The 144,179-nt window shown below is 44.8% G+C and overlaps 1 protein-coding gene across 1 annotated transcript; it reads left to right on the top strand.

The window, feature by feature from the left end:
- The first annotated feature begins 32,555 nt into the window (after nucleotides 1–32,555).
- On the top strand, nucleotides 32,556–84,388 carry LOC131269257 (uncharacterized). Its single transcript, XM_058271606.1, has 6 exons — nucleotides 32,556–32,619; nucleotides 67,109–67,262; nucleotides 68,895–69,240; nucleotides 71,120–71,386; nucleotides 76,728–76,767; nucleotides 84,294–84,388. The coding sequence occupies exons 1-6, from the start codon at nucleotides 32,556–32,558 to the stop codon at nucleotides 84,386–84,388; spliced, it is 966 nt and encodes a 321-aa protein (XP_058127589.1).
- Nucleotides 84,389–144,179: the final 59,791 nt, after the last annotated feature.

Here is a 144,179-nt window from a genome sequence, read left to right on the forward strand (position 1 = left end):
AATGGGAAAACTTTTGATTGCTCACATCCTTCTCATTGACATATCGACAGGCAGCGATGACGAGCAAGCTGGCAGGGAAGCTTCGTGGGGAGGAGAGGGGGGAGGGGAGGGCAGGGTGGCAAAGAGTGTCCTCCAAGTCCTGCCCCGGCTGAACAAAGAACGATACCTACGCCTTCCGTAAGAACGTGAAAACTTTCCTTGTGATCTCCCTCTCTCTTCCTTTATCCCTCTCGGTCTTTCCTCTTCCCAATCTCTCTCTCTCTCTCTCTTTCTCTCTCTCACACATGTTTTTATTTCATTTTTTACGTCCCTCTTCACTAGCGACAACTACATAAGCCCTCATGCATGCGCCACAGCTTGCTCCCTTGTAAGGGCTTTTGAGTGCAACGTCGTAACCTCGTAAAGTTGACGTGCTCTGGCCGATTTTCTCTTCCGTGAGTGCTGGATTTTCCAATCCTTGCGAAACCTTGCTTGTCTGTGTCGCACCAACTTTGCCGCTGACAATAATTCTGTCGACTCATCGATATCTAAACCTCGGACGAGGGGAAACAAGGGGGGAAGAGGATGGGCCATCCACAAAACTAACATTCGCCTTGTCGTGCCTTACAACATGTGGAAGATGATCTCGTCGATCAATGTGTTTCGTATATGAAATTTGATCGACCCGGATCCAGCCCGGGATCGATGCTCCACAATTATATCCGATTCTTTTCCTATAGAAAAATAAAAAAGAAACCAATAACTATCTCTACATTGACGCGCGACAAAAGTAGCCCAATTTCTGCAAAATTATCGCGCCCAATATGGGCTCAAACTCGATCCATAAATGTTGTTGAATTTTGACATAGTGTAATATACCATTTGTAATATACTATAGTAGAATTTATTTTAAAATTATAGCAAAACTAAAACGATCAAAAATAATCGAAATTATTTATGGCTAGATATTAATTATGGCAAAGGATCAGCTATATAGATTATAGGTGTAAGATTCATAGTTTCGTTAAGTTAAGAATAGAAGTTAAATTGAACTAGGCAGTCAAGATAAGATAGAACGATGTCATATTAGAAAGAGATAGATAGTTGTTTCACTGTAGGTAATAAATTATCCATAAATTACGATTTAAATATTATATTAATTAAATAGTGTAGAAGAAAGGAGAACTAAAGAGAGGGCGATCGCACGGAAAGAGAAGTTCCAGAACGAACGATCGGGCAGTAGCACTAGGCGACAGTGCAAGGTGACGGACGGAATAAAGAACAACGGATTCTACAAATAGGAAATAGCCTTATCAGATAGATGATTTAAATTAGGTTAGTTTGAAATATGATTTAGGTAGGATAGGATCATTATTAAAATGCAAAAGTAAAAGAAAGGATCAAATTGCGCAGCATAATCAAGCGGTCACCTTGCGACAATTACGCGGTGCTACTAGGCCTTTGTTCAAATTAATAAAAAAGCGCGCTAGAAAGCGATCTAAAATTATTCGCAATAAAGTTATCGATAAAGCTGGAACAAGCTTCAAAGTTCGAAAATATACAAGTGTTCAGTGTTTCTCCTATCCGAGATTAAAACACTACTAGAATAGTAATGCAAGAAATTGGTTTAGTTACGTATTTGATGCACCCTTAGTGAGTTTGGCGCTTCTACATTAGAAATTCACTGAGAAAACAAACTCATACAGACAACTGCGGTCCCCGCCATTTCCTTCATGTTGAAGTGCAGTTTGTTTACATTTCGGCAACAGGACAAATGTTGATAGAGATATCGATCAGAATGAAGTTTTATAACTGAAGTACATTTGTGATGATTAAACATAAATTGTAAAACGAAAAATCGAATGTTTCTTGGAGAATGTTTTTCGTTTTGTTTGCCGTTTGTGGTGAATGTTTCTCGTTTTGGATTGCTTACGTTTTATCCACCTGTCGGTTTGTTTACGTATTGAATATGACAGTTGATATGAGCGAAAGCGAGATCGCGTTTAGCGACAGTTGTCAGTGTCTAACATCGCGCTTCAATGTGGAGGTCGTGTTAATTTGAATAGAATTTTTTTATCAAATTCTCACGCCCTCATTCCAATAATTACCACTCAAAAACCCGAGGGGAACGGAATCAGAACTCCAGGAATTGGAATTCTGAAACTAGATAGCATTCCAAATATTACAACACGAGCAAAATTTGTAAATTATGTTTCACATACAATGCCCAGCAATTGCTTCCATTGTTTAAGTACATGAGAGCATAAATATGGTTTCCGTGAAATAAGTTTTAAGTGCAATAAGAGGTTTATAAAATGTGTACGTATTGTTTGACACCCATTCGTTGCGTATTTAATGTTTCAACAGTTAAACTACTTCAATTATGATAAATCCAATTGTTCCAATATTAAATGCAAGTATCAATGCGATGCTGTTCTATACATTTGCCCGCTTTTGTTGGCTTCATTTAACAATGGTCGCAGAAGTAATTTAATTTACTATGTTACCACTTTGCACCGTACTTGTTGGTTGGAGTTTCGGTTTAGCGTCGGGAAAATATAACATGAAAAATTTAACATAACACACTGGTGGTTCATGTTTTACATTGAATTCGTGGCATTGTATGATATTTAGTGTGGCTTCCATACATCTTTTTTTGCTTGAAGTAGTTTTAAAGCAGGCTTAAATGTATTATTTTCCGGGCAAAATAGTCAATTCCGGTGAAACCTGCAACGAACGCTTCCCTCTGCCCAAGTAGATAAGTCTTTTCCATGGCAAGAAACATTTCCATGTTTCGGCGAACATTAGGAAAATTTCCGCCGTTTTCCAAGGGTGTTTTTTTTTCGGCAGGGAAAGCGCGCCGAAGCAGAAAGTAAAAATAAATAAAATATCACATGCACACGGAAGTCCGGGGAGTGGATGGATTTTTCTTCAATTTCCTCCCGTGGGGGGCCACCCGCCGGTGCTGCCGGAACCGGGCGACCCAATCATTCTTGTCTTGCCCCCTTTCTCTACCTCCCCACTCCTCCGCTTCCCGCAAGGAATATTGCGTGCGTTTTTCCGTTTCGTTCCCTTTTATTTCCACAAAAAAAAAAAAAAAACCGGCCGGAAAAGGGAGCGACCCCCTTCGAACGGGTGCGCATTAATATTGAAGCACCACCCCAATGCCAGTTGGACCGCTCCCCTCCCCCCGAACACCTCCCTTTCCGCCGTACTAGTCGATCGCCTTCCGTCAAAACGGACGGAACCGTTTGCTGGTGGGAAAATCCTGGTCACCTCCGCACGCAAAACGGGCCAACCAATTCTCAGCTCATCACCGGAAAATTACCACTCGTTTATGAAATCACCCCTCCCCTTTCCCCTGCTGCCTTCCTACACTAGCCCCGCGCCTCCGGGCTGCATTGCGGAGCATCTTTTCATTCTCCTGAGGGCCGGTTTTGGTGTGGTGTCAAAATGTTGGGACAAAAGAACGCAACAAAGCGTAGCATATAAAGTAAGGATCAAAGAGAGGCAACGATGAGAGAACAGAGAGAAACGAGAGAAAAAGAGAAAGAGAGAGAGAGGGAGAGAAAATGGATCACATTAGCACCGAGTGGATCGAGCGGGAAAGTGGTACGCAACGAAAAAGGGGAGGGGAGTTGGGGAACATATTGTGACCGGGAGTCGCAAGGCACGACAGAACAAAACCACCAACAACAAGAGAAAAGAAAAAGGAAAGCGGAGGGTTGGAGGGGGGTAGAGGGGTGCAAAAGAGCTCATTTTCATCAAAATATTTATGATGGTAAACATTTTTCGGCGGCCGGGGGGTCGGTGGGTAGTATTCATTTTGTTTCGGTTTTTCCCGTTGATATCCTGCAAATTTCCTTGGCTCTTTTCCTTCTTCTTTTTTTTTGTTTTTGCTCCTTTACGGTTATGCGCCCACCGTCCCAGCCACTGCGGATTCCGCCGGAGCCTCCTCCTGCTAAACCGTTTGTTTGGACCAAACCAAACCGAACGCTTTCGGTTACGGGGAAGAAGCGAAGTACGGCCGGCGGTACGGCGAGGGATTCGCAAAAAAACATAACAAAGAGGATAATAAAATAATATAAAAACCCAGTGCGGCCATATCGTGGAAAAACCTTCGATTTTCTTGCTGGGGGCCCCCGGAACGAGGGACTTTGTCGTACGCAGAGCCGAGCCTGTGATCGGAGTCGGAGCCTAAATTATGATGAAGTTATGATGATGTTATGCAGCTATAGTCATAAAAGGGAGAGGGAAAGACCCGGGGAGTAAGCAAGAAAACGGGGAAGGGGACGGCAAAGAGTAAGAGAGAGAGATTAAAATGAAGAGTGAAATTAGATGAACAAAAAGAAGAAAAGGGGAAAAGGTAACATTTGGTGAACGTGTTTAGTCCGTCTTCGTCCGTGCGAGCTTCTTGATGATCCTCAGACGGCGTTGAGCAGCGGCTCAGGAGCATCGACACTCCACCAGAGGGCTCCAGATCTCGCCACCAAAGCCATCGATATTGCCCACAGTCCACATTTTAATATTGTCTCCACATCTCCGCAAGGAAAACATTCGCTCGAAACATGACGGAAGGACTTCTGACACACTCACGTTGGAGTGGAGCGATGCCGAAGACTAAACATTGCCGTGCGGATTATCCGGTCTTTAGCACTCAACCCAGAGGTCTGCCAAAAGTCAACAGAACGAGCATCGATCACACGACCTTTTGCCGGAGTGCTCGGAAGCCAACTCCCGGGGTTTCGCTTCGTTTCTTCCGTGGCATTAAATCCACATGAGCGAGGAGTCCCAACTCCGTCGTCCGGAGTTTTGTCGTGCTGTTAACCATTTTCGGGAAGCGGCTTCTGCTTCCTTTTGCCTCCCGCCCGCAGACCGAAGTTGCTTTGATCTCGGGCGATTTGAAGCTTCCTTTTTCAACTCTCCTTGCATGTGTTCATCTTGTGCCTTTCGACTTTCCTTACCCTAGCTTTGGGGAAGAAACTACGTTCGGCGGGGTGTCGATACAAACTCCACACCCATCTAGGTAGGTGAGTGTTAATCAAGCAATACCCGCCGGGACCCAGGGTTTCTCCTCAGCTCGGGAACCTTCAGTGTTTTGGTCCTCTGAACGCTACTTTTTAATTCGTGATTTTTGCACACCGCACACGGGGCATGATTAAAGCGCACCGTCAAGACATAATAACCGCACGCTTCCTCCACCTTCTCTCGCTGTCTCTGTCAAAACCCCTGTTGGCGTTAGGTCCACCGAGAACACCATCGGGAGGGCCATAATTTTCGTCGGTCGGTTCCGAAGGGGCCCCCTGAATTGTTAATGCAGCTACGGTGCGGATGTTTTTCCAGCGACAGGGACACACACACACACACACACACACACAGACAGACAAGTCGGATGAGTATTTACGGGTGCGTGCGTGCTGGTACAACCTGCGACGAGGAGTTGGCATCGGTATCCGCACTCCCATGGGTGAGGTCTATCTGCGTCGCTTTGACAGACCAGAGGCAGCAGCAGCAGCAACGCCAGTGGCACGTCCTTGATGGCAACAACCTAATCTGTCAACGAGCACTCCCCGGGGCTGTGCGGAGGAGCGGCTGGTCGGACAGCCGACTTCTGTACTATGATTTACGCGCCATCTTCCGCCGAGCTGCCGCTGCACGTTCCAGGGGGTTTTCCGGGACAAAGGCATGGAATATATAGGCGAGGTGTCCCATTTCATCGAATGTCACCAACGAAGTTGAAGTTAATTTAGTTTCTGCCCCGAACCCTCAACTGGGTGTGTGTGTTCCGAGGGTGTGATAAAATAGCGCCGAATACAGCGAGTCGAGGGGAAAGTACCAGCCGGAATAAAACGAAATCTTTTTTTGAGTGGAAAACATAACGTAAACAACGGCACGAAGTTTTAAAGACATAAATTGTGGAGGAAGCATCTGGTTCGGGCTCTGCTTTGCTATTTCCGCGTCGCTCTTTGACCATACTTCGAACGTGCAAAGTGCGCAATAGGTCAGCTAAAGGCTTTACTTCGTCAGCACGACCAAGAGAACAGTGATTAGCAATTGATTCAGTATCCTGCGTAACTCCAACTCACTTATCACAAACAAATGCTCAGCATTCTGCTTTGTTTGTTTAAACATTAAAGTTGATTCCTCTAATGGTTCCAATCCGAAGACTTCTACCTTCGTCTGGAATTTCGTCCTAAGACTTTCTGGCTTTGAGACATCTATTCGATACTGATGGTTCTTTACCTACTCGCACTTGATATTAGTATTTCTTAAAGAAACACGTCTGACATTGGACACGGGTCAGATGACAGATCATTTGACGTTCTATTTAATTTGTGAGACCGAAATACAAATATGCCAAAGTTTTGGCTATTTCATTGCAAGAAGTTCTCTTGCACAGGGTCTAATATGTACACTAGAAAATTCTGTTATTACATATTACGATCACAATGTTATCGATAAAATTTATCAAACGCGAAATTGTTTACACAACAAGCTTTCGGGCGTGAAGAAACTATTATATTTTGATTTCCAAATTATGAGCCAACTTACTTTACAAAACTAAACGTACTGCAAGGGCTCTAAATAAGTACAGTTGGTCCCCGCAGTACGCGATACTCGATATACGCGAATTCGCAATACGCGATTTTTTACAACTGACAGCTCATAGCGTTGCTTGAGTTCTGCCTAGTTAATTTTACTTTGTTTTGGTAGAATGAAGTTTTTAATATGCACTTTTTAACAGAGACATAATTATGCAATGTAAGAAATGGAACCCTTATTAGTGATTTCGATAAAAGATATGTTAAATAAGCGGTTCCCTCTCAGTGTCAACTCTTCAATATGAGGTATAAACGAAATGGCAGAGGAAATCCGCAATACGCGAAAATTCGATATACGCTATTGCGTCCGGTCCCAAACATTCGCGTACTGCGGGGACCAACTGTACTTGGAACACTAACGTTATTTTCACCAGATGTCATCGTAATCAACGAATCAGGTAGTATGCTACTCGTAGTACACTATAGTAAATACTCGTTTAAATTGAAGGTGGTAAATGTTTAGTGCCGTTCTGTGGTTAAACATCAAATGTCTACTTACGGTCGGCGGTTTCTTCGGGGACACAAACACAAATTAGCCCATTTGCGCTTCGTTCCTGATGCTCCAAATGATGTACCACTGTGCGGTATCGATTCTCGGACAAAAACAAGGACTCTCTGCCACGAGTCCGCGCCTGTCAGGTGTCAGACCCGGCGGGATTCTGGCCAGGGCCAGTCCGCAGTGGTGACGAGGGAATTCACTTTCAATTTTCATTTCCAGGGTCAGGTGTTCGGAATCCGGAGAACGACGTGATGGAAACCGTTGTGACATTTGCCGCGACATTTATCATTGGTGCGTCGCTTGGAACGGAATCGCGAAACCGTGCGGACATCTTGTAAGCCGGGGACGGGTGTCAGGATCGCGAGAAAACTGCTGATCGCCAGAACTTCCCACGTCTAGGCCGAACGGATTTCTGGCCGTGTTGGTGTGTTCATCCGGGTGTGGAGAAAAATACACACACGAAGCGAACAACGAAAACATACCAACCCGAACGGAAGCGAGTGATGAAGCGTCCACGTATTGATGAAAATCTGCGCAAGTTCGGGCCAGCCGGAGGAAGTCAAGAATGGAAAAAAGAATGTCCGCTGAAAACCGGCGGGGAACAGGAAAACCGGTGGAAAAAAAGAAACCGAAAATCCCATCTTTCAGCGCCTCTTTATCCCGGGTGCTTATCCACTCTTAGTTGCTCGTCGACAACTAGCTCGACGCCGACGACGTTTGACCCGGGCGCAACCACAGCCGGAGCCTTCCCGGCAGCACACAAACACCCGCGACAGCCCCACACACACACACAGCGTCTCTCCGAAGCCTCTTCTTTTCCGGGCGTCCCCGAGACCGGTTCCGGATCGTTACCGTGCGCCAAAATCCCCGCCAAAATCCGACGATGACCCCACGCTCCAGTGACGGGTGGCATATCCTCCGAAAACCCCACCCCCACTCCCTCTTCTCCACCCCTCTGCTACCGAGCCCTTCGATTAACTAGTCCACAGCATTTAATTTATTAGCCGCTGATACCTCGCTTCCGTCGGTGATATTTATTAAATTCGTGCAAACCCTTCAGGGGAGAGAAGGGACGAACAGAGTGGGGGGGGGGGGGGGGGTGAGGGGGGTGGGGATATGATTTAGGGTAGTTTGATGGGGCAAAACGGAGCGTTTCGGAGCCGCGTCCGTCTTAAAAATACGCCCCAAAAACGGGACGTAATGAAGGTTTTTCCTTTTTTTTGTTGTTGTTACGGTTTTATCGTCTAGAAAGTCGTTCAGTGTTGGAAAAACCAAGGATGGCTGGTACGAAGCACACTGACACTGTTTTTGACACTACCGGTGGAAACATTGGACGATAAAACAATTTGGTGTTGAAATGAACGTAGCGCAAAATGCTACTGAACTTGAGTATGTGGTAAAAGAGTAAATGAGGCCCCGGCCGCCATGTTTTCGATCGTGGCTACACCTCTTGTGGACGTTTAAACTGAATGTATGCAATTGGCGATACATTAATTCGTTAATTTCAACCTACGAGTATTTGAACCGTAGTGTGTACCGTTAATTTCGGCTACGCAATCAACCTAGGGGTGCGGTATGAGGGAGGCCCACGCGTTCCCTTTATTTCTCAAAACTATAACAAACTCTCTTTTTCGGTAGACCTAGCGCAGTCCGCTCGCTTCGCTCGCTGCGGGCGCGCCGCCGTTTCCAAATCATTTCTTCGGCTAAACTCATTGTTTCATGCTGTCCACCATGTGTGGTATAGTTTACTTACTAATAACTTAACATGTAAAAGTATATCAACCCGCATTCAACCTCCACTGGGTGATTAGTTTAAACCGTTATGTTCTTTTAAGCGAACCGTTAGCGTTCAAAAATTCGAAACGAATGCATGTGTCGCGCTTTGCATAGCTTCAGGCGCTTAATGTGAACCAGCAGGAAGAAGAGAATCTAGCCCGGGGCCTCATTTACTCTTTTACCTCAAAACTGAGTGTACTAAAATAAATGTACTCAAAACAGGTTCCGCTTGCAATGTTTTATACCCTTATTAGACGAGGAATAATAAGGGTATTACAGTTTGGTTGCGTAGAACACTTGAGCGGTGCATGTTGCGTTGCCTACATTTAGGCGTAGAGCGTGTATTATATTTACTATTGCTCTTTTATTCTACATCTTGTGATGAGATTTAAAATGGGAATTTCACACTGAGATTAAATGAGACTTTAGTGAATTTTTTCCGCACTTTAGGTTTTATTTTCCTGAGCCTAAAACAGCCTACACCGAACGTTCCACAGCCCTGCCTGGAATCAGTTCTCAGTTCGATTGTGGTTGTCGTGGAAAACGATGGGAGAAGGCCGCCGAGAGTGAGGAGTGAGCTGCTACTGCTGGATCAGTGAGAAAAATAAATCTAGACTCGTCTGTTCATTTTGAATCGACAAACGTCCTCCGAGTCTGACTCTGACTCTGACTCTTCAGTGCTCTACTTCTCGACTGCACCGTCATTTGTCGTATCTCTTTATTTTATACTCATTATTACTACGTTGATACAATGGGGTTAGTTGACATCATTCCGTCTTCTGATTGGTTAGTTCTGTTGTTCCTTATTTACGTTCCGTTGGTGAAAGTTTAACTTCCTACTTTGTGTTCCTGCTCTCTGAATGTTTATTAAATGGTTTTCCTATCTTGTCTGAAGAATGTATCTTTCTTGTCGCATCGTTATGCGCTCGATTTCGCTTGGCGGTTCTTCCGCTTTCTGTTTATGTTATTGAAAGTTCTTCCGCTTGAAGCGTTCGCGGTGGTCACGCTGTTTGTTATTGTTTGAGCGTGGCTGTGCCTTTACGCGTCGCGATGCGCTTGCGAGTTGCGCTGTTTCGGTTTCGTGCGTTGGATAAAATCTGCTTACGTTTCGTCTTCGAATATATAGGTCAGTTGGTTTGAGTATGGATGAATTGACATTGTGGTACAAAGTATGTTCGGTTTGAATCGTTCCGATTCTTCTTGTGACCTTGTCATCATTTTAAGGCTGTATAGCATAAGCATGCTACACGATACCTTCCGGCAACAAGTATAGTTCACCTTGCGTGCAATGTCCAATAACACGCCAACCAAGAGCACTCCTGCCTTCCAATCCCTACACTGCTGGATGGAAGGGAAAGACAACGTACCCTAGAAACCAGCGAACATCGTCGCTAGATTCCGGGTTACTAAGGGCGCCCCGAAAGTGGTACCCTTACCTTCCACCCTGTCCTTGCGAGCCTCTGTGATGGATAATGCATATTTTACAACGTACGTAATTTAATAAACATGTAGAATGCTTCCACGATGAAATAGCTTCGTGTGTCGTCAGCCAGTAAGTGGGAACGCTGAAGACAAAGCTGGAGTGCGTTTGCGTGGGTCTTGCGGATAAAACGAAAAAGCTAGCGAAACCGGATGTCACGCCCTTCGAGTGTCCCGGCTACTTTTGCAGAAAGTACAATCAGCGTCGGATCGAAGACAGGAGAAGGGGGGAACCTTGTGTTGATGGTCGCCAACGGGGTGAAGTGTAACGGCGGTGCACGTCTTGACCTTACCGTGTGAACCACACGAATGTCAGTAAATTTCCCCGGGCGGAAAGTGCATGCCGGCGGAAGCGGGTGGGTTCGAGAAGATATTCAATATAATTCCTACCAGTATCATCTTCCATGCCATCTCTTCCGGTGAAGTATTTGGCGGTACTTTTATTTCGTGTATGTATGTTATGAGGACTACAAGACAGTCAACGGATGCCAGCGAAGTGAAATCCAGGCCACCATGAGCTGCCACTTTCACTGCCTCGCCGGAGGAAATTGAAAACTTTTGCGAGCGTTCCAATAAAGATGGATGACTTTTGAGATTGGGTGTAGAATGCGTTGGAACTAGGGAGTACTAAATATTTAGGAGCTTATAGGTGATTTTGTCAAAAAACTAATACAAGTTTTTGATTATTCCTTGTCCTTAAGTATGCTGAGCTGGGTACTTCTGCTTATTCATTTATATTTATGTAAACAGCTAAGGTTTTTGAAAGAACCTGGAAGGATCTCATTAGGTTTTGCTGCAGACACTGTTTTGATTTAAAGAAACAGTTTTTACAAGACTTCTGAATAAATCAGGGGTGATCCTCTGCTATTCTAGGTTAAAGTGAATGCAAGACTATGCATTCTGAAAGATTTCCTACGACTTATACCAGACATGTTCCGTTGGTCCTGGTTAGTCATAGGGAAGTATAGGAATTCTATTTAATTTTAAGGAATTGTATAACATAGCAGCATTGCATGTAAGTGTTTTTCTATGTCTCAGATGCAAGTTCTAGCAGATCCGATGAGAGCGCACAACCAATCAAGCGAATCGCAGGGTAACCATGTGGTACCGGCGATGCCACTAGTGTTTGATCCGCGAACTAAAATAATTACAAGTTGTTGCGAAACTTTGCAAACACCGCCAGAAAAGAGCAGCATAAATCCTTGTGTAGCTCCGGGAGGAACTTTCGTGCCTCCATTCGCACGGAGAGGCCTATCAGGAGCCTTTACGGGGACGCGGTGTTGCATCGCGTCACTGCCTTTTTGATAGCGCTACCATAATTCATTTATTTGGACGTGTAACTTCAGTGATTTATGGTGTCTTCGGTTCCTGCGCCTCCCCCAGAAAGTGTGTGTGTGTGTGTGTGGGGGTATGTGGGTGGTGAGGGTGGCGATTTACGCTGCGCATGCTTTTCTTACGCCATTGTGATTAACGGCTCGAGTTGGTTACTGGTGGGTACACACACGTACACACTCTCACATAAGCCCGTTTTGCTCCCGACATTGTCGAATGAGTCTTCCGTACGATTCTTCCGGTGTAAATGCTTCACGAGATCGCCTTCGAAGTGTGTACCATCGGAGCTTCTTACCGGTGAAAGGAAGTAGTTCTCACTCGCTATCTCGCTCTTCCAAGATGGACACCCTTTGATCCATTTCTGTTTTGGTTTATTTTCTTCCGCCGAAAGACGGTGTCATATCGGGGTCCAGCCCGGTGCTGGAATAGTCGTTTGGTCAGCGTCTGGGCTCAGCTGTGTGTAAGATCAACTCGTTCCCTTCCCCCCCCCCTCCCCCCACCCCTCCGCTTCACCAAGCAATGGTTTACCAGCTTCATCGAGCTGGATGGCGCTCGCGTATGTGGATCACGTACAAATTATTACAGTTTCAGCATTTATTATTGCAAAAGATAGATGTATCAGCGTGTCTTGCGTACCGTCAATCCCTCTTTCTCTCTCACCCTCCCCACCGCCTGCCCACCATTAACAGTGTATCTGCCTTGATTACACCCTGACTTAAATCCGGCATATGTTTCGTCGGGTTTGTAGGGGGGGATGGAGGCGCCCGGTTGCTCACCTTGACGAAATGCTGGCGAAGCGTGTCTGGCTTGCTTCACACCACTTCCTCTCCCTCCTTCGAGTGGTCTTCCAATTGATTAGATTCCTGTTTCACCAAACTGATTGAAATTGATAAAAGTTCTGCTCGCGTCCAGTCGCGGGTGTGTGTGTGTGTGCGTGTGTGTGAACGACTACGTGCAGGGGAAATTTGGGGGAGAGGAGGGTGTTGATGAAATTAAAACTTCTGCCAGCTTCCCCCCTTCATCTTGAGACGTTTTAAGGCGAAATTCTCGTGAAACCATTCCGCTGCTCAAAAATGCTGAAATTGATGAAGGCTTTTCCCCGATATGTCTTAGTTGCGAACTGCGTTCACACCCCCCCCCCCCCCCCCCCCCCCCCCCCAGTTTCCGTCGATAGATTGTCCCGGTTGTTTACATTCCGCCCGGTTCATCCATCCTCTCGCGCTCGTCTGGCGTTGGAAAAAAGGGATTTCAATTCACTTAATCAACCATGTTTTATTAATTAAACTGACACCGCTCATGAATACCAACGAGTCCGGCAAAAGGTCCTGGTGGCGTTTCCACACCCTGGCGAACGAGGAGTCCTAGCGCAGAGACAGAGAGAGAGAGAGAGAGAAGGGCGAAAGATGGAAAAGCAGAGGGCTGTAGCATTCGCAACAGAAATTTACGAGTGTACGACCGTTTTGCCAGTTCTCGAAAGCTGCCCGAGAACCGAAAACCCCGAGAACCACCCCCCTCCCCACCGTTTCTTGCCTTTTACTTCTCCTTCCCCCCCCCCCCCCCCCCGCCCCCCCCCTTCAAAGCTCATTTTTGAAGCCCGCCACATTCCGTTCCTCGTTCGTTTTTTTCGGGCGGCCGTTCGAATTGAAAACTTTTCAAATGATACCGACATTCCGTGGTCCGGCCCCGGTCCGAAACGCATACGAGCACGTCAGGGCAGTCAAGCTGACCTTCTCGGCCACTCCAGCGGCGAAGGGAGGGGGGGGGAGGGGCGAACGGGGGCAGCGCTGTTAAGATGCCGGCATTGGAATGTTTTGCCTTCTTTTGCGTGATAATGAAGACGAGGATTAACTGTGGATTAGTGGGATGGATTAGAGCGCGCGCTGCTGCGTTTTCTGGCCAAAGGGCATCAACGGTATTTGGCTGGATGGGCGAGAAATAAAAAAAAAAGGAAAAGAAAATGTACTCGGTGTTTCGCCGAAAATATTCCACTTCGGTGTGGAAACCTCCTCCGTTCTGGCGTTCGGCTCGCCGTAATGGGTGAACGTTCGCGCGCGCTTCTAATAACCATCCAGGTTAATAATCCAAAACCGGTCTGAATATTCATGGAAACTACATTGAAATAGTCACCGTTTTAAACTGCTGGGTGAAGAAAAGAAATTGAGTGAAATGAAATTCGAAAGAAGAAAATGTATACATCCCTTTTTAATTTAATCATTCCATTCAAACTATTTTAATTAATAAACAACTTCAAATTAAAATAAAAACAACCAAAAACCAGAGACACATATGAAAGTTAGTTTCTAATATATCCTTCATGTATGAAACTATAAGGCAAAATACTTTAAACCCTTTAAAATACTACCAAATCAGGCGCTCCATCATGCTGTGCTCATTTTCGATTTCACATACTCCACAAAACCTAGTTTTCTTTTGGAAAAAAGTCAGTTTCACAACATACTTGTAATATAATCAATAAAAATAAATCAAATGATCGAGAAACACGGTCAGAATGTGGCTTCTGATTGATAAAATGGCTAAGAAAAACAAACAAGCAGGTTGATTCACTTTATATTAAAATATATAACGAGAGACTTACTGTATACGATGGTTGATTATCATGATATGTAGTTCAATACAGGAGATTAATTAGAATGAAATTCTGTAGCAAGTACTTCTAGGTAAAGTAATGGAAAAATAGTTATTTTGATATTCACAAATGACACAACTATCAAATTAAATACAATATTTCTTACCTAATTTACTAAAAATTATGCTTTTAAAAGGCTCAAAAATGTAATGCTGGGTAAATATGATAGTATTTAGTCAGTCAATCAATGTATTGTTTTGTATTTTTATTGGTAATCCTTCGTTGTATACCATTTTAGGAGGATTCTCTGATTTTACACGTTTCCCCCTTCAAAAATTGTTATTGTTGTTGTGTTTTATCACTTAAATTACAGCAGTGCTTTTTTACTATTGATTTAAGCATTCAAACCCGTTCGATCTCTGCCAGTTTTTCAGTTTAATTTCGAAATAAATCTGAATTTGTATGCACCCCATTTGGTGCCCCCAGCTAAACGGAGCTCGATACGCGATACAAAATGATGCGAGTGAGCAAAACACACCAGCCGTCCACTCAATTCGACCCCATTTTCCGTTCGCTTTGAATACTTATTAGCTTACGGAATGGAATCTTTCTCCGGAAAAAAAAATAAGGGGGCCGGGAAACGAGAAATCACCCGGAATGGTAACGTCAAATTGAAGATGGTAATTTGATTGCGTCAAAAGCCCGCTACGGCCACTGCACAAGCCCGAAGGGGGTCAATGCATACGACCGGGCGGCCACCACAACCACCACCACCACCACCACCATCCCGCAATTGTCGGTCGGCATCGGAAGGCATGTATGGCATCTTTTCCGATTGCTGATGAAACGATAATCGGGCGAAGCTAATATGAAAAAGCGGGATTGATCGGGGAGGGGTTTCGAAAGGTATGGGCGGGTGGGGGGAAAGCTAGTACGGTCCTTTGTTTGGTTTTCACATAAAAAAAAAACAAAGGGGAGGGAAAGGGAGAGGGTTCGCATAACCGGTTGTTGCAGGGTGTCAATGGTGGTGAAGCTCAAACCGAAGCCCTTAAGAACGGGTCGAATCGTCCGCAAATCAGCATTCATTCGCAATGACATTTGAACGATTTGATCCCCATCCAATTGGCTGCCTGTGGTGGTACCCCTCCTCCGCCCCACCATCCCTTTACCCGATGGGCCCTTGCTTCTTGGGATACATTTTCCCGAAGACCGAAGACAAACGCCATCCAAGACCAAGGGCAAACAGTATTAAAATGCAAAAGACTGAAGGGAAAAACCAAACACACACACACACACACACATACACCCATATGTACGCGCACAGATAACATAAAGCTACCCCCTCCCTTGGCTCCATGCTGGGCTGATGATGCGGCCTGATAAACCACGCAAAATATACGATAATCTTTTTAAAAGTATTGCCGAAAGTGCTATCATGCTTCGGCGGACTGGTTTTTTTTTTCTGCGACACAAAAGAAGGCCCCGGAAAAGGGGTGATTGAGGATGGATGCAGTAACACTCGAACCACGGTTCGTAGGTGGGGCCGGGCGGAAAGTGGAAAGAAAAGCAATCCTCAAGACGCAAACTTTATCCCACATCAACTGGATCACGACCGAGCTTGAGCGCCTCACGTTCCAATATTCACGTCGGCCATGCTTTGCACACATGCACGGGGAGTGCTGCTGCTGCTGCTTTGCTAGCTGATGGTGTATTTATACATGTACATGTATTCGCCCGGAGATCGGAGACGCGTGCCGCGTGATCCTTGCCCGAGCCATCCGTTTTTTTTTCCGAAAGGCGAAAAAGCGAACCAAACCGGAGCTCGTGTTGCGTGGGGGGGGGAGTGTGTGGATACAGTGTTGTGTGTATATACCAACTCCCCTCACCAACTGCTCCCACCCACGCCACCCGGCCACGAGGAAATTGACATCGTTTTCCTCCGAGCGCAACGACTTACAGCGTAACGATTTGCTAAAGCTTCCGGACGACAAGGATCTCTTGAAGTTTGCTGCACTTTCCCGCCCCCCCCCCCTTTCTGCAGGGGGGAGGGGAGGTGTTGTTGGTGCGGTCGTAGGAAACGGTTACCGATACGACGCCAAGATAATACCGGCTCGTAAAATCCCGCCCCTTTGCGGAGGGCGATGCGCGAGAAAGAAGGAAGAAGAAAAACCAACTCGAGGAAAAGACACGCGTAAAGTGAGAAGTGAAGGACGGGCGTCGTTGTTCGGTTTGCTTTTTTCCCAACAGCCTCGCTCGTCCATCCTCCGAACGCGTACGCGACGCGATTGTCAAAGGGAAAATTGTCGATCGAGGGGCATCTACCATTTCCGTGCGAACGATATGCCAATTCGAAGGCCGTCACAATCAGGAAGCGCTTGAAGAAGTGGGGGGGAATCCGACATGCGTGCACGTGGAAAAACCTCCTCCGCCGAACGAAAAGAAAATCATTCCCAAGAAGGAGAGAGTAATGGAAGAAACAGCAAGTGAAAAACGGAAAAGCAGAACACGCACGGCGAGTGTTTAAAGGTGGAAAACCCGATTGATATCGGAAAAATCACGGGTGTCACAGGACCGGCTTTAATCTCTCTCAGCATCTGGCGTCCAATTTGTTTCCCCCCCGTATGTTGCCCGCTCCCTTTTCCCACGGCCTTCTATATTCCCTTCTGTTGGGTTTTCCCCTTTGGCTTTACTTTGATCCTGGCATTCGCCTTCTCCTTTTTGCCCAAAAGTTTTCCTTGTTCCTGTTTATTTGAGTGTATTTTATCCTCCCCTTCAGGAACAGGATCGGAAGGAAGGTGGCAAGGGCGAGGTCATCACACGGCGATGACGTGATTTTGCTGTCGTTTGTTTTCCCTCGTGAAGCGCGCGAAGTGGAAATCGCGCTTCCATTATCAGCCATCGGTGCCGTCTGGTGGCTCCGGCGGACCCAAGGCCACTCCTAATCGGTGTTTAATTAAAGCGACCGATAGCGATCCGGAGGCGACGAACGGCATGTTGTAGGGGCTTTTATTCGAAACCGAAAACAAAACCCCCATTTTCCCGCCCGCATCTTGGAAGAGGAAGCTTCCGAGAGGGTTTCAGCTTAAAGACGAGTGTCTTGCAATGGCATATTCGGTTACTCCCAAAGGTGGAGGTGCGTTCACCCTTCGTTCGAGTTTAATTATCTCTCAATGGCACCGGGTAATTTTACACATATTTGTAAAAGAACCTAAAACACTCGAATAAAAGTCTCAAACCAGATGTTGTGTGACCATTTTGGCTTACTTCAAGGTCCTAGAACAAACTAAAAGCCTTGTTTGAAAGCTTAAAAGTCCTTAAAGTAAGGTAGTATTATCGTTTACGATACTTTACAATACATCTAAGTATTGTGCTTTCAAATTATCAAAACTTCTTGTTAACACAACGAAGCAAAATAGTCTACTGTAAATCATTTTAGTTTAAGCCTGTTCAACGTCTTGTTTTTGAACAAGAGTTTCACATCTCTCCTGATTAAAAATAAGTGATTACAAGTTTTTTTGTTAAGTATTAGTAGTATACAATTTATGACATACAATTACACTACTTATTGATAAATTATTTAAATTGATACATATTTTGTGGGTTTTAGCATTACATAAATAATGGGTTCAAAACAATCTTTCTACTTTGTTGCTAAGGTTTAGTAGCTGATTTTGCTGTATAATATTTTTGAAATAACATTATTTAAGTTTTGTTTAGTGTGAGGGGAAAATGTATAATAGAATGAAAATCACTTGAGTAGAATAATGTTGTTTAATTTGTTCGATCTATATAAAAGAGGAACTCTTAGTATAGCGTTAAGGAATTCTTTTTGAATTCTATGTAATTTATATTTGTGAAAGTTAGCACAATCGAACCAACATGGTGACGCATTTGACAAACTAGTTTTTTGTAAAGTAAAATAAAACCTTTTAAGTTTAATTATGATTTTTTGTTTAAGAAACAGTGTATTGAATCATTCAAATAAGCTTTGATATTTGTTAATTTTTTATGTGTGTTTTGAATGTTAGCCTTTTTTTACAAGACGAAGTCATAGATATTCTCTTGTATTTTGAATTATTATCGAAATGTTTTCCAAAATAATAAATAAATTCAAGCTTAAGATTCTTTTTCGAAATTCTTTCCAACGAAGGGATGCAGAGAATATTTTCTGCATATTTCTGCCACGGTTGGTGTCCTTCCCATTTTTATCCATACCCGCCCTTGATGGAAACACAAATAAAAAAAGAAAAAAAATATCATTCACATCACACACTCACAAGCACGCTGCAAAAAAAAAAAGGAAGATATCCTCAGCTTTCAACAATCTCGTCCGCACCCTGATTGAGCCGTCGACCGCCGCGTTGTGTGATTCGATTTGACACATGCGTCGTTTCCTATCAATCGAGAATGTTTGTGTGAGTGTTTTTTTTTTATCCTCGTTTCGGATACACCACGAAGGGCATGATCCTTTTTCATAAATAATTTATTACGCACATGCCCACTCCCAGTCCCCCGCCGCCCGTGCCCGGGGTTTTCTTTTCCGGGAGATGTTGTGTTCCGTGATGAGCCGGTGAGTGATACGGTTGCATGTTTTGCGACGCTTCCGCACGTTATCGCCTCCATTCACTCATCGATTTCCTTTCCTTATCGATTACATCTGCTTTACTTAGCCCTTCGAGTGATGAAGGTAGTAAAAACCGGTCCTTAAATTAGTTCAGTTCCCTCTCGAGATAACATAATTTTCATTTCTTTATTGCCTGTTTCATCAGTTCAGATGTTTTCTATCTAATTCGATTCGAGTTTTATTTCATTTACAAATTGTTATGTTTCATTTTACCCACTCTTTGACATCCACATTTGTTATATTTATCTCTTCCTGCAGTAGGTTCTCTTGCATTTAATTTACTATTCTCTTTTTCACTTCGTTATTCGTACTTTCAGCATTGGTTGTTCGGTTTTGATCTTTCAACAATGTTTCTAAATTTGTGACTGCAAAACAGCACAAAAGAATATTACCTTTCGCGCAAGCAATAAAGTCCGCTGCCTTGCTCAACATTTTCTGCTTGATGGCGGAAAATAAGCAGAATTGAAATATTTTCTCCTAATAAGCCCGCCGTCGCCGAGCTCGGGAAAAAGGGCAGCTGCATTCCGCTGCATCGCAATTGGATACTTGAATGCCATTCCCGTAACGGTACGACCGGTTTCTCCCGACGAGCATGAAGTCGACAGCAGCACGGAGTCAATCCAGTCCGCCGGAATGCCGCCGGATGAGCGGGATGGGAGCAGCTGGCAGCACAAACGGAACCAACCGGATGCGGCTGACCGTTGGCGGAAATGGGGTCACGCAACGTGGAAAAGAAAAAAACGATTCAACGATTGACAATGCATGGTAAAGATGAACCAAGGGGAGGAAATCAAAAAAAAAAAAGTGAGCAAATCGCAAGCAGAAGGGATAAACAGATGAGGGGCATCTCCATCTAGCCATCGCGCGCAAGCACAAGTTTTCCAATATAAATTATCTTATCAACGCTTCCGATCTTTTGGCACCGCCGGAAAGTCACAAGGGCACCACTAGGCAAGACATCAGCAGAACTTACAAACAAAGAATGCGCGACACACATGCCCGCCCGAAGCGTCTCTGTGTGTGTGTGTGTGTGTGCATGTGTCGCTATACAGAGTTTTCCGAGGTGGAAGGAATCATGCTAGACTCGAGGTTCGTCGGGGTACGCCTCGCCCTTCGGGCGAGAAAACGGGACGTAGCCGGATTTCGGAACGGATCGTTGTATCCTTTTATGTCTGCCTTTTTGTGTTCCCCGTTGCCCCACCACCCTGCGCTCCCGTTTGCCGTATCGAGATTTTCCCGTGCTTTTTTCTTTCTTCCACTCCTTTTCTCAGAAGAGTTTTCCCCCCTCGTTTTGCTTTTTTGATCGGAACATTTGCTGCTCGAGAAGGCGACCCCCAGATGTGTGTGTGTGTGTCGGCGGACGGACGGCGTGCGATTGACACTCCAGCTGGTGTGTTTGCGATGGGTTCTCGGGGCGGTTGGGAGGCAACGCTCGCCCACTTCGCACAATGGGATTACAAGCAAACAACTGCGGGTAAAATGGGAAACGGCTAAATATATTTATACGCAGTCGTGTCTCGTAAATGATAGTTTTGATGAGTTGAAAAGAAAATTTATTTTCGTAACCGACTTTATAGCATTACATAAATTATATTTTCATGTAACCAAATAAAGAAGGACTCTTTGAAATTGAAAAAAAATACAGTTATAACCAACCGGTAATCGCTTTATCAAGTAATAAAAAAGACAACAGAAGAAGAAAACTTTTCTAGTGAGAGAGGTATCAAAATTTTCACTCATACTTCCATTTCGTATTAGTATTTTCTTTGTCCTTTAGTACAAAAATTAACTTCAAAGAGCGTTTTTTGCTAAGTTTTCGATTTCAATAAAGTTTCTGCAAGGGAATAATCAAATAATTGTACAATGTGTACAATTTTATCAACTGTTACTTTTCCTCTCACTATCAAGTAACGCAAATCGATTATAACAAACTTAATTATTTAAGATGCTTGCAGTTGTGTTATGTGTGACAAAATATATCATAATCAGTTGAACCTTAAGGCAGAATTTTAGTTGATTTTAAATTTGTAAGATAGCTCAACAACACTAAAGCAAATGAGCGTTCATCCTTTCACCAATTTTATTAATCGGTTTAACGAGTTTTGTTTCTTAAGGATTTTCTTTTGTAGCATCAACTGGAGCAAAACATTGCTGGTTTATTGAAAGTTTGTATTCAACTTGATATTGCATGTTTGCATGTTAACTTTTCATGTGTAAAACTATGGATTGTTTACGTAAATAAAAATGTAATCTGTTGCTTTTAGTTAATTCAAGTTAAACTTGCTAATCTTTTAGGTGGTGTAAAATGAGTTTACCTGACTAATAAACCCACTGTTCCTCACTAAACTGTAGTAAGGAACTGGTAAGATCGGGGGACGCGGATAGCGTGAGCGGGAAAATATATCTATCCACCCTTCCACCGACCTATCCTCGCACCATCCGTAGACAGTTCAAGTCTGTGATTGCTCCTTTAAAAGAAAGAACGCCACTAGTTTGCCTCTTGAGGCACCTGCACTCTGCTTCCTCCCTACACCTATTCCTTCTTTTGTTTCAATATCGTCCATCCGTCCTTCCGGCTTTTCTTCGCCCCACTTTGCACGGACCAGCGTCACCTTCGAGGGGAGGGGGGGGGGGGGGGTCGCAGCTCATCCTTTTGTTCCGCGTGGGGTTGCACCAAAGCACGGAAAACAAAAAAGAACCCAAGGGCCACTCCCATTTCCAATCGGAAGGTTTTTTCTTCCGGCCCAATTGTTTGCCCATTATGGTGTGCGCCTATCGGGGTGTGATTTCCTTTTTTTTTCCCGTCCCCGTCGCCAGCGGGATTTTTGCCCGGCAAACCCACCAGCCCGTTGGAGGAAGGGAGAGAAGGAGAGGGGACGGGAAAAGAGTGCTGACGATATTTCGCACCGAATTCGGCTGCGTCTCGTCAAAACGCGTGTGTCGATTGGGTGCAGATAGCTGGCGAGCGATGATGGAGGCGCCTGGTCGCGCACCGGAAAATCGGTTCGTTTCCTCGTCGGTGGTGTTCTCCACACACACACACACACACACACACACACACACCGACATACTCTCTGAGCTGTGGGGCCTTTTTTATGGCATCTTGTTTGCTTCCTTTCCGACTTCCTTCTTCTCATCCAGACTAATGTTTCTTCTCTCTCTTTCTCTTCTCATCTACTTGCGAAGCATACGGTCTACACGGCGTACTCTTTTGAGCCCACCCTCCCCCCCACTCCCCTCTCAGCCCGGCGGCGACTTCTTATCAGCGTAAAAAGAGGTAATAAAACGGTGATTGAGAGGTGACTGATGGCGTTTCGATCATGTTTGATGAGTTTTAATATATTTATAGACGATGACAAGTGATGAACTGTCATTCCGCTTGTCCGCCTCATCCGCTGGGCCCGCGGTGGCGACTTCCTCCACCCCAATGGGGGATGGTTGACCACGCTCTCTGCTGCTCACGTCGTCGACGTCGATAAAGTTGGTAGCTCAGCGGCCGCGTCCCTTTCCCTTCAGCACGTTCTGGACGATGGATGCCATCCTTCGGGAGCCTTCTTTGGCAAAAAAAAAAACAAGGGAAAAAAGATTGGGCTATCGGCCCCTCTCGCCCCTCTCCCGCCCGCAAGATGGGGTGAAGATTAATGACTGAAACGTGAATGATTAGTTCGAAGGGAGAAGGCACCCAGCGAGCGCCCGGGATGAGCAAGGTTCAGCAAGATTTAACACCCCACTCGGTGCAAAGGCACGAAGATTGAGATGGTAGGAAAGAGAGAGAGAGAAAGGAAAAAAATTGCGCAGAAAATAAAAAAAAAGAACACCACGTCTTGGTAAGTTTCCTACGGCACGCCCGCCCTAAGAGAGTGGTTTGGGGGCGAGGGTGGGGGTGAGCAGTGCGGTTGGGATACATCTTTATTTTCGTGTTTGTTGAAAATAGATGCGATAACGTGCCCATTAGCCGACACTTGACTCCGACGAGTTCTCGGCCATCGGGGGGAGTTTTTACGGCGCAGAGAAGTTGAAAACTAAGCAAAGGTATGAACGCTTCCAGATAAGTTGTCCTCGATACTATCTAAGTAGTCGCATAAAGCACCAAACGGACAAGCGGCATACGGAAAACTGTTATCTCGAATATACTTTGCTTTTTTTATTTCCGTTAACGATCACAATGAGTCAAACTTGTATTAACTAGCTACAAATCATAGTTAGTAAATAGAAAAAAAGCAAGTAAAACAAGTTATAAATCACATAAAAATCTAAACAAAACATTGTATTGTGTAAGAATCGGTTCTAACTAAGTAAACAAACGTACTGTTTTCAATTAAAACTGTTTCATACTTTAAGCGAGCATTGTATAAATAAAAGCGAAGTTTCCCTGCTTTATAAATTTATCTTTATTGTTTTATTAATGAAAAGTAGTTTTTCAAATAATGCAATATTTTCGGAAAAATAGAGGTTGTTTTACTTGACTGAAACAAACATTAGAACAGGAAAGCGTCTAAAAGCACGATTAGTAATTGAAAGTGAACATTTTTCATAAAATGATTCACCTCGTGTGCTTCCGAAAGCCATAAAACTGTTATTTAGAAAGCTTAAGCCGGTGGTGTGCTGCTTACTTCGTGGGATAGAATTACAGGGAGCGGCTTAGGGGCGAGTCCACATACATGGCGCTTTGCAAAGTGTATAACGTATGTGCTGTCGATATTTACCACCAGCTCGGGGGTTGGGAGATGAAAACGGGTTCCGAATCGTAATCGTTTTTCGAGTTATTTTAACATCGTCCAGTGCGACAAGTACGGTGGAAACACCCCCCCCCCCCTCCCCCACTCATTTTCACCCCATCCCTCGCGTTCCGTTTCAGTTTCGGTGCAGATAAACCCAAAACCGGCAGACGTTACGGGCGCTTTCGGGAAAGGTGTTAAATGTAGCGAAAGCGAACGCCTTCGCCTTTTAGGGGGGGGAACACGGGAACGGGAAAGTCAAACTCTCCCCCTAAGGAAAGGTTGCCGGTGGTTTTTCCCGAACCCGAAATAAGATTGTTTCGGAAAGCTCCAGGGTTCCGCAACTCCCCACCTCCCCAACGGTGTTCGGTGACACATTCGAGGAGTTTTTCCCTCCGATGGGGGGTTTTTTTTGTCGGAAGCGCAAAAAAGGGAAAAAAAAAGTTAGCGAGAGTTTGGAAAAACCCCGAACCGATTCCATGCCGTGGACACTGCAGACAAGCTGCATTTTTGTGCAGTTTGCAGAAGGTGGCGTCTTTGTGGTTTTGGTTGGTCGAGACGCCACGGGTTTCTCGTAAAGCCGGGATGGCATTCCTAGCCGGGTACTCGAACAAACATTGCACACAGAAAAATACTTGCTTTGGTTTTCCCGTTTTTTTTTTTCCCCCCACAGACGAACTGCGTGAACAACGAGCTCGAAGGAAGGGAAAGTGCGGGAGTAAAAACGAAAATCGCTGGAATGCACGTACTTAACACACTGCTTACAACGGACTGCACTGTGGTGTGGTCGACCCCAAATGTACTCCTGGAGCACCGACATACTCACACACACACACACACACACACACACACGCGGGAAAAAACATACCGGCGATGTTTGTGGCTGTTTTTGTACTATTTCCTTCGTCCCTCCCTCGAATTCAAGGGATTTCGGTTCCTTTCCTTTTTTTTTTACGGAACCGGAATGCAACCAGGCCGGTTTAATAACAGTGCGGCTGGTAGCAGCTATCAGGCGAAAGCTGAAAACGCGGTTGCAAAAAAAAAAAACAAAAATGGAAAAAGAACTCCGAATGAAGTCACCTCATCGTCGCTCGCGCTGGGGGAAAAATATGTTCTAGCCGTTTGGAAAATTACACGTGAAAAATGCCAAACCCCTCCCGAATGCCCGGGATCGAATGAGTGCAGCAAGGAAAAATAAATCAATTTGAAAAAGAAAACAGGAAAAGGCGAAGGGAAAATGCCGAACCGCACCGCACGGTGGAAAATAAATAATAAAACAAGTAAAGCGCACAAACACACACACACACACTCGTAGGGTGAAGCAAATTCGGCGACGGGGTGAAAGCATCAGTGTTTGTGCGAATGAGAAAAATAATGATGATAGAGAAAGAGAGAGTGTGTGTGTGTCGGTGTGTGTAACGCCCAAACCAAAACCCAGCTTTATTGAGAAACATTAATCATTGGACGTGATGCACTCGCTTGATATTTGGTTGTTTTTAGCATGCGAAATAGAAAAAAAAATCCGGTTAGAGGAAAAACCGCTCCGAAGCACTGCTCCATTTCACACTTATTTATCCACTCCCCTCCGCTGATGGGACCCCACATCCTTCCTCGTGTAAGGATTCACGCCCTTTTGCGGGCCGAGGTCAAACTTCGGGACTAACGCCACCGTTTTCGTAAAACATGCGTATGCGAAGGAGAATAATTTGTTTTGTTTACAAATGCACCGTACTCTCACGATTGTGGTGAAGTTTTACGTTGGTTAAACTCAGTTGAACCTTTTTACTTTACTGCGTTTAAACTGATTTGCATTACAGGAACTTTCAGTTGTCCACAAGAAATGTTTTGATAGGATCTGGTCACATTTTATTATCATCTATTGTTTTGCTCATTTAATGAAGCCAATAAAATACGGCTATCCATTTACCATGAATGAAAAAACAAAAGTGTTAAAAAGCTTTTAACTAAGAAAGATGATTAAAATATACGAAATGATGAAAGCTGAAAGTTGATGAAACAGCAAACGTGTAAACTAGGATTTGTAAGTAAGAGATATGATATTTGTCACTTTAATGTAATGATAATTTGCATAATTTAGGTATATTTTTATAGTTATTTTATTTTTATATAATTTAGTTTCACATCTTAGCAAAAGTGAATCCTTTTTTACCTTTTATAGTTCAATTTTCCCTACCATGGTTCTTTAAACCGATAGGGTGTTATTACTCTCTGAATTCGTTATCAAATTTCCTATTCCGGTTATATTACATGCCACCCTTAATACACCGTCACTTTTCTTTTTTCTTCTACTTCCTTTCCATTTTCATAAGACAAACCAGTTTTCGGCAATTTGTGCTCTTTGCAACATTTTGTAACAATTTTTTGTTTGCTTTTCGCGGTAGCTTCCCTTTTTTGTGTTCCTCCTGTTGCCGGCTTCCCGATACTCTCCGGTAGCCCGCTGGGTTTTTTGTTTTTTGGGACCCGTTTTACACCCGTCCGTTTCGTCACGATTGCGAGTGCGGTACGTGACTTGGTTTACATTTTTGACGATGCCGCGCCCCGGCCAGTCCGTTGCGTTTTCGCAACCCGTCCCGTTTTGGCGCTGGATTTTATTTCATTTTAAATTTTTGTATTACCGCCTGTTAGTTTGTTTCATCGACTCGCTTTTCCGACTGCGGCGTTTGTTCTTCCTTTTTGTTTTTTGTTGTTTGGAGGTTATAATAGTTCACGTTCGCACTGGGAAGGAATACAATTTTACACAACGAAAAAAAAAAAAAATGGTACGAGAGGAAGACGGACACGAGTACCCTCTGATGTACATCCAGGGTTTGGGCGATGGCCAGGGTGGAAAAAAAGCACATCCCAGATCTTTCGCTCTCTCTTTTTCTCTTTTTCTCTTTTTCTGGAAAGACACACTTTTCCCTTCGTACGCAAGCGAGGCGCATCACGGCTAGTCATTGATTGAGTGTGGCGACAAAAAAAAAAACAAAACAAGGGAGGAAAAACCTCATCAAAAACGAAAGCAGCGGACAACGGACTAGCCGGCGGAAAACACACACACACATACGCAGGAGCGGATTTTTATTGTTACCCACTTTCCTTCATTATTGCCTTATCTTTAATATGTACATGAAGATCGCATTTTCGCTCGGCGACCCTCTTGTTTCCTTTCCCCCCCCCCCCCCCCCACAACTCCACCTCACCAAGGCATTTGGGTGTGTGTGTGTTTGTGTGTGTTTGCGCTGCCTCCAGTGTTGTAAATTTTGCACGCGTTCACCAACTTCACGCTGTTTTAATACGGGTTTATATCGACTCCGATGCATACCGCAATGGCGCAGCTTCCCGGATTCCAGCGAAAGGGGGGGGGGAACGTTAATGGCGAGGCCGAACCGTACATGCCACACGGTGACGACGACAAAGACGACCAACCAACGAAAAAACAAAAAAAAAGCGTTTCCTTTTCCGCACCGAGGAGAAAATGGCCATCGGGTTCGTCGCAATCGTCGTACTTCCGCAATCTGAAACAACGACCAGCGACCCGAAGGGGTCGTAAGCGTGGCCACGTTCCAAACGGCGGACGAGCAGCGCGACGAAATAAATCCTTTGAAAGCGTTTATAGTTTGATGGGGCCTGTTGTTTTTCTTTTGGTTTGCTCTCTTGGTCTTCATACCACGAGCCGTAATTTCCCCCAGCACAAGACAACGAGTGTAGGGGAAGCTGTACGAACGTTGGTTTTCCCTTGGAGGAAGGGTGGGGGGGGGGGGGGGTTAGTTGGTTTTCCCTGGCGCTCCGATTGAGGCATGAGGAAACGAGCGGATTAAATCCGATTACTGCAAAACGATATGGAGGAAGAGGATACATAAAGATGCCGACTGTGTTTGTGGGTTGGCCGGGGGGGGGGGGGAGTCTGATGGTGTAACAGAGCAAAGGTCGGGAGCTGCATGGATCGGTGGGAGGGTGGCACTAGTTTCCCCGAAGAGGATGCGAATGATTCAGGCAGATTAAACGATTGCATCAAAATCGTTCCATTTAGCCAGTTAGCGTTTCGGAGCTTTTCATGCTTACATTCCACAAGATAATAAACAAAACTTGTGGAAACGCACCACACACGCGCAAGGGGCCAGCCTATAGGGCGCTGGGCGCTGTCGAGTAGTCGAGGGTTGCTTTGTTTTGCTTGTTTGGAAGCTCGCGCTCAATTTATATGCAACGAAACGCGTTCCGGCGCGTCTTACGAACCGTCGCGGGGCACACGCATTTGCATGTGGAAGCGAATGTGTGTGTGTGTGTGTTTGACAAAAATAACGAGCGAAAGCGGAGGGAATGACGAAGGGGGGACAAGGTCAAACCGAGCGAAATGTTATTGAAATTCAAATTTTTCCCAATTTTCTTAACCGCTGATCGAAAATTCGCCGAACAGCGAGGATTTCGGTGTTAGCCTCTGTTTGCATTGTAGCAAGTGTTTCGTGGAAGCTGCAGAGAAGGTGGGAGGGAAGTGGCCTGAGGAAGATGAATGCCGGATGGGCAAACGAAATGGAAACGGACACTGCACTTCCGGCTCGGGATCAAGTGAACTTTGTAACGATGGAAAGCTATCCCAAGATACATTTCCAATGCCAAATAGATTTAAAAAAGTTTTACCATGGTTTTAACATGGGTGTACTAAGTCGAATCAGTTTTATTGAGGTATTTCAAAAAGCAAAACTGTTTTAATTGTTTCAACATCTTTAAAACTTTTAAAAGATAACTATAAAACCAATCATCAAGCATAAAATCTTTGTTATTTAAAGAGTGCGAACACCTTGTTAAGTTTGTCTTAAGACCAGTTAGAGACAATGTAGACTTAACGAAGTCTTGTGGGGGTGTCCTTAATGCGTTTGTGCTGGATAAATAAGTAGAGAAAAACTAAACATTTGGTAGATACTTGAAACGAAAACGAACTACAACAAGTTAATTAACGTATCTATTATGAGTGAAAACCTAATGTTAGGTAAGAAGAATAACAATGTTATCTCACAGATACTGCAAAAAGACATAATAAACACAGTGAACGGTGTAGTATAAAATTTGCAAGCGATAAAAGGGAAAAGGTAGATAAAACATCGCTCCAGTGTTTTGTGTTCTTGATAAAGACTAATCTTGATTGAACCTACCAAAGTGTCAAATTTTAAAGTTAGTTGTTTTGGATATGGTCCCTTTTTACTGGTGTTCCAGAAAACTTTATTTAACTTTATAAAAATGTCCGTCTTTATTTTACTTTATAAAAAAATCGTGAAGATCGAAATGAAAGGATCTGTATCCTTGTTTTGCAAATAAAATTTAAAGCAGAAAGCGAAACATCCTGAAACAAAGACGCAAGCTTGGTTACATCGTATTAAGTACGATGAATGTGAAATTTATGTTCCTGTTTCATTATTTCGAAGTGGAACTGAGATCCCTATTTAGGCTTTTTCTTTGCTTGTTCTCTTCAACAGTTTATCGATATTTAAGTCACAAGTTCGAATGTTGAGTCTAATGAAGTAGCCTCTTTCAGGATACTAATTAATGCAGCATCCAAACGCTTAACTTCCATTTGCAACATTAACACTCACTTTCAAAACGGTTAGGAACATTAATCTATCGATGAAAAACCAATGGAGATTGCCGTTTTACTTCCCGAGTAGTCAACGACTTTAAAAATCCAAACCATCTCGACATCTCCGAAACGGCGACAACCGGCGCATTCTGTTCACGCTCCCTTCTCCGCCCGACAGTCGAGTGACGAGCTGGCAAATTGTTTCCCGTAAACCCCCTCCGATCGGGGAAAGAACCACCCCCCCTGTCCGCACTCCTAGACTGGATGGGGAAGTTTGTAGAAAACTCAGTTAATTTCGTTCAGTGCCGAACACGAAACTGCCTGTAGAATGCATAATCGAAATCTTCACATCGAGTGGCACGCGAGTGCCTGCCTTTCAGCAGGGAACGGATGGAAGGGGGGAGGGGGAGGGGGGGAATAGATAACCACTCACGCTGATGGACTTGATTGGGCACTGGCGTGCTGTGCGATCGTTATCCGTTTACGATTTCGGTGGGGAAGCTGTAATCTATCGACCCGGCATCAAAGGAAGAGCGTGCACTTACGGCGCACGATTGGCAAGATTTATGTAGATTGCCGCCGGAGCGCTACGAAATGGGCCCGCGAATTGGAATGCCTTTCGGAAGCGCTGCAGACGTATGTCCCGCGCGCTTTAAACATTACCCCCGTTAAGAGAGAGAGTGAGTTAAATCCTAGGCTTGAAGCAAGGCTGGTCCTGTCTAAATGCCCTTTCCCTCACATTTCAATCCAAAGATGCACCTCCAAGGTCTGGGTTAGAAGCGTACCGAACGAAAAACATGGGTATCGACTACCCCCCCGCCGGAATTCTACTTCGAAAATGCGCTGACCCTCGCTTCGGGAAAGTTCGTTAAAAAAAAAGGAGGTCCTTTCGCCCTTTCCTTATGAAGTTGCGCCTCGCTCTTCTTGCGAATTCGGCATCGAAAAAAGACCGGTATGTTATTATCCCTCACCCCCCCCCCCCCCCCCCCCTTCCTCACCCGAAATTGTGGCGGAACACGATAAAGAGGCAAATGAAGTTAACCCTAACCGGAGGGATAACGCTGCCAGCTTTTTTTGTTTGTCGTCCTGGCGATCCTGGCGACGCGGAGGGACGGTGTTGGTGGGGTTGGGCTACAAAGGAGTTGTTAAAGTTTTTTGTTTTTATCGGGATGAACTGGCAATGGGAAAGAGAGTGAGAAAGAGAGGGCAAGGCGGGAGAAGTGAACCAAAGAGAACTAAGCGAACATAATGTGAAATGCGAACGAGAAAAAGTGAAAGTGTTCCCTTGGCGCGTCTTTTCCCCGGAACATGCAAGGGGAAGGGACGAACGAGCGAGAGAGGAAAATAATAATGAACAAGAAGCGGTCAGGGATATTAAAAAAAACGCACGCGGTGTGCGGGGCAAAATGATGGTAAAATAACAAACCCCGTTACTTTTTCGCCACCCCTCGAAGAGGGAAAACCCATTGCCGAATCGAAGCAGGCAGGTGCAGGTGGAAATGGGGTGAGTTTTATATTTAACAAATTGTAAAGTTTACCTTTTACCCTTGCCTCCCATTCTCCACGCGGTGGTCGAGTCCCAAATTAGTCGTTGAATCAATTTCAACTCGTTCTGAAGCTGATGCCATGGGGGGGAAAGGAATAACCGGCTAATGATGGTGTGTCTTCATTGGCCCGAGTAGGGGCTTCCAGAAACCCCCCCCCCCCCCCCCTTCCCCCCAAAAACGGAGACTGGGAAGTACCTCCTCCTGACACACTCGGGTGCGAAGTGGACCGGTTCACTAAATTAAGAAAAATCGATAAACGCCCAGCATTTTTCGTCAAAAGTGAAGAGGGCCCCCAACCACCCGAACCGGGCTGGAGGCTGGAAAAGATGGCTGAAGCTTTGGGAAGGGAACCGAAGGAGTGGACCAAAAATCCGGAACATCATCCGCAAAGGTACGCAAACCAGGGTGGGGTGTAATGAATGGGAGAGGCGTGAAAAACGAGAAATTAGTATGCCTTAACAATATCAATATCCTTTAGCGGGCCGCCGCGCCTCAACCGAGGCACCAAACAAAGCGCCAAAGGAGCTATCGGGCCGAGATCTCTTGTCTCCTCGTTCACGGTCGGTCGCGGCTTGTAGTAGCAGCTCTAGCTGTTGGAGCCTCGCCTATGTCCCGCCGAGGGTGAAGCACATCGCATCTCCGAACCGGGGCGAGTAATCATCATCGTCATCGGCAGGCGTCATCATGCTAGAGAGACATCGGGAATGCAGCCTGTCCCTAGGAGTAGTCTGTCTGGGCGCGGATGCCCGAAGCTCTCACGAGAGAGAGAGCGAAACCAACGAAACCCGAGGAGGCTGCAGTTCCGTGTTCGGGTTCCGGAGGCTGCGACCAGCTCGGGTAGTCCTCCTCGGACCCGAGCCCGAGCATCGCTAGGTTCGGGTTTGCCACCGGACCGCTGCTTCACTCAGTAGTGGCCGTAACCTTGCGTACATCGCAACCCTACCATCCGATTCTGGTGAACACGGTACGCAATCACGACGCGTAATCAGACGCGCATCCGGTGCTTCACTATCTCGCGGTGGTCAGTGCACTGAGGCCTTAGTTGGCTGGAGTTGGACTAGCCGCCAGTTCCTTCTGGTGTCTAGAGTTCATCCGGAGCTGAGGACTTCGATAAGTGCGATAAGCTACGCCTTGCGTGGGTCTTACTAGAAGCAGCGATATTCGTATGAGTTCTCAAGCAAAGGACGTGAAAAATAATCCTTCAGCGAGCAGCTTCACTTCTCATAGAAACTGATCGGAGAACATTTGTATAATGATGGTAAACTGTTCAGATGGCCGAGCTAAAAACTTAGCCTCAGAAAGGATCTTAATTGACACGAAAGAGCATTACTTTAATTATCTTTAGAGCTTCTTACAGCAGACATCCAATGTGATAACCTTGTCATGTTAGAAGAGTTTTTGAAATTGATTATTGGCTTCCCGAAGGTAGAGAACCTTCTGACAGATAAAATCGAATACGTAACGTAGTCTACCCGGCCTGTACTTGACTTCAAGCAATAGGCTATCCCAATGAAATCTATATTACAACGCAACTCCTTTGCTCAATTTCTTCAAATCATACATTTTGCCAGAATAGTAAATACCAGAAGAATGTGAAGTTTAGCTCTTAGTAACCCTGCCAAGCTGTAAGTTCATCGGTGAAATTCCTGCCCAGACAGAGAGACAACGGTCACACCAGCACGTGCCGGTGTTTGTGCAGCTCACCAATCAAACATGCGGTACGGTTGAACCCCTAAGGAGGTGCACCGAAGGGAAAAACCGAACCCCCGAACGGAACCAGTGTATAGCTAGTGTGAATGGTGGTTACCCCTCCCGTGCGTTGCTGCAGCTGATCGCAAAAATGGTGAACCTTATGCAGCTGATGCGCTGGATTCCGCTCTGCACCGTGTTTGTCGTCATACAAGGTAAGTACACCGTTTGCATGGGGTGTGTCGTGCAGGTATGATCCTTACCAATGTTGGTGTTCCAAGTAAACAACCGTGCAAATCCTAGTTCTAAGCTCGGAGAACGGATATAAGAGTCGAAAGGCAAAACATGAGTCATAGACTGCCGAGAAATAAAAAAAGAGCTAGAAATGGAGAAACCTTCACATTACAAGAAAACGAAAGCGACTTCTCCGTTGGAATAATGAACAATTGGCTGATTCGGTTCCCCCCCTCGGGCGGAATTGCGCTGGTATTAAATATTGCAGCTTTCGGGTGACGCGAAGTTGAAACTTCGCGAATGCCCCTGCTTTGGACATTCATTTGACATCCAGCCCACCATCATGACGTCCGTCACGGAGCGTACGGTGCGACGGGTTTGGCGTGGCGTGACGAACGTTACGCCAGTGCGCTGTAAAGCAATGGCGTCTGTTTCGTGTTGGCTCGGAGTGCTGCAGTTAAATTGTAAAACTGTATATCAGCTTTAAAAATGTAGTCCTACGGTGTGTGTGTATAAGCTTTATAAAGCCGGACTTAGTTCCCGGTGGGAAGGAACCCACAGAACTCGATTCCATTTCAAGTTCCGTTTTGCAAAGTGTTTTTGGAGACGCTTTACATAAACTACGAGTATGTCTACATAGAAGAGGAGCTCTAATTCATACATCTTTAAATCTAACTACGTTAAGTACTTCTACAACAAATTCATATTAACTTTAAAATCTTCGAATTGGCTTACATAACGTCAAGCTGCCTCCACGCAGCAGACTCCAAGTTCCAAGTTCTTAGTGTCACTCCCTTGTTTGCGAACTCAGATAATAGAGCAGTTTGGAGCACGTTAGGCGCGCCTCAATTCCAACAATATTTTATTCAATTGAACAAATTGAATAACTCTTCCGCCTATCCCCAGCAACAGCGAACTCCACCTCCCGCGTGCACAGACGGTTGGAGATTGATCTGCATGTGTGGTTACGCCTGTGAGACACCGACACCTACACCCTGGATCCTTCCAGAGCGATAGTCAACTTGTTCGCGTTGCGATTGGTAACGTGGCCTTTACGGGGGGGGGGTTGGGTTCTGGGCCTACGGAAAGAAACTGCACCGTCCGTTGGTTATGCAAAGCAGGGCCTCTACGTGAGCCTACCCCGCCCCGGGCACTCATCCCATTCGCCTTAGGACGTGCCCGCAGACGGTATCCTTCGATTCGGTTCCAAAACAAAACACAATCGAACGAAAGTGAAACGTGCCCGGGACGCGTTGACATTATGAAATATGAAATGCTGGTAGGTGGGCGGGCTCTCACAAAAAAAACACAAGAATCAACTCCTTTCGACCCCGAATCGAACCGTGCTCGGTGGCACAGGTCCTTGATGGCTGGGAAGGCTTTCCCCCTCCCAGGCGTGAATGTCGGTAAGATTCACTCACACTCACATTCGGCACAAATGGCGTGAAATTGTCGTGCGACGTATATCTCCACACGTCGTGTCAGGAAAGCCCCGGTTGACGTATCGACTGGGAACGCAGCTGGCCCCGAGAAACACACACACACACACAGTGGATGACAAGTGTGATCTCGCGAGGTGTGACACGATGGCTGTCGGCTTGTTGGTCGAACGCCTTTCCGGTTGTTCGATTCCAGGATCCCGTACTCTTGATTTCTTTTTTGGGAGTCCTTTGAACGAACGGAAAAGTGGTGATGTGTGGTGATTCGAGTCGCTTCATCACGTACGGAGTCGGGTATGTCGGGCAGACCGAAGAAGGTAATGATTGAAAACGATATGCAAAATGTTCGTCCATAATTCGGACGGTGTGTGGGGCGCAGTCCTCCCGCAATAGCGGACGTACCCTGACGTGACTCTCGGATTCGGATCTGTTGCGCCCCCCCCCCCCCCCCCCCCGCAGCGGGCATGTGTTTGTGGACGAATCACCCACACAAACACGCGGTGATTCATTAGACGCGTTAGGACGCTCCAGTTGCTTCCTCAAACGACAACGATGCGTTGGGGGTCGTCTTCCGCTCATCCGACCGATGTCCAACAGGTGCAGGGCACCTGAGGAGCACCTTTGGGGAAAGGGAAGCCGGGGGTAAATCTCACCATCATCAGCCGAGCCGATCGAAATGTTGGAAAATCCTCAACCTTGCGTAACACACACATAAACCCAACAGGATTCCGGAAGCGCCATTCGAAAAAGGGATTTCGATTCGCGCGAGGCGAACGTTTGTCTCCAGCACGTCACCACGGTGCCATCTCAAGCACACACGCCGTACGCCGGTGCAATAAAGAAGACTGTTGCTGCCGCGCACTCTGCCGATGCCGCATCGATGCCGGAGCGAGAATTGCCAAAAGTTGCTGCAGGCTAAAATCGGCTTTCATTCCTTTGCCGGAAGCAAGGACACGCAAGGGTACGGTGGGCGTCGGCGGTCCGTCCGTTCGTTCGTTCGTTCGTTCGGTTTGGCTTCAAACGCTGGCCAGCACACCTGCTCCTCGTTCGTTTTGTGTGTGTGTGTGTGTGTGTGTGTGTGCGAGTGATCTATCGGTACACCATCGATAGAAGCCAGAGCCAGAGCAGGCCCAGCTAGGCCCAGCAGTCCCACCCCCCGGCGTTTTTGAAGTCCCCAACTCCGTACGGTGGCAGGCTCGAGCTGCATCGCTTTCATCACTCCGTACCCGTGCCAAGGGAAAGCCGAAGACCCGTCGCCGGCACGCTGCTGGCGAACCGGCAAAGTGGAAAGCCATCGCAATCGGATTTCCGGCTAACCATTAAGACGGCACATTCCAGGCGACGGGTGGAAAACGGGGGGGGGGGCCCAACCTGTCTACCGGTGACAAATAATGACGTTGAGCGCCTGATAGGATTGTCATTTAAACGGCTGCTCGGGCTGTGTGCTCCTCGTTCTGCATTCCACGCTGCAGCCATTTTCACGCCCCATCCACTTCTTCTACTCCTTCTTCTTCTTCTTCTTCTTCTGCACTTCAGCCCGCTTCCGGAAAGAGCCGGGAGTGTAACGGAGGAGATCGATTTTCCCGAAGGCAGATGTCAAGCCGGGCAGGAGGACGCTACCATCGTGATCAATGGCTTCGAATGCTTCCAATTACCCGCGCGACGGCATCTGAGAAATGAACCTACAATTGGTTATTGTGTCTCGGCGTTCTAAAACGGATTTAATACATTTACTCCACCTTTTGTGCTGCCGATTGGAGTGCAGCTTTCTCGCCTCAAAGTAACAAGTGTTTGTAGCTTCTTTTTATTTAGGCAACCTGAGCGGAGAGGAAATCCCGCTGTCAATTGATAAACAGGAGCTTTGTAACAAGTTTTAGGCGAACGAGTCCAGAATTATCAGCTTCTGTTAACACGTTGGCTGCCAAGCGTTTTTAGCACACTTTTTTAGAACAATCCTTTTTAATAAAATTTGCTTAAAACATTTATTAAACCAACCATTTTTGAAGGCTAAGCAAAAACTTTGCTTCTCAAAGAATTGACATAAAATATTACTATAATTTTTATGTTGCATTTTCATTTGTTTATGGTTAAAACACTTTTTAGAACTTTTTAGAACTATCACCCACTTTTGATATGGCAGTCAACGTGTTAAACGTCAATCTGGGAATGGATTTGTTTTGGTTTGGTTTCGAAAAGAATTACCGAAAGCGCACTGCAGCGAAATTGACAAAGCATGCGTGAGATGTGAACTCTCTCGTATTCATAAATAAGTATTTCCACTTAAGAATAATTAAAAGGATTCGCAAATCCCTTTAGAATCACTTTCAACGAGTTGAAACTAAAATTATAAACACTGTGCAAAGATAAACAATCTCTGAGGATTGATACACAGTAGCTTTGTAAGATTACGTGGACATAATTTCACATCTTTTTATCAGCTTCTATTTATATATCGTTAAACGTCAAAATGGAAATGGATTTGTTTGGATTTAGTTTCTAAAATAATTACCAAAAGCATCCTACAGCCAAATTGAGAGATGTAAACTTCCGCGTACGTATTCGTTCTTAAGAATAGTTGAAAGGATTTGCCAAACCCCTTTAGAATAACTATCAAACGATGAAATTGAAATTATAAAAATTGCTCAAAAAGCAACACTAGAGATGGGTAACTCTGATTCTTATAAATCAACCTGAATGAATCTTTGCGTCGTTTTGGAGGTTTATAACTCGTTAAATTAGATTCTTTGAATAACAGATTGACGAAGCCATCAATGTTTTGAGTTTTAAATCTGCAAAGATCCATGAGTCAACCCGGATGATTCGTGCGTGATGGATTCATATTAATCAATCGTTCCAAAACAAATGGTAAGGGTTTGTGCTCGAGTGTTGCACAAACGCATGCTCACCGAAGCTGTTACTGTGATCAAGCCATTTATCCATCATTCCAAAGGTCCAGGACCCGTTTATTCCTTGCCTTACCGTGTTGAAATGTTTCACAAAAATCTCTAAAACAAATTGAAACTCTTGCCAACCCTGTGTCCTGTGCATTCCAGGCATTTGGGGCAGGAAAAGAGCCCAACGCTCGACCGCAGTCCGGCCGATAAACGTGAAACGGCATCCGCAACAACCGGGGTAACGCAATTAGAAACTTTACGCCATCGTAAAGCTCGTCCGGGTTGCGGCGGGAGCGTTTGGCTAACCGTTCGATCTGGAGTGGCTTTCCGGACGGCGGAAAGCCCAAACCGTGCAAACCGTGAACCGGGGGTGGGGGGGGGGGGGGGCACCGGCATTACCTGTGCATAAAATTTGCAAAGGTGCCACCAAACTCTCACTGTCACTTTTATTTTTTTTTGTTTCATCTCTGTTTGTTGCCTACATCGCACGGCAGCTCCACTCCGCACCAGCAAAATTGCAGTTCATGAAACTGAAAACTTCATCAGTTAATCTCCTCATTGCTACCACGAGGTAGGTGTGGGGGGGGGGGGGGGGGGGGGAGGTGGGAAAGGGTTTTCCCGTCAGTGGCGTCGCAAGCTGTGCGCTCCAGGTTCTGGGCAACGGAACGTCGACTCGGGCCGGGAAGCTGGCGAGAAAAACTCGGTAACGTAATTATTCCACCCGGTAGCCGCCATCCTCCGATGCGAATGACAAATCCCGGGGTCCCTCGGTTCTCGGTGGATGTGGAATTCGAAGGGGGGGGCGCGCCGACTCGTCATCATCGTCACGATCATCTTTACCATCATCCCGGAGCTCGGATGGCCCGTCTCCGAGAGCCCGTGCAGACTGGTAACGGGTTTGCAAAGTCATTCCATTTTTGTAGAGAAAGAGGCGTGCCCGGTGGTGAGCGGGGGGTGATAAACCGGAGCAGCGAAATTGCTTCCATTGCAGGGTGACAGACGGGCAGGAAAGAGCGCCGTAAGAACGGTGTGGTGGTAGTACATGACAGAAAGTGAGATAACTGGTAGAACATGAGCCGGAAACATAAACTGAAACAATGTTCCAACCCGGGACGGGAAGAAGACGGGTAAGTGTAACCGGTACCGAGGGGGGGGGGGGGGGGGGGAAGACGAGAGGCAAGAAGGAGACAGACCAACGCCGTGCCTTTCGGTCTCGGTCACAGTATCACATTTCACTTGCCAGTTTTCACAATATTCACACTCAAAGGAAGCGATCCCGGTTTCCAGAACTTGGTGACAGCGAGGAAGAACATCAGGGAGCGAGGGGGTTCGGGGGGGGAACGGACAACAAAAGCCGAGAAAAGCCTCCACGGAAACGCGCTCGGGAAGACGATGGAGGGGAGGAAAAGTTTTAAGTTTTTGTTTCTCGCTTACCGCTCGGCTCCGGAACGGCTCCGGAACGCTCCGGAAGAAAACTCCCCGTGAGTGGGGAAAGTGGCGGGCGGGGGGGGGGGGGGGGGGATGGGAGTTCGCTTGCGAAACATTTTACAACAATATCAAATCATATTTTCCCAATTATAATTAACTGCATTACACTTCGGGGGCTTCAACTTCCGAGCCGCTCCGTGCCGGTTCCGCAACCAACTCCCGGCCGCGGAACGGAGCTACTACCGTCGGCGGGAGGCTCTAAGGCGCTTTTCTCGTTCTGCGGATTGCTTCCCCCCCTCACCCCTTCTTCTGCTCCCCACTTGCGTCTCATTTCATTGCCAGTGAAAACTCCTTACACGCCATTTTAATTACGGTTAGCGCACGGTGGAGCAGGGAAGCGTTACCTACCGTGACGCGCAAAGTAATTCCCGTGGTTGGAACGGAACGGGCGCCCCCCTGAAGATAGGGGGGGGTTTCTCATTCCGCGGCGACGACAAAACAAAACAAAGTGGACCTAACGAGGCGTTCTGAAGCGGTTCATTTCATAGATGTCGTTAAAAACAGTACGTTTATCGTCGCCAGGCGACTGCAGTGGGTTCATGGATCAACGTTCCACATCCTACCATCACCGTTGGGGGGTATGTGTGGGTACTATAATCCGCTCCTGCTGGTGGCTATCTCCCCCCTCCCCCCCCCCCAGGCCATCCTGTACGCCCCTCATCGCCAATCATCGATCGCATCTGACGATACGTTTGCCAACGCGACAACGCATTAGTTCGCGAACCCACTCGGCGTAATGTCCTGCCATGGTTTTGCGGAGCGATTAGAACACGCCGGAACTGACCAACATCGACCCTCACCGCTGCTACATTCTCGTGTTTCCCATCGACAAAGGGCATGGTATGAATTTGTACGTTCTCATTATCACCGACGACTGGGGCGAGCTCCCGAACGGAGCGGAGCACATCGAACATGCACATTTGTTCCGCTTATCCCAACGCATAAACCACAATTGTCCTCGCACGCAGGGATACGCAACTCTGTGACCAGTACGCTCCTCTTTATTCTAGAAAACTCCACATCGCGAACTGAGCCAACGAAACTCAGTGCTAGTTCTAATCTTGAAATATTTATCAACAACCGGAATCATGAATCAATCACCTCCCTTGATTCCTTGTGACAAACGGAGTTGCCAACCACTGCCTTCAAACACGCTTCGGATATGCCTTACCAAAACCGGCGTTATCTCATCGCTTTCCGCTGCGCTTACACCACTCGATGCACTCACCATGGTGGAAATTATGCCCTTGCAACCACCCCTCCCTCCCTCCCTCCCTCCCTCCCTCCCTCTCAAGTACGGCGGACCGCGAAGCACGTAGTTTGCCGCAAAAGGTTAAATGCACACTTCCGGGAAAAAAAGTGCATCGTCAGCGATATTGAAATCAAACGACCGCACTTTCCACCAGCACCATTTTCCGCCGGTTGGGGGGGGGGGGTTGAGGGTAGGAAAATCGCTCGCTCCTTCGGCTATTGATGAGCTTTCAATGCAACCTGGTGGAAGATTGGAAAGACGATTTATGTGGCTGTCGGTGGCGGAACGTTGAACTAGAAAAAAACGAACACAATTGTAAAACAAACACGGGAAGTCGTAAGTGGATTTCCACCTCGTTCCCACCAACAATCGGAAAAGGAAAACCCCGAAACTGGGAAACAGCAAACCTAAGCGTATATTCTCGTAAGTAAGTTGTTTGAAAGTTGTCAGTCACGATAAACGAAAAATTATTTATTCAAATGAATTAAAAAATCAAACTTTCCGTTTCTAACAAATATTATTACATTTCTGTGTATTACTCCACTCATTCACACACAACGTTACGGTTGGGAAAACCTCATTGTTGCTTAATAGTTCACAAAATAAAACGAATGTATGTTGTACACTTTCCACCCGCCCCTTCACACTGAACTTCCCACCGTGCTGGTGGTTGGCTTTCCATTTAATTTCATTTCACCAACACCACACCGGGGTGGGGACCGCTAGGGTCGGTGTTACGGACGAGTGCCGTAAAGTGCAATCATGCAAATGGACGTAATGAAAAGGCTCGATTTTCCAGCAGCAGGTCGGAAAAACGCTCGGGTTGCTCGGGAAAACCCGTTCGCTACGAAGTGAGATGGTGAGACATGCCGTCGCTGATGGAGGTTCCGGGGGTGTGTGAGGCGAAGTAACGTGGATGGAGGGGGTGCCAAAAGGTGGTGGTGGTGCAAGAATTACTACCAATATGGTTGGCCAAATTAGGCGGAGGGTGCGGTCGGCGTGGCGTGTGGGGTTTTTGCGCGCGATAATTGATTCATTTGCGCTCGGGAAATGCTTTTCCTATCGTTCCACGTGCACGATAATAACTATGCTCGGCTGCTTCGGCATTCATTTGCATGCTGATCATCTCATTCAATTTTCCGCACAAAACGGAAGAACAGCCAGGGTTTAGGCGCCCGACACCTAGTTGCTTCTCGCGTGTTTTGCAATCGGCGGCAGATATTTAGATGATGATGCCTGGAAAACTTGCACGCCCCCCACTCCCCCCCCCCCCCCCCCCCCCACTGTTCGCTGATTTAATTTCCCGCGCCGAAAAACGTAACCCGTAACAGTTTTTGGCCATTTCGCTTTCGAACGGGTTCGCCCTCGGAAACCCCGGGAAAACCTCCCCCCCCCCCCAGCGATGGTGATGCATTTTCAGCTCGGCCAAGCGGAAACACACTTCGCGGTCGGCATTGGCAATGTACCGCCGGGTTCCTTGGTAGTAAATCGGAAAGCGGAAGCCCAACGACGATGTTTTCCCTTACGCCTCCGAAACCATTAGTGGACAAATGGGGCCCATCTGTTTTCCACCGGCACGGAAGAGATCACCTGCCGGGTCGGGTGTTTTCCATGGCAGCAGAAAAGTGGACCGACGATTTATTTGCCGCTCGTTGGGTGTTCGTGTCGTTGTTTGCTTTCGTTGATTGATTGCAAGAAAATCAAATGTAGCATCATGGATTGTCTCAGAAGTGCCATCATATAAGTTGCTTCATTTAACATTCTTTTCTCTCCTTTTAAAACAAATGTTTACTGCTATTGCACAATTGTGCAAGCATTTCGCAGTCTTTATCATTGCTCATTTTAACAACTTTTCTTTTGATTGTTTAAGAATAATGAACATGAATTAGCAAAAGTAATAATCCTGCACATTTCACAATATATAAATAATACTTAAAAATTGTATTCACATTTTCTTTATCGTTTAAGACTCTTTCAGTTTTAAAAACGACCGAAAAGTGAAACATTCATAACTTGTCAATTTTCTTGGTAGAAAATAATATGACATATTCTCTTCGAGAGCTATAGATGATGCTGCATCAATTAAAACTAAGCCAAATAAATATCATTCGAATGAACTAATATTACGGTAAATTGTAGTTGAATTTAAATTTTAATGGTTTTCATGGTTTAAGCGTGGTTAAAATTTTATAAATTTAAAAACGAAAATATGTATAGTGAATATAAGGTGTATGTTTTAGGGGCTTCAAGTTATAGCTGCTTGGGGCACGTAGTATGACACTAGAAAACATTGCTTTGGAAACATGCCCGAATGCTTTTTAAGGGTCATTTTGACCCCTATTTTGAAAACGCTATAACTTCACTATTTTAGAAAATTTTTCAAATCCGTAAACTGTTACGTTTTAGTATATTTATAGACTATCTTTTGGTGTTTTTAATTTTTTGATGTACCACTCCGCTTCCGCTAGCTCGGTGTATAGCTAAAAAGAACGATATTAGTCGAATTTTAATCCTTTTCAACTTTTACTCTTTCAAAATATTCAAACAAAAGATAGTCAACAAATATACTAAAAAGTAACAGTTTACGGATTTGAACATTTTTCAAAAATATTGAAGTTGTAGCGTTTTACAAGTAAGGGTCAAAATGACCCCTAAAAAGCATTCTAGGTATAGTCAAGTTGGTTCTCGGAACTGTTTTACATATAGCTTTCGATTTTCAGAAAAGCTTTATTTGTTTTGTAAAAATATTCAGCCGTTTTCGAGATATTAAAATCGAAAGCTGCGTTGGGGTCGAAATGACCCCAATTTGGATTCTAGTGTTAACCGTCTCTGCTCAGAGCATCAAGTTTAAAGATAATTATCGAACATTTATAGTTTCTTTCACTCCATTTTCAGAACAACTTCCATTTGCTTGTAAGACCTGTTGTTTTCTTTCCGATAAGTGAAAATGGATGACTAGCAATTAAAATGTGTGTTTTTGTGGAAATTTTAAGTTTGTTAAAACACAACCAGCTTCAAAGTTTCAAACTCAAATATCACAATGGTTTGGTCAGTTTGTTTTTTCAAGAGCTGTATTGCACTATTCGTCCTTTTGGAAATGCAAAACAAATCCATCGACGAGTGACCCCGGTGCCCTCCGCAGTGTTTGTTTGGCTTTTCGCATCGTTACGGGGCGAAAGGTCAACGGGGAGGATTTTCCCCGCGAACCCAATCTCAAGCTCGGAAAGGCCAAGGAAATTTATGACTAACGATCAACTGGCCGGAGTGCACTTACTCACACACACTTACGGGGAGGGGGGTGAAACACAACACGAAGAAGGGAAGAAAATAGGGGGAGAAAATCCAGCTGCCTTCGCTGAAGATCAAGAGCTTGCCGGACGAGAGAAGATCCGCTAAGAACTCGAGGTTCCGCCCCGTTCTAGCGTAGTGCGGACATTTTGTGCACTAAAAACAACACACAAACACACACACTCAAAGGCTACGAGAGAAGGAAGGATGTCAGCCAGCACTTTTATGGACATTTGTCCACACACGTTTCAGCCCCCCCCCGTCCACCAGCTAGCGCCTCCACGACCATATGCGCCCTACGTCACTTTAATTTCTTCCAGCAGAATCTCTGCAGCGAGTCTCCTGGGAAAAAGTGTAGGGGTTGGGGGGGTGCATAAAACGGCACGGAAAGCTTCCTCGACGGGATTGAAGATTTTTACTGGGCCGAGTGTTTTTCGGGGATTTTTCCACACGCCGAGGAAGGGAGGGTTTCGAGGTCGGTGAAATCACGCTGAGACGGACGAAAAATCAAATAGAACGTCGCAGCACGGGAGGGAAAAAGACCCCGGGGGGGGGGAGGGGGGGGGGGGGGGTCTTTGGGCGAAGATGAACGAAGGAGGTAGGCTTGATGCGCCGATGGAACGGATTAGGGTGGTTTTTCCGCCGGCTTGACGACGATCGGGCACGACTTTTCCGCCCCCGCCCCCTGAAAGCGTTTGTTTTCCCTGCCACGAGGTGTGCGTGTATGGGTGTGTCGGTGCGTTTTCGGTCAAGAAATGGGTGTGTTTGGAATTTTTCCCGGTGCATCGATGAGGAAACCCCCCACCCCCCTCCCCCTCGTACGTGCTCGGGTTGTTCGCGAGCGCAAACATGCGGCGACATTCTTCACATCTTCACCAAGTACAAGCGGCGAGTAGGAGCGGGGTTGGTGGCGGTGGAGTGGCAAGAACGAAAGACTAGGGAGAAGGTGGGGAGGGGGAGGGGGGAAATCATTTATTTTCTAAATTGAGCGTAAAATCTCTGCAGCAAAACTCGTTCGCAATCTTTTCTCGCCCGTCGGTTGATGATTGTTCGTTTCTCGCTCCCTCTCCTTCTTTCTCCCTTTCTCTCTTTCTCTTCTTTTTTGTCACGCGAATGCCGTGCAGTCTGCCGGGAGCCGTCAACGGGAGCATTAGGCAAAAAAGGAAAGCGTCGCCGTTGCAAGCAAATAATAATGCGCAACATAAACAGTCTCCAGTGCAAAAGGTTTTCCCCCTCCCTGTCGACCCTCTCACTCAGGGGAAGGTGGGCCCGTGGCGGCTTCGTGGGAAAAATTTTCGCTGATCCAGACGATAACCCGGCGGGGGGGTGGTGGGGAAGGGGGGGGAGGGTACACGAATGGGTGGAAATGAAATAAAAATAGAGAACTCAGCGCTGCAACACAACACTTTTGGTGCCAGACGTCAACGTCAAAACGTTGGCTGCATTAGTGAAATGGATGGAAAAGTGCGCGGCAGGGGGATGGGGGGGGGGGGGGAGGATGTCTGGAAGGTAAAGGAAAGGAATAAAGTGGTCACAGTGGGTTGTACGAGCGGAGAAAAGAAAAGAAAGCTGGCTCCCTTTCGCTCTCTTTATTTGTACCTGAGCTCGCAGCAGATGGCACAGATAAATTACCTCCATCTCTCTTCTCTCTACAACATCCCCCCCCCCTCCCCACCCCTCTTGCACCTTCCTACCCTTACCATCCACCTCCACAAAGCCAGCACGTCCGAAGCCGTTTGATGCTGTCGGACCCTGATTTTCCCAAATGCATCGACTGAGACGAGTCGGCAAGTTTTCCTCAGGGAAACCGAAGGGGGGAAGGGGTACGTTTCCCGCTACTGCTGTTGTATGCAAATTATCGGACTCTTTGCCGAGACGTTTTTTCCGCCTGCTTGCAGCCTTGCACTCTGCTTCTTGAAAATCGTCAACCGGCGCGCGTAATACAATCTTCCCCGGCTGCATTTTCCCGGCTTTACACACCGATGCATTCTTCAACAGGCCGTGGAGAGGCGGGGGGGAATTAAATATGGAAACAGTATAAATAATTCCCGAACTCTACGGCCTTGCGAGCTCGCTAGATTGAGGGCGAAAGCCAACGGACGCCAGTTTTGATGTGAAAGTTTGCACCGACTACCGTCTATTTCCATTCTTGATGAATCATTTCATTACCGTGCATTTCATTTACATTCCTTGTTTGAGGCGTTTAACGGCGGAAAATCTTAGAAAACTTTTGTAACACTTCATTGGCCCTGGGTAAGTGGATTTTGAAGCTTCTTGAAGGTATTATTGTTTTCATTCTGTTCAACTATTATTTTCAAGGACAATTTCAATGTTACAATTACATTACTTTTCTTCTACACTTTTAATTTCGTTTCATTAGTTTGCGTTTCTATCAATCTTATGTACTCTAGTGAAGGGAAAGTTTTCTTTTATTAGAGTCGAACTGTCAGTTCTTTCTTTACAAACACCAACTTCCTGACAATATTTGGGTCCAAACTCTAGCGAACGAACACCAACTGGAAGGAAAACGAAAACTAGAAAGTCGAAGTTAAAAAGACAGCTATTGAGCGCAGCTGCCCCCACTGCCTTATCTGTGCAACACTGTGCATTCTCGACTGTGTTGGCCCGACGGGAGCGCGCCGGCAGCTATTGACCCATCAGCATTCCACAGCGTGCCGGAACGCCCAGCATGCGGAAGGTGTCGGACCGTGCGGGATTCCTTGAGCGTTTTCTTTTCGCCGGGGGAAAACATTCACACCAGGTGTGGGTTCGTTTGCATGTTAGCCCTCGTCCTCCTGCCTGAGCAACAATGGAAGCTACGTTCTACGGTGCTGAATAAGTGTTGCGACAAGTAGCTCTTTTGAAATGCGAACGGAGCGAAGATTCACTCTAAGTGCGAACGGTATTTGCCCAAAAGAGGAGCGCATTAAGAGAGGTACGGAATGTGATCATACTGTTCAGCAATTTATTATAGCACTAAGAGGAATTTCATACGAATAAAATAAATCAGATAATTTCTTAGTATAGGCAGAATATCTGATAGCACTGATTTGCTCTATAGTAGCTCACCGACGAGGTACCTCTTTCTTCTAAAAAACAAATGTTCAACACATCTACGAAATGAAGACATGAAATTCACAGTGCAAAAAAGGACACTGTTTGTGAGTTCACGAATTCGGGAAAATATGGGAAAACTTTCCGGCATGGAATTTACCTAGCCATCCTTCCGCACTGTGCTTCCCGTTCGGTGTGCATTTTCTCCCCTCGCTGGCAAAAACAAGGCAGTATTTCGTCGAAATGGTTAGTCACCTGTATGGTTTAATATATGACATGCCTTTTTCTTTTTTGATTTGCTTGAATTGGTTGAAATGTTTTGTTTTCATCATGTCCAATTTGTTACAAAAACACCATGAAAATTTTTTGTTATTTAAAATATTGTTAAGTAGCAGTCTTTGGTTATTAAAATTATCCATGATAAGTTAAAAAAAAAAGCAAAGGAGAAAAGTTGAATATCGTTTCATCATATCCACTAAACATTGAATTGCAAAGGAAAAGTGACAACGAACTGGCAAAATGAGAACAGATAAACAAGAACGAAAGTCTACCACGAATCAAACAGGAGTAAAGTGCTTTTGCAAAACGAGTTTACCACAAGCAAAAGCCGGAAAGGGGAAAAGATGTTGGAAGTTGGGAAAAAATTTATCAAGAAAGGAAGTGGAGAAAAAAAAGGTCATGACATTTCATAATCAAATGCGCCGACAAGGGATGAAGAGAAAGAGAGGTTGAAAAGTCACAAAACTTTCACATGCACATGTGCGTGTATTTTTCTTTTCAATAAACTTGAATGAACTCTTCAAAAAAAAGCTTCACTGTGCGCGGGGGGGGGGGGGGAACAAGCAGACGGGCGGCAATAAAGATATCGGGAACGAAAATCGGGACACAAAAAACAAAACCCTTACATTTTCCAAATGGGTAACGCAAACGTTGCGTGTTGCGGCAGCCAGGGGCTGACCTTGTTGAAGGATAGTTTTCACAACAACTAAGGGAGGTGGAGGGGGGGTGTGGATGAAAGAAAAGTCGTTACGCAGTCGTTACGCAGTCCATTGGAGTCGCAAACACGTGTCGTCTATGTTTGCCGCTTCATTGGTTCGGCTCATTTTTGCCCGACGGTTTTTCCCCGGTCGGTGGGTTCGTCAACTTGTTCTGCAACATTTTCTCACGACCTCCCCCCCCTCGGCCATCACCCTACTGCTTCATTTTTCTCGTCACAACCTCGTCATAGCTGGGTCGAGTCCTTACGAGAAAAAAAAATATCTCACTTCATTGACGCTCGGACGGAACGAGTTTTGTTTATGATACATCCTTTGCTGGAAACGTCCTTGTTGCGCCTGAGTCCACTCCAATCGATGTGTGTCCGTGTGTGTGTATGTGTTTGTACCTGATTGACAAACCTCCCTTCGCTTCCTGCTTCACCTCTTTCCCTCAGGGTTAACGCTCGTAAAACACGAGGGGCCACCCAGAATTAATGATACGGAAGTCATAATCTGGAGCTGGCTGCGAAGTGAAGATTGATCGTTGATTACTGACCGGTTGCTGGTGTCGTGGCCCCCCCTCTGTCCACCCTCGACCCCGGCTGTTTGGCTCCGGAGTTATGGGAAATGATGAATTTCAAGTGATTCTCGAAGCGAGCGAAAGGTTACCGATAGATGAGGGCGATTGATTGATATTGGTTATATGGCTCCATTAGGACGTCTTGGCTTTCATGAGGAGGAGGGAGAGGAGTGTACTGGATCGTGACACTCCGAGCAGTTACCGATGTAGGTACACTCATACCTCGTTTTTTTATGTTGTGCTATTTGCCAGAATTGATCGAACTTCCGGAACAACCTTTCGCAAATATGTTGAGATAGCTTTAAACTCCTATCTCCTGGAACTAGACAGGTTTACCATATATTACGTTTCGACTTGAATCGATTTTTGATGCCTTGAATTTCCACTCCAGTTCACCTTATTCTAGTCATTCTGTACTCGTTCGACCTCATTGTTGTAGCTAGTTTTAGTTGAAAATGTTTTTAGGAACCTACAACCATAGTAGGAATATCTCAATATCGACAATTTATTATAGTCATTCGCTTGTTGGGTACAACCATCTGTCCATAACGGCGCCGTAAACAACACTTTGGAATAAGCAAATAAAATGGTTGGCTGCTCGAGGTCTGAGTTTTTGTTTACTTTTGGAATTTCGACAGAGCGCGCTGAGAAAACCCGTAGTTTGGAATACAGTCTTAGAGGTTATTCCCAGAAGTTGTTCACCTAGTTGAAAGTTTTAGTCTGCATCGAGCTTAATGTGTGTTTCTCGAGATAGGCTTTGTCTTCTTGGTCCTGGAAGAAGACTCAGAATTCTTCGTAATGTTGTCAGAAGCGCACAGGACGTAACCCGTGAGCGTCCTTAACCCTTAACGGTTGGCCTGTTACGAGGCAATGTCGATAATTTGGAGAATGTTGATTCGCATCAACAATTTCATTTCATTCCAACCCGGTTGGTTTATGAAGTTGGCGTACAATCATTCCGTTCCTCCTCGGCGCTCAACCCCCGCCATATGCCGGGGAGCTACCCTTGGGGGGTTACAACTGTCAAACATCTGTGCTCCGCCGCGCCTGATGGTCCCCAAGTCCCCTGCAAATGGAGCCCCAAAATTCGGCAACCTCCGGTCGACTGTGTCGTGTTCCGATGTTGTGTTTTTGATGGAGGTAGTCGCCCGGTGTCTTCCCCACGACTGCAAAGATATTTTAGCGATCGGAGGAATGCGAAAATTGAACATTGCACAGTCCAGCTGAGGACCGACCGATTACACGGCAGTTGTTAAGGACACAATCATCGGTATCCATTTCATCGCCCAACCCCCCCACGGTCTCTTCATCCTCCTCCTGCCCGGGTAAGCTCTTTGCTTCGGGGGGTGGCTGTTGTTCCGCAACGATTCTCGGTATCTTAAACTTTGCCGAAAAGTCGGATGAACCCTGGCTACTTGTCTAGCTCCAATGAGTTTGACCGGTCGATGCGCCATTCTTGAACGCACCAAGACATACTCAAGCGGCCTTTCGCAATCGATTCGTGTGGCGACCAACGTCTTGGTCGGATGTCGGCACGCACCGATACCGAGGAGATTACTGTGGTGAACTCTTCACCGTCGCTGCGGACGTGGAATGGCGTTGCCGGTGGAGCTCGACAAACTTAGCCTCCCGAACAGACCCCCCTCGTCCCCGTCCCGCAACCTCCAGCTCGACATCCGCATCGCGTTCCACTTCACTGTCCACCCGAAGTGCGCGTCGGATTGTTTAAGAAGCGGCAAATTAAAATAGATTGAAACTTTTGACTCTCAAGTCTTTCCACCCCCCCCCCCCCCCCCCCCCTCCGTCACTGCGTTTTGTTTTCCCTTCCGTTCCGGGACCCGGGCGAACGAGTGCTCTATCGATAATGCTTTTAAACACTTTATACACCACTTACCGATCCTGCCTCGAGCCATCGATGGCGACTACGTTTCACCTCCAACCCCCCTCCTACCCCCTCCGCCCACCTTCCTTCGCGCTTCGTGTTGAGTTGGGCTTTTCCTCCTTCCAAGCGCGCGCGCGCTGTCGTCAACTTCTTTACAACCCTCGCCTTCGCTGAGTGGCCTCTCTCTCTCGGCGAGTGGAAGGAAAGTTAAACCCAACCCGGTCCCGCGTCGCTCAGGGCTTTCTTCCCACCTCCCCCGCACCTAGGGGTATAAACATTTTTATTGGAGTGTCGCCGCATGCTTAGCAATGCTGATCACCCCTTTTCAACTCCTCCGCGACTCAGCTAAATAACTTCACCGCCGGAGCAGCTTGAGCGCACGGATCGATCGAAGAGGGCGCAGATGGTCACCACGGGAAAATCACCATCCGCCGACTGGCAGCGTAGGGGGGGGGGGGGGGGGGGGGGAGGGGAAAAAACACCCGCTGTGACTTCTTACAGTGCTTTTCAGCTGCATTTTGATTTGTTTCGCCTTTGTTATGAGTCGTATTCCTTGAAACAACGCAAAACAAAGCACAAGCGAGCAATCGCAGTGTGTCCACTCGCAATCCTTTCTTCAGCCCGGGGGGGGGGCGGGGGAAACCTTCGCAACAACAAAAAGTTAAACGCAGCGGAAAAACACACACACACACCCGCACAAATGGAGAAACATTTGCGCGGAGAAACTTTTCTGCAGCTGCTGCAAGTTTGCATTTTTCGGTATGTCTTTCTGGTGCTGGCGATTTTTCCGCTCCCCTCTCTTTTACCGTTTCATGGGACGGGATGTGGAGGGGGGGGGGGGGGGGGGGGGGGGATATGCCATTTGCTGAAAGGATTTTCCTCGCCATCGCGCGATCGGACGGCGCTGTGTTCTGTTTGAGTTAGGGATATAGATTAATTTGGATTGCAAAAATTTTCAACACAACCTGCGGCTCGCTGGCAACGCTGCATAATGGTAGATCCAACACTTCCCCCCCCCCCCCCCCCACCCATTTTCCCGCCAACTTTCGCCAAGAGGTTAGCGATGGGCAAACGAGCGCGTGAAGTTTTAGCGCCTGTTATAGTTTTATTCGGTTTTGCATAAAGTGAGGAAAATTGGGGTTATGCAGAAAGTTCGAATTGAACGGTGCTGTCTTGTCTTGTACTGTTTTGCCTGCACTTTGTTCAGGTTCTTATTGCATGCGCAAATGTTTGTTCTAGTCAATTTTGGGAACATCAACATACGGGAAAAGAATAAGTTGACGTTCTGCAAAGACACCCTTATAATGTTTATGATTCTCACGAGCAAATTGATTTAATGTTAAATTGAATAAGAAGGCAATATAAGAAAATCTTCTTTATCCTAACTGTAGCCTCAATTCCGTAGAGACTTCCGATAAGTATTATGTAAGCAAAATCCTCCGGTTAGATAAGTTCTAGGCAATTACTATACAGGAAAGTAAAACACCAGAAAACCAGGGTGAAATAGAAAGCTGTGCGGCAAGCTGCCTGAAAGGCGATGCCATCGAAAACTATCCCAGCCCGCGGTGGCCGGGTTCAAGAAGTAAATGAAAACATAAGCACGCACACAGGACGCTTTAGAGGGCGATTACAAATACTTACCCAAGTCTCGGGGACGTTCTGCAAGAGGCGAGATCGAGGATGCTTGATGACGTCTGACCGCACGAAGTGGTTCCATCCTTCAGATGCTTGAGCCGCTGAGGAGCGTCAGACAAGTAGCTCCTTTTTCCTTTGCTCTTATACACACACACACACACACTCGTGGGGTTGTGCTTTTTAAGCACCTCATTCCGACGGTGAAGGTTGGGTTAGTTTTATCACTTGTTTCAAGCTTACGCTCGGCGAGATAAACAAACATCCTTACTCAGCTCCGCCATTCCGCGGCTCGGCTTGACGATGGCGGGGGTAAGAGGAAGAGGGGGAAACAGGTGAAGGTGGGGGTGGACTCTCGGGAAAACCGTCCGGGCGAAATTTCACCTCGAAAGAAAAACGAGCGGTCCTTAGCAAAGTCAACAATTTGACACTTTACACGGGGCGCACACCACATATACACACACACACACACACTCGCCGTGCCGTGCGCCATTGTTCATCACTTTACCCGGAAACCGGAAAAGCATCCCCCACCCCCCCCCCCGCGCCCTCCCGCCTTCCTTGGGGCGTGGAAAAAGGTAGAAGTTCTGGCGGAGGGAAAGGAGCCAGCAAAAAGGCCCTACAATAACCTCACCTCTTATGGCAACGACGTCGGTCGGATCGCTCGTATCATAATGATCCTGCTTGGGGTTTGCTTGCTTACTTCCCGGTACACCCTTCGCCACTCCCCTCCCCTCTCTACTACCACCCGAAGAAGGGAGGATCGCTGCTGGGCGGAAAAGTCACCAAACTTCCGGACTTCCGGACATCCAGAACTTCTGGACAGGTGCTGGAGCGACATTTTCCGACAGCGAAAGCTGCACGAGAGCCACAATAACCTACCCCCCCCCCCCCCGCTGCTCTCTCCCTGCGTAAACCACCCCCTCTCACACGTTCGGTTCGAGTTTGTGTTTTGTCTTCCATTTAGAATTGTTTTTTTCCTCCTACATTTCCACTTTTTTGCCCGTCCGAGGCGTCGGCTCGACTTTTCACTGAGTGTCTTCCCCCCCCCCCCACGCCCTCCCTGCCCCAGGTCCTCAGTTAGTTTCACCCAACGTCACCCTCGCTGTGCCCGAGTGCTTCGGTTTTGTTTTCTTAGAAAATTGAGAAAATACGGGATAATATTTATCCTGCATACATACTTACACTCACCCAGCGGTACCCACCACTCAGCAGACCTATCCCATTCCCATTCCCCCGAAAACCTCGTCCGGGCAGCCCCAAGTGGGACGCGTGGGGAGGATCCTTCCGGACGCTTGGCAAGTGAGCTGTCTAATCTTATTTTTCGGCGAAGGCACTTTTCCCCCCCCACGACTTGTGTTGTCTGTATACATGTGTGTGTGTGTGTGGGTGGTTGGGTGTAAGAATTTTTGCTTCCATCGTCACCTTCGCCGGCGTTCCGGCACGAGGCAAAAGTGTCAAAAGTGTATCTGCTTAAGTTAGTTGTTCGCTTTTGCGTGACTCGAACCATTTCGATTCCATTCCGGCGAGCCGGGTTTTTGATATTTTATTAATCGATTCAAACGTGTTTGCATTTTGCTGTCGTGTAGTCCTCGGTGCCCTATTCCCCGTTTTTTTCCGACGCCCACCTTTCACCCAGGCAGAAACAAGTCGGGGGATCTGTTTAACCCTGCTCCCTTTGTCAACGTCATCATTGAAGTATGAAGTACTGTCGATATTTGGCAACTTTACTTTAACGTTGCTGGAGGTAAAGGTTCGTAAAAGTATTAGATATTCAGCAGATCCTATAAATGGGCATGTAAGAGGTATCATCTTATGTCAAGAGATAGGATTGAGCCGGAAGAGAATCATCAAACACCATAAACTTTCACGTAAATTGATATTGATATTCGGATAAACATTCTTTATTTGGTTCGACAATTGTTCTAAATTCCAAAACAAACTTGGCTCATATTTGACACTCACTGTTTGTGGAAGAGAAGCTTAACACGTTCCGTACCGCGTCACCCATAAATGGGTTCTAGTTCTAAAAACTTTTTGACCCATAAATAAATGAAAATGCAAGATAAAAATTAGAGTTACATTAAAAATAAGTTATTTGGGAAGCTAATTTTTTGCTTGGCCTTCGAAAACAATCGGTTTAACAAATATTATAAACCAATTTTAAATAAAAAGATTGTACTAAAAAATGTGCTAAAAACGCTTGGTACGCAAAGTGTTAATTTAATCCACTGTGATAAACTTTGATTGAAAAATAAATAGTTGAAGTGAAAATTATCAACTTGTCAGTGGTTTAACATTTCAATATGCTCTAACCAATAATAAAAACCTCTAGGCATAAAAGGAAAAAAAAAATCCAAGCGTAACTTTACCCGTTTCTATACCTTCCTGAGGTACACAAGCAAGTAAATAGTAACATCCACAAATTGACCACTCTCGAGCTAACTATCGAGCTCGTTACGTTACTTCCCGGTGAGCTGATGCTGCTTAAAGAGGTCTAGTTCAAGAGACCGCTACTCTGTGTAGCGTATGTATGATATGCAGGGCAAGCCCCCCGAAATGCATATGCATCAGCAACACACACACACACACATACACATGTTTGACCCGCTCGCCATTATTCGCCTGCAACAACTAACATGTGGAACGAGCTCGGTCAAATGAGCTCGCTTACAACACTTACAGCGCAATCCTTGTCGACGACGAGGATGACGACGTCGACGATGGTTCCGGCTTGCTCAACAGTTGATTATTATTCATGTAATGAATTCAAATTACCTCGGCTCCGGCTGCTCGGTGGACGGAGAGAGAGAGAGAGTTTGCTCGCGAAAAGCTACCGGAAACCGGTTACCGTCCACGAGCTGCCGGAAGCAGGTTGGAACCAGTCCAAGGCTAGGCGCAGCTGTTGGATCGTGTTGCTACCACTAGGTGAACGTCCATTCCACCTCTCCGCTGCGAGAACATTTTTCTTCACTCGTAACAATCGTGCAGCGTTGAAGGAAATGATGAACGTGGCGTCTTTGGTGGGGACTTCATGGAAATGCTCGCAAAATAAATAGCAAACTTCAAAATAAAGTATTGTAAGCCCATGTTTTCAAAAGGTATGTATTAAGAAACTTCCCTCTCGATAAGGAAACCCCACGTTCGGCAGGGAATCGAGATCGAGACGAGACGAAATCATTGGTCGAACAAATCATATCCAGCTTAAAGGTGTTCCAATACGGAACGGTACTGTTTACATTTCGTTCACCTTTCCCACATCCCCCCCCCCCCCTTCTCCCCTCTATCGACAACCCGAACCTGTCCGGAAAACTCAAATACCCAGTGATGGATGGCTGCAGGTATCAGCAACACGTTGTCGGTGGAATGGGGGGGAAAAACTCACTTCGACATTGTACGTTCTGTTTTGCGGATGGAAAGTAGCCCGGGGAGAAACTCTCCGAGCTATACATGTGTGTGTGTGTAGGGAATCTAATCGCGTAGGATATTTGCTTTTCAAAACTTTTTTTCCCCCTTCCCATTCCTCCCGGTCTTCCGCAACAACAATGCGTCTCCAAACCGCCTGCGGACAAGAAGGATGCCGAAATATGTTTTTCCGCTCGCCTTACATTTCCTTCGCCGGATGTTTTTCCTATTTCCTGGCAATGAATTTAATGGAAAAGCCATTTCTCCGGCCAAACAGCTCCCCATGCCCTCCATCCATCCGTGCCCGAGAAGAAGTTTTCATGTACGAGTTGCGAGTGTTTTGATTTCGTTCGGTAAGAAAAAAAAACTTTCCTTTTCAAACTTCTCCCAAACTCCCGAAAAATATGTACCCGAGACGGCATCGAGCATGTGATTTCGAGTCGATCGAGCAATCCCGAACGCAAACGGAAAGCAAGCGCGGCTATTTTCTTAAACTCTCTCCCCACTTCCTCCAGCACCCACGGCACTGGTTTCCCCTCCCTCCCTCCCTCCCTTCAACGCCATTCAAATTTTCAAACGGCACTCGATGGCTTCATCGGATCATCGGATAACGTTTATTTTTATTGCTTGTTTTATATTTCAACAGTTTCCGCTAAATCGTTTACGAGCGATGCGAGCCGTGGGACCGCACTTTTTCTCTCCCCTCGTCTCTCCCGTTCTGTATTTCGTTTTGTGCGTCTCCTAGCCGGCATGCCACGACCGATTGTTGGCGGTCAAACATTCAATAAGTGTGATGCCGCGCTCATGATTACTGTCAGACTCGTGTGGACGATTTTCTTCGATGTGTGATTGGTGGGACGACACACACATACATATGTGTTCGTGAGTTTTTTTAACAGTGGAAAAAGTAGTCAATTGTGCTTCCTGCTTCCTCCCCGGGTGAATACTTTGACGTTTTGGGAGGGGGAATGGAATGCTATTGAAAAGCGCAATTTTTTTTTGTTGATCTGCTTATCAATATGACCAGACCACAGTTTTCCGTCTGATGAAAATTTGAAAAAAATAAGATTGCTTTAATCCACCAGGCGTCTCCATTTCCGTGAAACTCTTGTAAGGATCGTTACGTGATAAACACTAGTTAAAACGTTGCACTAAGCCATTGATCCTGTAGCTTTTATTTTTCCTATAAACTTTTAAGAGGAAACACTATTAAATCCGTGGATAACATAAATGCTAAAAACCACCATGCGTCTCCATTTGCACGAAACTCTGGGAAAAGTCGTTAGGTTTCACACCATTTCTCCTTCCGAGTTAATAAATTTAGAGAAGAAAAACGTTGGTAAGGTTTTTAAATGTTTACCAATACTTTGTTAAGAGAGGACAGTTCTTAATTGTTATGAAAACGATGTCAACCACCAGGCGTCTCCACCGAAATTCTTAGTAGAGTTTTGTGGTTTTCTCACATACCGACCCCGGAACAAGCGTCAAAAAACCCCCTGCAAAGAATTGATTATATTTGCATAATTATCAACATGTTCGCCGAAGAGGGTTGTTTTAATTACGAGCTTGCCCGATTCCAAAAATGTTAAAAACCACCAGGCGTCTCCATTTGGATAAACATTTTAATAAACCGAGACGGGCTGAAAAATGATTAAAATAGTTTTCATCAAAATCCATATATGTTCTAGCATGGTGGGATGAGTTTTTCTTTTTCTGTGAAAAGAAACGTACAGTTAAAAAAAACCAGCTTGAAAAGGTTTTCGGGAAGGAGATGATGGATGGTGGTTGGCGTAATGAAGCCACAAATGTCACTCACTTTACCACAGTTATCTACACAGTCAGCCACACATGGGGCAGATACACCTACACACACACACACACACACACACACACACACACACACACATACACAGTAAGGCTGTATCGGTCGATATGGTTTCCTTAAGCGATAAATTACGAGAGCTGACGATTGTAACGAATCCATCTTCCACCAATCTGAACCGGTATGATGAATTTGCGACCAACCACCTTCTTCCAGGGAAGCGGCTTTGCGGCGTATAATCATCAGTCAAGTGGAAAACACGAACCCCGCCCTCGGCGGCGCGATGAGTGAACGACGGGTTGGTTTTGCGCCTAGCGAGGGAACTATGGAAATTAATTAATGTTTAATCCAGAGATATGGATGCAATTTATCTCCCAGCATCGGCAAACCGTGGCGGAAAGGACGAGCTTTCCAACGATTTTTAGCTGGCAAACCTTCTTTCTTTCAATTGACAATTTATTTAACGTACAAAAATCGAATGTAGAAGAAACCAAAGCGAAACAAAAAGTAGGTAAAAAAGGATCGCTTGGGGGGTTCGTTGTCTCTTCTCTGATTGACACTTATCCGCAAAATGAAAGCGAGATGACAAGCTTTTCCCCGGAATCCTGAAATTGGTGTCTCCTGTGTACACGGATGGATGTGTCGGTGGGATTGGTGTTTCAGTGCTCAATTAGCGCACAAAAGGGTGCCTTAGGTGTAATCATTTCCATTTAGTCGGGGATTTAGGGCTCGTTTGCGTGCGAAGAAGAGGAGCTGATTTGAGGTGCTCAGCTTTCTATTACCATGAGAGTAGCATACAACAATACCACAGCATTGTGCCGCAGGAGATATTGTTGACGAAGCGTTATTGTTTCTTCAAAACCATGCGTTCCTCGAAACAGGTGAGCTTACGTTCGTTTAAATTCTCCTTCCTCCAGTGGAAAGGGTGAAGCATTTCAAATAAGTTATCTTCGTTGACTCTAAACAACCAGCCCTTCAAACACCGTTGAATGTTTCCGCACCCCACTACCTGCCTTTCCTATAAAAGGTTGGCTGCGAAAAGCCGACGGTAGGTGAAAACTTCCCGTCACCGCAAACGCTCGTAAATTAACAGGTCAGAGTAAGACAATCCCGCCACTGGCGTTGACCACCGTTCCGATCGAAGCGGGCGGACCTTAATGAAACCCGGTGAGTGATGCTGCTGATGGTTTAATTATCGGATTGATAGATTAGCCCACCACTTCCCACACCTCCCCTCTTCCACTTCATCGTGACCAGATGACGAGCTAATTAGAGGCGAGCAACTTTAAAAGTCGCTAACACCAGCGTCACGGTTAACGCACCGGTAGTAAATCTTTTGCTAAATTAGTCCAAACCGCTGCACCGGTGCTGGTGAGTGCACTTTTCGGCAGAGATTCGTCCGATGCGAGGAAATCGACGTTCCGACAGCCTCAACCTCATAGTATGAACACTTTAACGAGGCCCGGGAAATAAAGTTCAGTGTGCAGCGAACGTAACGCTTGCCTAGAGGTTGCTGTCGGTTGGCATTTTCACATTACTTGCGCGCATCCAATTAGCCTCGTCTGGCCACGGTGTTGGTTTTCCGCAAAACCTGTTTCCCCCCCAATAGCTGAAAGGGAAGAAGAAAGGACCGTTTTGCACCTTCACCGTGACGAATGTGTCCTTTTTGCCGTACCGTTTGCCGTGCGAGTTCTTGACAACCCCCCTTCGCGGTACTCCAATTATTCCACCCTTTCGCCACTGAAAGCGGGAGATTAGCACGGCACGGGGTGACGTTCGGAACGAGTCTATTTAGCACGTCGCCCCTTAGGGAGTACTGATATTCCAAGCAAGCATTCTTCAAACCAACCCTTCGAATGATGAGTATCACTCGACTATGCAGCTTTTATCCTGCGCTCGAGTGATAAAATCTTTCATTGAACTGATTCACTGTTGGAGGGATCGCTTAGATGTTTCGACAACTTAGGCGTTCTATATTCTTCTATTCATCAACCCCAACTTCATGATTATCCGTACTTTTTAATACGTATTTTAGATACAATTTTATTTTCTGAAATACCGTCAAGGTAGTAAAAATCTCAATCATCTCTTTTTCCCTTAATGACAAATGAAAAAAAATAAATCTGAAATGATCTTGTTTGGGCATATGAAACTGCTTTTACTTTTAGAATTTCTTCTGTATGATTTTCCTTCCATATTGTTAACACTTGAATGTGTCAACTTTCTGATTTTGATTGTACTTGTTACTGAGATGAATAATATAACAAATATTTTATATCCCTTTGTTACACTTTTTAATTTCTAAATAAAATAACAAACGATTTTTTAACTTTTTGAATTCATGTAAAATTATCTGACAAGATCAGGACCAAACGCAAATCAAACTAAAAAGTATAAGCAGTCAAAAGTAATGAAACATTTAATCTTAAGAACTTGTGGTTTAAATTAACTTAGCTATTCAAAAGTGTCAACTTTCTGATTTTGATTGTACTTTTTACTGTGATGAGTAATAAACAAATATTTTACACACCTTCGTTACACTTTCTTATTTCTAATTTAAATAAAAAACGATTTTTTATCTTTTTAAATTCATGTAAAAATATTCTGATGAAATCAGGACCAAACGAAAATCCTAAAACTAAAAAAGTATAAGCAGTTAAAAGTAATGAAACATTTAATCTTAAGAACTTGTGGCTACCCAAAAAGCTACCAAGGACGTGGAAATTTATCAATAATCTATCTCTTGCGAGGTAACGTTTCCCTTAAGAGTGTATCAGTTGCGTGCAGTATTATTCGTGAACAGGAGGACCTCGAAAGGAGGAAAACGGCCTTTTTTTCGCAAAACCAGACGTCACCTAAACGGCACGTTAGGCGGAAGCTTTGCATGTCTTTAAATTTCCTTCCATTTACCGGCCCGGTTTTCCGGTTCCGCGCGTGCCGGAGATCATGCACGTGAAAATCTGATCCGGGTTGTGTGCGCACCGTGTTTTGGAGGGAGGGTAATGCACCGTTTCGCCCTAATCGCGCCTTCAACCGCCTCGCTTCGTACGACATTCGTCCTACCCGAAACGAACACAAATACGTGTTTGGGGCAGGGAAAGGGGCACCAAAGTTTCCACCAAGGTTCCGAGGCCTCGTGGCCAGAGTGTTTGCGAGAAAAATGGAAGACAACACGTCATAATTAGGTTCCGCAACTAATCGTGAGCGGGTGGCGGCGGGTTTGGGCAGCCCGGGGGGAAAAGAGCAAAGAGCAATGAAATACAACAAAGCAAACAGAGACAACGGGTAAGGGGGGGGAGTTCACCCACAGCAACTGATTCATTCGAGCAGGCGAAAGCATTCAAGCCGGCGGAGAAGAAAAGCGTGTGGAAAAACAAGAATGTAAAAAAAGACGAAACGCCAAGTGCTGATGTCTTACTCCGGGGTGGTGCGGAGGGGTGGCTAGCATAAAGGAGGGGCACAGTTTTCGTTGCTGAAACAAAGGCTCACAAAGTACACATACACACACACACACACACACATACATACATGCAGCGGACGCGATCGAAAGATGGGTTCGTTCGTTCGCTCGCTGGAACGTTCGCTCTATTTTTAATGACGTCAGCTGGGAAATTGGCACCGAGCCCGCTGGTGCGCTGCAATCTTGTGGGTGTGAGTGTGTGTGTGTGTGTGTGTGCATGAGATCATCACAACCGAGATGGGTTTGGTGAGGCTAGCTTAGCCTTGCCGAGACCATTTAGAGCTGGTCGTTTGCGTTTGCGTTTCGAATTCGAAGCATACGACACCGCTTGCAATCGACGGAAGCGTCAGGCAGACCAGAACCACCACAAGCGCAAGGGGCAAGTGTAGGAAAGAATGAACGAGCCAAGTGAACCATACGGGAAAGCGCCTGGGTGAAAATTGCAATAACGTACGTGCGTAACGACACAATGGTAATGTTAGCAAGGGGAAATATATCCGACCAACCGACACGGCCTTCGCTTCCACCGTCTTTCTTTGTTTTCGCTAGTTTATTTGATTTGTCCAGTCTGCTGCTCGTATTGCAAGTTTTCAAGTTTGTATTTAATTAAGTATGGGAAAAATATTTTTAACTATTGTACATAACATTTGACAAACTTTTCACACATGTCACATTAATGTATTCTCATACTTTCCTCTCTTACATGTTTGAATGTTCTTCTTGTCGCCTGCCATAACTTTGTTATTTAATCACATCGTCTTTTACTTTTGGTTTAAAACATTTATTGTTCCATTAACAGAAAAGAATTATTATTAGTTTGACAACTTTCAACACTCTTATTATTGCTTCTTTGGCCATTCCAAACAGTTGTTGAACATATTTTGAATTTATAGAATGATTAAGTTACCGATGTTCTATCTATCTCTCTTAACTTTTGTAATACTAAGTTTGTTTAAATGTTTATCATCACAATACCGTTGAATTGTGATTTTATCTGAGCAACAAATCTTGGCAAAAATTAACCAAAAGATCGCTCGCCGTAAAACGTTTAGCCGGTGTCGGTGGCGCGGTCGGTGGGTGGGGTTTTTCCAAGCGCCACAGAAAATACTGTGCGCATTGTGATCTTCGAACATTCCTTGTCCCCATTAACAGTAAATTCTTCGCCTCCCATGCTTCGCCCGTCTGTTGTTTTTTCTCCTGGTGTAGGGGTTATGGTTTGGAGACTTTGGCTTCTTTGGTGAGGTATGGGGGGGGGGGGGGAATTTTCCTGGACGCACGAGCGATATGCGAAGCTGCCCGAAACCGATGGGGAAAATTTATTTATTAAGCTGCATAACTGTCACGATTGGCAGCGTGGGCGTGGGAGGGGAAGAGGGGGGGGGGGGGAGTTGGCTCGAAAATCCACAACGCTGCTTTCACCATAACACTTCCCCCCCCCCCCCTATCCCCTTCCCCTTCTCTCCTTCCCCCGAATGCGATGCATTTTCTTGTCCGGGTAGATTATGTTTGCACCAGGCAAGTGTTTCGCCAGCCAGCTGTGGTGCATTGTGCCACTCGCTCACCCAGGATCGTTCAATGGACGATCCTCTCGCTCACTAACACCCACTTGCTTCCCCTCCCCGAACACCCCCTGTTCGCCGTTCCCTTGCGACCGAATTTCGGGCTTCCGATAAGCTTGTCCGGATATGAAGCAATGAAGAAAAACGAGCTAGGTGTAGAGATCAACATATAGAGAAAGAGAGAGAGATCAAGGGGGGGTTGTAGCGGACGGACGGGGTAGATATAATGCTTTGAAATGTTTTTGGGAGTGAAATTATACGTACGCGGAAGGGGGGTGGCGAACGAGCGAGGGCAATGGTAAAATTGCTTCAACCCCCATCCCAGCCGTTCCAACTACTCGCGGTAGAATTTTCCCGAAACGTGCGGGAAAAACGTACACAAATCCGGATGTTGATGCTCTCTCGCTCAGCTTCCCCGTGGCCGAGGGTCCTCAGCAGCGTGTACAAGTGCTCCGGCGCTCGGATGCAAGCAATGCGAATCCACATTTCTGATCTCAATCTTGCAATAAAATGTCACCCAATTGCCATCGAGGGACTCTGCCATCCCGTCGCTGACAATCCAAATGTGCTCCACTCGGTATGTGTGTCTACGTGTGTGTGTATTGTGGAAACGTTATTCGCACAGTAACCGAAATCGCACCGAGCGAGACACGGTAGCGCTCAGCTCCCCCGTGTGCCCAGCATCGATTTTATGCGGTTGTTTATTTGTCTTTAAAAGCGCCCGTACAATGTGTAGAACCTTGCCTCCCCGGTGCTATTATATCCCTTGTCCTCTCGCAACCGTCGTGCAGTTTTTAGTTCTTTGCCCCGCGCTACCGTTACAGCTCGGAAAAACAATCGAGCTCGCAAACTGCACGAGCACGCGGATGAAATGAGCAAACAGCATTAACCGAATAAATTGCTAGTCCACGCGCTAATTTCAATGCAACCCTTGAATATGTTACATTTTCCTCCCTAACCGCACTTCGCAGCACTATAACAAACGTAACCAATGCAGAATAAATGTTTACCGAACAACAACCACTAGCGGGAATGCAAAGTTTTAGTCTTCTGTCGAAGGATTTCAAGGGAATCAATTTGACTGCTCAAATGATTATCAAAACATGTTTGATTTTAATAAAACCTAGAAGGAGTGTTTTTTTTAAAAATCACTCGTATTTTAACTGTGCTGTTACACATTTTTATACATTTAATAAAGAACTAAATGTTGATGCCCTAACGGCTTTGACTTAATAGAATTTCCCCCCCAACAACAAATAAGATGTTGCAATAATTAACACACTGTATGGTTTGTTGTTTAGAGAATAGTAGGTATGGTTTGCTCCTAAACTGTTGGCAATTTCAATGTTTAACGTTTTTAACGTGTCCGAATGTTTTTTTACCGCTCTATTGAACAGTTTTGAACGATTGCAAGTATGTTTTGAAATTTTTTGAAATCCGCAAACGGTTACTTTTTAGTCTACTTGTTTTTTGCCTTTTCGCGTTTTTAATTGTTTTATGTACCACTTTATCCTTTCGCTTTTATGTACCATTTTATCGCCCTTTGAACCGAACTTTAATCCGTTTCAACATTCTTTCTTCATAAATTTAAAAATAATTCAACATTCTTATACATAAATTCAGAAAAAAATGTGCGCTCAAACGCTTATACATTGCGTCACATTTAAAAACTTATTTCATATTTTAAAGATAGTTGCAATCAATCGAAAATTGCGTTACGGTCAATATGACCGCTGTATGGATTCCAGTGTTAAATATATTCAACGATGAATGACATTTTAATAACTATTAGTAATAACACCAGTGAAACTATTTTACATTCATTATAAACTCTGTTTTAAAACAAAAACACTTCTTTCAAATACCAATATTTGTACGTTAATGCTGAAATGTTCTTATACAGCGTTATAGCATCGTATCAAACCAAATATGAAAGCACAAAAGAAGTTTTGTTCGCCCTCAAAGTGTCCTGTTTTTCTTTTTTCGATTGGAAAAGAGATCCATTTTAAATGAGTGCACACTTCATCGGACATCCTGTTGGAGGAAAATTCAGTGGAAGCATGTAGAAAAAGTTTTCCCGCCGCCTGCAGATCGCCACCTCGATTCCGATGGAGACGCCTGGTGCTTCATCCGCATTTAAATCATCAACCAACGATGGTGGGATGCGATGTCACGAATGGGACAACCTCTCGTCCACACGCAACGGCAAGTCATATGGACCACACACACACACACACACACACAAACAAACACACACACTCACCCCATCATTGAGGTCGTTAGAGCCGTCAGAGCGAATTAAAGGATTATGAACACGAACATTCACATTCCAGTCGTAATCTTTTTATTACACTGTCCCCTCGCGTTTCCCCCTCGTTTCATCACCCGTCGGTCTCCTGGAAAGGGCTTCGCCCGCCAGCACACCATGCTGCTTGACGGACAAGCGGAGGGGTGAACACGAACCGGGCGTTACCTTTGAGGTTGCGCCTTGTTTTTGCTTTTAACTTTTCGCTTTTCATCAACATCATACTTACAGCCATCATCGCCAGACCAACATCAGCACCAACGCCATGGCCTTTTGTCATTATTATCCATTCATTTGGTGATGATTTTTGCAACGAGATAGAGAGAGAGGGAAAGCGAAACACTCCGCTTCGTACGGCAAAGCAGGTTTTTTTTTCCTTTTGCTTTTGCTTTCAGCACGTTTGAAGTTCACTCGGGGCCGGTTGACGTCACATTTTTATTTACCTTTTGATGACTCTTTTCCCAATCAATAGCACGTGGGGGGGGGGGGGGGGGGGGTAGGGGTTTATTGTCTCTCGCTTCTTTTCGTCTCCCGTCCACCCTTCGTACGCATTCACTAGCGCACACATACAAACCAATCACGATTCGCAATATTGATTGCGTGTTCTGAACCGGAAACGGACATGTTTGGCCTTTCCGGCGCGCCACGCGTTGCTCCGATGAGGTGGAGGGCGGGGGGGGGGGGGGTTCGATGATGCTGCCACTCGTCCTCTCTTTGACCGCTTTGTTTTCTGCACGTCGGACAAGGAGAAGTCGCACGGCGAAACTTAAAAGCGCTTTATCAGTCACGCTCACACACACACACAAACGCATAAAAAAAACAGGGTGAACGGAATATCGAATGTGCATTGCACATGCTGCACACGTTGTTTCATGAAGATCAGTCGATCTAATCGATGGACGGCACGGAAAATACCGGTGAAACGGATGATAAAAAAAAAAATGGGAAGAGTGAAAATCGGTTCACTACAACGAAGTGGAAAACAGCACTCTTGCCACCCCCCCCCCCCCCCCTCCCTTCCTTTAGGGGTTGATCAAAAACACCCTTTTACCCTCTCGTCTATCTAATCAGCTTAATTCAGAAAAGTTATCACTACCAGCATCGTTCGACGTTCGTTGCCTTTCGCTTTGCTTGTTTCGCACCGGGTTTTCATCAAAGTTTAGTTTTTTTTTCTCCACTTCCGCGCTTTTTTTTTATTTACCTCTGTGTGCCGCTTTGCGGTGACCGTACGTAATTTGAATCGGTCCCAAAAGGGGGGGGGGGGGGGGCTCCAATGGATGTGTGGACAGGAGGGGTTAGTCTTTTATTCCCTACATTTGTATCGACATTCGTGCCTGCGGTGTTGACCTGTGGCACCAGGGGGGGGGAGGGGAGGGGAAAAGCATGTGGGAAAACATGCAAACACGGTCGTAAATGGATGACGCTGGGATCGATTGGAAATTGTTTTTTTTTGTTTTTCATCCTTGCGGTACACGAGCGGAGTCGGTTGAGGGAGATTTGCTGGACATCAAATAAACCGATAAGCCTTTCCTATCTTTCTAAAACGCACCGCGTTATGGCAGAGAAATGTTTTACATGTTCCAAGATTGTAAGTTGCTCGTTTTTCCGCCTAAAGCCACTCCGCTCCTTTATGTCATCACTGTTTTCCAGCAATTTTTATTTAGTACTACGTGAGTAGAAACATTTTAGCAACAACACTTAACATAAAATGTCTTTTGTACCTTAAAAGAAATCGAAACAAAAGAACAACAAATGTAAATATCTAGATCAGTAAAAAGAAGAGAAAAATTATTACAAACATCTGGATCACATTGTTTCATGGTTTCGCGAAAGATGTCGTAAAATAATCAATCGAGTAATCGAAACAGATTCTGGCCTTTCTCACGAGTGACCTTCCACCCAAAACAACCTCGATTACCTGTTCAGTTAGTGATATGACTGAACTTTCAGTTTTACACATCACTGCAAACAGCTTATGAAAGGTAAACAAAATTCAAACCAACTGTCAAATACATTCCCACCTTTTTTGGATGTTTCCATGGTATGTTTCGATATATTTTTTCACTGATCTTGGAAAATATATTGAAACGAAGTTCTATCATAAGAAAAATGACGGATAAACACTGTTCAATAAGCAATGTTGCAACACGACAATTTTCTTTGAAGTTTGACAAACGAAAAATTAAAAATCTCACCATGTTTTTATATGTGACAGCACTTTAAAAAAGGTCATGCATTCCTGCAACATCGGCAATTACACGAAAATGTGATGAATACTCTGTTTGTTTGAGAGCAATATACAATTACAGAGCAATATAATTAAATACAGAGTTTTTTTGTTTGTTTTGAAAGTAATCAAAAGCGACCGAAGAAACGTTCTCGGTTCTTACCGTTTTAATAAAGCACCGAAAATCGGAGGTTGTTTGAATTTTCAACAAACATAACGTGCATGAAAGTGTGTAAAACGCTAGTAAAATAGATGCCAAACCGTATATTAAAAGCTGCAGCTGACTAAACAAAGCTCATTGTTTTTTTTTCGTTCCAAACAACAAGCCTCAAATTGTGCGCTCCAATTCGACAACATTCGAACGGAGGGTAAAATATGCCTGCATCAATACACTTGCCAAGCAAACAAAGAACCGAAAGGCTCACATTTGCCGCGGAACGATATGATTTGTCATTTGTAATAGGTTTCCCGGGCGCAGGCGGGTTCGGGAAAAGCGAAACGCAGCCATCGGGGAGCGTTCATGTCAGCTGGAAAAACCCCTCGTTTGCCGTTTCGTTTCGCCGTGGCGTTTCCAGCGGTGTACCGAACCGAAAATAAAAAGAACAATGGCGGGAAAATAATGAAATTGGCAATGGTACCGTACAGCGTACACCCTACAACGCCAGGTTGTTTTTCCTTTTTCCTCCGCCTTCGTTCGGTAATTGCCTCCAGAGTGGATGCAACAATGTGCACTATTTGCAGTGATCATTCGCAACCGGAGCTCATGATAACTCAGCACAATGCATAAACAGTTGCAACCGTTTGTTCAGCGACCATCCCCTCCCCCCACTCACCGAACTTTCGCTGCGTGGAAAACCGGATCCTCCCCCCGGAACCGGGTGGGGTTAAAAAAAAGCAGAACGCCCGTGTTCGATATTACGTTGGACATTTGCATTCGTGATGCAAATGTTTGACTTTCATTTGCTAACCCGCCCCTCCTTCCCTTTCTCCATGCAAACAAATCCCTCGACGACTTCCCCCCGTTGAACTATCCCTTTTTCATACACCCATGCCCTTATTTGAACTGATTTTCCGGACCGAAATCGTCCCACGGGCGCACAAAAATAAACGTTCATCTACACCGGAATGAGGAAGTTCTGCGCTTAGTCAATCTCTTTTTCCTTCTCTCACTCTCTCTCTATCTCTCTCCCTGTTCTCGTTTTGCAGAATGGCACCGAACACTCGCGCTGCGCCTGACGAACATGAACGTCCCGGAGGTGGTCGACTATCGAGATACGGTAACGCTGTCCTGCAGCTACGATCTGGGCGCACACCAATTAAACTCCGTCAAATGGTACAAGGGCACTCAGGAGTTTTACAGGTAGGTACCAGGGGACGCCTCCACCTTCCCGCCGTTGCAATCAACGAGTACGGGCGAGGTAAAACCCGGACGTTCACTCGAACGTCGTCAGCCGACCCCAGCCATGCTGACTATGTTAAACCTTCAAAAAAAAAAAAAAAGAAAAAACCCCGTGGACCACCTGAACGCCACGTGGGTCTGGTGGAAAAGTATCAATTTGTGGAAAGCCGGCGGTAGATGGAACATCGAAATGAACGTCAGGTTGCAACCGAACCCGTGTGAGGACGGTGCGATAATTTGCGCACCTTTCCCTAGCTCCATCCCAGCTTGCTGGCGGAACCCGACCGATGTTGAAAGGGGGCTACGGAAAACATCCATCGACCGAACCGAAGGCCAGCTGCCATTCGGCAGGGGTTTCGAGGCCCCAAATATCCATTACATTTATTGCCCGCGTCTCAACCACGCCCGAGCCCCGCCCGATAATGAGCGCTAACGGTAACAAATCTGATCGAATCATACTGTTTTGCACTTGCTGGGCGGCCATCGCTCCACTCCATTTTTCCAACACATTCAAAGCTCCCGGTCCGAGGATTGATCCCTTTGGAAAGGAGTAACTTTGGTTGAAAGGTGGTCCCACTATGGGCCCAGAGAAAGAGAGAGAGCAAACAGAAAAAAAGCCAAGCTCCATTTGGGTTTCCGTCCAAGTAAACAGGTTTCCCAAGCAATGTTTTATTCAAAGTTCCAAAGTGTACACCGATGTCGAGTGGAGGGAGTACGAATTTAAAAGCAGAATTTCACTTTGTTGGAATTTGATGAAGTTTCACTCCTAGTTGTTAGCTATTCAAAACTATTCTAAACTAACTGAGGCGAACAAGTAAATAAAAACAGGGTGTCTCTCAGGAACATTGAGGGCACTAAAATCTAAAAATGAAACATGAAAAGGCTATAAAGTTGTGAAACACCTCAACTATCTTGAATAACAACAAAATATTTATTTCTTGGAAGCATTCATCACAAAATCAAACATTGATGACCCAGAAAATGGGAAAATACAGTTTCAATTGGAAAAAATTGTTTTTCAAAGTAAAAAAATTTCTTCAACGACTTTATACAATACAAACTAAACGATGTTACACTTTTGGTTGATAATCAAATCAAGGTAATCATGTATCTACTGAATCTAATTTGATTTAGACAAGTTTACAACATGTCGAGTGAAATCCGTATGGATTAGATGTAATAAACAAGTGTATAATGCTCTTCGTGGTGTATACAACAATTAAAATAATCAAAAACGACTGGAATTGAGATCCAAATGAGTCGTTAAAGAAATAAAAATTAATACAATCCAGGCTTGTTCTTAACATTTTATGAATAGTTCCGATACAAACATGCTAACTGGAATTATTAAAAACCAAAGAAAAGAGATAATAGAAGAGAGAGCAATATGAATATCGACGCAGTATCAGGACTACAAATACACCCGCCATAACCAAGACCTTCTCCGAAAGGAGCTTGCACACGATTGAACTCGTTAGTAGTTAGAGAAACAGATGCGTTCGGTTTTCACCTCGCCATGTCCATCGCATAGGTCATAGTGTTGGAGGTGGTGCGTATGTTCATTGCGTTTCGTCCGCTTCGCTCCACCCGCAGGTACGCGCCGATGCTGTTCCCGAAGGTCGTCACGTACCCGGTCGAGGGCATCGTCATCGCCATGGACCGGCCGACCATCTGCAACCAGTACCTCTGCTCGATCCGGCTGACGGAGCTGCAGCGGCGGTCGAGCGGCGAGTACCGGTGCGAAATATCGGGCGATGCGCCCGAGTTCAAGCTGGCGAACGGGACGCGCCATATGACGGTCGAGGCGCTGCCGCAGGAGGATCCCACCATCAGCGGGCTGAGCGCCAGCTACCTGCCGAACGAGCACATCGCGGCCAACTGCACCTCGGACCGCTCCAGTCTCGTCACGCGCCTCAGCTGGGCCATCAACGGGCGCACGGTAAGCCCACGAAGCGTTCACAATTAGCAGCCACACACACCCGAGGCGACCGGGGGTCGAATTCCACTTGGGAATAGTCCCTCCTCCACCAAAGGGGCCAGAAGGCCATTCCGATGTCAAGCGGAACGATCATCGCTCGCCATAACATTGTTGTAGCCGGTGTCGAATACTTTCGCCGCGTTCGATTGCCAGAGGACATCCATCGATTAGCGAATGGAATCGGAAAACTTTCACGCGAGCCAAATCAACGAGCCCGTGACGTTCCTGGAGTTTCGACCTAACTTCTTTACTTAAAATAGTTTTCCTCGAAGGTGGCGTAAAGTTTTGACAGATCAAAGCGAAACACACCGTGTATGGGAGATTGGGTTTTTCTTCAACAGAAGTCGTCGTTCTTTTTATCATTCATTCATTCGAATGGAAAGAAATAGAACTTTTTATTAACGCTTTTTAAACGATTACATTACTAACACCATTTTCGAGCCAAGATAAACATTGTTCAGCTGTATCCGTACACTGTACAACCGTAAGTAAACATTTGACGTTCAATCTAAGGTTAGTTCAAACGCTTAACACGTTCCGTACCAAGTGTTTTAGCACAATTTTTAGTACAATTTTTCAAATTACAATTTGTTCATAATATTTGTTAAACCGATTGTTTTCGAAGGCCAAGCAAAAACATAGCTTCCCAAAAATTTATATAAAATATTGCAATAATTTTTATGTTGCATTTACATTTATTTATGGGTCAAAAACTTATTTGTACTAAAACTGCTGTCACCCATATTTGGGTGACGCGGTACGGACCGTGTTAAATGAATATATTAATAAACATTTGACACCTCGAAGTTGTTGCGTTTACATGATATAGGGTTGACTTCATTTGCAAAGAACACTCCAATAAAAATGGACAAAATAAGTTGTTTTTATTTTTTTTTTATTTCGGGACGACATTTCTTCTTTATTTTCGTCAGGCCGTATCTTATGATATTCTGTAATATTCGTAAATCACTTAAATGAAATATTAAAACAAGCTCTTTGTGCTCAGCAGCTGACGTGCGCTGACATCGAGAGTATCAAATGTTTAGTTACGTTTGAACCATGCCCAGATAGGTATTAGCAATTTAGATGCATGTCAATTGTTTACTTACGGTTGAACAGTGTAATAGATGCAGCTGAATAGGCAAAGGTTACCTGGTCTCGAAAACGGTGTATTTCGTTACCAAACTAAAAACTTGAAGAGAAATGTACATTTTATTACCTTCTGATGCATAGTAATTAGCATCTGAGGATAGTGGTTAATACTACAGAAGAGTTATACTACAAAGTATAATTCGATGTTCAGTAAATTTGCAAACTGTTAAGTAAATTTTAAAACTAGAGTAAATTTGCAAATAAAACTTGCACATGTTGTTTTGATGTATATTGTTTTGTTTACTTCTGTAACATTGGATAATCCGGGCTCACTGTTACTAAACACCGACCCGGTACCGATTGCTATCCCTTAAAGGTCAGCAGTGTGTGGAGTAGTGTTCGATTCTCTACTGCTTGTTGTTTTATGTTGCACCAACCACAAATCGAGTCCGTAAGCCGTTGGGTTTTTACCTATTTGTCTCCACCGTTGCTGCTGATGGTTGCGGGTTTTTCCCTTCCCCCCCTCCTCCTACCTGGAGAGTTATGAGGGAGGGAGGGGGAATTGATTTGGTGAAGCGTGCGATTGGCAGAAAACCGCAAAATCCACCGTGGACACCAACGATGTTCGGTGGTAGCAACGTAGTAATAACGTGAGCTGACTGTATCGTATGGTTGTTTTTTTTCTTCTTTCTCCGTCCCCACTTTTCCATTTTCCTTTTCGGTTTCATCACCCGCACCCCCTCGCCAGGTCCCGATGGAGTACCTCCAGCAGCAGCAGGAGACGACGCTCGAGAGCGACGGGTTCGTCCTGCGCTACCGGACCCTGGAGATGCGCGTCCCTGTAGATAGGCTGGTGCAGCGCGAGCTGGACAACGTGATCCATATCAAATGCACCGCGACGCTGGACGCCGTGCCGCTTCCGGGGCGGGACGCGAAGGCTGTGATAGCGCTGCGCAGCCACCGGTCGTCGCTGTTCGGCTTCGGCGGCAACAGCCGGGCGGCGATGGCCGGCCACGTCCCCAGTGGCGGTAAGTTCACACCTGATTGCTGCCTTTCGACATACGGTCAGTCCCCGTCTCTCGTGGCGATGCGATTTTCCATTCTGCTGCGGGTTTTTTGTGTCGCTTTTCCCGTTGACCGTTTTTCTGATGACATACAATATTCTGGTAAAAGGAGCTACGTTCATTGGTGGATCAAAGTTTTCGAAAAGAACACTTCACTGTTTGCTTTACGATGGAAAACTAGGTTCATTATAATCATATGGTATTTATTTTCAAATCCTCTTACTCACGTAACGCTTATAAAAAGCCTAATTAGTTTAACACGTTGCGTACCAAGCGTTTTAGCACAATTTTTAGTACAATTTTTCTAAATACAATTTGTTTATAATATTTGTTAAACCGATTGTTTTCGAAGGGCAAGCAAAAACTTAGCTTCCCAAAATATTTGTATAAAATATTACAATAATTTTTATATTGCATTTTCATTTATTTATGGGTCAAACAATTTTTAGAACTAGAACTGCTGTCACCCTTATTTGGGTGACGCGGTACGGAACGTGTTAACACGTTTACTGCCAAGGATTTTCAGCAGACTTTCTTAGTACAACCTTTTTTAACACGTTGGCTGCCAAGCGTTTTGAGCACACTTTTTTAGAACGATCTTTTTTAATAAAATTTGCTTAAAACATTTATAAAACCAACGATTTTTGAAGGGTAAGCAAAAACCTAGCTTCTCAAAGAATTAACATAAAATATTACTACAATTTTTATGTTGCATTTTCATTTGAAACATTTTCATCAGTGTGAAATAAGATTGTACTAACTAAGTCAACGTGTTAACACGTTAACTGCCAAGCGTTTTTAGAACACATTTTTAGAACAATCTTTTTTAATATAATTTGTTCATAATATTTATTAAACCAACGATTTTTGAAGGCTAAGCAAAAACTTAGCTTCCCAAAAAATTGATATAAAATATAACTTTAATTTTTATGTTGCATTTTTATTTATTTATGGGTCAAAACCATTTTAGAACTGTGGTGACATGGCAGTCAACGTGTTAAGAGAGCTAATTTAAGAGATGCCAAGACAAAATGTCAAAGTAATTTGATAGGCGTTTTAAAACTACCGCAAAGAGGCTATCCATTTCAACAAATATTTCCCAAAGCCCCTTTTTCGATTGGCTTGGCTAAATCCCTCCTTTTGCATCGAAGGGAAACATATATTCAAAACCCTCGACCATTGTGATTGGAAACAATCTCGCTTCGAAGCGAACTCCGAAACATGCAACCGTTGCGCATTACGTAAGAGATAATCTAACGATGTGAGAGTGGCACAACAATGGGCCCGTAGGATAGCCAAGAGGCCTCCCGAGGATACTAATAGGAAAGGATTGGTTCAGCAAAAAAGATGGTTCAACAAAAAAAATGAAGAAAAAAAAGAAGGCTAAACAAACCCTTGCAGGCTGCAAACAATGAGAAAAAGTCTATTATGCTCCGAATGTGTAATGGAAACCGCATGCGGATGCGCACGGACCCCGGCCGGCCAAGTGGCCACCGCTTCAAGTTAATGCACTTCTTCTTAACTTGGGCAATCGGTCGAAACGTACCGTGTGTGTATGAATGTGTATTGTTAGCTCTTAAGAAAAGCCAACAAATCCAGCTTTCGTGGCTTTCCAGCATGCCATCGTTCGAGACCGGCTTTACGTGGTCAGGCCACTCGAGGACGTTCAATTGATGCCGGCCTCACCGGTGCACAGTGGCCACTGGGGGGTCACATTCAAAGGATAAAAGTCGCTGCTTAGAAAAATGCCCTCAGAAGTGCCCGAATGTGTATTTCCGCAGTTATTGACAAGTGTAGGAATTTGTTTACCAAATTGGTAACAAAAACACATCGTCAAAACAAAGCTCCGTCACTGTTGAAATTACTTCCTTTTAGAAACGTCACATGGACACGATGATATTTGTAAAACATTTTACTCTGGTCCATCCCAAACCAAACGTATGTGAAGTAAGGGATTATTCCATAATCGAGTCGAAAAACAAATCATTTCTAATTCCCCAATTTCTTAGAATCAGTAGTAGTAGAAAACACTCCTTTTTGGTAGGTTCTCACGATTATGGAATTTTATCTTATATACACAGCGATTTAGTATGTGACCTAGGTGTTCATTTAGACCGCAAGCTTAATTTAAGACAGCTTTTACAGATGCAATCGTTGCCAAAGCTGTTTGAACGTCAGGTTTGGTTCTCCGTGTTGTAAAAGATTTTGAGGAACCTTAGGCCCCGAGAGCCTTGTTTGAAATTTGATTCCGAGGAACCGTATTTGGAGATCACAATCCGCTCGTGCAACTAAAAAGGACCTATATTGATTTAAAAGACCCATTGGACTTACGATGTACGCACTCTCTCGAGAAATCTATCTCCTCTAAGGTATCACCGTTGGCCACGATTAATGTAATGAACTTAGGGCAAGCTTTTTGTAAGTGTAAAGATCCGGTTTTGTAGGCCAACTTGGCCAGATAACTTTAATGAACAATAAATAAATAAAATAACATCCACGATCGGTGCAATGGTCCCGGTGCCCACTGTGCGGCCGGTCGCTAGTGACGCTGGGCATACTTGCAGCAAAGGGCGTGCTGTCGGTAATTGATTCGACCGGAGCCGGGCAGACGATTGGAAATTTCAGGTTATGTGCGCTCAATCAGTAAAGTACAAGCCCGACGCTGCTTTCACTTATTATAGAAACAACCAAAGCTCCGCATCGAGCTCGGGGAGGTGAGAAGTCAAGCACGAAGGGGGGGGATTTTTGGTGCGGATTCCGAAGCTCCCCAACGATGGGATGTAAAGAAAAATAACGACCCTGGAACTGGACGACACAACAATAGCTGAAGACGAGCGAAAGGAAACGGTTCAGGTAGCTCCGACCGACATGTTGTGGTTCGTTCCCGAACTGAACCACAAACATCGGATGGAAAGGGCACGAGGGAAACGGACGTTGGTCACCCGTTGAGGGCCCCCCCACCGATCGAACGTGGGGAGAACCGCACCGTGCACTTCTGGGACTTGAGGATATTCACCGACGTTTCGAGGAGCAGAAAAGGAGTGAGAGCAAATTGGAAAGGCGCAAAATTTTCTGCAAAGAAAGCACAATTGCACTCGCTGGCTGGTTAGAGGTGGAACCACACGGGAAAGGTTTGGCGAACCGGGGAGGGCGGGAGGGAAGGTGTACCCTTCATCCAGTATACTTTTGATTTTATTCCGCTTCGCTTTCGGAATGCGATCGAGAACCCAGCAGAAGGCAGATGGTAAATGGGATTAATTCGAAACACCGCATCGAACCGACGGCACCTTGACGCTGGGTTGTAAACGGCGGTGGGGTTTCGTTTCGACTCCAGCCCGCTGCTGCTGTGTGGGCCTCCGTTTCCATCTCGCGTACTTTTTTCCTCCACCCGGGTACGGGATTCGGACCACTGTGAGTTGGAAACGGTTTCGAGTCTATTTCGAGAGATCAAAAACAATCGAAACAATAGACACGCCCGTCTGCGAGTACAACCGGAGCTGCAAAACGAGTGTGCCCCGGTCGACCAGCTCTCCGGTTCCAGGCGCATCTGCTTCTGCGATTCCGAGTTTGCTAGTTGAACCGAACGAAAATCGAACCAACGAGGGTTCTGAAGGAAGTAGCAACGAGGGGGGATGTACGAATCCCAAGCGGAAAAACAATAGGCACCGGCTAGGCAGACACTCGAGCACTGGCAGCCACTGGGTTCATTTCTTCATTCGAGTGGAGCGAACAGCTTCAAGACGGAGCTGCAACTGTCGGTTCATTGGCGGAGGGGAAAATGGCACAAATAATGCCTCCGATCCGGCCGGGGGATCGGGGTTTCGATTTTCAGCCCATCTGCCAGCCATTTCGATGCCTCACTCCTACTCCACCTTCCCTCCCCCCCCCCCCCCCGCACTAGCCAACACCGTATCAAAGCATTTTGCGTACTCAAATTTATATTGCCAGCTGCCTTTCGGTGCAACTCCAATCAAACTATCATATTTCTCCTCGTTCACTTCGGCCAAGATTGCACCGTAAGAAGATCCCTTTCATCATCCACACCCCCCGCCGCCTCCGTTCCCCGCGGCCCCCGACTCCGTCAACCATTCGGCGTGTCTATTTTCCTAATGTCCCGTACTGCGCCGGCACGGAAAATGGTGGCGCACGGTGCGGCCTACCGTTTCGAATTCGACGAAAATGCGATTTCTCTGGAAAATGGCCGACCTCTGTGAATTAATTCACGGCAAGCGACTGCCTGCACTTGAAGTAAATATATAACGCTGGGACAAAGTAAGATTATAACAGAAGAGATGTACAAAAATATTGATACATACAACCCTAAATGCGCAGTTCGTATTATTTAGAAAATCATAATACACAGAAACTGAAGAATGAAACACTGTTTCTCTGAATAATAACCAATTCCTTTACCGGGTTTCATTAAGTACTCCAACTTTCACATAGATTCCGGGGTTAAAAATGGAAAACGATTGAATGAAAATTAATAATTCACGGCAAGCGACTGCCTGTGAAGCAAATGTATGAAACCAGCACCAACTAAGATAATGACAAAAGAAATACAATAATATTACTAGATACAACCCTAAATTCACTATTTTTTTATTTAGAAAATTCAAAAACTGAAGGATGAAGCACTGTTTCTCTGAATAGTCACCAATTTCTCCACCGGGTTTTTAAAGGTACTCCAACTTTCACATAGATTCCGGGGTTAAAAATGGAAAACGAGTGAATGAAAATTAATAATTTACGTGAATTAATTCACGGCAAGCGACTGCCTGTGAAGTAAATGTATGAAACTATCAACAACTAAGGTTATGACAGAAGAAATACCCTAAATTCACTTTTTTTTTTATTTCAATTAAACGATCTATTCGCTTTCGTTGAAACAGAAACTGAAGAGTAAAGCACCATTTCTCTGAATAGTAATCATTTTCTCTACCGGGTTTTGTGGTTACTCCAACTTTTGCATAGATTGCGGGGTTGAAAAGGGAAAACGAGTAAATGAAAATTAATAACTTACGTGAATTAATTCACTGCATCAAACTAGAACCAACTAAAATTATGACAGAAGATATACGGTAAAATTGACAGATACAACCCTAAAGTTCTCAGTTTGTTTTATTACAGAAAATCAAAATCACGTCTTCAGTGAAACAGAAACTAAAGGATGAAGTTTTTCTGAATAATAATCAATTTCTCCTCCGGGATTTATTGGTTACTCCAACTTTTACAAGGATTCCAGGGTTAAAAATCGGAACATATGTCCATTGGTTGATTTAAATTTTTCAGCTTCTACCATCAACATTATTGTCCACAGCGACATCCGACTGCTGGCGCACTGTGCGAACATCAGCCGCACGGGATAGGTATCTAAGCAAGAGTCTCATCAGGAATATTTTGTGTGTGCGACTCGGTGTGTGTGTGTGTGTGTGTGTTTTTTTTCTTTCTCCTTTCTTTTGTTTCGGAGCGCTCAGTTTCCGATGGATAAAGTTTCCCAGGGGGGGAGGGGGGGGGGGTTTCATTTCGGCCTCTCGGTAATGGAAGGCTGCTGACGAGCACTCGACTCGAGGCCCGTACTTTGGGCGCCTTGCGGTAGGCCAACGAGTAGGCTCGGCTTAGCACTTTGGGGGTGAAAGTAGAGAAGAACAAAAAAGGAAATACGTGAGGGAAAGCAAAACAACGCAAAACAAATGCCCAAGAAAATGGGAAAACAAAAGTTCATCTCTATTCCGGGTCTATTGATCACACACACACACACACGCCGGAATGGTTGAAACGGAAACCCGACGCCTGTATTCGAGCAGGCCCTGATCCGCCTACTATCGGACCGGATGCTGCAAGTGGGCTGGATTTACAGAAATTGATATCGAAACCGTAGCACACTTCGATGCCGAACGCCATATTACATCCCGAGGATAGGATGCCTCCCCCTACACCCCCCCACCCCCATCGAACGCTTCGATGAATGTTTGTTTATCTGCACAGACGCATACTCCCCTTGCCGTGTGCCCGATTTCAAGCAAAGGTTCGGGTGATCAATCATGTGTTAACTTTTATATTAAAATTTACAGCCTGCCAGCCTTCCTACCCGATTGGAACTGCCTCAGGCCAACCATTACGGCCTCCCACTCGTTTTCGTTCCTTCTCTCTCGCTCTCGCCAACACTTGAAACTACAAAGGTTTGCCCCCCAAACCCGAACCTGGCTCATCTGGCGTATGACAGCTGCGGCTGGAAGATGAGTTGAGTTGATGAATTTGCGGAACCACTGTTTGTGATTTTTCTTTTTTTTGTTTCCATCCCGATTCCCCTCACCTCAAATGGCGATAAACCCATCCATCGATGACAACGTTGTGATGGTGTGGTTGGGGGAGAAAAAACTAAAGCTGTGCTGAAGAAACTATCGAGTCAATAATAGACTGATGAAACTTGCTGGTTCAATGGAAGTCTAATAAGCCTTATGAGCGGACTGATATTATTTGCCACTAATATTTTCACATTGAGACATGAATAACGAGAGAGATTGAATATATTTTATCTAATTAGAGTTTCGTAGGGTATCACCTTTATTCATAGATAATGTTCACCTTACGGCTTTAGTAGAATATCTTTTCCTTTGCCTTGTTTTGGTCTAATCTTTATTACATTACATTTATTACATTTATTAGATTTATTTATGTTCGCAAATTCATCATGCTTCTCCAATTCATTCATGCTTTCATGTTCTCAAATTCGCCAAAGGATTCAATCACTGGAGAGCAATTTCAAACGTATTGTGCGACCATTAAAAATCAAAATATAACATAATAGCTATTTAAAAATTATAAACAAGATCCTCTCTTAACAACACAATAGATTTGATTTTGTTACAAAATGTGTAACAAAATGAAATAAATATAAATGAGCAAAGTGTTAAACAGAGCTTTTTCCAATAGAAAATTATCATATCGCCTCGGTTGAGGGCTTGGATGCAGTAATGAACAGCATGATTCGGATAGTAAGGGAAATGTTTTTACTTGCCTAAATTGCTTAGGTCAATATGGAAATTTTTTAAAGTTAAATATTGAACAACATGCAAACAGTGGCAAAGTAAATTACATATTACATCATATTGTTGATGCCTAATTTCTTCCTAAGATAAGAGTTTAGAAAACCAAATCAAATTTTCATTGACGAACTGAAACATGAAACAACTGGAATGGATAATTAATGCTTAAGCTTATGTTGAACTATTAGTCGTTTATTCCAGAATAGAGTGATGATTTAATTAACTTTCAAATTACTTCAACTTTGCATTTCTGTCGTGTTTTCAGCGTGTTGCATTTGTTTTCCAATATAGTTCTTTTCTTTTCTTTCTGTGCAGAACATGTTTCCGTTTTAGTTCTTTCATACACACACTCGTTTTGGAGTTCAATTGTCACGGACCCTTGTTCCTTAGCCGCCCTCACACACATAGCGGAATGGAGACTATTTTCAGTATATTGCAGCTCGTAAAAAGGTAGCGAATAAAACGGGACAAAATAAGAGCGAAACAAATCTGCCCACGGCCTCGGCGGGCTCGGTGCGTAATTACGCCCTGCGTGGAGACGGCCTTGGAAGTTTCCACCTCCCGTCGGAGGAGGGGGTGAGGGGGAAACAAAAATAAACTTTGACTGTTTCGGGTGTGCGCGGGAAGCCCATTACCCCGGGGACTAACGTCTGAGCCGTTATCGAAGTGAATAATAATCGATCCTGCCGTGACGATAACAAGCGCGAGGTGGAGGACAAAAGGTGGCGCCGGGGGGGGGGAGGAGAGGGAGAGGAAAATCCAAAGGATCAACTGCAAACGCCCGGCCATATAAACTGGATGCGAAGCAGTTTTCGTACTTTTCGTACTCGCTATATATCTCTGCCTGCCTTCCGTACCAGCCGCATCTCGGGCGGGTTTTCGCCCGGGTTGACATCATTCTTGGGGCCCACCCCAACCCCTCCCCCCCCACCCAGTCGCCATTAACGTCCTAGGGAAAATGGAAATAAAATCGTATATTTTATTAGTAAGTAATAAAGTCAAGTCGCTCCCGGTTGACTTTCGATCGAGTGTCAGAAAACTTTTGATCTTTCCATCCACACAAATCCTTCCTTTATTGTTTCCTCCACCCGCGCGCGACGGTGCTCCCTTCCCTTCTCTAACCCACACAACTGCACCGTACACAAGTTTGTAACCGTGCTGCCTTGCAGCCTTGAACGGCGAGTATCGTCGGCGTAAGAGATGTGATTGATCCTTGTGGAATTACATTACGATGGGAAGGGGGAGGGCGTTACGGTGGGGTTCGCAACATAAACTTCTCGCGGTTCAGAACGAGTGGCATGAGAAGAGAGGGAGGGAGGGAGGGAGAGAGAGAGCGAAGGGGGATGGACCCAAACCGAACGAACGGAACGCCATCAATTTACAGCATCATGAGAACGGGCTAACATTACCATAAATCCGCTCTCTATGTTTGTTCTTACGAATTTGATTTTTTGTTTTGCTTTGTTGTACCACCGAAGAGTTTTCTCGGGCATCTCGGAGATGGAGAAACGAAGCAGCGGAAGCGGAAAAGAGATCGGAAAGGAATCGGCCACGAAGTGTGGGCAAATAAAAACACCAAAGCACCGACCGAGCAGGCCGTCGTTGCGGATTGGCGAATGAATGTTTGAAGAAGTGTCGGACGATGGGAAAAAAAAACTACAGTGGGAAGGAGATATCACTCCAAACTGAGAAGGTGGAAAAGAACGGGCCAAAATCGGCAGAACGCAAGCAGTCGAATGAGTTATTGGAACCTCTGCCCGAGGCCAAGAGAATAGGAGCATATGCAGTGAGGCTTATTTAAAATTTATAATATCGATGCGGCACACAAATGGTGATGGAACGAGAGAAGTGAGGCTGAATACTTCACCAATGTTCCATCGAGCCCACTATGGTACTTTAAGACGAAACAGGCGAGGGCAATCGGTTGGGTGCATCTTTCCTTTCCTTATCCCTTTATACTGCGACAAAATCAACAATTGCTAACCGCAAAATCTTGATATATAATCATGAGAAAATGTGATATAAAGTGAGCAAAGAAGAAAGCTTACTTCAAAATAAAAGAACAAAGCAAGGTCTGTGCAAGGTCCTGTCAACAGTGCCGTTTCTTGAGCGAGCGCCTTGGTTTAAGAACTAAAGTCATACGTAAATTTAAATTTCAACAAATAGTGTATTTTTTGTCCATTTCATTTTTATAGTACAGCTAAAACATAGCGACTTAAATGTAAAACACTTTTTTGATATGAAACATTTGAGGAAAATTTGAATCACATTTTAAAATAAAGAGATCGAAAGATCAATTTATAGAGCAATATAACAAATATCAGTTGGGAATTGTTTTGCAAACAATCAAAGCAAAAGTAAGCAACCCCCGATACAAAAATATAGAATTGAGAAAGGAAAGAAACATGTGAACGATTTCGAAGTAACTCTGTCGACTAATATAAAATACCACGAAAAGAAACGCCAAGTAAACAAAACACCATTGCAACAAACACGACGGTTCCATCCTCGGTACGATGCACCGATTGCATTTACAAATGTAATCCTCTTGCGTTTTTACGGTCAATTGAATGGCTGCAACCGGCGTCTGGTTGTACGATAACGAGCGCTTTTCCGCTTGGAAGGCGATGGCAGAGCGGTCCTTGTGTGGAGATGAAACAACAGCGATGCCGACCGGAGGGCCGAAGAAGAATGGAGGGGTTTTCTGTTGTGCTGTGAGGATACCTTCGATGCAAAGGTGGTATAAATTAAATGTTAACACTACAAAATCGGTGGATTTTTATACGGTATTTAAAGGAAAAGCTTTCCCCGGCAGTGTTGAAGTTAGAAGCCCACAAAGCGATACCAAATCGACAAAAACAAAACAACAAGGCACACTATTCCGCATCTAAATCCAGGTAAATAACTCCTCCGCCCCTTTCTCACCCCCGCAGGCGATAAAAGCTACGGCAGGGAACAATCTCTGAGGCCCGTAAAAGAGGGATAACGCGCCAAAAGCGCCCGGGGATTACTGGGGGGGGGGGCGGGGGGGGCGACAATAAGCGCGCTAGTTTATCGGGCCGGTTTACGGGCGGGTTAAGGAAAAACCCCGGTCGGCACAATATTGCACCGTGCGGAGGGAGGGAGGAGGTTTTGAAGATTTTCCCGCCCGCTGCATGCCAACGTCTAGGAAAGAGCCTCCTGTGGTAAAGGGGAGGGTGTGCTGCGAGGAAGGAGAGTGTTTTGTGGGGAAAAAAACTTTGGCTGGATATTTTTCCCTCATCGTTGCTAGGTTGTTGGGTTTTTTTTTATACTTTTATTTTTCCGCTGGATTCATCTTACGTCGGAGCAACGGATTCTTGACGCAATCCCTACTCCAACGCTTGGCGAAGAGGGAGGGGAGGAAAAGGGTGTTCAGTAGGGTGAGGAGGGTGGTTAGAAAATGCTGAAAATGATTTGCAGCGTACCATGAAACACACGTTTAACAGCAGTTTCCTTTCCCATCTTCCTTTCGGTAAGCGACATTCAATAAAGAGGATGGAAAAGACAGGTGCGGGAGGGGTGGGGGCGGGAGCCAAAAAACCAAACAAATAAAGCTGACTTCCACCCAAAGCGGGGGGGGTGGGGGGGGGGGGGAAACCCGGCACTCGGTTGGGAATCGCAGCCCTTGCGACTTTTTCTGCCTCGTTTCGCTTGGATGTTGACGCACAGTGGTGCAAATTGAAGGAGAAATATTACCTGCAGCACACACACACACACACACACATTTCCTTACCGACTGCAAGCGAAAGCGGGGAAAAATAAACAGAGACAAAAAGTGGAACGCATGCGAGGTTCGCCGTTCGTCGAAAACTCCGGGGTAGCAAAGGATCAAAGTGAAGGTGAAAGTAAATAAAATTCGCACTGAATTATGTATCACGCCATGCAAGCGCAGGTGCACGATCATTTGCAAAGGCACCGTCGTGATGGTAGGTGGGAGAGGGGAGGGGTTGGTGCGGAGGCGGGTTCAGGGTTAAGGGTGAAACGTAAATTGAAATTGGATTATTTCCACGCCGGTGCCTTTCGTGTGCGTTTTTGACGAATTATTGCCGAGCTGACTGTAACTCCACAAGGGTTGCGTTGGGGTAGAAGGGAACGGGCACGAGGGTGGGTTGGTGGAATCAATGGGATTACACATACCGGTCTTACTTACGCCCACCCCCGGCTCCCGCCCACCTCGTGAACCTCGTGAAGAACCATTGAATTTACGCCATCGTTGCTGCTATTTATGTCTCATCATTTCCACAAAACCCTAAGTGCCCTTTGCGCTCGATGGACTCGGAAGTGGGAGGGTGAAAAGAAGACGAGGATAGGCGCTTGGAATCATCATTACTGCCATTCCCCGCCCACACCGGCCCGGCCCCCGGGATCTGACTGGGGTGCTTAAGTGTTTGTAATTAAATTTACTCCTCTAATAACCGTAATGTGCGCCGCTTTCGAAACCCGCTCTCCACATCACTAAAACCCAAATATACGTGAGCTTGCGAAGAGTCGGCATCAAACAGCGATCACGGTTCATTACAGCTAGGGCTGCGGTTCACTTACGATAGCATCGGTTTGGCGGACAGTTCCTAACATTGATCCTGTGCGATTATTGGTGTGACGCTTCGTGAATCTTTCGCTTGGGGGTATGATTTATGAATCTTTCCACTGGCTCGTAAATCATTGAAGCATGATGGTGGCTTCAGATATCATTTTATAGCTAGATGTTTTCATTTCATTTCACTTTTCATTCGTTCTTTAACCTAGAGGAAAGTCAATTATTAGTTATTTGCTATTTGCTTATTTATTGGGTCCTTCGGGGATTATTTCTCTACATGAACACTTATGGACCATGCAAAACGAGCACGCAAAGGGTCACGAAAATTGGCTTGGGACATGTTGAAGTTAAACAGGTTTGAATTCTCATTGAATTCGATGAACTATCACAGATTAAAGATTTTATTTCACTTATTTAGCAATGAACGGGTGCAACTTGTATGGCATCAGGTTGTACAAGCTCATATTGCATGCAAGAATGCTATGCAACCTGTTGCCTCGTGCTAGATTAGGAAAATAATCCTAACCAACAGGCACGATTCTCTATGCTCTCGATTTGAAGTAACTAGCCACTAACTAGCCACGAATGATTAATATTATCACTCTGTCCACAATAATAAAATATGAACAAAGTAATCACGTGCATTTACTTTAGACAAAAACTACCAAACAGTTTTCCTCCTTAACTTTGCATTGATTATTATAGCAATCAACTCGAGTTGGGAAAGTGTAAAGATGCTTGGATTACTCAAATACTTTTCATGTTGAAATTGATACTGGGCCCTGGCCTTATGAAAAACGTTCAAATAACAAGGCAAACAACAGCAAAACTAAAAGCAAAATGCTCGACAGCGGGTAACTAACAAGGTTCTTCAAGTAATTTAGTAGAAAAAAAGCAAAACAAAGTAAAACACAAAAAGAAAAGATGGTAAATTTCCTTCACATTGGCTTTTCGTGCCTTGAAACACATACAAAACAGAAAAACATGTAAAACACGGTCACAAACAAAACTAAAATATTGCTAAGATGCACAAACCAACCGGAATGTAATCAAGAGCTTACTCCGTTGGGCAATACTTAGAAACCGAAGGAGATTTGCCTTTTTGAAGAACCTTTGCCTTCTTGTCAAAATGAGTTTCATTCAAACAAATTTTCAGTTCAAATTTAAACACCAAAAATTGTTTACGTCGTTCTGCCAATTGGTTCAACGTAGTAACCACTTGTTTGTTTTCTTTCCCCCGATTGGTTACAGCCCAGCCGCTGATGCTCTTCGCGTCGATCGCCATCGCTAGCCTGCGGTGGTACAGTGGGCAGGATATGCGTCTTCTGCTGGACACACGACCCTGAACGACACGCCAAAAAAAAAACAAAGCAGTAACTATTGGTTTCCGGATGTAACGAATACGACATGGCCAGCGCTGGCGAAGACAACTCCGGCCGACCTTGGCGCAGAAATAAGGACGACAAGGAAGCCATCACAACCAAGCGGAAATCAAACCCATCGGTAATGCTTTGATTCGAACCGGGGAGGGGAGAAAAGTGGGGTGAGTTTTCACAACACACATGCAAGAGAGAAGCTCACCCGGGATCGGCAGTGATTAAAATAATGCATGTCGTTCGTGCCAGTGCTCCGCCAAACACCAAACTTAGGATCTAGCGCATGACAGGAGGTTCAACCAGCGGTTCGCGAATCACACAACGGGCACGGCAAAACACACACACACACTGTTCGGTAGGGAGTGGCGCGGCGAAAGCGATCGAGCGATGGCTGTAATTACGTGGAGATAGAAGTGAAACATAAATAAAGGCATATAGATAGCACGAGCGAATGGGCCGAGCCGGGGAGGAGGGAGGGTAGGAGGCGGGGGAAGAAAGTGCAAATCCGGCGAGCGTAGCGTAGGAGTGTAGGTAAACGCGCGACGGAGAGCAGCGAGGGAGAAAGATTTGTAAATATTTAATCACGGCCAGGACGAGTCCAGAGTGCTGACAGTGCGAGCGTGGGCGTGTGCGTGTGTATGTGTCGGTGTGGCTACAAACGCAAGGCAAACATTGCGATCGCAATGCTGCTGCTGCTGCTGCTGCCGCACAAATGTCTAATGTAACATGGCAGCAAATGAGGAAAATGGCCGCCGGACTCGATCAAGTTTGTGGCGAAACAAAAATATGAAGTGAAACAAAGTTTTTAAAAAGCAAAGCAAAACGGGATTCATGTGAAAAACACAAACAAGCGCACGTGCATACACCCCCACACACACATGGCCGTGAAACATCAACTCAAACACGACACGTACATTTGTGAACGCTCGCAGCAGAAGTGGAGAAAGGGAGGGGAAAAAAAACAAAAACAAAACAAAATGGTATAATAAAATACAAAGAACCGAATCAAGAGTTTCTACTCGTTTACTTCACACCGCATGCCGTTTTCCTACCCCGCTAATTTCAATGATGTCAATATGATGACAGGTTTAATCGTGGGCTTCCTTTGTCGGTTACTTTCCACCCCATGGAAGCAAAGTGGAGGGTCACAAGGGAGGTGGGTTCCGAAATAAGCAGCTCGCGAAAGCTTCTAGCTAATGAATAAATGCCTCCGAATGCGAGGAAAACTGTAACGGTTAAGGTTGCGTGTTATTTTCCCGGTATGATGCAAGTTTGCAAGGATCTGAGACACATCGATGTTTTTAATACATTACGAAACAAAATACTAAAATGGTGGTAACAAAGACAAAGTAATCCAACCAAACAAGCTTTCTATGAACATTAGCTAATGGCAGAGTTTTACTATCTTTTTCAGATAGTTTCAGAAAAGCAAACAAGACAACTAGTGAAAGCTACAACCACTTTACTTTCGACGTTAGGAATATATTGAAGCAATCGGTTATCCTGTTGGTGCTAAGCGCGTTACATTTTCTTTTTGTTTTCCTCTCCGAAGTACCAGCGGTATTTACTTTTAACGACAAAGATTGATCCGGTTCTTTTTTCATTCTGTTAGTAAACAACCAACTAGCTGGAGTATAATGTTCTACAAACCTGATAAAAGTGCGCAACGGAACACTAGCGTAAAACACCGGACAGTATTTGTGTTTTTCTCTCAAAATTATTTAAAAAATATCTCGTAACTTTTATGCTATCTTAATTCCATTCGAACAAATAGGGGAAGCAATCACAAAACAAACGGAAAAGGAAAAACTGGCCAAACTCGCTTCCAGCTCGATAGCGATAGTTTCCGCTGAGCCGGCCCTTAACGGCGAGCTGACGTACGACATATACACCCCCAGGGGAGGGTTGGCAGGCACGAATGTTTGTTTATTTCGCTATATCTGTGTGCGCTTCTTCCCAATTTGTATCGATGTCGCACGGTCACAGTTTTTTTTTTCTGTTTACTTTTCCCTTTTTTATTCGTCAAATCTTATTGTGCTGATATTATGAAACCGATCCACCGAGTGCATGTCGCACACACGCACACGCGCGACTAGGCTTATCAGGCAGGCTGTGTGCGCATGTGTGCGTGCGCGCCCGGGTAATGGGAACGGATTCGGTGCGTAAATATTTAGAGAAGCGAAAACATCAAATTTTAGAATGAAATGCAAATCGAAAAACGAACCATTCGTCGGCAGAATCACAGCGCGCACATACACACAAACAAACAAACAAACACACACACACACATACATCAGTGAAATCAAATCAACATGGTCCCACGTGGGACATTGTAGTGGCAGCCTTTGCGCGTATGCCATGCACCTCCCGGCACAAGATAAAATAATACAATCAAGCATAGGTACACACACAAAAAATCGCTTGACTGAACCAACATGTCATGTAAAAACAGGTAGCAGATAACCACTATGCTGCGCTGGGCCAGGTATGCTAAATATTTATGCTCTTCAATTAGTTTATTGATTGTTTTTTTTATCAAGTTATCTCTAGTTTTTTACCCATTTTACACAACTTGCAACGTGTTTATGTTTTGCAGTAAAACAAACCAATTTCACTTACGATAGTTCTCTAAAGTATTAGTGTTAAAAGTTATATTTAGTGTTCTGCTTGATCGAAAAATATGATAACAAGTTAATTTAATTATCCTATGCGAGTTCTCTCACTAAACAGCATAAACAACATAAATACAAAGAACAGAAAATGAAAGATGAATCACAATTGATAGAAAATAATTGAATCAAATCTTTGCACGTTGTAAACAAGTATATCGATTCCACTAGTGTTGACTGTATTTTTCGAAAACAAATAACCGGGTAATTGATGAGTTAAAAGGCAACCGGTGTTAAGCATACACACACACACTTCGAAGAACTTCATGTGTAAAGCAATCTTTCTGATTTACAGCTGGTGCAATGACGAATGAATAACGATCGGCGGCTTTTGTATGCATTCGAACAGCCGTAGTTGAGGGTTCTGCCTTTACTGAATACTCACTTTTTCAGTAGCGATCGCTTTAGATGGTCGATGATCGATGGTTATCGATGTTGAAAAATTGCACCCTTTTCTGGAGGGTGGAGCTCACTTAATCGGAGGTGTATAAAGTACTAAAGAAGGTGAACTTTGGTTTGGGATCAAAGTAGAGAGGACCATAAAGAAAATGGTTAATTGGTCCCCGTGCTGGAGTTTAGTACATGCAACGGCAAACACACACTAAAAACAACCAGCCAACGAATGTAGTAACGTGTGGAACGGAAAAATAATGAAGAGATCGTGGGAAAAGAAAACCCTAACTCAAACACACTGCATTTCGCGAAGCACAACGGAAAAACAAACCCTCTCCGAAACTCAAGTGAGGTGCGCGCCACAAATAAATCTTACTGGCATGAACTGTGCTGCGAACGTTCGGGGGTTTTCCGGCCAGGGGCCGCGGAAAATTGTACCGGACCAAAAACGGGCGCCCGGGACTGAGACTCGCCCACCATCGTAACTAATAAATAATAACCCACCCAAAAAATGTACCACCCGACGTCGGGAAGGAAAACTGGCGGGGATTGGTGGGTGGGTGGGTCGGCCGAAGCCACACGTTATACGACGACATGCTCCTACATAAAAGGTGGTGGGACGGATGGGACTTGTTTGCCTACGACCATGAGATACTTTAAGCATTAAATCAATATGTCAACAAAACAAACAACGACACACGATACTCAATACTCCCAACTTTTGAGGCTACCAGTTTGTTTTGATTATTCTTGTGCCATCAAGTATCACAATGACTACTTTGTTAACATGTTGGCTGCCACACGTTTTTCGCTCACTTTTTTAGAACAATCAATTTTAATAAAATGTGTTTATACAATAAAAGTTTTTAAACCGATGGGTTTCGAATGCAAAACAAAGACTAAGCTTCCCAAAGAATTGATATTGTATATGACAATAACTTTTATGTTCATTTGTTCAAGGGACGAAAACTTTTTAGAACGAATGACAGCTGGCTATCAAAACTGATAAGTTTAAAGTCAACTCAAAACAATAAACTATAGATTAATTGAATTCCGATTATTGAAATATCATGGTTGGTTTTCAATTTGGTTTTTGTTTCTATCCTATTTCTTTTTATTCCCTAATTTGTTTTTTTTTCTTTAACACGTTGACTGCCAAGCGTTTTTAGCACACTTTTTTAGAACAATCTTTTTTCATTTAATTTGTTTATACAATTTATTAAACTAACAATTTTTGAAGGATAAGCTGAAACTAAGCTTTCCAAAGAATTGATATAAAATATTACTATTAAATTATGCTGCATTTTCATTTATTTATGGATAAAAAACTTTTTAGAACTGAGTTTTGCTGTCACCCGTTTTTGGGTGACATGGCAGTCAACGTGTTAAAGATTAAAGCTTTTAAGAGAAACGGAGTTCTAAAACATTGGGCAAATCAAGTTTCCGCTTTGGATTATTCATAAAGCTGAAAAGAATAATTTAACAAACTTCGAAAAACGAGAAGTTTGGTGAGAAAACACATAGGAATTCAATCCCATCCCGATGGAACTCCTCCAACCTGTGAAAACATTGCCATTTTAAAGGATATTTGTGTTGCAGCAGTTGCTTCGAAGCACTATATCAATTTAATTTTTCCGGAGAACATTGCTGGCAGATTGCACTTGCACGATTACCCGCACACATATTTGAGCTGAAAAAGGGCAAACACCCGACACAAACGGGGGAAAAACAACTATCAAAGACCAACGGTCCCCTTCCGGGCGCACCTGGGTAAGCTTTCACGCAACGAGTAGGAAAAAGTCGAAAGATGCCCTGCCTGATGTAATCCATTTCGCCGTGCCTGGAAGCAGTGGTTACTGGTTGCGGTTTGCGGGGGGGGAGGAAACGAGGAACGGGGGTTTCGAATAACAGTCACAGTACCCCATCACCCCGACACCCTCCCGACTAGGGGCAGGTTACAACGAACGTCAATCCGGAACAGATGACTTGCTGTTGGTTTAGTACAATCGGTTCGTCGATTTGTAGTTTTAGGACAAAAAGCTAAACCTCCTGCAGGTTCACTACGTATTGCGAATTGTTGGTCACCTTCCCCCCCCCCCCCCCCTTCTCCCCCACCACGTCCAAAAGAAAGAGAGAGAGAGAGAGAGAGAAGGATTAGGGGCAGTGAATAACCCACAACGATCAGCACACAGTGCGACATACCGCAAAACATAACCTCTGCAGCCGATTCACCACAATGTCTGATCCTTTTTGTCGACGATTGGGATGGGAGAGGGTGGGGGGGGGGGGGGGGGGGACGATGTACGTTTCCAGTTTCCATGGGTTTCCCCGGGGATAGGGGAAAAAGTTGGGATGGGCGTAAAACGGGCGCTTAGCTAACGCCTAGCGTTAGTTCTGCATGAACAGGAGGCAGGGTCGAACGTAACCAGGGCTAATGTTTTCGAGCTGACCGAGTGACCACCTGGATAGCATCGGTTTCAATCCCCCGCCCCCCCCCCCCCCCCCCTCTTCTCCTCATTTCCTTCCACCCTGTGTTAGTTCCCAAAATCGGCTATCGGTTATCGAGCTGAGTGAAGCGATTGAAATCGTGTGCGTAGATGGTTGGGGCCACTGAATGGTTAAGATGTTGGAAAACCACGACCCGTGACCAGCAGCCTGGTAAACCTCTGAGTCGGGGTCAACCATTCCACTCACCCTCTCTCCACCCTTCAGCTTCATCCTCTCTAGAGCACATCAAGGACACATTACCGAAACCGGCAAACACCCGCGGCATAGGACGCGCAAAACCAATAACAATGTTGCTGGTTCCCACTCCCCCCCTCCTCCCTCCTCCCTTTTAGGAGTTGCGGTTACCCGATACTTGATGCCAGGGCTTGTTTTCATTAGCTTAAATTTTGATTACATCCCCGAAAGTGTCCCGGGAGCAGTCTCGCTGCATATTTAGATACCTTCCGGGGTCCGGAACTGTCCACTTCGGTAGCGTTTCAGTGTGTTTTTAGATCTTGAATTGTGCATCGAATCCTGGTTGACTGATTTTCCTGCAACATATCGAGTGACCAACAAGCTTTAACACGTTGACGGCCATGTCACCCAAAAGTGAGTGACAGCAAAACTCAGTTCTAAAAAGTTTGTGACCATTAAATAAATGAAAATGCAACATACTTTAATAGTAATATTTTACATCAATTCCTTGGGAAGCTTAATTTTAGCTTAGCCTTAAAAAATTATTGGCTTGATAAATGTTATAAACAAGTTAAATGAAAAAAGATTGTTCTAAAAAAGTGTGCTAAAAACGCTTGGCAGTCAACGTGTTAAATTAACACGTTGCGTCCAAGCGTTTTAGCACAATTTTTAGTACAATTGTTTTCATTACAATTTGTTTACAATATTTGTTGCACTAATTGATTTCGAAGGCCAAGCAAAAACTAAGCTTACCAAAGAACTTATTTTTATTAGAACTATAAATTTTATGTTGCATTTTCATTTATTTATGGGTCAAAAACTTTTTAGAACTAGAACTGCTGTCACCCATATTTGGGTGACGCGGTACGGAACGTGTTAAGTGGATTTACCAAGGTTGACGTTTGGAAAGCTTATAAAACCGCTGGACTTAAGGAATTTTAGTTTTCAATATTCAAAGACTATAGGATCTCAAACTCAGTGTACCTCCTCCTCATTTGTTTGCTTCTGTCGAAAAATCTGTGTAAAACCCGTGCTCTTGTCCATCGCTATATGTTGGTATGATGTGGATCAATGGTGAGAATGACTGTCTCATAGAAATAGTTTAAATTAACAGTGGTACAGTCCTCTTGCTCTCACCAAATTTACAGCTCGTGTAACGATGTTCAAATGTTGTTTCAAAGAAGTCGTAAACATTCCACGTATTGTTGCAAAGAGGTCGCATATTCGACATCTCTAGTCTACATAGAAAGTCCGATGAAGTTAAACCTTCTACTCTCTCTTCTGATACTCAAATTGAAGTTCGCAAGATTGTAATAATGCATTTCCCGAAACAACTTGAAGCTAATACTAAAACCAGGAAAATCTGGGATTCCTACGAAGGCGCAATTTCGTGAAACTTGGTATTTGAACCGGATATGGTCGTTCATTTATGTTCATCCTATTCATATTATTCTTCATTCACCGAAATAAAAAGTTATTGAAATGCAATTTCAAACATTTCAACTACGATGTTTGATCAAAGACTTTGTGCACCCTGTGAGGAGCTATTCAACCAACCTGAATAGACAATGCTTCTCGGGTGAAGTGCATGTAGAATGGATTTCTGGACGTTCGTTCGAGTTCAAGCACCAACTGTTCACCATTGCAAGTACAATACAAGGGAGTTATTATGATTATGAGTTAATTTGGCGTATGTTATCGTTGGTCCCGACTGATGTGACTCTTGTTTGATTGCAAATGCATCAATCCTTGCATCTCCTATGGAGTTTCTAACGGTACCTTTGTTCATGAATGTTTAATCAGATTTGCCACAAAACGCAGGATAAGCTTTAGGTAGGCTGAAGTTCAATCGTTTCGATTTGCGAATGGCATCCCACGGAGTTCGGTACGCATCGTTCCATCGCCGACTTGCAGTTCTGGGGAGCCGCAAACCTCGGCCCGGGCAGGAGTCGGTGTAATTGCTGTTGTCGCGAAGCTCAACGCCGGCCTCTGGCTCTACAACGCTCGTACCGGATGTAATGCTGCCGTGCCGTTGGCGAACGTTTCGCTTCATCGATCGCCCTTGGACGTCGCTCCTTGGCCGGTGACGTTGCGTCACCACAGGCCCGCGGAACCCGCCCGGGTGGCGAGCGAAACGAACGACTTCATTCGGTAGGATAATTAATCAGCGAGCCCGGTCGGTTCTCGCGAACGAAGCGACGATACACAGCGTGCCAGCCAGTGGAAGGTGTTTCGAGCAACGCCATCGTGGACCTCCGGGGCGTTGGCAGCTGGGAAGCAAAATTCCATCACCTTGAGTTAATTAGTAAGTAGACTTCCGTACGACTCGCAGACTTTACGCTGCCAGAGACAGGAAGCACAGGCAACGAGCTGGGAGCGCCGGAGGGGAAAGGAATTCCAGCGTGTCGGCCTCTCTGTCTGGGGATCAAACCTCATGGCTTGATGCTGGTGGAGCATCACACACTACTTGGGATTTTAAATCACGTCCAAAACATAAACTTACGCAAAGCGATACACTACGAAACGTTAGTGTTATATCTTCCCTGGTGACCAAATGTTTAGAGAACGATCTTGAGCCGGAATCAGTCACTATTGTTGATTAAAACGTTGACTGCCATGTCACCCAAAAGTGGGTGACAACAAAATTCAGTTCTGAAAAGTTTTTGACCCATAAATAAATGAAAACGCAACATAATTCAATAAGAATATTTTATATCAACTCTTTGGGAAGCTAAGTTTCAATTTAGCCTTCAAAAATTGTTGGTTTAATAAATTTTATAAAGAAATTAAATTACAAAAGATTGTTCTAAAAATGTGTTCTAAAAACGCTTGGCAGTCAAGGTGTTACCACGTTTTCTGCCAAGCGTTTTTAGCACACTTTCTTAGAACAATCTTTTTTAATAAAATGAGTTTACAACATTTATTATATCGATGGTTTTTCAGGGCTAAGAAAAGGCTTAGCTCCCCAAAGAATTAATATTAAATATGACTTTAATTTTTATTTTGCATTTTCATTTATTTATGGGATAAAAACTTTTTAGAACTGCATTCTGTTGTCACCCACTTCTGGGTGACATGGCAGTCAACGTGTTAAACATAAACAAAAATGAAATCTTGCTTCAATCTTGGAAGCTCGAGTATTATAAAATTGTTTTTTTAGTTTCTTCTCTTATAATAAAATAGTAAGAAAACTAATAATCCGCTCTTTTCAATACAAATTCCTCATTGTGCACCGTTTAAGGCAATGAAAAGCATCAGCATTCAATATCTTCAAGACATTGACGACCAATCTAAATGCTTATTATTATTAGCTACTTTTAGGCCACGGGAGGGTTTTCGGGAAACGATTCAGTTACGTCGCAAGCAACCAAGGAAGGTTGCAGAAAACCCCGTCACTCTGTTCCATGCCCGGCAGGGGGATTCGGAGGGAGGGGGTGGCAAAGTAGAAAAACATTCGGTATCGGTGAGCGCAGCAATAGCTGATGGCAATGTTTGTTTAACTTCCAGCGGCGGCACTCATTATTATGGCAACAAACCTCCAGACGAAAATGATTCGACACTGGTTCCGCCCGCTGGTGACACTCTTCCCTGGAAGAAGCACGACGAAGTGGGGGAGGGTTGAAAAACAAAAGCACCCAAAAGACGGGTGTTCGCACGGTGTCGCGAAGCACAACCGAATCCGACCGTGGGGTGTTTAGCTTGTATTGATTAGGGTAATTAGATTCCAAAATACTGATTAATTTCCCTTCAGCTTGGGAACGTGAAGATGGGCGAGGGGAGGGGATAAAATGAACGAGAGGAAGGAAAAGTGTGTAGGCAAAGGCCGAGAATTGAGTATTTTGGTCGCCTTAACCGTGCTTTATCGTGTTTGCGGCTTCGAAGGCAAACAATTTGCTGTATTTAACGGGAAAAGCACGCACAAAGATGGTTGCTGCGTCTCAAGTGGCCGGTATAAACGCGCCGAGACGAATCGTTGTGTTGTCTGCCCGTACTTTAATCCCTAGAGCACTGTTCTACTTACTTCGTACCATTTACCCATTTCATCAAAAATAAATCAAAGTCCTTTATCTCACTGAACTAAATGTCACTGAAAATGGTGGGAGTTTTTCCAAGACGATCGGAATAAACACGGTGGTCAACACACCAACACTTATTTTCGATATATTTTGGATGATTTCTAAAGCTTTCTGGATTCAGTTGCCATGAATTTTAAGACTAACTAAACTAAAATAATTAAACAAACTAACAAATCAAAATAAATGAATCATTTTTGAAAAAAAAGATGTTAAAATTGGGTTTCCGATTTATTTAAAATTGTAAAGTTTACCCCATTTCTAGATTTTTATAGATTGTAAATTATGCAAATATCAGAATCCACCAAATGTACACCCTTTCTGCTCGAATAAAGTACATGATCCTTCGGTCAGTACGCTTTTTATTCCGTTTTCCGTCCAAAGTACCTTTGAGTTGGCTGAAAACTTGCTCCCCCCGCAAGATGACTCGCAAACAGCGGTGTCCACGCGTTTGCTAAAACGATAAATCCCATTAGCATAACACGCGCTTCGCCCAACTGGGAAAACGGGGCTCGCTCCACGTTCGCCTTGGGTTTGTTTGCCAATCATTGACTCGTCGGCAATTCGTGGGCAACAAATCGATGCGCGACATCCGTCCCACCGGGAAGAGGTGGGAGGGGGGGGGGAGAATCCAGACTTTGCTTGACACTTGCTGCTCGTGTCGTTTGCACTCCCATCCCTACGCTCGTCTCCCGCCAATACGAACGAATGGCGAGAGGAGGCTCATGAACCACCAGGCGCCTCCATCGATCCACAAAATAATTCGTGAAGGGTGCGGGAGGGAAGTGAATGGGAGGTGGTAGAGGGTAGCTAACAAAAAAAAAAAGAACTAAAGCACGTCCAGTAGGGCGCAAAATAATGCACAAGCAAACAACTCACTTCAGGCTCACCGTGCCAGCGGAATTATTTATGGCGATGAATAAATTCTGCTCATTATTTTCTCACCACCCCCGCCTCCCATTACACCCTCCCCAGGATCCATCAAAAGCACACACACACGGTCGGTGGGATGTAAGAGAAAAGGGTGGGTCACCTATCCGTAGCCCGGGGGGAGGTGGGGTTCCGCATCATCGGTGCGGGAAAACTTTTTTTCCGGCCCCCTGCAAAAATGTCCTTTGGCGGCGGGAAAAAAAACATTGGGGTTTCCTTTGTAGTTTTTATTTGCATTGCGGCAAATCAATAGCTTTCCTTTCGGTCTCTGTGTTCCCTGTTTTTTTTTTTCCAATGCTGTCTTTTAAATACCACACCCGGAAGCCGGAAGCCGGAAAGCACTAGTTTTCCACCAAAGAAAAACACAATCGCTTCGCGATGCGCTGCAAAAGGGCGCACACTTTTCACACAGCTGTAGCCCCATTTCCGAATAACTTGTCTCAACTCCCCCCCCCCCTCCGGGTGGGCTGGTTTTTATGCGTTTTTCTCCGCACCCCCACCTTTCCACCACCCCCGTCCCCCTGTGCTGATGGCGTCGCGGAACAATCCGTGCCGCGTGATGCTGCAGTGGTCGAATTAATATTCATGATGACTGACGCCGAGGTGATGATAATAAATGTACGCCTCGGAAGCGCCCGGCGTACACGGCTTCGCACCAAACCCCTCCCACCACCCCCTACCCCCGCTATCCGCATCCCACCCTCACCTCAAACAAAAAAAAGGAAAAAAGAAGCGGACCAGACCGGAAGCTTGTGGCATTTATTTTCTGGCTCGTTTGGAAGATCGCTACCCCATCTTGTGGATGAAAGCGGCTTGCTTTGCATTGTGCACCCCCTCGAATACCTACCAAACCCCCCACCCACCCCCTCCACCCAGAATGATCGGTCCTTTCGACAATATTTAATACAAATTTCGTAAACCTCGTTCTCCCCCAAAACACACAATCCGCATTTGGTTCTTCGGTGTTCTTTGTTATCCTTAGTTTTCCTAAAAGTGTAGAAGGAGAAGAAGTTAGTTTTCTATAGCCCCCCCCCCCCCCCCCCCCATCCTCATCTACTCTTCCCCCCACCCCACCCCCATCGGACGATCGCCTCGAAAAGTTAGCCACATTTTATCGCTTCACATCGTTTGTCATCAGGAGTTTTTTTTTCCCGGCGGTTTGCAAAGCACCCCCGTTTCTTGCTCGCGTGCGAAATGGAAGAACACGGGGCAATCGATCCGCCAACCCTCTCCCCCTTTCCCCAGGTCACTACCGGGAGATAAAAGTGGCAAAAAGGAGTAAAAGTGTGCAAGCCGTACAAGAAATCAGGAGCAACGGACGCGTAAAATTAATTAAACATTATTCCGACCACAGCTCGGTGGCCTCAAAGGGGTGGCTGGGTTGCCAGAAGCTGCACTCAATGTCCCCATATGTGTGGGTGTGTGTGTGTGTGTGGTTTTTTTCCCTTCCGAAAAGGGGTGTGAATGTCCAGCCGGAGGTGTCGAACGTCATGTCGGAGAAAAGGGAAACGCTTCCGCTTGCACCTTTGCTTGCAAGACCAGCAAGATACTGTGGTGTGCAGCAAAAATGGTAACACACGAGTGGGTGGTCATTTCCACCCCTCCCCCTTCGTCACCCCTTTTTATCACCCGGGTTATGCGTCTTTTTTTGGTTCAATAAAAGCGAAGGTGGGAAAAACGGCACTTTTAGGGAGGGTTGAAAACTTGCAAGAAGCAAGTTGCAGCGGGAGTAGTGTGACTAACTACCCTTTCCCTTCCCCCCCCCCCCCTCCCTCCTCACTTAACCTTCCCTCTCACCACCTCCTAGTAGGGAATTACATCGCCGAGACCTCCCTCGTTTGGTCGGTTTAGTGAGCACCGAAAAACCGGCGTGCAAAACCAGCTGGAAGGCACAATCAGGCAGCAAAACCTCGTTTCCTTTTGCAAGCTCAACCCCCACCCCATCCACCGAAAGTGCACCCTCTCTTTCAACAATGCGGAAGCACGAAAACCGGTACGTCCCGAAATCCCCCATTGTTGGCTACAAAAACGGCCAATTAAAATACAAAATAAAAAGTTTCTCACCACGACCACGGGGGTTCCCCTCAGACTAAGCGTCAGGCTTCTGCTTCATTGTTATCTTACCTACTCCCTTCCCCCCCGCCACCAAATGCATCTTTTCCCGCTTCCTCCACCACCATCTTGGGGCAAGATTCGTTGTCGGTTTTATTTATTTTTTGCATTTTCGTTTTCTTTTCCCCTTCTCTTTGGAACACCCCGTCGGCATCGGTGCGGCTGCAGGTTCTTCGACTCAGACCATTTGACCCATCTTCACCCTCCTCTGCGTTCTTTTCCTCTCCTCTCCATCCAAGTATCGAAGACGAATGGACCAACGGACGCAACGGCAAGAGGGTATTCAAAACCCCTCCCTTAAGCGATGGATGCGCCTGAGTAGTAGTAGTGGTAGTGGTAGTAGTAGTTTGCCAGATAATTACGTATGATGAAGAGAGAAATTTCACGGCACTTAGCGCTTCCACACGGCGCCGGGAACAAGAGTGTCGATCGGGCACTCGGCTGGGGGGCGATGACACCGGTCTCACCGAACGCGCAAAACTTTTCCGCAAGAAATTGGGCCAGTCTTCCGGTTCACCGTTACCTTCGTTTGCTTTTCACTGGTACGGTTTTTCGTTTTAAACCGTTACAATCTTTGTTAAATGAAAGTTGTTTTATAATCCAACGATTGACAGCTGGAAATGTAGCGTTACAGAATAAAATAAAGATGGAAGTAAAGAAGCTTTAAATTATGTAAAATCTCACACTAAGATAAATTTGGTAAGGAACAGTTACACATTTTTGTCAACTGGAGTTCAAACAGAAAAATTATTAATTTTTAACACGAACTAAGCATTATCCAAAAATATTATGAAGTAGTAGTAGTAGTAGTAATAGTAATAGTAATAGTAATAATAATAATAGTAGTAGTAGTAGTAGTAGTAGTAGTAGTAGTAGTAGTAGTAGCAGTATATGATGTATTTTGTATTATTAATATTAGGATTATTCACATCTTTCATACCATAGTTTTTTCTGTCATTTTATCTATCCTATTTTTAGTGTTACTATTTTGTATTTTGAACGACATCTGTTTCTCGAAGCTCATGCGTTGATATTTTATACCATTTTTCTATTCTTTTGGGCTTTAATCTATTTTTAAGTTACTACGAGGTTATTTTCTTCTGCTTCTTCTATGTCCAGTGAAGTTAATGGCTTCTGAAAAATAATTTAAATACTTCCCTCTTACCGCAGTCAATCGCGATCTAATGCTCGAAATAATATTGTTTCCAATAACGCACAGCTTATTGAGCAGGAAACATAAGTGTATCAAAGTGCATCGTAATCAATATAGACTCGATCAAATTCATCGCCCGGCCAAGGCAAAACGAAACGAAAGCAGATTGGGAAAAAAGTTTAGCCCTTTTTTATTATTTTTCTCTGCCCTGCAAAATGCCCTCCGGCAGCCAAATGATAAACTTCACGCACGCTGCATAAAAGGCACCTCATTCGTTCGCCATAACCGGTCCCCCCAAAATGTGGCCCCCCTTTCCTCGCTGGCAACATGGAAAATGCCGGGCCGTGATTTGATAAACTGCAAGACACACAGTATAAAATGGAAAAAAAAGAGCGAGAAAAATCGCTAAAGGAACACAAACAAACCAACATACTGCCGCACGGAAAAAGGGATCGCCCTGCCAGTGCGCAGCACCTGTATGACAACCGCCATGAATAGCGTAAAACGAGCCTCCGGGTTTTTGTTTTTTACACCCCTTTCCCCCTCTCCCTCCCCATCTTCCGGTTCCCGCCGAATCGAACCAGAAGAACATGCTGTTTTACCACGTACAACATTCCGGGCGGCACCGCCGCTTCTTTGCACACTACTTACAATGCTGCATGCTTTCTCCGGGCCTCCCTTCCCCCCCCCCCTCCCCGGGTTTTGTTTTTCTTTTCCCATCCCTTTTCCGCACCTTTCACATCCGGCTTTGGATATTTCAAATACAGTCGTGGATTTTCTGGTGGTGGCAATTTTTTGACAATTCCATTCCAGCAGGGCGACGGGTTTTGCGAAACGGTCGTATTATTATGATGAGCACAACAGGGGGGAGCGGAGGGGAAACAGAAATCACCGGAACAAGCAGGGGGGGGTTTCGAACACCGGAACATCTGTACGGCATGGAACAGATTGGGCCGAAACCTGTACCTTTTTTTTCTCGCCCGGATGTTGAGTTCCTGCCCGCTTTTTTCTCGAGGATAATAGTAGGGGAGATTGGGGGGACGGGGGGAGGGAAACGAAAAGACATAAGCGGTATGAGACCGGATGAAATGGGGTACACGCGTTTCCGCGCGTTTTCTTCCTTTGGATTTCGACAGAAAAATCGAACGTTCCGCGGAAAAAGGACAAAGTGTAATGCGAACCGACCGAAACCCGGTAATAAGAAAAAAAACCGAAAAGAATACAACGGAAACATATAAAAAAAAACAAAACCCATGCAACATAAATTTACTTACTCACTCTTTCACTAATCTTTGCCACTTCTGGGCTGCCTGCCTTCGGACGAGCTTTATGGATTCACGTTTGAGATCCCATTCTGTTTTGCTCTCCTTTTTTTCTCGGGGCAGGTTGGAGCTCAATTTCATGCTACTACGATGTCATACCTACACATACCCACACACACGCCTGCAGCTTCCATTTTCCGGCGTTCCGTTTCTTCCTCCTTTATTACCGCACCGAGCGAGAAAAATGGTATCCTCTCGTGTGACGCAGTTCATGCTTGAATTTACATTCGAGTTTATAATTTGGTTTTCCGTTTTACACTCGAAAGTTTCTTCCCTTATCTATACAATACTGTCATTGGATTAAAAACGATACGAAACGAAAGCAAAACGAAACAAATATTGTGAACAGATTAACAAAATGGATTGCAAAAATAAACTACAACATTCCTGTTTTATTTTTAATTCCACCGAGTTGTTTTTCATTTGTTATGAGGTATTTCAAATGCTCTAAAAGTGAAAAGGGAAAATTAAACTCAATCAGGAGCTCGTTTTATTTTTCCATAATGTATCTACCTGAAGGAAAATGCGAAGCACTTTTAAGGGAAACATTAAAATTAACTGAATAGTGTCCATCAACATGGAGATAGAGGAAAGAAAAGGCGAGAACAAAGGAAGAGCAAAGTTAATCGAGAACATGAAAGAAAGCAATGTTTGAAACTGTTCATAATACAGCCATCAGACGTGCAATATTATGCTAGGCAAATGAAGAAAGAGGAGGGATGGTGTGAGGGTAGAGATATCAACCACTTAAAGTAAATAAAACTCCCGCCAAGCGCAAAAGGACTCTTAGCGCACGCAACCCGAGGGAAGCGAAGACGCCAACGCAAGCGAACACTGCATTTTCTTATTACCCCGACAGTACAGAAGGGAGTAGACCCTCACCCTTCCACCCCCTTCTGTTCCTCAGCTGGGCTTGAGCGGAACGATTTTCCACGTGAATGAATGGCTCCCGGCATTCTCATCCCCCCCCCCCCTTTCTTCCTTGGCGTGGTTTTTCCCGATTTTCCCAAGGAGTAGTGTGGTACTTTCTTTCTACAGGTTTTTTTTTTTCCTACACAAGGAACTTCCCACCGTGAGTGTGTGTGTGTGTGGGAGGGAGTTTCCCCTAATGTGTTTCCCATCGTATTTCGTAGCACAATCGCCCCCCAGCCGGCGGCACACCTCCCCCAAAAGGGCTGCGGGAAAAGCGGGAAAAGTGAAATAAAGTGAAAGTTAACTACGCATATGAAATGAAAAGTTTCCGGTTGAAAGAGCAAATGAGATTTTCACAACTCGCTAACGCCATAAACAAGACTGAAATGTGCGCCCAGTGTGTGTGTGTGTGTGTGTGTGTGTGTGCTAGTGTGGTTGAACTCGTAGAGAAGTGATATGTAAACCTGGTAGCATAACCATAAACGGATTCGTTTAGAAATGGGAACACCATCATATTAATAAAAATCAGTTGACGCTGTTGAATTAGTTGGTAAGTGGTTTCGCTCCGTAGTGAAGGTGTGGTAATATGCGTTTTGTGAGCGAAAACGCGCCAATGTTTGTGACCCGATTACGAAAGCACTCAGAAAATTGACAATTAAATTTAAAAGAACGAGCAACAAGCAACTCTGCCATGAAAACTCTCCTCCGCATTATGAAAATAATATCTTTAAAAACGATTTCAACTCTGTCGGATTTGAATGAAAATATTGCACGGATGGCATACAAAACTGTTTATAATATCACATAGGCTTAATAATGTCGAAGTGACCAATCTATCATATTTTCCAGTTAAAAAAACCGATCGTGCTGCTCTTCAAACAAGACGATACGAATGTTACTTACTTCGTTGTTGTTTTGTAATCATTGAAAGACATTTTTCGTTCAGTTTTATCTCATTGCAAACTTGCTTATCAACATATATTTAAATTCCACCGGCAGTTCGGTAGCTTTCATCACCCCAGGAATCCAAGGGCGCCCCCCCCCCCCCCCCCCCCCCCCGCCTCGGAAAACTCTTTAAAAAGCCGAAACGGTCTTCGAAAAAGGTAGCGCTCGGGGTTTGGATGCCGCAGCCGTAGCCGTGAGCTCATCGGTACTGCCTTCCTGGGACAGTTTGATGCAGTATAGCCCCCTCCCCCCCTCTCTTCTCTCCTTTCTCCGTGGCTTACCTGGCACCCACACCGAGTACCGTCGAGAGCGAAAGAAAAGTTGGCAATAAACACGCCCAAATCTAACGTATCACGCGGATCCCTTTCTTCTGGCTAGAAGCGAGAAAAGAAAGAAGAAAACACACACACACACACACAGCGAGCCGAAACGAAAAACCCCATTCCCCTACCCTCACGGGGTAGCGCACCTCCCTGAAGCTTTAATGCAACATTCATAATGTAATTTACAAACATAAATTTAAATTTATTCGCCTCGACCAGCTTTTAGAACTCGGGCACGGTCACGGGAAGAATGTAAGCGATTCGCCACGAGCTGAAGCACGAACCCACCACCCGGGAGGGGGGGGGGGGGACGTTAGGGGTTGGGGGGAGGGGGATGGGATTGAGCGTGGAAAAAGTTTATCACCATCGAGCGGTGACGTGGTGGGGGGGGGGGGGGGGGGGGGTGGTTGATGGAGGATTTTCCCGTGATCATTGCACCAACTCGTCGTCGTCGTCGTGCTCCCTTCGAACGTTTTTCCCTTCTTCCGGGCGGAACAACCTTAAACACCGGGCACGTAAAAGCGTAAGCCGCGCGCGGACAAGAACTTTCAGCAGATGTCCTCTTTTTTAAAGCCCCGTCCACCCCTCCCTTGTCGGCTCTGTTTCGTTTTTTTTTTTCTCCATTTCGGATGCTCTTCCAGTTAGTGTTTCCAATTTTCGATGCCTCACAATGGCGATGGCGCAATGGCCGGGCCAGGGAAACAAAGAAATGCGCCGGAAATGCCGCGACGGAACACAAAGGTCAGAGTGGAACGGCACGAGCTGGTTCCTCGGGGGGGTGGGTGGGAAAAGGGAAATGAATGTTGGAGAATTCATTTTTCACGGATATACCCAGTTCCAGCGGCCGAAAAACGATACTTAAGCCACGAGCAAGCGTGGAGGGGGGGGGGGGGGGGTGAAGGGGGTTCGGGTTCAAGAAGGACACACAGCCAAGGACAGCTAGCGTTCCCTACCGCAAACACCAAACGGCGAACGAGTTTAGTGCTTTGGGAAAAGGGTAAAAGAGAGAGAGAGAGAGAGAAAGAGAGAGCGCTCTTCCCCACGTTCCCTGGTCGCCCATTAACCGCGCGTGAAAATCACGCACCGGGCGGAGAAAATGCACGCCACCGTCGGTGGCTTATCCGGTACCGACTTTTGTTTTTCCCCTTCCTTCCAGCTTCGATGAAATAGGATCAGACGGGATTTGTTGGGTAGTGCTTGGTTTTTCTTCTGTTGTTTTTCATTCTGTTTTGTTTTGCTTTCCGGCGATTTATTGTGCCACACCGCCCAGGGAAGGGGTGGAATTTTCCGACGCATACTCATCCATCAACGGTTTGCTCCGGGACGACAAATTTCAGTACAATGTTTATATGACTCGAAACATGTGAAAGTAATCAAAACGCGCATCAAATGCAGTAAGAAATTTTGCAAGCTTATCATTTGTTCAATAGTGACAGCAAATAACAGAAAAGTAATGAATGATATTTTTAAAACATACCGAAAAACATCATATTAGAAACCAAAACATTTACTAACATTGAAAAATAAACTAACAACATGAATAACACCGTCAACAAAAGAGAAGAAATGAACCTAAAGATAGCCTTAATGAGAAGAATAAATATTGTTGTATGTTAGTTTAGTGCGCCCTATTCTGGAATTTAATAGTGTAATATGGTTTCCACATTTCAACTATTGGCACGATAGGATTGAAAACATCCAAAAAAGGTTTACGAGATTGGCGATACGATCACTCCCCTGGCGTAACTCGGATTCTTTCCCCTCTTACCACTCGCGTTGCCTTCTCTTAGGACTACAAACTCTTAAAAAACGACGACTGATAGCACAGGCAGTGTTTGTGGGTAAGCTGATTCAGGGCGAGACTGATGCCCCAAACCTACTAGAACTAGTTAACTTTAATGCACCTTGTAGACGGCTTCGGAATTCTGACTTTCTAAGATTATCCTCTAATAGTATGCGTTATGGCCAGTTTGCTCCAATGACCGCTATGAGCAATACTTTTAATAGAGCTTACTATGCCTTCAATTTCTGTGATAACGCTAATACCTTTAAGTTGCGCCTAACAATGGACCCGAATTTTTTATAAGCTTTTCACATGCGTCAACTGCCCTAGTTTTAATTTTAGTTTTAGTTTTAGATACTCATTGGGACACTGTTCGGTCCGTTGAGTTTTCCATTACAAATAAACAAATAAACAAATAAACAAATAAACTTTAATGTAATGAACTGATAGTAAGCAACATCAAGCTATTCATTGAAGATAATCAGGTCGGACATCAAATGCAGCAATAAATTTTGCAAGCTTATCATTTGTCGAGCATTGACAGCAAATGACAGAAAATTAATCATAAATAATTTGAAAACACACCGAAGGACATAATATCTCAAGTATCAGATCAAAAACCAATCTAACATTGGAAAATAAACTTAACAGATGAATAACATTATCAAGTAAAGAGAAGAAATAAACCAAAATGCCAAGAGCATTCTTAAACATTAAACTAAAGCCTGTCTCATAGTAAATTGAGCCAAAGAAAGCGCGCTACTGTGGCGCCTCTAGTGGCGTCAGCCGGAAACTAATATTTTTAGTAGTATTAGTAACTTATAACAATGAAGATGTGAAAGTTTCAGACCTGTACTATTGTTTTTCGCTAAATGCCGTATTTTGAAAATTGAACGACCAAAAATAAATCCGCACAAATAACTGTAGCGCCGGTGGAAAGATTGACAAGGCCTGGAATCCATAATAAAAGCAAAGAAAAATTAAAAGTATTTTTCTTTTGTACAGTTATACATAAGGTTTGTTATAAAAATAGGTTTTTACTTTTTGCGTGTTCCCTGTTCTTATAAATTCACATACTTTTTTTTCCGATTTTTCGACCTGCCATTATTCTACGGTTGTCTTAGAGTGGTACAGGGCCAATAAGATTCACTTTGTACCAAAACCAAATTTCCCAGAGTTTCGCCTCATCGAAAAACACTGGGCAGTCTCAAAACTTCGTCTTAGACAAACTGGTGGAATAGTTACAGATGTTCTTGGCAAGAGGAAATGAACGGAGGCTGCGAAAACGGTGTCCCATTCCACGACATGGGCGTTAATGCAGGAAACAAAAACAAAATACGTGAATTTAAAAAAACAGGGAACACGTAAATAGTAAAACCCTATTTTTATAACAAACTTTATGTAAAACTGTACCAGAGAAAAATACTTTTCATTTTTTTTGTTTTTTGTTTTAATGGGTTCCCGGTCTTTTCAATTTGCTCAGTTGCCTTGGTGCTATAGTTATTTGTGCGGATTTATTTTTGGTCGTTCAATTTCCAAAATACGGCATTTAGCGAAAAACAATAGTACAGGTCTGAAACTTTCACAACATCATTGTTACTAGTTACTAATACTACTAAAAATATTAGTTTCCGGCTGACGCCACTAGAGGCGCCACAGTAGCGCGCTTTCTTTGGCTCAATTTACTATGAGACAGGCTTTATTCTGTTAGTTGAGAAAGTTCATCTGAAAATTTATTTAAAAATGGTGGCCTTCTGTGAATTCTAATCTACAAATGGTTCCTTTCGGTTCTGAACCACAATTCATCGGTATAAACGCTGTTGTTTCTACAACTCTTGTTTATTTGCAACCTTACACAGGTGCAGAAATGCCTTTGCGGTTTGTTCGTAGTTGTAACTGCATTTCCCAAGTTTAACACGTTGTGAACCATATTTAAAATGATGATCGATAAGAGAAAGGCTCTTCATGAACAAAATGTAGCCTAACCGAGACAACCTTATCATATTTAAAAGACATAAACATGAATATTTTACTAACAGTCGAAATTGCATACTGCATGAACGACAGATGGGAGGTAAATGAAAAGCGGAGGAAAATTTAAAAAAAAACACGAGGAAAAGGTGAACGGAAAAGAGGGAACATGCCAACAAAGGAGCAAAAAAAAAACACACACACCGGTTCTCAAATTGTCACCCAACGAGCGCGCGGGGCACCATTTTCATGTTAAAATGGACATTGTTTGTACATCCTTCCGACCGAACCGGCGTTTCCACCTCCTACCCGACCACGCCGATGTTGCCGACCGATGCGATAACACGAGTTTCTGTGTGTGTATTTTTTTCGGTGTACTAGGAATCATGGTGACATCATGATATCCCAACCCCATCGACGCCGGCCGTGTGCCGATGTTATCATAGGACGTGCGGGTTCCTGGCGTTTGATGCACTCCACCCCTACTGAAACTACCCGATGACACTAGACACATTTAAGCATCAGCAGTGGCCCATCGCAAGCCCCCCTCTCCCCCAAAAACCGTCACCATTTTCCGCCAGCGCAATGAGCTTCCCCACGTTGCGAAAGACAACGGGTACAAAAAAAAAGGGCAACATCGGGTTTCACCTTAAAAACGGGAAGCTTCTGGTGGGCGATAAGGCGAAAAATAGAAAGAAAAAAAACCGTGTGTAGAAGTGTACCTACACCCAGAGGCGCGCACACACACACACACACACACGCCAGGCAGTCGGTGCAGTGTTGCGGTCGCGCTGCTGAAAAAGATCCGACGTAAGTTTTAATGAAATTTTTTCCACATTTTATTATCCCCGACAGCGTATTTATCCGGACCCTTCTTTTTTTCCCTTTGCTGCTGCTGTGTTTCGTTGTTACCTTATTTTATACTTGTTTCTTCGTTCACTTGTTATCCTTCGCCCCGACGTGCAGTCCCTCGTGGTGGTTCGTTACCTTTTTTTTTTTTTGTCTTCTTTTATTTATTTTTATATACATTTTTTGTTCTACCCAACTTAATCGCACTCGCAGCAAAAACCCCGAGCCCGGCTCGATCCACTGTTCCGCACGACCGGGGTTAGCTTTAGCGGACGTCGACGCGGGCAATGATTAGATTCCGCAGCCCTTTTGCGTACCACTGTCAGGTTGCCGTTTTCCCTCCCAAAAGCCACCGACGGACCGAAAGCAATAGCGATTAGAAGTAACAAAAGCTGCACTGCGTACTGCGAGCCGGAAGGGGCCTGGGAGGAGGAGTTCGTTGTCGAGGGGGGGGGGGGGGGGGGGGGCTAAAACAACTCATCTTTGTCATCCAAATGCGGTGAAGGCAGCGGCACAATGGTATTTTATTCACCTCTATTTTCCGATTGGCCTATTATTGTCGGTACCATTCGGTTGATTGATGTTATTCAAAGCGAGCGACACGGTGGAAAAGTGAAGACGGAAAGGGGGGAAGCCGTGAGTGCTAAAGTGGAAGTTGAACAGGAGCAGATCATTCTCTCCTTTGGTCAACGACTGTATATGTATTCGCGAGCGACACATTTAGTTTGGTTTCTTACAACAATTTATTTTTATAAGAACGTCATAGTTCGTATTTGGACATTCACTTTTGGTGTTCAATTTATTTTCTTCATCGTTTTCCACCGTTACACAGCCACTAACGCTACCATTTTTCCGTGCACACGCGTTCCCTTCGCGAGTTAATTTGAACCGAATATCTTCGTGTCTCCCCCCCGGGGCTCAACATTCATTTGACATTAATTTGCAACCGGAGAATTACCTTTTCCACACGAGCACACGAGGTTCGGCGTGTGGCAAAAGCTGGGAAAGCTGGGAGGGCGCTAGAGCGACGGAGAAGAAAACACCAAAAGGGCGTGCACGGAAAGGAAAGCGAGGCAAATAACAAAAGAAGAAAATCAAAACCCTCTATTGACGAGGCGCAAGGGGGGTGGGGGGAGGGGGGGGGGGGGGAGAGGTTGCGTGAACTGGTGGTGGCTCGCGTGCATCTTGGTGGCCGAAAGTGATGGTCCGAGCGGTGTACCGGGCTGCACAATTAGGCGGGAGCTCGGAAAAACCGGTGTCGCACCGCGGAAAAGTCCAACTCCATCGCTCCGGGGGGCTGAAATGAGGGTCAAAATAACTTGCTGATGGCTTGCCAAAGGGGAAAGCAAAGGGTTGGCTATGTGTGTGTGTGTGTGTACGTGTGCTTTATCCTTTCTAGTCATTGGCCGAAATCATGAGCAGAGCATACAGAGCCTCGAATGGACACATGGGTGCAATCAGGTAACATGGTTTTGTGATTCTACCGCTGACACTCTGCACGAGCGCCGGGCGTTCGACCATTTTATTTGTGTGTGTGTGTGTGTGTGTGTGTTCGTGGTGGTTGTGCTTCTTCTTTCTACGGGCTTTCACTCCGATGCTCCATTTTGTTGGACTTGTGCTGCCCGCTTTTTTTTGTATGTCCTCCACTCCCCGGGATGGTTCTTTTTGTTTGGAAAAGCTATTCCTGCTGAAGCCGACCGAGCAACTGGACCCTTGGACCCTGATGGGATGAGGGTTCGGCACACCGAAAGCCCAACCACCTGCTATCCCCGCTTCAACCAGCTCGGAGCCGGAGACCATGACACCATTAGACGTACGACACGATGATACAGCGCACCTCCGGTGCACCAACACACACTGAAGGAGGGAGCGAGAGAGAGTGTGTGACAGAGAGAGAGAGAAAGAGCGAGCGAGCGAACACCAAGGCCCCGAGAAGCACGATAATGTACACGATGTCACGGGTTTTCCGATCATGAATATTTATATCAAATTTTCCAAAGAAACCGCGCATAAATACTGCAAACACCGTACGGAGTACTTCTCGGTCCACTCAGTTCACCGTTCCCCCCCCCCCCCCCCCCACCCCACCCGGTTCAAGGGGGAGTTTGGTGGCCATTGTTGTCCGGTTTCCACCACCGGTTGAGGGCAGAGACCAGAAGAACAAGGAAGTGATAAAAAGCGAATGCAGGGAAGGCGACCGAACCGAACGGACAAATCGCTCGAGAAGTAAAACTATCCCCGAGGTTCGGAACGATCGGTGTGTGCGGATCTGGAAATGGTGGTTGTTTCCCCCTCCCACTCTTTACCCCCGCTTGCTGTGTAACAACTTGTCAGGATGAATCTTCGGCAGGAGGGACAAAAAAAAAACTAAAAACAAAAAACCAAAAAAGGGGCAAGCAAACGATCCAATTGTCGAGCGCCCTCGCGGGGAACAAAGATTCCAGTTCCGAAAAGTTCCCCTCGCCAGCCCAGGTACCCAGTTGCGCGATGTCAAGTGGGTGCAATATTGAGCGTACTGCAGCTGCAAATGCAGCTGCTGCTGCTGCTGCTGCGCCCCGACACCGAATTGGACGTGGGAACGGCTTTGGGGAAGGCGTCGTAACGGCGTGAAGGAACCGATCCCCTTGTTAGTCGTTCCTCCGTTCCGTTCCGTGGTTGGTGGTGGAGTGGGTCCGGGCGCGACCGATTCCTGGTGTGTTACGTTTTAACCGTGCGCTCTTCCCCAAACTTTGGACCTGGGAACAATCCTGGCGAATGCTTTCAATTTTCACGTCTTCCGCCTTTTTTTTCCCCGGGTGGATATTTTTCTTTTACGAGATTCAATTCGCCCCCTTCGACGGTGGGTTCGTTCCCACCACCTTAGACAACCGCAGCTCCGAGTACATCTGCCATCACTCACCATCACGGTGCCCGAGACGAGCAGCAGAAGGCCAATTCACGCGAACGTTCTCGTGCATACATTTTAATAAATATTTGATTGAACCTGTATTTATTTCCACACAGGCGAGCAGAAGGTTAGTGATCCGACTGGGTTTCGAAAAGCGCGCACCACTCCACGCCAGGAGGAGATTGCTTGCAGCAATTTCCGAGCCTCCGAGATCCGAAGGCGAGGTGGAAAATTCGACGGAGAACGCACACATAACCTTTGACCCCTCCCGGAGGGGGGGCGGGTCGCGTGGCCTTTTTCTCTCGTCCACTGAAGCGACGGAACGTAACGGTTTCGGAGCTGGCGGTGGTTTCCGAAAGGTGGACCGTATGGCGTGCACCCGGATCCCGCACCCCGCCCATATTAATCCAATCAATTTCCCTTGATTGATTGAACAAATTAAACGGGATGGGGGAGGGGGGGAAAAGTTAGCGATTTGATTCGTTCACACTTCACGGAGCCTATCTGCAGCCTGTGTGGAGCAGCCAGCTCGAGACGCCGGCATCGAGCGTGCCGTCCGTCGGTCCAACCAACCAACGTCATCGCCCGTCCATCGCTCGCTTGTTTATCGGCCCGCTGACACTCGCCCCACGGAGAACAGAGCGGAGGAACGGGAAGGGGGAGATAAAAATTTGACAAATTGATTTGACAAGCTCAACCGATGATTAATTACGCACACACATATCGGTGTAACGTGGCCCACCCGGGTGCACATGTGAAGCAGAGGTTCGCCTTTCGTCGGGCAGGGCACCGAAGGCATCGAGAGAGTAGACCCAGCTTCCGGGAGGACGCCCTCACCATTGCGTCGAGCGTGATTAGATGATTAAACACTTTTCACCTTGGGCAAATGTGAGTTGTGAAATCAATCTTTTCGCGCACGCCACACTTGTGTCACGGAAATTCATTAAACTGGCTGAACCAGCTCATAAACAACGATTAAGGTGCTTTCGAAGGTTCGGTCGAAGACAAAAGTGTTTCAAGAAGACCTACCACTCGACATTGAGTGGAACAAAACCAACCATCGTTGGAACAAAACCAACCATCGTTGGAACAAAACCAACATGTCATCCAACAAGCAAGAAAATTTATCTTAGATATGAGTAAAGAGAAGTAAATCAAGTTCATAAAATAAATGTAAAAAAAAAACTAAAACAATTCAGATCCGGAATATTTATGGTAAGTCATAGAGCTATACAGAAATATAAAAAATTCTTAAATAAGAAACCTATGCTTTTCTTTTCAAAAGAGAGGAAACAGAACAGAACAAAAGTTAGACTTGCTAAATAACATCATTTTATAGGACTTTGGATGGGAGAGGATTTTTTATATAACAGGATAATGAAATGTTTAAACAAATGATTCCATTTAGGTTTAGTACAGTAAGATAAATAAATTAAATGAAAAAATAAATTTTCAAAACAACAGTTTTTCCTTAAACGTACTAAAAAATAAAAAATAATGTAAGTTAAATGACATATGTATTCATGTATCAGTTTTTCGTTTTGATCATTATTCGCATTGCATCGAGATTGCTCTCAGTTCGATCGCCATCTACGATGCTATGCGAATAATGACAAAAACAAAAAACTGATACATAAATACATATGTCATTTAACTTACATTATTTTTTATTTTTTAGTACGTTTAAGGAAAAACTGTTGTTTTGAAAATTTATTTTTTCATTTAATTTATTTTATACTTTTACGTATTACATGAACAGAGAAAACAGGATTTATTCTTTTATATGAAAATTGTCATTAAGTTAGTTGAGTCGGAGTGTACTTAAGGAATTAGTAGAAATCCACTGCCTGTTACTGCAGGATCTGGCGCAACTCGTTTTGCTTTGCAGTGAACAGGATCGCGATGTCCGAGTACCAATTTGATAATCCTTGATAGGAGTAAGAATAGGGCTGCATTCTGTTTTAACGTTTGCTATGAGCACTGAGGAAGTGCTCTCGTTCTTCAGCACTGCTGCGAGTGAACACAACATGCGATCTCTCAATGTCACACAGCGCTCTCCCGGGAGAGCTGCTGAAGGAGACCAGCACGCTATCTGTTCAAGTGGGCCAGAACGGGATCGCCAACGCACAGTCATAATCTGGGAGCGAAATATGCTGGTGTTGCTAGCACACTCTTTCATTACTGATCTCCTGTCTTTTATCTCTGTCCGATTCAATTTTTGCGACATCCGGGAAGATGAATCCAAGAAAACTGTTTAATAAGTTACAGTTTTTTACGAAAGTGCATTGACTATAAAACAATAATAACGGTTAAGGACAAGCCACATTTCTTTTTAAGACGAAACGCTACATTGAAAAATGAAGAAAACAAGACTAGTTCGTCATACGAAATAATTTAAATGAAACTTTCTCAACAGAGAAAAAATGGAAATTTTTCATTTAAATAAACAGTAACGTATAGAAAAGTTACTCCTAAGCTTTTTACTACATATCTAACACGTTGACTGCCATGGCTATAATTTTTGATAGCCAACTGTCATTAGATCTAAGAAGAGTTTGTCGTATAAATAAACAAAAATGCAACAAAAAGTAACATTTAATATCAATTCTTTGGGAAGGTAAGTTTTTGCGTAGCCTTAGAATACCGTCGGTTTTATGTCATATGAACAAATAAAATAAAAAAAAATAGTGTACTAAAAACAAGTGTGCTAAAAACGCTTGGCAGTCAACGTGTTAAATAATCAACTGTTTTTGTTTGACAAGTGTCAATTCCTGCCTGATCATCAATATACTTTTAGCAAACAAATATATATTTGTAAAACAAATATCTATGAAATAGTGAAGTTTATTGCGTCGTGGTTTATTTGGGTGGAAAATGTAGCAAAACCTCCTTTCCAGGCAAGTTGAATTTCCTTTAGTTTACCCCGGCGTACGGCGAAACAAATCCAACGTGTTCGGCGTCTTCCCCGCGCAAATGGCCACAACATATTTTGCCAAGCAGAGGTTTGGCTGGGCGTAAAATGGCGGCCCCCGCTTGCCTTGCCGCACGTTCCAGCGCACCACGTACAGCACAATCAGTTTCGTTAAAACATTATGATAATCTACTTGAAATCGGACGCGGACTGCCGCACGTACCGCTTTTGATGGCCTCGGCAGCGCGCCAGCGGAAAAGCGGCACGCCCGCGACTGGCAAATGGAGCCTTGCTTTATTTGATTACACTTGAAACTAGCGCTAGGGGCGTGCGGAGGGGGTGGGGTGGGGATGCGATGGCACTTGGAATGAATTTTAATTTATTGCTTTCACCCAAAAACGGGCGCGTCCATTTGTGCCGGTGGAAGGCCGTGCGCGGAGAGGCGGGCGGGATAATCGGTAGGCTTAGATTTTTACTGCGGGGAAAGACGGGTCCTTCGCCGACTTGGAAGTCGTAAAGCAACCGAAAGTCGTGATCGCACCAACATGATTTACACCCCACCCCCTCCCTTCCCCTCTCCCACGCACTTTCCGCCATCGTTCGGTTTCGTTTTTCCACCGTGCACATTTTCACGACGCACTCTCACAGCAAGCCCCCAAATCCAGCCAGTTCCGCCCTTCGTGACGTAATTGTTTTTAATCAGCATATGAACCATTTTACGGGCAAGACATTCGATCGTTAAACTTGAGCGTGGTACCGACCGGGCAAGGGGCTGCCAGTGGAAGGGGACGGGGAGGGGCTATAAAATGTCGGAGAAAAAACGGCGCTACCTCGGCCGACGACGCGACCACAGTGCGGCGCGTACGCCGTTATCGTCAATCGATCCGTGTTTTCCACCGAAAAACCGGGAGCTCACAGTACAAACAAACCCCCCCTCCATTTCCCATTTTCCCGCTCAGCACATGAGCTTTCCCCCCCGAGAAGCGGGGTAAACAAACGGACCACAAAACATGGTTGCGATGGCTCAAATTATCTATATAACCAGGCTATTTCTTACAGCAACAAAACAAGCTGGTCGACGCGCAAGAAGCTGAACGGGTTTCGTTAAGTTTGTTTGAAAGATCCCTTTTACTGAAACCTTGTTTTTCGAAGGCCATTTTTACGTTCTCAGCCAGGAAAAATAAAAGGCCTGAATTGATTTGGGAGTTTTCTAGAAATTTTCCTTTATTAGACTTCTTTCTGGGTAAAAATGCTTCGAAAAGAGTTTGCGAAAAAAGTTCGTAATTGTTAAACTTTTCTTAAAATTTCCCACATTGAAAACTTCTTATTGTTTCTAGTAAGATTTGCAGTTTTTAATTCTTCTTTTACATTTATTTTGAAAATTTAGTTCCACCTCAACGCCGAGCGTATTAACACGTTCCGTACCGCGTCAGAAGTACTAAATAATTTTTGACCCATAAATAAATGAAAATGCAACATAAAAATTATAGTTATATTAAAAATAAGTTATTTGGGAAGCTAAGCTTTTGCTTGGCCCTCGAAAACAATCGGTTTAACAAATATTATAAATAAATTTTAATTTAAAAGATTGTACTAAAAATTGTGTCAAAAACGCTTGGTACGCAACGTATTAACACGTTGACTGCCAAGCGTTTTTAGCACACTTTTTTAGAACAACCTTTTTTAATTTAATTTGTTTATCAAATTTATTAAACCAACAATTTTTGAAGGCTAAGCTGAAACTAAACTTCCCAAAGAATTGATATAAAATATTACTATTAAATTATGTTGCATTTTCATTTATTTATGGGTCAAAAACTTTTTAGAACTGAGTTTTGCTGTCACCCACTTTTGGGTGACATGGCAGTCAACGTGTTAATGTTCAAAATAATTTTACTCTTTTATTTCAAAACAATAATGGCATGGTATGTAAAATTCCAATGGCAACGCATGGCTTCATGCCTACTTCAAGTTCCCTCGTTTATCCGCTTAAGAAAGAAAACTTGAAGCAGTCCGCAGAGCGTCGTCAATCTTCATCATTCGACTACGGCCTCTTCGTTTTTCCGAACACGAACCGAGATTGCAACCGTCGCGTCTATGGGCCACTTAACCCGTACGCCGGCAACCGGACGAAGACCGTAACAAGATAATCTGCCCCACACATACACACACACACACACACGTGCGCGAACTAGAAAACGATCATTTACTCGAATGTATTGTATTGTAATCACGTGCGGTGCTTCAAATTTCAGCCACAACCCCGCAGAAAACCCTCTGCGAGCGGATGAGTTACAGCCCTGGTGCGAAACACCAGCCAAAGGACTACAAGCCATTAGGGCAAGAGGCACGTCAACCCTGGGGTCCACCGGGTTTAATGATGACTTTCCGATCCCAAGATCCCCGCCCCAACCCACAAGAAAGGGTTCCCCCAGGTTTGCTTCCGATGCGAACGTGACGTGAAAGCCCGATGCTACGACATGTGCCCTCGGAGTTATCGATTGTCAACGCCCGGCGAGGCATGCCACGGTCCGTTTCCCCAAAAGTCAACTGCCACCGCCAGGCAACAACGGCACACCCTCACTGAAGGGAGGGAATCTCCGGACAGGGTGTGCATCAATCCACAGATTGGTGAAGAAGATTGAAAATGGGTCACCCGAATGTGTTGTTGTTTTTCTTGACGCTTGCCAACGGTCGGGTGTGGGGTCTTTTTACGGAGGAGAGAGGTGGAGGGGTTGTTAGTGTACTTCAAATACGCATCCCGATGATAGGTGGCGATGATATCGGTTAGGATATCTCAATTAATTTGATATTGTTCAGCGAACAAACAACCGAAAACCGATTTGTATTTTATTTAGTATATTTGTCACTGCGTTGATTGCCTTTCTAGTTTTTTTCTACGTGGATTTGAAAACTTCTTGCTGTTAGTTTTATTTTCCAGCTTCACGCTTCAAATTATGTTCATTATTTTTTAAAGTGAAACACTGGGCGCCTCCATTACTAATTAGATTTTTGTAGTACTTTAATTATATTTTTCTCTCATTCTTTTAAATTGACAAAAAAAAAAATCGTCACTAAAGATCACTGAATGTATCTCCGATAGTGATGAAACCAAATCTGTCCACAAACGTAGAAAAACACTCGTATAAAGCGTTAAAGGATAATCCTATTGATAGCCAGCTGTCATTAGTTCTAACAAGTTTTTGCCTCATAAATAAATGAAAATGCAACATAAACATGATAGTAGTATTTAATATCAATTCTTTTGGAAGCTAAGTTTTGCTTAGCCTTCAAAACTCGTGAGTTTAATAAATGTTACAAAAGAATTTTATTAAAAAAGATTGTACTAAAAAAGTGTGCTAAAACGCTTGGCAGTCAACGTGTTAAGGGATCCATCCTTTAAGATCGTTACAGTTTCATGAAATGACACATTTTATGTTAAGTGTCTATGTCTAAGCGTGTGACATTTTCATCGGAACCGAAATTTGTGGGTTAAGGTTTGATCTACTTTTCCTAATGTTCTTTTTTAACATGCAAAACACTGGGCGCCTCCATTGCAGAAGACATATTTTACAAAGTCACGTTATACTGAGACTTGTTCATTTGTGAATTCTTCTCCCTGTTTCACCAAGAAATGTTTTCAAACGAATTATTTATTAAATTCAATAAATTAAAGGAACTTTACCAAAACATATTGAGGAAAAACCAACCTCTAGGGAAAATATAATGAACCGTGTGAGTTGGAAAACATAACCACTGTATCAATTCGAACGATCCAGTATTCGGAATTTCATCGTACAATTAACGATATCTCGCCAAGCCAATGAATTGCAACCCAACACACGGATCAGAACTTTATTTTCGACTGAAAATTTACCATCGACAATCGGATAGGGTGGTACCTTCGGGTGATTGTCAGCGTTACAGCAGGAAATTTTCGCCTCTACTGCTCAGCGAATCCCTTGCTCTATTTCTGTACGCTTGCTTTGGGTAATGCATTCCCTAGCGGCTTGCCAACTGGCATTATTTGCATTTTTGTAGCCACGCCATGGGTGACGACTCATTTGCGATTTTTTTTTTGTAGCATGTATTTGCTTCTTTTTTCTCCGCACTACTGCTCCCGTCATCGTGATTTTGAGTTTTATATTTGCGTTTAAGCCCCCACGCAGCTGGCGTTCGTTATAATCGTTTTAACGCTGATGCGCGCTCGCCGCCCGAATCAGTTGCAATCAAAACAGGCAAATTAAATAAATCAAAGATCGCAAACATTGCAAAAACCCCGGGAGAATTTCATTAAGCCTGTAGCGCCAATTTTGGACCGCCGTGGCGTGGCGACTGTGCGCCGTTTGTTTGCTGTAAGGCAGAACTGTGGGTAGGTAAAGGGTGGGTGAAGGGTTCCGGATGACAAAAAAAAAAAGCCAACGCTGATCCATAAAAGGACACCGGCATCAATCCGATAAATTGAGAGGTCCTTTTCAACCGGTTTGTTGCGTGTATCACTTTCCACGGTGGCGTTTTTTTTTTTTTTTGTGTTTTGCAACCGCGCGATCCGTCATTCATTCTGCTGCCCATTTTTTCGCTTTATATTAGCATGTTTTCATCGGTTTCTCACTGTGCTAGTGTTGCATGATTCGATTGACCCGGATGGGCATCCGTTGGACGGTTGTTGGGAAACAAGGCCGATGATAACCTGGCTGTTTGTTTTTTCTTGTTTTTAGCGAGGGATGAAAAACCAAACTGCAAAAGTAACGCTATCGATTCAATTAACTTCTTTAAATCTTACTTAGGACGAAATTTACTTGCTGATGCAATGAGAATCATCGTATTGTTTTTTTTTTAGTTAAAAAGTGTATTGAGATCGAAAGTCAGATTCAAACTTTTTGAGTGAAATATTCGACGTCATAGTTTCTTCTAAGCAATCCTATATCTTGTGATATTTGGAGTATGTTAAGCACATTTCTATATGATTCACCTAAATTATTCTATAGAAACACAACTTTTCTTGAATGCAATCGTTATTTTAATGACTAAATTGAAATCTTACTTTAAAAAAATTCTTTGAATCAAATATCTTTTTATAACTTTCACTACCCATAATTATTTACTTCTTGTTATCAGTATGAGGTGGTCAAAATGTTTTCATTCAGTTAAATATATGTATGTATTTACTGTTGAGCTATTATAAAAGTTAGTTGTTAGGAAAATGTTGGTTTGGTTCGCAAGACATCGATTCAAAATCGTCAGATTTGAAAAAAAAGGTTGTTGAAAAATTATTTACGAAACATAGCTGCTCATTTTTCTCCTGTTCTTGTTGGTTTTTATACCGCATAAAAAGTACTTCCATACGACAAAAAAAAAAACAAACAACAACCTAACACACCGTCTACGTCCGGTGCTCGGTGTGGCGCGAAAAAGGATATAAAAGGATAATGAACACGCTTCGCAGTGCGTTAAGAAATGATTTGTTGCACCGGCAGAGTGCTCCGGGTTGATTCTGGCCGAAACGGTCTGATAGTGGCGAGTGTCTAAACTTTCAACCTGGTACGTTTCGTTTGTTTTTTTTTTTTTGTTTTAATCACGCTCGCACGCAATCGCATTAAACGAAATGCTGAAACGATCGGTGGATGGGGAAGGCCGGAAATGAGATGTATGTTTTTTTCTCCGCTCACCACAACCGAAACAAAGCGCGGTTGCATTAATGGATTGCGTTATCCCTTCCTGTCGGCGTGTGTGTGTGTGTGTGTGTGTGCTTGTGGCTTATTCGCTTGCATGTACGATGCATAAATGTACGAGGTTTAACCGTTTGCATACTTTGTCGCAAACAAAGCCGAAGGACGCGATGCATGACTTTACTGACGCATGAGCGGCTGTTTGTTTTCCTGTGCCGTTATAATCTACGTTAATCCCGAGTGGAGAGCTTCATAATTAAATTCAACCCCAACACACGGCACTTCCCAGCCGGGGTGCCGGCGCCATCTTGTGTTTGGGAGCAAAAAACAAAAACTGGGCGTTTGTGCGGCGACCACAGAGATGGACAAGAAACCAAACCATCATCCCGGTTCATTCGGCCTGTTGCCCCGGAACGTTACGGAATTGTTTTGCCTTGCCTTCACAGATTTCACAGTCCACCGGCGCCCCATTGTTACGCACTTCCAAGAAACCAGCCTCCGGGGGAGGGTTGAAGAAGCATCGCATGCATCGAGCTATTAAATTTACGGCTTGAACACAATTTTCTTCTCCTTCCGCTACCACTTTCAGGTGCGTGCAATCGATAGCTGGATGCGTCATATCGTTGCCAGCAACAGGTTCCTTTGATGCCCGGGCGAACGGGACCCATTTTCCCACTGAAGTGGCAAAGGCCGAGATGCGAGATGCCTCCCGAAGCGAGGGGAACTATCCTCCCGAGCTCATACGGTTGATCCCATTCACCCTGTGGAGTTGGTCATACATTGGAACGAACAGTGTCACAATGGTGCACTCCCGCTGGTCATTTCTCATACGGCCCAGGTACAGCCTAAGGATTATCGGTATTATGTCCAGGTAGTAATACCACGTTTACATGCGATCAAATTTACATACAACTCTTTAATACTCTACTATCTTGGTATGGTACGGCACGGATCTAGCCGAAGCGTAGGAACTAAGTAACGAACAAGTGTTAGCGATTCCCCACGTCGATATGTCAAACGTTCCGGCAAAGTTGAGAAGACGACAGTTGCAGGATCTTAGGGCGGCGTTAGAAAATACCTGAACCGAACCGGAATGGTTAGCGCAGACGCAAGTGTAGCACAGCCCACTTTGATCTTGCTTGAAGCTGTTCGACGCATTCCAACAGGTGGTTCACGCAGCAGAATCACACGCGCTCCAGCTCCGGATGGTTATTCTTTCCGGCATTATACCGTCCCCAGTAGCTCCCGACGTGGGCAATGTCTGAGTTCTTGAGAACGTAACGCTGGAAGGAATACATCTTTCTCCATTTCTTGCTTTCTTCGTTGAAATGAAAACTACAAGCTTTTCGTAATACAGGCGTTGCCACCCATGCCAACACTTTGCCGTCCAGAAACCCTACACGGGGTCCAAAAACCGTATCGGGTTTCATCCGATCACATCATTTTGGTGTGCTGTCAACGCTGTCACCTGACATCCGCTTCATCATACTACATTTTTGTATGATTCTTAAGTCTTTTTCAAAATCTTTCCGTATACTTTTTATACGTGCATGTATACGTATATCAACTAAGAAGGCAGCATTGTGGTGTTTAACTCGGTGACATAAACGTACTTGCTTTGCTCCATGTCACTTGACAGCTAAGCAAGTGCCATTATGGCAACGCTGTCACCTGACATCCACTTCATCATACTACATTTTTGTATGATTCGAAGCTATTCTTAAGTCTTTTTCAAAATCTTTCCGTATACTTTTTATACGTGCATGTATACGTATATCAACTAAGAAGGCAGCATTGTGGTGTTTAACTCAGTGACATAAACGTACTTGCTTTGCTCCATCAATGTCAATGTCAATGACAGTTAAGCAAGTGCGATTAAGGCACCGAGTTTAACACTACATCACGTATGAACACATTCTTAGTTGATATACGTATGTATACACGTATAAAAAGTACACGTAAATTGTTCTTAAATACATAAGGTTAGCTTTGAAGCATACAAAAGTAATAGTAATGTTGAAAAAATACACGTAAATTATTCAAAAATACATAAGGTTAGCGTTAGAGACAGAACTCGATGAACTATTTCCGCCATGCCAGTTGACGTAGAGACAACAGTTGCTGTATAATATCAAAACAAAGTGCGTGAGAGACAAAATCATCCGCTTTCGAGATAAAGTTTGCTGGCAACGACGTGTATCTTGCACGATGGGCACGGAAACCCAAGTCTCGTATGACACATTTCCCTTCCCAATCCCTCCCAGAAGCGCTGGAAAAACGTTCGATTGTGCTTAGATTGTGGAGTCGTTTCACCGTCGTTTTGGTGTCAAATCTTGGCTACATCCGCAAAGTGCGCAAAAGGGTCACCGGCAGGCGATGTAAAAGCTTCACTACAAGGAAGCGGCACGAAAACACACACACACACACATAAGAAGAAAAAAGAACCATGGCTAAGGTGTGTGATAACGAGCGGGAATCAAAAACTTCGACATTCCCTTCACGTCGCCGTTTGACAACGTCGGAAGTGAGGCGACATCTCTAGGACCCTGCCACCTTTTGCGTGGCGTCGCGCTGGAAAAAGAAAAATTGTGCTCGGGAAAGTGTTCTACACCAATCGAAGCCGGCAGCGATGACGACGACGACGACGACGACGACGATCCAGGGCATCGGAGCGGAAAAGCGGACGTCCAACACGCCATCTGCAGTCGAAGCAGGTACAGGCTGCACCGAAAATGCAACTTCTCCTTGCCTCGGGACTGATCCCGAGCGCGTAGATGGGCGTACCGTTGCATGAGACATGGGAAGGAAACGCTCCAAGATTGACTCGATCGGCACACTGTCGAAGCCAGCTCCGGTGCCTGCCTTGGGAAGGGGAAAAATAAACTGTCGCCCGGTGTAAATTACAACTTCCCGAGCAACCTCCACCGGCTGGACGCAAGAAAGTGACGCAAAGTTGGGACGCAAGCACAGCGTTTGAACAAGAAAATCCGAGTCGCTTCTGTTGGCTTTCCCGCTTTCTTTCCCTCATTCCGTTATTGATGTTTACCGTAGACCGGCGGCAAAGGAAATGCTACATTAGGAGTTAGCTTCTGCTTACGCTTCCGCTTGATTGCAGTACATTACAATATCTGCAACGTGGAGCTTCCGGTCAATAGCGTTGTACGCGCGTGCGAGACTTTGTTGCAGCTGAATTAACACTCTGACGGCCGGGTACATCTATAGATGTAATGGATCCGTTTCAGTTTGCATCCGATCACATCATTTTGGTGTGCTGTCAACGCTGTCACCAGACACGCACCACAGACTAGTGGATGTAAACAAATATTAAATGGAAAGTAAACAAATTTCACAGGGCGCGTTGCTGTTAGTTCGTAAATTCTAATAAAGATTGAAAAAGTATGATCCAACAGGGCGGCCAGATACGGAGGAACTAGTGCAAACGAGCCGGTCGTAAAGCGTTGCGACACCGTGAATTGTGCGGCCGTCAAAGTGTTAAGATAAGTTGAGTTGAAGCTGAGCGTTGCCGACTAGAGAGCCGACGCCAGTCGTAGCAACAATTTCATCAAACACAAACTTTTGCCCCCACACCCTCGCAAATAATCGAAAAACTGTCAACCCATTAGGTAGCCACCAGGCCACTCCGCTGCCCCGCTACACCTTCATCACCTGCATCACCAACGGAGCATATCGTAAACAACCGCTTTAGCGTACGTGCCCGAACGCGGTGCGACGTTCACATCTCTTCGGCTTCAACGTGAGGAAGCGAGTTGTGGGGGGAGGGGGAAAAGTTTTAAATTTCCCCCGGGTGTAGCTTCCCCAGCTGCAAGCATGCGACGGTCGGTTTCGGGTCAGAACCGACCGGCTAGCCTCAGACCACAATAGTTGGTTTCGGGTCTTCAAGGAGTTCTTGACTCCATTAAATGTCATCATCTAGCATCAACATTCGGAGCTAAAAGGTTGATGTCAATGTTCAAAGATGTGCTGCAGTTTATCACGCATCCTTTTCAACCCTCAGAACAGAGGACTGATTCCGTATCCACACAGGTCACGAACGAGAAAATCGATGAAAACAAGATGCACACGCTCTTTGCAAAGTTGCGTTTTCCAAAATCATACATGGATAGATTTTCTCGCAACTTGCAATTACAAAAGTTGACACTTGAAAAACACTAACAAACATTCTGACAACAGATGATGAAGCAGATCCTCTGTAGTCGAATTTATAACTAGATCTTTATTACAACGATCTTCACTTTGCATCATTCACTTACGTTTATAACCTAAAACCGAACACTTGTAAACACTCAAAATCAAAACAGAGTATTGTGTATACTGCAATATGTTTGAAAGAACTTTTGGATACGTGTTTTACACACGCTCGCTAATCGTTATGTGCCAAATCTTGCCAAATCGTATCATTCCTATCAGCTCTCTTTTAACACGTCGACTGCCAAGCGTTTTTAGCACACATTTTTAGTACAATCTTTTTCAATAAAATTTGTTTATAATATTTATAAAACCAACGATTGTTGGAGGCTAAGCAAAGACTTAGCTTCCCAAAGAATTGATATAAAATAAAAGTATAATTTTTGTGTTGCTTTTTCATTTGTTTATGGGTCAAACACTTTTTAGAACTGATTTTTGCTGTCATCCACTTTTGGGTTTTTAGCACATTGTTTTAGTACATTCTTTTTACATTAAATTTGTGTGTATAATGTATGTAACCGATGGTTTTCGAAGGCTTAACAAAGACTTAGCTTCTCAAAGAATAAGTTTTAATTATTGCTAAATTTTTTATGTTGCATTTTCATACACATATGGAATAAAAACTATTAAGAACTAATGACAGCTGGCTATCAAATATGATAGCCATGGCAGTCAACGTATTAATAGGTTTACTTCCATGGCTATCATTTTTGATAGTCAGCTGTCGTTAGTTCTAGTAAGTGTTTGTCCCATAAATGAATGGAATTACTTAGCCTTAGGTTAAATAAATGTTATAAACAAATTTTATCAAAAACGATTGTACTAAAAACGTGTGCTAAAAACACTAGGCAATCAACCTGTTAACATGATGACTGCCACATCACCCAAAACTGGGTGACAGCAGCAATTATTTCTAAAAAGTTTCTATAATCATATTGAAAACAAGTCCTTGCTTGGCCTTCGAAACCGTCGGTTTGAAAAATGTTGTAAACAAATTTTATTAAAAAACATTGTACTAAAAAACTGTTCTAAAAACGCTAGGCAATCAAAGTGTTGAGTGATTTTCCAAACTTTGCTGGAAATATCCACACTTAAATATTGTACAAGCGGTGATCGAAGTTACCGGCACGTAGTTTCATGTTAATCGTTGTAAAACTCTTCTGAAGGAAGTCATCCAATGTTCGAGTGTTTTAAAACTAGCCGTTCCAGGATGTTTAAAATAGCTAAAGTGAACGTTCACTCCACCCAAGTCGAACCTCAGCTAAAAAAGATACATCCTAAAGATTGTGTTCGATACGAGGCGAAAGGTTACCCACATACACCCACACACAAACACACACGTGCATACGTAAAACTCGTGTACATTTTGACAGCCGGCTGTTGACTTAGGATCGGGAAACGGAACGATACAACCGTTCACTCAGCACCATGTTGAACCGTAGCGTGGGGGTTCAAATGGCTGTTGGCTCAGCAGTTCCTCGGCGATGGCAATTGCAACCTTTTGCCCGCTTCCGGTCCGCTGTGTGTCGGTGTGTGAGGGGGAGCAGGAGCCACACTCGACTTCGGAACGAGGGTGCACCCGGGCTGGTGTGTTGGAGATGACTTCTCCGAGCGCGAGCGGAGTGCGGAGTTTCCATAACGTTTGGGAACGTTTTGCACAACGCATTTCCCATTTCCCAGCTCCCACTGGTGACCCCCTCCCCTTCCTCCTTTACTCCCTCGCACCTTTCGATGCACGGCAGTCAACCGCACTGCCATATCGCATGCTTCAGTAGGCAACCCCGTGGCGTGGTTGTGCCGCTCCAGTGGTTCCCAAAGGCCGCCGACGCAAGAAGGAGGGGGGGGGGGAAGCTCGAAGATTCTGCATTCTCTAGCCCGGCGTCGCTTCCAACGGACGCCCAAACCTAGCCCTGGATTGATTATTTATTACTGGCGCTGGAAACCGACGGATGGAAAGGCGACACCCGGATGGAGTCGGAGCGAGCGACTCTCCGTTTGCCGATATCCGGATTTGCGGTCTATCATCCAGCTCGGCTGCATCGATTCTGGAGTGCTTTCCACACGAGCGAGTCTACGCCAGCGTCCCTTTGGCGTCCACAGCCGAAAATGTGTGCTCCGTTGCTCACCGATTCGTGCCACAATCGGACGTAAGGCTATCGGAGGCTGTATCAGTCAGACGCTTCCATCACAACTAAAGTAAACCCACCACCATTTTGAAGTTAATAATTTACAACATCTTAAAATTGCTGCCTGCGTTAAAATAAACGCTTACAATTTATTATTTGTTTTTGAATTACGGAATTATTTGCTTGAAGAATGTTCATTTGCAAATAAACTAAACTGATTAACAACTTACTTTTTCCACTGTTTAAAACACTCTTGCGCTATCAAAGGATGCCTTTAAGCCCCACGAGGTACATTATACCCCCGGTTGCGCTACAAAGCACACGCTCGAGACCGGACGGCTCTGGTTACCGGCGAAGTATCGCGGTTTATCGGTTGTCTTTACACGATGGTTTTCGTGTGTGTGTGTTTTCTCTTTTTCTGTTCCGACTTGTTTTTATCCGGGTTTTTACTGGAAACATTTTCGATACACATCCGGGGCGCTCGCCAGTACGGTCGTCATCGTAATCATCATACCACGCCATAACCTATTACCATCATACGTACTCCCAATGTGCCGGAGTACGGCTTCTCGACCTAAAACTTAAATCCCCATTACCCGATGATGCTACTAGTTTAGTCTCAATGTCGGTTCAACCGTGGAGGATTGTTTAATACTAACTAAAACTGCAACCCTTAAAAGCATGGTATCAAATATGGCTTGAAGTATTTAACTACATTTGTTTGGTTATAATTATTCATGACGACTTATACTGTATGCTAAATTAACTCAATAATAAAATCAATTTTATAAATTTAACATACAAAACACAATATTATCAAACAGTATAAAAAACACAAAGATACAACATAAATGGGTCAAAATACGTTAAAATGATGTAAAAACTAACATGAAAAAGAAAGAAGAGTACAAACCACAGCAGCTGAGAAAATATTGCCAGACTAGTAGATCATTTCTGCCAACAAACATTACGCGAAACAGAAAACATTCCGCGGAATAATTATCAACAGAAACACAGACGAGCCATAATCCGTGCGATGGAGCTTATCACAAAACCACAACTGACAACTACTGCGTTCATCCAGTTTGTGTAATTTCAGTAGAAAGCTGGAGGTAATAAGTTTACATTCAAAGCCCCAAATTCACAATAGTGATCGGTTGATGGACGTATTGGACCATCTCAATGTATCAAAATTGACGCACATGATCGGTACAGGTTTTCGTTTCGTATCTCTCGGTCAGCGAGCATCATATGGAAAGGCTCAAATTGTCATTTCCCACCATGTTGGGCAGCGAAATGCTGGAGAACCAACCAAAGCAAACCGCTCGGGCAAGAAAGTTGCGGCGTCCGAAGTTAATCGCTACCCATACGCCACTCAATTATTCTTTCATTTACGTGTGAGATTTATCGGAACATCGTGCAAGTGAGCGTGTATTGTGTCGGTTTTTTTTGTTGTTGTTTTTTACAGCAAATACAAAGTAAAGAGATTTGTTTAACGGTGCGTTAATCTCGGTTAGCGGTTGGTGATGTCGGTGGGGGAAATTAAACCGATTATCATATTTTTGTAACATGTTTCGATGTTCGAGTAATGTTTTGCACGCATGATAAAATAGAGTAATTAAGCTTGCTTTAAAAAGTGACGATGAGCAACTCTTTGATTACCAGCACACATAATTTATAGCATTACAAATATTCGAATCAAGTCATTTACAGTCTACTTTGAAGAAAATAGTATCTTTTGTTGTTGATGATTTTAAGAAAATATATCACTGGATAGCCGAGGACTTTAAAAGGATATATTGTGTATCCGAAAATCATTCTTAACTGCTATTATGTTATGAAGTAAATAAATGGTTAACTAGTAGTAGTAGAATCAATTCTGATTTACTTTTTTGATAATCCAAAACTTATATTAGTAAACAGTATATTTTTAACAAAACAAATAGGAGTAGTACAAATACGTACAGAGCAAAATTAATGTTGAAGGCGAAAGCTAAACGTTCGTTTGAAAATTACTATTCGATCCCAAAGAGCGCCGAACTGAGCACCAGGTTTATTATTATTTTTCCCATGTGCAGAACACCCGCAAGGCTTATCCCCATATTGTATTTATTTGCGGTTTATTTATCAATTTTTTCCCCGTTCTGGTACCGTCCCTAACCCCCTTCAAATCCCCGTAAACAATCCGTAAGCATATTTAAGGAAACGATTTCCATCGAAAGGTGAACCTCCCCTTTGTTGAATCCGGCAACGCGCCCAAAAAAGCCGGCTCGATAAACTAACTCAGTCATCCACGGCTCCTGCTGCTGTAAGGTGAACCCCCCCACCCCCTGGGCAGCCATTTACACAAACCGGAAAATATGTGGTCAAATTAGGGACAAGCCCTTATGCCTTCCTGTTGGCATAGCTTTTTTCCTTCTCTGCGTATCATTTTATTCAAAGCCTCGCGGTTGCACGCCTATTGAATTTAATATTAAATTACAAACGATTTTAGGTGCCCCCTCCCTCCCTCCCCGTCCCTCCCCTACTGACGCTTTTCCACAATGCTTGGGGCGGGAAAACCAATAAGCAGGGCATGCGACCAACAATAAAAGAGAGAGGGAGGGTGGATAAAAAAAAACGCGGCATAACATATTGCGGTGACAAATCCTATTCGGATGCGGGGGGAAGCAAAGATTTCACCCGAGGAGAAGGCCTAGGGGAAGGAGGTAAAGGTAGCCATAATTTTAAATTTTATCGGCAGAAAGCAGGGCCCTTGCACCCCTCGGCTAATAACGATGACATCGCTAAACGGTCCAATGGTAAAGTAATTTCATTCATCGGCGATACCCTTCGGTCTGCAGGTGGACTGTGCGGGGCTGAAGAGGAGGCATCCGACGAAACGAAGCTGTCGTCGCCGGCGGCACACCATGTCAGGCCATGACGATGTCGCTCCGCACCGGTTTCCGAAAAAGAAACCCTCGGCTGCCGAAAAACTTTTCCAGTTAACTGGAGCCCCGGATGGAAAAAAACTCCACCAGACAGCGAAAGGTAAGAAAAAAAGCAGGTAAAAGCACAACATCGTTGAGCAAGCAGTGAGGGGGAATGGCGGGACGGAGGGTACTAAGGGTGAAGAAGTGAACTCATAACACAAAATTGAAATTTGCATATCGACGGCACTAAATTCAATAACATATTTCCTTTCCGCTAAATTGGCTTTCAAGATGAGCGCGCAATGAGTCGCCAATGCGGCTGGTTGTGCCCTTCCCCCCCCCCCCCTCCCCCATCATCCCCACCTCTCACCCGCCCTTGGTAGCCCACCTCAGAAGCCCACTGTGGACCGCCGTTCTGTGGTTGCTTGCTCTTTCCATAATTCCTCCTGTTCCACTCTTTCGACTTTTATCTCTTTGATTTATTTATTTTTATTTTGTTCCCTCTCCTTGACTCCCTTCTTTCCCGCTGTTACGCCCCTCCTGATACGTTTTCCACGAGTGAAGATTCTTTTTTCCTTTTCTTTTCACCTCCATCCCTCGACGCTCGATGTCGCTACGAGTCTGGAGAGAAATGACATGGAAAAAGCGTCTTCCAGCGGTCTGCGCTGGCGGTACACACGTCGGATAGGGCTACGCCCCAACTCGTCGGAGCAAAAAAAGCCATCACCGAAACCACCGTCTAGGCCATGGCCAAGGAAATCATCATGCGGTAAGTTTTACACGAAGGCGTGCTAGGCGCACATGTACATGATTACGGCTCGCTGGTGATGATGACGACCCAATCAATAAGTGACTGAACATGTTTGAAGTAAGCAGAAACTGTTAACTAGACCGTTAGTTGTTCGTTAGGACCTCTTCAAGATGTTCTATTACTATTTGAAGAGATACCCCTACAAAAGTTCGATTAATTAACATCAACGATTGAATACTTAAAAGTTTCATAATCAAGAGTAACTGTAAAGCGAACTCCAGATCATACTGGATGACTCCAGAATCGCCAACAATGACTATTGCAACGGTTCGCATGTCTACGGACCTGTCCGAGAATCGGTCCAGTAGACTCCAGTATGAGTCTGATTAAGTTTGAACCAGTCCAAATAATTCCGTATCGTTCCAGATGGCTCAAGATCTGTCTGAATCCCTCTAGAACCAATCTGAATGACTACAGAATTGGTCCAGATGACTCCTGTACCGGATCTGGATGACTCCAGAATTGGTCCAGATGACTCCTGTAGCGGTCTGGTTGATTCTAAATCTTAAGAACTTATCTTGACCTTTTCAGAATCAATCTGGACGGCTCCAGAATTGCAGTCCAGAAGACTCCAGTACCGGTCTGGTTAAATTTAAATCGTTCCAAATAACTCCGTGTTAGTCCGCATGTCTTAAAAACTTTGCCTGATCACTCCAGAATCAATCAAGGTTATTCAAGAATTGGCAAGCATGACTCCATCAGTCTGGATAACGCTGGACTCTATTAAGAGGGCTAGAGATTGCGTCCGGATGAGTCCACAATCAATTTCGTAGAGTTGAATTTGCCTCCAGAATTTGTCTACATATGGATTCGGGACTTTACTAAATGGAAGCGTAAGAGATGCGCTCTAGCAAGATGGATCCTTTTCCTTGCGACATCCCTTTTTCTTCCGTTTAGCAACATCGTCATCATGGCGTCATCAGATAGAAAAAGAGAGATAGAGAGGCACATACAATGTTTGTGAGAGAAAAATGGAGAAAGAAAAGATCACCACACACCCGCGAACAGAAGGATTTTCCGAGTGGATGGCCCCGGGGAGGATGGGGTTGGGGCAAAATCAATTTGTTTGCATATGGTTAACGCATATTTCCGGCCACCCATGACGACACGTTGCCCTGCGGAGACTCGTAGCGAGCGTTTGGCCCCGCGCAACGATCCGAAACCGACACGATCGACCTCTCGAAGCTGAGGATAGGCGAAACTTCTGCGCGTTCTTTTTTTCTCTTTCTTCCTTGTCACCGTCCTTCGATTTTCTTCTCAAGTGCTCTACGCGCCCTTGATTTCATATCCTAACGAGCGTTTCGCTAGCCCTGGCGCGTACTCTACCAGGCGGAAGCAATCGTGTTCCTATGCGTGTGTGTGTGTGGGAGTATGTTTTCCTTTTCTTCGCGATATCAATGCGTACAGTTTGACGTGATGTTTCCCGTTTCACTTCACCTGCTTCCCCACCTGTGATAAGACTTTGTGCATAGGCATTATTTCGTATGTGTATTTGTGTATGTTTGTGCGTGTTTGTGTATTTACTTTCCATCATGCGAGGAGGGGGAGGTGGCGTGCCTATTTGAGCGAGAGTATTGTTCAAACATACATCCAAAATTTGACGCCGAAGGGCAAATGAAAATGATTCGATTCGGAACCACCTCCGCTTAACGAGCGGAAAACAGATGGGGAGACAGCGCACCACTTCAGCTAGGTGTGACGTGTGCTTCACACACACATACACACACACAAACACACGGTGAAGGCGAAGATGTTGGTGCCGGGGAGCGTCTGTGTACGGTTTTGGGAAGAAACGGTGCGCCTACACAATCAGTTGCTCGCCAGTTATTTATACTTCTTTTTTTCCCTCTCGTTACCTTCCACTTCCGGTTCGTTCGATTAAATTTAGTTAACGACTCGATGGCGGTTGGAACACCCCCGACGCGGGAACATTATCAAGTTCCCCGACATCCTACGATGTTAGAGCTCACTTGACAAGAGCTTGAAGAATGCGAGTCGGTGAAGGAAGCAGAAACCCTTAAGGTTTGATGGCAGAGAGAAGAGTATAACGTTTAGAGTAAAACCAATAGCTCGAACCTACAACTTTAAAACTCTCACTGATGTGTGCTTATATGTTTCACTGAATTTCTGAATTATATTCCTAAATTCCAAGCTGGTTTCTTAAAAAAAAAATCATTGCAAAATCCCAATCCGTTTCTGCAATAATTATTCTGAAAATAAAATTATGCAATAGTCCCCACCGCTATTAGTTTAAAACTAGTTCTTTAGCCGCCATTTTCCTAATTTTGCACTTTGGGTTTGTAGGGTAAACACACGTAAAAATATGTTTCATTCAAATGGAGACGCCTGGTGTTTCATACGACGAATGGTTTGTGTTCCCATTCAAAGAAAGTTTTACAACAATGTAAGCAGCAAAAATTACTCATGAAGAAACAGAACAGTATGTTGCATTAAGATCATTATTTAAAATAAAATAAAAATTTAATCTAATGGAGACGCCTGGTGTTTCATACGACGAATGGTTTGTCTTCCCATTCAAAGATAGTTTTGCAACAATGTAAGCAGCAAAAATTACTCATGAAGAAACAGAACAGTATGTTGCTTTAAGATTATTATGTAAAATAAAACAAAAACATTTTTTAATCGAATGGAGACGCCTGGTGTTTCATACGACGAATGGTTTGTGTTCCCATTCAAAGAATTTTGCAACAATGTAAGCAGTGAGAACTCATGAAGAAACAGAACGCTATATTGCTATATCACTATTCCTTAACCCCTAACAAGAAACATTTAAAATAACGAGATTTGGATTGAATTATCGTGGTAGAATATCTCAAATCAATCGTTGATCTTAATAAACACTGCAAGCCACATCGCAAAGCCGATGTACGTGGCGTAAATCTTAAACTTTATCGCAAATAGTAGCTCCTTTCCGACAAGCCGAAACTGTTGCGTGGCAACACAGTGCGGTACGACATGTGATAAATGAAAAACCCGACCGGATCGATAGCGATGTCTTTTGCAACTCAACTTTCGCAATTAAACTTTTCAAATTAGCATGATTTATTTGCCATCCCTCGCTTCCGCTCGAATACTCGAAACTATTCGTACCGTGCATTGCCACACACTGAGCCGGGTCGGGGCGGCAAAACACATCCTGAAGGTGCATCGAGGAAATGATTCGAGTGCGTACGTCAGGAAGTGACGATGGTTCACGGGTTCGGGTTAAAAACTTCCCCAGCGTCGATGCAACAGGATGCGGCAAAAGGCGTCTGTATGGATGCCACTGGCACAATGCTCGCCGGGTGGGAAATGGAGAGGATCAGCCAATGATACTAGCGCTGATAACTTTTCCCCCACCCCACGCCTATTCCTGCCTTTCGGCGAATAGCTGCAAATTGGCAAACGTCGTTCGTTAGCTTGAGGTAAGTAAATGCAGCTCAAACATATCATCGTATTTAGTGTGTTCTAATGTTGCAACCATTTCCGTGTTGCAATAACCATTAATTTACCCCGACAAGTACGGTTCCCAACCAACGTTTGAAGTTATTAGAAAGCAATTTAATATCACCGGAGCTGATTTGTGTCGTGAAAAATGGCAAACGAAACAGTGCGCAACGTGAGACACCAGGCGTCTCCATCCGAGCGGACAAATTAATGTACTTTTCGACTATGTACGCCTACAAACCGCCAAACGCCATGTTTGATTTCCTTTCCGCAACCGGAGCTGCTAACATTTTCACTCAAAAACCATTCCGCACATTTCCAAGTATTCAGCAATTGCGAACCGAACCGGGTCCGAATTTCCCAACAACCCCGGGACGGGAAGCCAATATCGGGGAGGGGGGAATATTGATTTCGGACGGTGCCCTCGCTCCGTCCCACGTCCCACAGTGCGCGGGATGGCCACTGGCCGCAAAACCACCGATAAACAAATTGTGTTTGTTTGTGTCAAAAGCCGGGTATGACGGGAGGCTTTGGGCTTTGCGGTAAGTACGGCAGTCGGCACCCTGGGATGTAAACGCGCTCAGCAATTGGAAACCTTCGCGCGGCATGTGTATACCAAACCTGCTCAATTTGGAGGGTGCGATTGCAATTACAGCGTCACTAAAACAGCTGACGGCAGCTGTTTTCACTTTCCGGATTGGAACTGAGGGAAACACATAACAATAATACGAAAGTTGATTAAATAAGATTAATCACTAGCTCAGGAAAAACGGAAACAAACGGAACTTGTTTTATTATGTATTTAAAGATTGATTTAAGTTTCAAAGCAAGTAGAAAAGATTAATACAGTCAGTGTTAGCGATTATAAGACCCATATCAAGTCGTGAAGTTCTAAACTGAACGTAAACAATGGTAATCAGTTGCGTTTTCTATGATATTTTGGTACTCAACCAAAATAAACAAGTGTCAACAATTCTTCCTGTTAGAATATTCACTATCCATTTCTCTAGGTTCGTATTGTTTTTCTTTGAACTGGTGAAAGAACGATTCGTTTCTTTATTTTTTTTTTATTCTGTTTCTATTGTGTCTTTGATCGAACAAAATGATTTAGAGATATTGTGGGAACTTTAAGGAAATTTGGAGCAAAAATGGAACGCGCTAGTGCCGGATAACGCTGCGCCTACACGACGCTGTTGCGGGCAGTGGATCATAAAGTGTCACCTTCGGTAAACAGTGACGCAACTGATGGACCGACGATGGCAGCCTTCTGGCAAATGGCGAACTTCGCGTCCGGACGCGCAAAACCATCGATAAATCACGGCTGATCAAGCGTCAAACGTGTCGGGGGGCGGTGCATTCTCCAGCCTGAATCGCCCGACGGGCACAAGGATGACACTTCCGGTCCCCAATGCCTTCGAGTTTCCCGTACTTGATGGCTTCCCTTCTCCCGTTTCCGTTGCACTTTCTCTCTATTGCCGTCGGGCGTCCCTTATCGCAGATGCCATTTTCTTTATCCTGCCACACACCCGGAACGTCTCGAACGGTGCAAGGCACACGCATACAGCTAAAGCATCTGTCAATGTTGTGACAGCAGCTGGAATCGGCCAAGCGAGCGTGCAATCGAAGGGATGAGATGAATGGGCTCTCCCTTTGGAGTTCTTTTCCATTTTCTTGTGCGAAAACAATCGGTTTAACAAATATTATTAACAAATTGAAATTAAAATGATTGTACTAAAAATTGTGCTAAAACGCTTGGTACGCAACGTGTTAACACATTGACTGCCATGACTATCATTTTTGATAGCCAGTTGTCATTAGTTCTAAAAAGTTTTTATCCCATAAATAAATGAAAATATAGCATAAAAACTATAGGAATATTTAATATTAATTCTTTGGGAAGTTAAGTTTTTGTTCAGCCATCAAAAACTGTCGGTTTATGAAACGTTATAAACGAATGTTAGTAAAACAGATTGTACTAAAACAGTGTGCTTAAAATGCTTGGCAATCAAAGAGTTAAAACATTAAATTAAACACTCTATGGGGTGTGGGGATGTTTTTCAGTTGTTGTGTGGCATTCATGACCAAATGCTGCTCCATTTGGGCTTTAAAATGTTGGAGTAGGTCCTACCTTTGAGATATTGATTATATTGGAAAAGAAAAGCTACTCTTCATTTTGCTTTCCAAATAAAGTTGCTAGCGTTTTCCGTTTTGTTAACTCAATTTTTGTGAGGGTTCTTCTCTGTTAACACATGTTTTTATTGTTTGTTATTGCCTACACTTTAGAATGTTTCTTTATTCTCTTGAAGTAAGTAAGCTAGACAAGTCAAAGTTTGAAATAAATCAATTGCTCCAGTTGTCAACTGAAACACTCATAGTGTGACGTTTGTGCTTTAGTACGATTTAAAAAACACACCGGGCGAGGCTTCGTTCTTAGTTTTCCTACTTTCACAGGTTCTTTCTCCCTTTAGTAAGTTTCCTTCGTACGTTGTAAACCCTTCTCCGCCTGCCGGGAATTGCCTTACAAATGATCTTTTATGTTTACCCCCCGTTCGTCTTCCGGTATTCCCAAGTCAGCAATGTCTCGTCGAACAAACGGTTTTTCCCGGTTTCTGCGGTTCGGCTAGCGATCGACTTTTATTTTCGATACACAAACCGAAATTCCCGGTTGAGCTGCAGTTTTTTTTTTTTTTATCGATCGGCGAAGCAATATGCAATAAACCTTCCGTCCGCGTGCTTCACCACCATAAGGTGCGGGAATCTGTCAACCCCCTTCTCGCCCCGGGACCGGGACCGGTGGAAAACCGCACGCGCCATGTGCGCCAGCCGAAGATTGTTTTCCTTCCATTTCCACGGCTGAAATCTCGGCACAGTTTCAATTGAGAAAGATAATTAAAAAGATTCTTTTAAACCGTCTCAGGCACACGTACACAAGCACACATACCCACCCGCGCGCATACACATTTTCCCGATTTTCTATTTTTTTTGTTTTGCTTTCCGTTTACTTGGCGTCGCCTGGTTGCGCCAAAAATTCGGTAAGAATCCGTCGGCTTATCGGTTTCGGGCGAACGTGAACGTGAAGCTACGATTCGCGGCAGCGAAGAAAAGGATTTTCCGGGAAAGCGCGCGCTAAACAAGGGGTAGAGAGGCAACAACAAAAAAACTGTTCCGTCTATGTATCGTCACATCCCTTCCGCCCCTCCCCTCCCCCACCCCGGGGGAGCTTTAAATAAGGAACCGAATGTGACATTCAACTCGTGGGAGTTCGACCGAAGAAGCGCAGCCCGCCAGATACGCGCCGGAATATCAACGACCGTGAAGCACATTGTGGCGGGCTCGGCGGCAAGGCGTGCACTGTGGGGGCAGAGGATTGGAAGGGGGAAGTGGGGCAAGAAAATCAAAATTAATCGTAAGTTTTAATTGAATTACTCGGAACTTTTCCGCGTGACAATCCGGGGGCTGCCCCGGATGGTTGCGATTCCAATGGTGCTGTTTCTGAGTGGCTGGTGCCTTTAAAATTTTTCCTCTTCCTTAGTGTACTTCCCGCTTCCTGTTGTACGCTTACCCCCTCCCCCGCCTTTGAGGGTTTTTTCTCCATTTCGATTGCAGCAATGCAGAAAGATGCCGCCGCCGATAAGCTTGCGACCGGAAAAGCGGGGGAAAGTAAAAAAAAAAAACAGACGAGAGAGTGCACCGGAGGGAAAAACACTCCGGAGAGTAGTTTGCTGAAATTATCTTAGTACAAATTTTCATGCCTGTTGCAATTGCGAAACACGCCGCTCGGTGGTTCGATGGAAGCCACGTTTAGCGGAAAGTTTCCTCCCAGCTGTTTGCCGTTGTTTCGGCATTACATTTCCCTATCCTTTTCCTTGTTTTTCTTTTGTACTGTAAGTGTGTAATTTAAGTCATCAATTTGATTGCAGTAAAAAGGAATTGGAACCTCTTTTTTTTTTTAAAACGTTATTAACACGTTGACTGCCAAGCGTTTTTAGCACACTTTTTTAGTGCAATCGTTTGTCATAATATTTGTTTATAATATTTATTAAACCGACGGTGTATGAAGGCTAAGCAAAGACTTAGCTTCCCAAAGAATTGATGTTAAATATTACTACAACTTGTATGTTGCATTTTGATTTATTTATGGGACAAAAACTTTTTAGAACTAATCACAGCTGGCTATTAAAAATGGCAGTCAACGTGTTAAAGCGCCAACAATATTGTTCTATTTTACTCGAACATGCAACTATACTCGAACTATGCAACTATGTTTTTCTATATGTCAATACATGAATGTCTTCTTTTTGTGAACTTTTCTTCAACATATGGTCATCTCCCATGTACGCAATTTTCAATCTGTTTATTATGAGCAACAATGCATTTGATTATTAAATTAACTTCAACGACAATGATGTTCACAAATCAGATTTAAAAATACCCAAGGCTGTCAATACATGATATTAAACTTTAAAAAAACTACAAAAACTGCTGAATACAATAATGAAAACAAAACTATAAACAACGAAAGACAATAAGTGAAGAAACTTTCCTCAACTCACTCTCTTTCTCGACACGAATGCAACGTTACTTGAGAATCGTGCAACGAGAAAAGGGGTAGAAAAGCGCCCTCCAAACCGCCTCCCATTCGGGGAACGAAAGTTTTCTCAACCAGGTTGCAGAAAAACCCGCCCGCAACGGCCTGCCGGGACTGTGGAAAAACGGTTTTTCAGTTTTCCACTCCACCGTGCTGCATCCGGAGCGAAATTGGTAGTGAATTTCATCTTTTTTAAAAAAAAATAACATTGTCTCACCCGAAACCCAACCGTGAGCCGATGCGAGATGCGTCGGGCGTAAGTTTAGCACTTTTATTCCCTCCCAACCCCCTATCCAGGTATTTGCCACGGGTTTGTTTGGTTTTCCCGCTGGTTTGCTTGTTTTGATTTCGTTTACATGTTTTCATTTATTTGTTCGAATTCGAATTTGTTTCAATCCAGCTCCCGAGGGGGTAGCCATAAACGAACCCGAACCGGTTTGCGAACTTGAAGAATGTACCTCGGGGAGAAGAGACCAGCAGGGAGAGCCGAAACATTTCCACCAAGCAACAAAAACCGAACCAAACCCACTTTAAACAAAAAAAAAGAAAAGGTTTTCATCAGTTCGTCCCACCATTTGCCCAGCAAACTTCCGGAGCATTCCGAGCTTGCTTGCCTGGCTACATTTGTAGATAATTAGTAAAAGTGCATCCTTTTCGCCGACGGCCCGGATTCGAACCGTTTTTTTTTTTTTTTTTTGTGTTTACTCTCAACCTTCCTTCAAACCCAAATCGGCAGAGAACCCTTACTTTTTTCTAGCTTGCAAATTACCGCCCTTTCCGTTAATGTTTTCCCCGCTCGCGCCGTGGGTTTTCCCTTCGTTAATTGCAGCTCCCCTCATCCCTCCCTCGAGCTAGGAAAATTAAGAATCAGAATCAATAATAAATGTACACACTGTCGGTGCCCGGTTATGCCTCGTCGGGCTGCTCCGGTTCGGATCGCGCCGGTTTGTTTATCTCCCTCTGTTTCTCTTTGTTTGTTTGCAACCCCTTTTGCGTCTTGAACGGATGCAGTGCATGTGTAAGTGAGTGAGGAAGGAGCGGGGAACAACTCTTTTCATCTACTTCCATTGCGTGATGGACAATGCTTAGCGCGAAACCAACGGAGCGGGTTAAAATAACATCGTTGTACTAATTTGTACTAAAAAATTCTCGAATTCAAAGTTAAATACTTTTCCAACCGAATTGCATTGTAGTTTAGCATTCTGTCATGTGTTTGCGGCTTTTGAAACAGAATACATAATGATCTGGCGCTTCTACAGAATATATCCCAAGAGGAAGGACGAAAGCCTTCAAGAACATTCTTCCCCCTTTTTCCAAGGGTCTGCTGGACCGTCTTCGGCCGTCTTCGAACCTTCCCAAGGTTTATTCCGAACATCCGCATCCGTCATCACCTTTTTCTTCTTGCTCCCTCTCGAACCTCCCTCCGTTTGAAAACAACAACCACGGGACATGCCAACGTCTGCCCGAAAATCTCACCCTCGGCTGATTGATCCGGGACGGTTGACGAACGGCACGGTTATGCGTTCCCTCCCACCCTCTCCCAGTGGTGCTCTGCTGGATTTCTCCCCCGGCGAGTGTGTGTGTGTGATTTCCCATCCCCGAAACCGCAACCGGGCCCTGGATATGTTACTCACTCCGATTAAAAGGAATCCTTCCCGGGACCGAAGGCCCGGTTCACCGTGTTTCGGAATGTTTTTCCCCTCCCCCGTTGCTCTCGGGCGGCAGGATATGGAAAAAGTTTTCGACAGGCGGTGGGGAGTGGGGGGGGGGGGGGGGGAGAGGGAGGGAAGGCCGGCCGAAATGTACGGTACGTGCGTGGAGCTGAAGCGCCCTCCGTTCGTGCGGCAGGGGGAGGAGTTTCGGGGATTTTATTAAGTCACAGCGAGCCAAACTTTGATGGGGACCCTCCGCCAAATGAAGTCGTTTCCAAGTAGACGTGACATCGTTTCATGTTTACGTTTGCCTCATCATCAGTAAGACCCGGGCACTTTGGAAGTGTTGGCAGGAGGAGGCAGGAGGAGAACTCCCCGATGCGACAGTTAAAGAACGTGGCTCCGGTACGTGGAAATGCTCGATTGAATGCTGGTGGTAAATAACGGAAATTTAACGGTGCCTCTGCTGCTGGGGAGGGGGAGGGGAGGAGGATCGTTGTCGTACGTGTGTCATGTATCCGTCCGTGGATAGTTTCTGGCAACTCTGCCCGTTTTCACAAAATAACATCCTAAATCAATCGGCGGAAATCACTCACCATTCCTAAAGCAACATTTCTACATTTCAATTGCGAAAAAAGGGAAAACATTTTAACCACAAAACATTGAACATAAATAGATAGCGAATGTCCGTTCGAAACAGTTCTTAAAAGATTTACCTTCAAACACACATGTTAGAAGCCTAACTCTGAGGTTAAAAGCATCTAAAATTCTAACCATTTGACATGTTCGAACTGGCGATGGGAATAACGATTCACAAACTTGAATCAATCCAAGGTAAGTGAGTTGGAATGGAGAGTTTATTCGTTAATTCACACTCACTTTGATCCGACTCTCTAAGAATGGTTTATTGCACTCAGCATAATTAGATTCACTCAGTATTATTTGGATCACTTAGAGTGATCTAGCTCACTCAAAATGGTTTGACTCACTTGGAATGATTTGGCTCACTCACAATGGTTTGGCTTATTAAGAACACACTTTTTTCCACTCAGAATATGTCTTTTTGTTAGGCTTTGTCTCACTCACAATGATTTATCTCACTCAGAATAATTGATCTCACTTAGAACTATTTAGCTCCCTCAAAATAGTTTGACTCACTCAGTAGGATTTGGCTCTTTTACAATGGGTTGGCCCCTTTACCCCTTCATAGTTTTGCCCGATCCTAGCTCGGGCAGTTTATGTCGCCTGTAATGTTTCTATTTTTGTTGTGCATCGTTAGAACACAGTACTGATCTAAATCACAAAAAATCTCAAAAAACACTGAGACTGTGAAGAGGTTAAGAACACACTTTTTCCCACTCAGAATATCAGGCTTTTTTTAGGCTTTGTCTTACTCAGAATGGTTTGTCTCACACATAACAATTGAAGTCACTCAGAATGATTTAGCTCACTTAGAATGAATTGGAATGGTTTGGCTCACTCAGAGTAATTGAACTCACTAAGTACGATTTAGCTCTCTCATCGTGATTCGTTTTCGAATGAGAATGGTTTGGCTCCCTCATCGTGATTAGATTCTCCAATGAGATTTACATCTCACAAAGGAAACAAAATACATAATCCTGGTGAATAGAATCAACACACTAATCGCGAAGAGTAAACTAACTCACTCGGCCTCGGGTAGCACCTCACTAGTGCCAACCCGGTGCTGCGCCTTTAAGCCATTACATCCCGCAAACGATCATTTACGCTTCGGAAACCGGTGAGTGGTTTTGTTGGGCTCTCTTCACCGATGCACCGGTTCGGTGGGAAAGGCTCCGATCGGCCCTTATTTGCTCGGACCAAATCCGTCCGGGTTCCAAATATATACACCAACGTTCGATGCTCGCAAACGGAACCGGTTCGGATGGTTCGATGCACCTCGCTGGGGAATTGCTACCTGAAAAAGGGACCCAAGCTCGCGACGGTTTGCGAGGGAAAAGGTCGTGGGTTTGGGGAACGCCAAGGTCCGGACGGAGGTTTCGAAAGTTATTCGGTTGGCTTTTGCGATGACAAACTCCGCCGTACAAGGGTAGGGCAAAAGTTTTGTCATGCTGAAATATATCAACCATTTTTCGTTCCTCCGAAAGGGAGGGAGGCCCCGCTCCGGTTACCTGAAGACGAACGGATCCTTAATTAGCTTCGGTTGCGTATTCGGCTCGCACGTGCATCTTCTCCGGCGAACCGAAACCGAACCTTTCTGTCATGGCGCCGGCAGCAGCGACAACGACATTGAAGAGTCAAATATGAATATTTGAGGAATGATTATTGAATTTTAAAATTCTTACGATAATTATTTACGCAGCAGAACGGCTGCAACGGCAAGGCAGGACGGCCGAAGGACGTGGGACGGATCCGATACCGATCGGGGAACCCCCCCCCCGAAATGTAAGCGAATTTCGACGTGCAGAAAAGGTGACGGATCGCTCGAGCAACGACGGCCGGGAAAAGTTTCTCTAGCAGGTAATTCGATTTCGCCCCATCCCCACCCCGCATCAGAAGTCGGCCCCGGGAACTCCCGAGAACTCCCGGTACACACAAACACACGCATTTGGAAATGCCAAACCGACCCCGGCGTTCGGCGCTTCGGTGGGTCGCATCAATTCGCAACTTTTCGGGCAACCCTTCCAAATCGACGACGACGAAGGGTCAGTCCATCATTTCTTGCCCTTTTTGCGCGGGGTGTGGGGGGTGGGCGGAGCGGAGGGAAGGTGAGATGATTTTGCAGAGAAATGTTCGCCGCGCCTTTGGAAAATTGGATGCGCTACGGTTAATTCCGACGGGCCATTCGCTACGATGGCCAACTTTCTGACACGGGATGACTAATTGATTAGGTTCTGCCTTACCGATGCCCCCTTCCTCCTCCCCCCCAACTCCCCTTGCTCCTCCACACGGTTAAATGTCGACATCTTTCTCGAGTGCGAATCCAATTTGATTAGTCGATTAATCTGGAAGCGAAGGTTCCTATCTGCTCCAACAACCTTAGAACCCTTGGAACAACACAAGCATCTTCCAATGGTTCTTAGGTTCTCCGAGGAGGTATTTCTTAGCCGTTATACTTGATTCACTCTTCTCGTCGCCAAGAATTGCAATGACACTACACAAAGTGTTACAAAAAAAAGAAGCCAACGCATTCTCGACAAGGGATCCAGTACTAGAGATTTTAATCAGAACTAGCTTGACTTCCCGGACGATGCTCGATGAAGAACGGGGTTGAGAAAAGAGCTGAGAAGTTTTTATTCTTTACTTGGGGAGTTATGTTTCAATTTAATAGTTACAATAAAGCCATATTTAAACTGGTTGACATTCCATCGTACTCCCCTTGTTGTATAAACCCTGTTGTATAACTTTGGTTGATACACCTTGTTTTGTTTGTGTTTGTGTTAAACCGAGTTTCAATCCTAAAATTGAGATAATGAGTTTTAAGTGTATGCAAACTCCATATAAAACAGCTAAAACATGTAATAGATATTCTGAGTGGCTCGCAATGCCCACGAGATATTGCCGAGGAGTGCCTCTCCTTGACATTCCACGAAACGAACGTAATTCCGTCGAAAGTTGACAAGTCCACAAAATCCGGCCGTGAACTCCGGGCGGAACATTCCGACCGAGAAGCGAAAGAATTGGGACCATTTTTAAGCACCCAACTGGTCGTACTACTTGCAGCAGATTTATGAAATTCCATCACACAAACTGTCTCACCATCGTAAGCCACCTCGGGAGAGTAGTCCGGAGACATTCCAAGAACTAGTCAACGTCGAGCTCAGGGTTGCCTTTGCCAGTGTTATTTCTGTGACGCAGCAAAATAGCTCACCCCGAAATACACACAGCGTAGCTGGAGAGGTTCTTGCACAGGACTTTGGGGAGGCCAGTAGTGACCGGGGCAGGAACACCGTCCAACCCTGGGCCCCGCCACGCACCGTGCAGTGTTGCATTGTTTGCGCTGTCAAACGTCAAACGGAGACACCGGAGGCCGAAACTCGTCGCAAGAAACTCCGCTCCAATTACCGGCCAAATCACGTAGCTTATCCCATTTTCTTCATTAACATCCCGGATTGCAAAGCCCGGCGGAGATGAAAAATCACCCTCCCCTCCCCCGTCCCCCCTCCACCGTCCCTTCCTTCCACAAACAACCCCTTCGCCCCGGCTAGCGGCAAGCGCAAGCATGGCAGCCGTCAGTAGCTGCTTTCCATTAATTAAGTAATTCATGCTCGGACCCGTTCGTGCACGAAGCTGTATGCACCGCCGGCCCGGCACCGACCTCCCCCCCCCCTCCACCCCGGGGAAAACGGAGTGCTGTATGCTCTCTTGCACATGTTTGCGAGGTGCAAATAAAATGCTGTTTAATGTTGACTTTCCGAATTGGCTTCGCACAAGGGCCGTTGGAGCGCACAAAACGGCAACGGGCCGCTTGGCCTGCCATTTTCCACCGGCAGGCTTGGACTGCACACTGACCTGGCAAAAGGTCGGCTCGCAACTCGGACGTAAAATCAATTCCCAGACGGTTCCAGGCAGATTGGCAATGAATCATTGCAAACTGTCGTTTTGAAAATTTGACATATTTCCAAGGAAGATTAGAGATCAGCACAAAATCAACATCGCTTCAAACAAGGTTTCAAGGACACTAGCATCCCTTGGAACTTAACTTTGTAACGAATTTTTTTAAATAGCCACAGTTCAATCGTGTCGAACTATGGGAAAATGCTGCTACACCGTGGGATAATGTTAGTAAATATATTTATATTCCAAAACATACGAATTAAAGACATTCGTACACATGCAGGTATGCTTTAAAGTTCAGTAGATGACACAAATGGTTTTAAATTGTCGGTATCTTTATAAAAGTTGATGTAATATAAAATAATTCTGTAAACAAAATCTCCCCAAGAACTTGTGGGGGTTATAAATATATTGGTTTAAATTCCACAAAATAACCCATAATATTACGACGTAACATTCGCAAACAGGATGCATTTTGTGGGATTATTTTTAACATTGTCGGTTGACATAGCCCGTCTTACAAATTGTTGGTAAACGAAAGCGAACCGAACATCTGTGCTTTGTTTGCATAACGTATTATGTTATTGGTGCTAGTAAATATTTTTCCATTCCCCGCTTCCCCACGCCCCGCAGGCTAAAGCTCGCGCACTGAATCATGTCGGTGGCCACTTCCTATTAATGTGGCCGGGGACATAGAGAAAAAAAAGAACGAAAAGTAAAAATGCCAAACGAACGCTTTTCCCACGATGCCCATTCGTAACGGTCCGACAAACCAGGCCTCTAGGGTTTGCTGTCTGCAAAATCAAATCAACATAGCGCGCCCCACCACGAGTCCCGTGGGAAAAGTTAGGAGGGGTTGGGGAGGGTGCGTAGGGGGGGGGGGAACTAACCCGACTCGCGGACCTGTGCGCGCCATATTTTAAAATAAAAGCCCCAGCCGTACGATGGGAAGTGGTGCGGTTTTTTGAGGATGCAGAGAGTAGGCGCGCGCGTGTGTGTGTGTGTGTGTGCGATGCAGAGAGGCAGAAGAAGAGGAAAAAGTGGCCGCTAACAACGGCGGACAATTTTAGGAAGCGCACACTGGAAGCGCCAACGCAAAGCCCAGCGAAACGGATGCTAACGATAGTGTTCTACTCCGGGCGACTGTTGACGAATGCGACCAAATAATGCCGCGGATCAGTTTGACAGACGCCAACGCCAAGAACCGGGCTGACCTCTTCCACCCCAGAACCGGGGGAAGGGGGGGGGGGAGGGGGGGGAGGTGCCTCGAAAGACAAAGCGCTAGACATCCGGTGATAAATTGGACGGAATAAATTTTTCCACAGCAGATAGGATCTTATATTATTATTTCGCCTTGACGCTACGCAGTTGGAGGATCCACCAGTCTTCACCCTCCCTCTCCCCCCCCTCCGACCTTCGCCCTTCCTCTTTTTGCCGGACCGCGTTTGCCGTGTTGGGATAGTGTTTTAATGCTGTTTTGTTTTATACGTTTACTTCTTCCACAGTTTTGTCCCATTTCATTTTCCAACACATTTTCCAAACCCGACCCGGGACCGTTCGGGCCCGATTTCCTTTCGAATGGCGCTTCCCTTCTGCACTGTGCAACGCCCAGGGGGGGGGGGGGTCCCAGCACCGCCTTCGATTTAGAGCCGAGGCTTGAAAAAAGGGGCCAACCGAGGCGTAACGATACATTCAAATGCAAATATTTGTCATTCTTACAGCGGAATTCGGTCGGAAGTGGGCTGGGGGTCAACTCTCGACTATAGCACACACACACACACACATACAGGCACGCAGCGGGGAGCCACTTTTTTTACATCCAAAACCGTACACAAACCCCCAAAACCCAAGGCCATCCTGCACCAACTGCTTCGATTATGTCCTTGGGGTGTGTTGTTT

The sequence above is a fragment of the Anopheles coustani genome, chromosome X, assembly GCF_943734705.1.
Source record: "Anopheles coustani chromosome X, idAnoCousDA_361_x.2, whole genome shotgun sequence".
In the NCBI taxonomy this organism is placed as follows: domain Eukaryota; kingdom Metazoa; phylum Arthropoda; class Insecta; order Diptera; family Culicidae; genus Anopheles; species Anopheles coustani.

Excerpts from the sequence above, each read along its gene's own strand:
- LOC131269257 (XM_058271606.1), top strand. The coding sequence starts at position 32,556 with ATGGTGAACCTTATGCAGCTGATGCGCTGGATTCCGCTCTGCACCGTG. Across the intron at positions 67,263-68,894 it reads GGCACTCAGGAGTTTTACAG|GTACGCGCCGATGCTGTTCC; the intron begins GTAGGTACCAGG and ends CTCCACCCGCAG. Across the intron at positions 71,387-76,727 it reads GGGCGGCGATGGCCGGCCAC|CTTCTACCATCAACATTATT; the intron begins GTCCCCAGTGGC and ends TAAATTTTTCAG.